At 43.6% G+C, this 114513-nt stretch overlaps 2 protein-coding genes across 7 annotated transcripts; both read right to left on the bottom strand.

Moving 5' to 3' along the window:
- Nucleotides 1-914: 914 nt before the first annotated feature.
- DHX9 (DExH-box helicase 9) lies at nt 915-29808 on the bottom strand. Of its 2 annotated transcripts, XM_054979930.1 has the most exons (28): nt 29705-29808; nt 29286-29421; nt 26279-26419; nt 25422-25539; nt 25135-25244; nt 24642-24790; nt 19598-19644; nt 17755-17891; nt 15654-15743; nt 15384-15545; nt 15170-15247; nt 14265-14456; nt 13078-13219; nt 12561-12643; nt 11181-11337; nt 10588-10688; nt 9165-9378; nt 8902-8996; nt 8714-8787; nt 8031-8183; nt 6916-7076; nt 5505-5616; nt 4964-5125; nt 4711-4838; nt 3829-4058; nt 3125-3240; nt 2097-2297; nt 915-1387 (listed from the first exon to the last, which is right to left on the bottom strand). In XM_054979930.1, the coding sequence occupies exons 2-28, from the start codon at nt 29394-29396 to the stop codon at nt 1105-1107; spliced, it is 3747 nt and encodes a 1248-aa protein (XP_054835905.1). In that variant the 5' UTR covers nt 29397-29421; nt 29705-29808; the 3' UTR covers nt 915-1104. The 2 variants fall into 2 exon arrangements, with proteins under 2 accessions (XP_054835905.1, XP_054835907.1); XM_054979932.1 differs by lacking the exons at nt 24642-24790; nt 25135-25244; nt 25422-25539; ... (1 more) ...; nt 29286-29421; nt 29705-29808 and adding an exon at nt 20715-23098.
- A 4060-nt stretch (nt 29809-33868) lies between these two features.
- On the bottom strand, nt 33869-53139 carry NPL (N-acetylneuraminate pyruvate lyase). Of its 5 annotated transcripts, none has more exons than XM_054981743.1 (12): nt 53059-53139; nt 51954-52063; nt 50015-50088; nt 47236-47323; nt 44644-44701; nt 42065-42140; nt 41580-41672; nt 40830-40978; nt 40036-40082; nt 38993-39074; nt 38520-38559; nt 33869-35930 (listed from the first exon to the last, which is right to left on the bottom strand). In XM_054981743.1, exons 2-12 carry the CDS (start codon nt 52016-52018, stop codon nt 35779-35781), a joined length of 924 nt encoding a protein of 307 aa, XP_054837718.1. In that variant the 5' UTR covers nt 52019-52063; nt 53059-53139; the 3' UTR covers nt 33869-35778. The 5 variants fall into 5 exon arrangements, with proteins under 5 accessions (XP_054837718.1, XP_054837719.1, XP_054837716.1 ...); XM_054981744.1 differs by lacking the exon at nt 53059-53139 and adding an exon at nt 52589-52966; XM_054981741.1 differs by lacking the exon at nt 53059-53139 and adding an exon at nt 52589-52966 and having other exon boundaries at nt 51954-52059.
- Between the last annotated feature and the right edge of the window lie 61374 nt (nt 53140-114513).

The raw sequence follows: 114513 nt of genomic DNA, 5'->3' as shown, positions 1-114513 counted from the left end.
CTCAATCATGAGAAGCAAAACGGCAGCCGAGGAGGAGGGGAACTTGGGCTAGAGGAAGATGTGGGAAGGGGGATCCCATAAGCTTCCCTGCTAAGAGGGTACTCCTTCCCTCTTAACCCAAGGGACCAACTCACCAGCTCCTGCAATCACAGATGTATGAGAAGACTCCTAGCGGGAGTGGGTAGGGGAAGAGAGGCAGAAGCAAGCAAGGCAAAAAGACAAAGCAACCAGCTCTTGTTGAGCTTTTGCCTGCAGAAGCAACACCACCAGTAACCTTGGAACTGCCACTTGGAGGTACCTTGATGGGTGGAGCTTCTAGAAATGAATGGTATGCAAAATATTTTGTATCCCCACACACACCCCCACCCACACACACACACCTGAGATGTGCTGGCTAGCAAAGCACCCAGGGTGGCCAAAATGCTAGCATGGAAGATAAGACCAAGAGGGGCTAACAGGAGGAAGATGGAGACCAGAAGAAACAATGTTATTGTGTTTTCAAAAAAGGAACAGGAAGAACAGCTGTCGGTGGTGCCTTTTGAGGCAGGAAGAAGAGTGTGGATCTGAGGGAAAATGCATTGAGGACAGCAGCAAACAAGCAGGTTGGAAAGCTGCACAGGAAGAGCTTGGGGGCTGCATACAGTCCACAGGTTGGAGACCCCTGCTTTAGAATTTAAAGCTCAGCCTGGAACCTGCTTTAAGCTGTAGTTATAAACTCCTACTTCGGCTTCTTGCTCTACTTATTTGCCATTTCACACTTCTTGAGTGGAGCATATAGCACAGTGCACGGACGATTTTTTGGCTTCTAGTATTAGTATTTCACTGTATGTTTATGTTTGATATTATTTGTGACTCCCTGAGTTTGCCTCAAGCTGAAGCACTAAACAAAAAACAAGCAGTGCCCAGGACAGGGCTTAACAAAAAAATGTTTTATTAGGATCAAACTGAATGCAATATGTAATATTACAACAAACATAATATTTTACATAAATATCAGAATTCAAAATAAAACCCAGCAGTAGGAACGTTTCTACATTACAAATGATTTTATGGAAGAAAACAAGATCATGCATCATTTTGTGCTGGTTACTATTACTAGTTTCTTCAGTAACCACTCCATCCTCCTCTAAACCCACTTCCTCTATTTCCCCCACTTTGGAATCCTCCACCGGAACCTCTAAAGCCTCCAGATGGTCGCCTAAAACTGCCACCACCACCTCGAAATCCACCTCCACCCCCTGAATATCCCCTTCCTCCAGCACCTCCACGAGAAGAGTTATAGCCGCCTCTGTATCCCCCACTTTGCCACCCACTGCCTCCTCTTCCTCTGTAGCCTCCTCCATTGTCATATCGAGCCATTTTGGGGGGGCGAGGTCCGTCACCAAATCTAGAGGCAAAATGAAAGCCATTACTCATATATGTATACACACACCGTCTATAAGAAATCACAATTTCACATTGGTGACTAAGCATAGAAGCTTGGTATGTATTTAACTATTTTAAAGAACAATTAAGTATTCTGAGGACAATTTTCCCTTCTTCATACTCTATACCACTTATGTCTACAAACATCTGCAGCCTCCTCCTTTTATGTATTTCAAAAGTTTTAACTGATTTAAACCTTTCTATTGCATACCCTTTTTTATACCTTCTCTAGTTTTATCATACCTTTGCTGGTTTGAAGCAACGAGGATGGTAAACAATGTTCTAACTGTCCCTTATCTCCTAACATCATGCTTACCTTTTCCTTGTTCATTGCTTTGCACTTAACACTTGAATCTTATCTGCCATCTGCTTGCCTGGTCAGTCATGCAAGGACCTCATGGAGGACTGCACTATTTTACTAACCTGAACATTTTCACACCAACCCATAAATCTGACTTCCTCCCCTTCAGATGATTTGTTAGATACAGTATCTAGACCCCTGCGGATCCTCACAGTTTACCTCCCTCCACTGTGAAGACGGGGCATTTATTCTGACTCTGTTTCCTGTCTTAACTAGCCCCCAAATGATAAGTAAGAGCCACCCGCTTTCTGATCCCTGGTCGCTGAAAATGCTCTCAGGGGCATTTGTGTGATGGTAGGCTGGCACGAACCTTGTACTGCCGGCTGCAAGGTTGATGCCAGCGGCAATGGGTCGGGAGATCTGTCGAATTACAGACAGCATGTGCTCATTCAGCTGGTCCAGCTGGCTGATGATTTCTGGGTTCATAGTTACTTCTACAACAAGGGCTTCCATTGCTGCACGCAAGGCAGCAATACAAGCAGCAGCGTTGTGTGGCATGCACAGTTTGAGCCTAAGTAGAGAAAGCAGTTTCAAATGAGCATATCCATCATTAATGTATTACTCTGCTGGGGCAGAAAGCATTCTACAAGGCAACTAAAATTTCTGGGGTGCTAGCTGCAATTCAACATGACCCATACTTTTATTTCCATTTTATTATGGCAATTGTTTGTTCCCATCTCTTGTACCATCCTGACTCCTCCAGATTTGGCCAATGTGAGAATTTAACTCTTATGTACTTATTCACTACCCCCAAAAGCAATGGAAAAATGTAATTTCACAAGAATGCTGAGAGAGATCTCAACTTTTTTTTGGCAGGAAAGGAGGGAGCAGACATATTTAGAAGTGTCTTTTTTTAATGAGCTGCTGTATTCTCTCTCTTGCTGCCATATTTGATGCACCAACACTGTCATCAATATTAGTCATGTAGTCAGTCATTCGCTCTATGAGATGTGCAAGAACTGGAGCAAACTTTAAAACAGGACCTTATCTGTACTATTAAAGATACAAACTTCTGAGTGTTCAGTCAAAAGGGTTTTCCAAATAAGGATTAGTTAAATCTTGATTAGGGAAAAGGTGCAAAGTTTCAAGATCACTTCCATGACTACTGCACAGTGGTTCTTGTTCATATTTGCTCCTCAAGAATTCATCCACTACCTCACAGTTTGGATTTAACTGAGGAAAGCTGCACAACACTCCCTGTAGAATGCACTAATAAAAATCGTATTTTTCTATGTCTTAATTTATACAGCACTTCTAAGCCAAGAATCCAGCTGCTGTACCTCACAGCACCTGCCCTCCCCATGCATTTAACTTCCAGTTTCAGCCAGAAGTCCATACCAGTCATCCAGCACAATAATCTCGCCATCAGATATGACTTTCTTTGAGCCAAACAGAAGCAGCTGCAAAGGGCTCACTAAGGTCATTGCTTTGGCAGAAATGGCTCGTGTCCGGATCTGCAAGTGGAACAAATACACATCACGCACACATGGGATCCGGTGCATTGCATGAAATCATGACACGCTCAACATTCACATTTCAAAGAACAAGTTTCTAGATGTCAGGGTCATAGTGAAGGCTAAAACCCTCCCAACACTGAAAGATTTTGCACCATTTCTGTCCCAGTCTACCACTAACTAGCCTCTATCTGCTTCGCACACCCCTTTGACTTTACCATCCTGAAATGTATCAAATTTTATAATTCTGAATGAAACCTCAAAATACTGGAATCCAGGTTATCTGAACAACATATAAAAATGTACAAGATATATTTTAAAGAAGAGCTTTGACCTTTCTGTTACATAAAACTACATTTTGCTTCCAATGGCCCCCAAAAAGCAAGGCATTTGCCAACGCAGAACTACAGAGCAAGGTTAGAGAAGTGAAGGGCCAGGAAAAAAAAACTGGAAAGATGTGGACATTTTAGGGGGCACTGAAAGAAACTGATCCTCCCTCCCCCTTGAATATACCCTTTAATTGTTGAATGGTATATTCAAAAGCACAAGATCATTTGTTGACTCAGCATTTGTTTTATGCCTACCTACCTTTTCTCCAAAAACAAAGAATGGTGAAGGGTATTTCATGTCTTGACTGCTGAATGGACAGTTTACAGAAGATTTGTGAATCAGTGCATTGCGCCCCTCGGTGGTCAGAATCTTCCTCTTCTCCTTGTGGTAACAGACATTGGGGTATAAGCCAAAGGCCAGCAAAGAGATAACGACATCCAGATTGTTGTCTGGTCCAGTGTTGTTAAATATCTGTGTCATCAAACACTCTGGGAAGAGAACAGAAACTTGGATTTTCTCTGCACTGTACACACAACAAAAAGCCCCCTTCCTTTCAGTTTGCATTTCCTTTTCTGAAGAGCTGTGAACGAACCCTTTGAATATAAGAGACCGTACTGAAAGGAACATCTACTTATTCTTTAGTTCAACTCTTAAAAATGAACAGAAGTATTACTTTCCTCTCCCACAGGAGATGGAATATAGTAAAGCTGAAATCTCCCTCTGGAAACAAATGGCGTGTCTTGTAACTGCACGTGCAGAAAGCGCTCCTTGCATAGCTTTAAAATCCATTATGGCATTTGGTCCAAAAATGGGATTAAGACTATTGCAGAATCTCTCTCTGACAGCAAACAGTGGAAGCAACTGAGGAAGTATTTGTACAATTTCTGGAGGGAATACAAGTTTTACCCAAGTTTTAGTTTTTTGTTTACTTTCTACATACTTGGCCTCCTCCTGCCATCAGCCACTGCCACACAAGGCGCCAAAGTGGGAGGCAGTTCCCTGTGTCAGAATAACCCCAGCCTCCTGAATTTCTTATCTTAAAAATCAACCTTAACGTTTCCGATACAAAATGGAGTCCCCTTCCAAATTCCAAAAATGTGAAAAAGCAACACCCAAGTTGCCCCCCCCCCCGCATCCTACCTTCCGGGAAGCCAGAATTCACAAGAATATCTTTCAGCTGTACTTTGGCTTCCCAAGTCATTCTTAGTGTCGCCATGTTGAGCCTCTTGTGCTCACAGAACCGGATCTCAGCATCTTCCCCACCCATTCTGCAAATAGGAAAAATGAAACAGGGAAAAGAGGCTGACTTGCAACTAACTGGTAGAGCCATTCCACAAGACAGCTAAGTGGAATGCATCAATAAGCAATGCCAACCATTCACAGCCAAAATTACCGTGCATCATCCCAGGCCTGGAAGACCGAAAGCAGGGCCACGTGATCCGAAAACCGGTTTCCAGCAAAATTCCTGTGGACGTAACCCAGCCTCTTCCCTTCGCTGATGAAAGGCTCTGGGAAGCAAGTGGCTGCAGAGATGGTACATACAGCATCTCCCACACTGAAACAGAAACCATGGAATCTATTTCCTCTTGGTCTTGCTACTAATTTCCAGAGCTTGACTTCAATAAATCTTGATACTTAACTATGAGCTCCACTGTCAAAACCATGCAGCAAAATGCATCAGTATGGATGCTAGATACTGGAAGAAGAGGCATCATCCCATTATTGGCCTTAATTATTCTCATCAATCCTGGACTGAGAGCATGAAGACGTTCCTAACTCTTTAATAATGTCTGCGTGCATTTCCTCCTTCGAGTAAATATTTGTACTCCTGGCTTTTAAAAAAAACTACACAAATCTCTTATCATAAAATTGCCCACATCTATCAGGACTCCATGTATCCACACATTTTTTCTAATCTTGCTAACAGCACTTACTAGAAAATGCATCCCATTATCATCATCTTCCCAAGGCGAGGTTCAATGGGGAGCCTAGCTAAAATTCGCCCAAGAGGTGTCAATTCATCATTTGAATCCAAGGCATCAAGCTCTGAAACAAAAGCCGCGATGGTATCAGCAACACCTATTCAAGTTTCCTGTAATTTTTTATCCACCCTCAGAACTAGTCAAGCATTTAAAATTATACAGACAGCAACAGAAGGAAAGTCTCCCCCCCCCTCCCCCGCAACCAGCTTGTAAGCGTCTCCAAGGCAGTATGGGCTGGCCACCATTAAAACTATAATATTGAACTATCATGGATGTTGGATTTGATCCAACAAGGCAGTTCTTAGAGAAATGAGGATAGAAAATATCTTGCCTGAAATCACCATGCCTAGTTGTAACCCAAATTCAAATTTGAGTTTTCTCAAATGTTCTGAAAGTGCCAGTTTTAAAGGGTGACTTTAAACATGGAAAGATGGCAGGAATGATTTTTGTGGGAATTTGCAAGATTGTAAATGAGATGAAAATCAGATTATTATTCATTTTAACTCCAGCTTTCCTCCCAGGATCTTTCAAAGGATTCTGATCAGATCTTCAGTACATGGGGTACACAACAGACATTAGCACAAGCAGGTGATCAGACTAAACACTGAGCTGCTAAGCAGAATGCTTGCTTTTTGTAAGTGTATAATCTTTTACATCAGCCCTTGCTATCTTTACAACTTTTTTATAACCGCTGATTGTACATATGCTATTTCCCCTTCATGTTAAATTACCTCTTTGAATTTATATTGCAAACCACTAAGCAGTTTCTCTTCAATTTTCCTGTTTTGAGCTTGTCTACTTATACAGCTTCAGTGAATTTAGGCGATTACGATATAATTTGGTCTTAATGGGTTTCAGCTTCCTTTAACTTTGTCTAATACTCTCCAATTTGTTACAAGAGCCTGAACTAGCCCATTGGTGTTGAAAACCATGCTGACTGATGCTGATCTCCTCTGCATGCAAGACTTCTGCTCTCCACACAAGATTTGCTGCTGATTTGCTCCACATGCAAGATTTACAGTTGAATTTCACTTCTACATGCAAAATTTTTTGAATTTCTTGTCTTTTCAATACAATTCACAATGATCTGTGACATGCAAACTCAGCTGCCTGTAGTAAGACATTTCTCTAGGAGACAAGGCAGGAAAGCTTACATGAAAACTCCTCCCATCCATCCCCTTTACTATCAGATACGTGGGCCACAAATGACTGGAATAGGCATCAAGAGGGCAGGCAAACTGAGGAAAAGTCTTGTAGGCTTAAAGTAGTGGACATATTTGGAAGGTTGACCTACACCATCCAGAAGTAACAGTCTAACAACGAAGGTAAGTGAGAACACCATCTGTCAGGGTTAGCCAAGTACCTCTCAGTGTATGCTCTGCTTCAATCACTGCATCCAATGGGGGCGGCTCAATAGCTTTGGCCAGGAATTGCCCAATTCCACCCAGTCGTAGCAGTTTGATGCTCAAAGCGATTTCATGCAGTGGTGTTCGGAACATCTCTGGGGTCATATGAGTCTCAAGCCTAGATACCAGTGGGGGGAGATAAATTTTTAAAAGCTGCATTTTGTATGGGTTGATTCCTACTAATCTGTTCCACTGATGCCAACATGACCCTCTGGTACCCAAAAAGAGTAATGCGGTATGAGCCCACAGAAGCAAAAGATCCCATGTAAACTTACTAATAATCCTATTTACCAAAAATCCAGACATATCAATTCAATTATTTAATAACAATTCATGAAATCTTGTTAAATACACACTGAAACCTTAAAGTATATACTAATAGGAACTTTGACTCCCTACTCACAATTGGAACAATTCATACAAGTGCTATATTATAAAAGACCTCATAACCTATAGACATAGTATACATCAAGTGCTGTTGCTAAAGTGCTATTGTAGAAATTACATGAATTATATATTACTGCACATTCATCTTAAACTGCAAATTCATAATTAGCACCGTACAAGCAAGTAAACATACATAAATATCCATTAAACAACCCATCAGAGGACCAAGAAGACTACAATCCATCAACATAGGACTTGCCTCCACTTGAAAGAGCTTTATCTGGATTATGGCTGTCATGGATTTTCCAATCTCTCACTGAGAGATCTCTGTCTTTTGGTGCTACACCTCTGAAGATGCCAGTCACAGCTGCTGGCGAAACGTCAGGAACTACAATGCAAAGACCACGGCTATACAGCCTGGAAAATCCACAACAACCATCGTTCTCCGGCCGTGAAAGCCTTCGACAATACATTTATCTGGATTCTCCCTCACTATTTGGATACATAGTGCTCATGACCCTTGAATATTGTGTTTCATAGATATTTATGTATGTTTGCTTGTATGGTGCTAATTACGCATTTGCACTTTTTTTCTTCATACAAATGCTCTCAAACACATAAATCTTATTCACCTTATTTTTCAATTTAACTATTTATTATTTCCAAAGCAGAGTGCAAATCTTACCTTTCAAAGCGAGCTTTGCTGCAGAGATGAAAACAAAATCCAGGGCGGACGCGACCAGCTCGTCCTTTTCGCTGCTCCAGATTAGTTTTTGATGCCCACACAGTAGCATAGTTGGTCATGTTGTTGTGAGCAGTGAACAGCTTCACCTTCTGCCTGCAATGTAAAAAATTGAGTATCAAATATTCCCATGTTCTCAAATACTGAAATGCAGCCGAACAAGTGGCAGGCCCAAGTCTTTTGAACCACTGAGTTTTGAGATGGAATGTTAGAAGAAACCCCACAGAAATTATAAACTGAAACATGGAAAAAAAACCCTAAAATTCTCTGACTTGTGCATGCCTCTAGTCCTCCTTCGTAATTAAAGAAGGTGAGTTTCCTCTACAGTTCATACAACAATTCTCGATTAAAAAGTCAAAAGATGAGCAGATAAAATGCCTCCACTGGGCATTACAACATGCACAGAATATTTCTATCATGCATGGAAGTTTACCAAGGTAGATGATCAACTGGCTAATTTTTTAGGCTGGTGTTTTATAATTGTACACGCGTGCGCACGCGCGTGCGCACACACACACGAGTTTTGCAGGCTTAATCTTGGGGTTTCTGACATGCAAGGCATTAAGATTATACCACCACAAAACATCTTTGGTAGTCGAATGAGACAAAAAGAATCAAAAACTCACTTGCAAGAGTCAATAACATAGACCACATCATTGATGGTAATACTGGTCTCTGCGATATTGGTGGATAAAATTACCTGCAGACAAACAAGTACGTCAATTTTATCCTGGCAAACATACCCATACATGTATTCAATGATTACTCATACTATTTATTATCCTCCTTGCCAGATGTATACAGCCAGGCTCACCTTGGTCATTCCACTAGGCACTGGATCAAACACTCGGCGCTGTTCCTCTCGAGGAATCTGAGAATGCAGAGGAAGAATTCTGTACCGATGGCTTCCTACAATAAGAATTAATAAAGGTAAACATCCCCCATTCTCATGCTTTAAATGCTGTGATCCACTCTTTCAGCCACCCATTCTTTGCACACAAGTAGATCTTTATCACTTTTATGAACACCTCAGAAAGGAAAGTAGAGAAGGCAGAAAATGAAGAAAATGGTTTGTACCAAAGTACGGGTTCATTTCCAAATATTTCTGCATGGTGTATATCAAATTCCAGCCTGGCAAGAAGATGAGGACTGCTCCAGGAACATTTAGGGTTTCGATATATTTCAAGAGGGCCTCTATGAGCTCAAAAGGGGTTTCCTTCTCATTCAGCTGAGCCATGCAGCGTTTTGTTTCTGGGCCATATTGATCGCCACAGATAAGATTGCAGTTGGCCTGTAAAAGAGAGAAGAAATATGGCACACGCAACCAGATAAAATGCCTCCTTCCTAGAAGGTTGATGCAGCATGCTCCCAAGGGATAGGGGAAGCAGAGAGATGCATTAATACCCTCAACAGAAATGACAGCACTGATAGGCTCTGTTCTCAGAGAACACTATTCTGGCCTTGCTTTCAAGAATACATTTTAGCACCTAGCCACTTGGCTTAACCTCTTCTAAGCATCTTTTAGTACACTAGAGAAGCTTGTATGTCAAGGGCTGACATAATCAACTCAGAAGCCCGTGCCCTGGCTCCTAGTGACGGCATGCAACACTGCCCTGCTTTCCACGTGGGAGAACCATTCATTATATTTTTGCTTTTTTTCCTCCCCAAAAAGGTATGTTGCTTTGCCAAAGTTCTAAGCAATGTAGCAAGGGGGGAAAAAAACCCACACTTAAAAATATTAAACTCATTCAGATAAGGGGGAAAGATCAGACAACTGCAAAAGGAGAGGTCGTAAAAGGCAGGGAAAGATACACCGCTCATCTCTATTGAAGAATATCGAGTGTAAAGACACAGTTTTCCTATACACTCTGGTGCAAGGAGCAAAAATGAGAACTTGACGGTATATATAAAGTTTCAAAAGTGGATCTGAGGGGGCGGAAAATGTAAAACCTAGCTTTGGAGAAGAGAGACCTCGAAGGTCATGTCCCCCTCCCCTTGCCAGGTTTGAAGGCTCTGGTAACTGGCACGACCCCTACCTGCATCGTTGGGTTCCTTCTCCCACCAGAGAACTAAATATTGTTAATAGAAATATTACCAGAGAGAATGGATATGATGAGTAGAGAGGATGGTCTGCAGCTTTTCAACTGTCCTGTTTTTAAGGCTGCTGGAAGCTGCCTGGCAACATTCTACTAATGAGGTCTCTGAAACTGAAGAATTCCCATTGGGGGTTGTTTTCATTAGATTTGGGGTTTTAGTCTTTCAGCTATATTTTACAATTTTACTGTTTACTTTTATTTTGTCGCTATTGCATCTGCCTCAGAAACCAATGGATTGAATGCAAAATATAAATATTTAAGTAATAATTTTTTGCTGAAAGCTGCCTTACAAGCAGTTATATTGAGAGGCAGGTCAAAAAAAAATACTATTATTCTGGTTCTAGTGATTGATGCTGAAATTAAGCATGGGGGGAGGGGGAAAGGAAGAATCCTTAATGACATACATCATCATCTTCTCCACCTTCATCATCCTTATCCTTCTTCTTCTTGTCCTTTGGTGGTGGAATGAATTCTGTCATCTGAATGCAATCTTCCAGAAAATACTCTACGACAGACAACATTTAAGTTACTGTAGGAAATGTCGGCTAACCACACCAAAGTGTTAAATGGAAGTTCCAGTTCAAGATAACTCAGATTTTTAAAGATAAAACCTCACTAACCCCCAACAGGAAAAGCAATAGGAAAGCAAACCAGACGAAATACCCCCAGAGCTTATTCAGCTTGTATGTGCCCCCACCCCCAGAACAATGCAAACTTCAGTCCTACCTGCTTTGAATTTTCAGACACAGACACACGTAAAAACTACATCTCTCTGGCTCTATTTCTGGCATTTGCAACACAGCAGTGTTAGCTCTTGAATAGTTTTAACCACTGCACGAGCACAACTAAACATAATTTCATAGCGTAACAATGTGCTTGGTTTTCAGGCATGTCCTGCTAAACAAACAACACTGCCCCCCTCCATTCTCCAAAAAAGAAAAAAAAAACCTCAGGCAGTTTTGTTTTTTTCCAAATGCTTCCTTGAGCAACCATTCACCTTGAACGGGGTAAGTTCTACCGTAGACCTCAATGATGGGGCAATTAAAGTAGTATTCACAGAACATGCTGGTATCGATGGTGGCAGACATAAGGATGACCCTGATTTCAGGGTAGGCTTGAACGACATCTCGCAGAACTACCAACAGGAAGTCAGTCTGCAGAGAGGAAAGAGTTCAATTTTTTTTTTAAAAAAAATGCTGAGAACGCTGGTGAAGCTCATAGATTAAGAATCACATTTATCCAGGCTTTTCCTCCTGCCAGTACACACCAGTATGGTGCACGGGCACCTCTTTCTGGATGGCTTCTTTGCAAAGAGGCCAGCAGAGAAGGTGGCTGGTCGGACTACAGAGAAGGCGAAATGGCAGACAACTTACTCTGTCGCACCCAATGATGATATCTTTAGCAGACAAGACAAGAGTGTATCAACTGCCCTGCACTAACTAAATAACGCTTTAGTTGTTATAACGATGGATAATCAAGTGAGGTGCTGACCTAAATTAATAATTATATAATGCACTGAAATGTTCAAAGTGTTTAACGCAAGTTATAATGTACTTACAATAACCCTGTAAGGTAGATCAGTATTATCCACATGTTGAAAATAGGGAGGTGGGGCAGCTGAGGCTGAACTTTACAGCTTGCCTAAGGTCATTCAAGTAGTTCATGGCAGAAATGATATTCAAATCAGCAACTTTGACTTTCTAGTCACCATGTTACAACTAAGGAGTACTGTACTCCAAGCCCCCATCAGCACTAGAAGTAATAGAGGCTCCACTCTTAAGTTATTTGCGGCAGATGCATACAGAGAGACTTGTTTTTCAGAGCTGTCTAATATAATGGCTACAAACGGTCAGCTATACAACTGTCTTCCGTAAATGATTCACATAAGGAGACACTGAATTTACATCCAGGCAATTGAAAGATGACATTTGACATAGGAAGCTGCCTTAGACTGAAAGAGGCCATTGGTCTATCACGGTCAGTATAGACAGGCAGCAGCTCTCCAGGGTCTCAGGCAGAGGTCTTTCACATCACCTACTGCTTGATCCTTTTAACGGGAGATGCCACGGACTGAATTTGCTCACCTCCTCCCTCTCAAAACAACCCCAAATGACTTCTAAAATCCTGCTCCCGGAGGACAGAGAACCCAGAGGAGCAACAGTGCCGTAGGAGGGAGGAACTGCCCCCCCACCACCACCCGCGCATGCATATCTTTTAAACCAGATTTAACCCAATGTACCCATGTGGGCAGAGTACATGGAAGCATAATTAAAGCAATTTTTTTCACAGCTCACAACAACAGGAAAAGCAACAAAACCTGCAAGGAGAATGAGACAGTGACCAAGCTCTGTCTGGGTCCATTTCGAAGTTTACTCACATTAATGTCTCTCTCATGGATCTCGTCCACAATCACATGACTGATTCCACGGATCCCAGCTTCTAGCTTCCTCAGGAGGACACCTGAAAGAAGTACATCAGCTATTAGGGAAGATGGTTATCAGACAAATGGCAGTTTCACCAAGACTCCCTTAGAGGGTGATACATCACGCCTGGTTCAAAGCAACTGTCTAAAGCACATGATGATTCCTCTCCATGATGGGAAAAAGCAAGAACAGGAAAAGATCCCACCTCCACAGCTCCTTCTCACCATTAACATGGATTTGGTCCCCACCTCATGTCATTTTAATAAGCCCAGAGAATGAAGACAGGAGGAAACATTTTCATTCTTACGGTTAACACTTCCAGATACAAGCAGTTTCCAACACTCCCAATACTTTTCACGCCCTTCACAAAGAGAGTGGAAACACTCTGGGGAGGGCTTTTTTTTTTTGGCTTAGTTCCAAATTCTCTCCCATACCAGCCTGGAAACTTCAAAATAAAAAAGCAGTTCATACCAACAGTGCAGAACATCACACTGGCATGGGGACGAGGAAGCACCGATTCAAATCGGACACTGTAGCCACAGCTATTCCCAGGTTCTTCTCCCCTTTCGTAGGCGACACGTTCTGCCACAGAAACAGCACTGATCCTCCTGGGCTGTGGAGAGAAAACAAATTTTAGGTGAAATAAGAAAACTGCACCGACTCACTACCAGCAGTCCCTTTCCACATGTCTGCTGTAGTACTGGAACGAGACATACTAACATCCTTGGTGGGGTAGAAATCTCTGATATTCTGACATCTTAATGTACAAAGATTTGATCTGCAAATGTGCAGGTTTTTTCCTATGCATCTCTGTACCATGACAGTTTTTAAAAATTTCACATCGGCATTTCAAAACCTGAAATATTGTTTCTCAGATGACTCTTACTACCATAAATCTCCTGTTCACCATGAAATTAGGGCAGTGGACTGACTCCATGAAATAGTCAGAGCACACACAAACAACTAATGCTTCAGCTTAAAAAAAAACCCAAACCAAAACAAAAACTATGTGGCTGCCACCTTCACTGCTCCATCGACGCTGGCTACTCATCCAGTGCCTGCCAAGGACAGTCAACAATGTAAAAAGAGGGCTGGCCACAAAGTAAACATCTTTTCCAAGATGGCCCTATTAGAGGGCAGAAACGAAGCAAAAGCTGCATCCCGAAGCTGAAAACCAGCCTTACACTACACAGCAGGCAGAAGCAGGACTAGGAGCCTCCTCCCACCAGAAGGGACACACACTCTGCCCTGTTTGAAGAGGCCTGCTTGTGGGGCGAGCGGAAGGAGTAAATCTGCTGACCTCAGCCTCAGGCCTCTTTTAAAGTAGACAAACAAAAACAAAGTGCAACATTATCAAAAGAAGAGGAAGAACTCAGCACACGCTTTCCCCTTTCAGATGTTCAGAAGGGCCACTGCTGTGTAAGGCCTTCCCCATATTACTCAGCCATTAACCAGGTAACCACTGCACACACTCACAGGCAACTGGTAAATATATGTCACAAGCACAGTAGTACAGACTGTGCAGCAATGATATAAAACAGAAGCACCTGGCATACTGAAGCTTGGTTAATAATAGATTTAGAGGAAGCTAGTTCGGATGGGTCTTGTCATTGCTAAAGACCACATAAGAGCCAAGGAGCCTGACATGTGCTCTTCACCTGAGTCACAACAATGTTGCATTCAGCAGCTCTTCCACTGTAGATATGTTCATCCAGGATGTACTGTGGAACCTGCGTGGTTTTGCCACAACCAGTGGCTCCACGGATGATGACAACAGAATTCTGATGGATGGCCTCCAGAATCTCTCGCTCAAACTTTTTCACAGGGAGAGTTTCCCTCTCTTGAAGAATCTGGGACAGAAAGCAGTTCATCATGAATATCCTGCAATTATTACCAACCCATCCTCGGCCAACTGGATTCATCTCCACAGCAAGTAACTCCTCCTACCCAAGCCTCACTCGCCCCGTTCTTGTGACCTTTGATTTTCCTCTTCCCCTTGCATACAATGATAATTGGAACCTACAAGCTTCCTTGAAAGATGCAGAAACTAGGAAGTGCTTCCTCCCACCCACCCACCCGTTCTTTTGCAAAGAACCTGCCTCTACCAAACAGAAAAATGAGTATTTATTGCATAGGCCATTAACTAGGACATGACAATTGGAGATGGGGGAGGGAGGTCTCCCCCAGGGGTTGGGCTTGCTGGCAGACAGCTTCTGTAGTTTGACTCTTCCAAGAGTAATATCATTAATTACTAACCACATCCAGGGACGATCAAAAGGGGATCCAGGAGGGCTATTTGGCCTGGGCTGCAAACTTACACTAGGCTTCAAATTTAGACTGTTAATTTTTTTTGGCATTGCTTATGCACATTTTGTGTTGTCTTTTTTATTTTTGAGGCTACGGTCCTCAAGAGTCAGTAATGACCCAAGCCTCTTTGTACCTCCATAGCAGACAAACACCAGTGCCATACCCAGTGGTCCCATGATATACTCAGACTTCACCCTAGCAATTATGGCTCAGTAAAAGAAAAAACCCTGGTCCCCCAAAGTCAAATCAGACTTACTTTCTGCAATTCCTGATCATTTTCCACCTGATATACGAGACCGCTTTTTAAGTCTATGCTTATTTGCTCTGGTTTGGCCTAGGAGGAAAAAAAGCAGAGTTTGAAGAAATCTCTCTCAAAATCTGATATAACTAAATCACAAGAAGCTTCTGTGAAAGAGGAAAAGTGAAAGAAATCAGAAAGAGAATTTATAAGAACTTTGTTAGCTGTTTACATATGCCAGAGGGCCTTCATCAATATTGCAGCTGGTCCATGGATTCCAGTTGGACTGAGGAGGAGACCACGGCACAACTCCCGTCTGATTCTGTTTTTGGGATGGTTCAAAGTGGGCCAGTTTCCCAATGTTAAGTATAGCAGGGTAGCTGGGATCTTCAGGCTGTAAGTTACAGAAAATAAAGATCTGCTGTGTGAAAACTGGCCAAACCTAACCTGACCAGGAAATAAAAAGGGGCGGGGGAGAAACCACCAACACTGTCACACTCACCGGTGGAACAATTTCAAGACCCATCTCGCTTACAATATTTTGTAGCTGACTTTCCAATTCTGGAGTGAGATTTACTTGATAAGGCTCTACCTATAGAATTAACAAGCCAAGACAGACAACAGAGATACTTGTAAAAGGTTGACATAGTATCGTGCTTATATCGAAGGAAATTATGGAATATTCTTAATAGTAATTTTTTTCAAAAGAACAAATAGGAAATATTCAACCTCTAGAGCCAGTATTGTTTTAAACAATTACTCTCAAGCACCAAGTTCAAAACATTGCATAAATGCTTTTATTATACAAAAACCTGGAAAACAACTTAAAAGAATCCGATAATAATGAAAGCAGTAAAAAAAATGTACTGCAAACTTTTACAAGCCACTATGAATTATATTAACAAAGTAAGGAAGACTGAACATGCAAGTACTGTTACAATACCAAAGCTAACAATTCCCCCCTCCTCACAGAAACTGACAGCATTTAGAACAGTTTAATTTTGACAGGATCATTCACTTTGATAATCACAATTAGCCTGCACTTCCTCGAGTCAAAATCCCTTAACATATCAACAATTGATCAAGAAAAGGAATCAGGTCGCTGTGATGCATAGCTCCTAGAAAAAGCTGACTTAGACCATGGCAACAGCAAAAAAAACAAGACAAAAATTCTATACCAGGGTCTAAGGAGAAAGTGACTGGAACTAGAATGGCCAATACAACACACTTTTAGGGATCTATGGTGCAGAGCAGACACATCTGGGAAACTGTGAATGGTTCCGGACACCTTAGTGCTAAAAAAGGACTGCCTGAAGAATCACCTCCACATTCATTCCGCTGCCTAAGTTCCAAGGCAATGGATGGTGCCTTCCTGAAAGAACTGCCGTGCTGGGAGAGAAGCTACTTGGGATCCACGAATGGGCTTTTCGCAGCGGCTCTCCCGAAGCTCTGGAACTTCCTCTCCTTGGAGGTGAAAACAGAGTTGCCCTTGCAGGTCCCCCGTGGCAAGTCGAAGGCATTTTTTACATCAGAAGGCCTTTCAGCTACATTTGAGAGGGGGATGATGCCAGCTGCATCGCAGTTACGCCTGCAGAATTTTTAAAATTCTTTGCTATGTTTTTTCTAACTGCTGTGATTTTAGCTTTATTACTGTAAACCGGATCTTTTCAAATTATTTTACTATTGAGGCCTCTCTGCCTCAAATAAAACAAAAATTGAGAACTGAAAATGGTGCAGAAAAGGCCACTCAACATGACAACACGGTTATAATACCTTCCTTATGAGGAAAGATTTGAGGTCGGGACTTTTGAGGATAGAAAAAAAAATGACAACTGTTTGGGGAAGGGAGGCATGAAAGAGTTAAAATATGCATGAAAATGGAGAAGGTGAATAGAAATAACTTCTCCTTTTTATACTAGAACTTGAGACCTCCAAATAAGTTGATGGGCAGTTCAGAACAGAAAAAAAAGAAAACACTTCTTCATATAATGCATGTTTAACTTGTGGAACTCATTACCCACAATCAGCATGGTGTAATGGTTAGAGTGTTGATTAGGATCTGGGAGACCCAGGTTCAAATCCCTGCTCTGCCACGCAGCCTCACTGGATGACCTCGGGCCAGCCACATTCTCTCAGTCTAACCTACCTCACAGGGTTATTAGGAAGAGGAGAACAAAATGATGTAAACCTCTCTGGGTCTCCACTAGGTAGAAAAGCAGAATATAAACATCTAAATTCATACCACGGGACATAGTAACAGCAATTCACGTACATGCTTTTAAAAGGGGGGCAAGTTCACAGAGGACAGATCCACCATTGCCTATTTACAATAATGACTACATGGGACCCCCGCATCCAGAGGCAGCGTATCTCTGAAACTGCTGAGAGGCAGCAACAAGGGAAGGTGTAAGCCTCTCTGCTTTTGCTGTGGTCCTCTATGGCAACTGTTTGACCACTGTGGGCATCGAGACACTGGACTGGTCTGATCCAGCAGTGCTGTTCTTACATTTTTAACAGCAGCCTGTACTTTCTGGATCAACAGACTGCTGCAGCACCCATATACACGAAAGAAACGATTAGAGGGCACTGCCCAGAAGACTCACCGATTCACCTTCCTTCTTCTTCGTTTGCCCAGAATAAGCCTCGATGATGTTCAGATGGTAGAGCTGCCTGACCAAAGACAAAGCACAGGACTGTGCTGCCAGCTTTTTGTTTGAACCATGCTCACGGGCAAAGATTCCTGCAACACAGAAGTACTCGGTATGATAGCTACAATATAGAAGTGTCTGGTTCTCTTCCTTTAAAAAGGGATTCAAAGCAAGTGTCACTACAACTACTGAAAATTGGGAGCCTGGGATTTTACCAGTGTGGCACAGTCGAATTGTTTTGCAACTAGACTGCGGAACTGTGGATGTCCATTGAGATGTGGTTATCAACAGCATCTTAGCCAAGCCTGTGCTATCCCTGCTCAGGGCCTTCTCCAGTCAATCATCTCATTCAGAGGCCTCATCCATACAAATCCTGGTTTATACAATCAAATACAGAGGGAGAGGCTGGAGAGAGTTTGTCCTCCAGTAAGTAATGCAATAAAATAGGTTCTCAAAGTATGTAAAGCATATGTGAGTGAGGTGAAAAGAGGGGACATATACTGGAAGATCGATCACACTAAGGAAAATAAAGCCATCTTCTGTCTACCAGCCAAGGTAGGACTGCTACTGCCAGTATCTCCAAATAACAGGTAGATCAGATATGGTGTGAGACATGGAAAAAGATCCCATGGAACTTTCTACACCCCAGGCTGCTGCATGCATCCCTGCAGAGCAAGTGGCCCATGTTTTATTGGAAGTCTTGATGGTTAAGTTAATCTAGAAACCTGCCTTGTAAGGATAAGTGCTCATGAAAGCAAAACATACGTTCTTCTCTGATGGGTACAGTTCAAAGACCCACAGAAAAACTGACCAACGAATGATAGGAGACAATGAGGGAAAGGATGTAGCTAAATCATCCTGAAGTTTCTTTGCTCACATCTACAATTTTGAGACAGCAAATCCTGAATATAACCGTGTAAGTTCTTTACTCCACCCACTACATACACACTTGGACCATACAGCCCATCAAAGCTGCATAGTGCAATTGGGGGATCATGTTAAAGAACCTGTACCAGCCTCCCTCTGATACTCCTCTCTCTTAAAAACAGCCCTACTGGATCTGACCAATGGTCCACCTGGGTCAGCACTCTGTTTCTCTCAGTTACTGGCCAGATGCAGAAAAGAGGCACAGAGGTCAAAGCTCCTCCCACACTGCCCCAAACAACTGTCATCCAAGGATACACTGCCTCAGAACAGCAGGGTCCCATTTAGCCATCATGTCTCCATGAAACATCCGTTCAGCCCACCAAAGCTTCCCCCATAAAAAACCTTAACTGACATGAATGATAACTGCACAAAAGCATAGCTATGTTGTCACGCTTTCTGGCATGTTATCGATGATGAACGGAGAGAAAGGTGATGCTGTGATTTTGGCTAAATGTCCACAGAAGCTAATGGCTTATGAGAAGAAGTCATGCCTCAAGGTTTTCTATTGAGGTCACAGTATCTGCTACAAATGTGGATGCAGGTCGCCAGATGTGAACATTTCCCAGAACTGAGTGCCCAACTAAAGTCAGCATTACCATTGTCTCTGCCATGAAACTATCTGTAGGCAAGCTAGGCTGGAGTAGTGATTAGAGAAGGACTATGGCTCTGGTTCAAATCCCTTCCTGCCATGAATCCTATTGGGTGAAATTGTACTGTGCTTTCTAAGTCTTACCACAAGTTTGTTACGAGAATAAAAAGGCAGGAGGGGACAACTGCGTACACCAACCTAACCTCATTAGATCAGCAAATGAAACAATTTCCAGATCAAGTCTGCACAAATCACGCCCACCCCAGTAACACAAATACTTACTTCTGGACAGCTGCTTGACATAAATGGTCATTTCAGCAATAAAGCTCCTGCAATACATACAAAAAAACAACACCCCAAAACCAGCATTAGACCTTCTAGCTTTTGAGGAGTATCAAGCTAAATATTCACAACACAGTCATATTGAACTCCCATTATAAACATGGTTCTACTCTGAAGATACAGTGAAACAATCGGCAGTTTGCAAACATGTATGTCACATCATACCCTATATGGTTAAGACAATATTAAGAGGAAAATCTTCTGGAGATCGGTAAGACAGCAAATGAACTCAGAAACTCCCAAATAATACTTAGGCCTTTAGGGTTAGGCTATACTGAGAAACTTAAGTCTAGACTCAAAATAGAACTCTGCAGGACTGCTTTACAGAGTAGAACCAAAATTTACATCACCCAAATCCAAGAAGAAAGCCCATTTTAAACACCCCATTCAGGATTTTACCTCAGAACGTCAAGTACAGGCTCCTTCTTCACCAGGCCCAAGTTTGACTTGACTGGGGAAATGGGTAACATGCATACTTCTCTCAACAAAGGCAGCACTTGTGTGAACAAGGTATCTAGGAAAAATTGTAACTAACCTCCAAAACAACAATCTATAAGAGGCAGCTCCAAGGGAAAGTTGTTTCAACTGTTCTGGGATCTGTTCACAGACAGGAATCACTTTATATGGCAAAGGATACTCCGTTTTCACAATATATTTAAAAGATATGAAAAAGCAGCCTTGAATAAGGCTAAAATCTTAAGCATACTTATCTCACAGTGGGTGCCATTACAATCCATGAGAACTTTGCTACAATCCTACACACACTCAGATAGGGAGCCTGTCTCATTTAACCTCAGTGAGACTTGGTACTAAATATGCATGCAGAGGATCAGGCTGTTAATTATGCATTTCAGATCAGTCTAAGACTAGGATTTTCAAAGTAGCTTTTGAAGCAAACACTCAACGTCAATGGAGCTGGATACATAAGTTTTTGTTCTATTATGCTGCAGGAAGAACCATTGACATCCCTGCAAGATCTTCATGCTTCACTGCAAACAAAAGACAAGTTAGTCAGAGCTTGTTCTTCGGCCCCTTCCTAAACCACCAATGAACTGACCTGCAGGCACAGCGGCTTCATGAGTCAAAAGGCCACTGGCTCTCAGGGACACAACAGCCACCCTTTCATTAATGACACCGATGCCAGTATGTTTCTCAGCCAGGCTTATATTCAGCACTCAATTCATTGTCCTCCACCTGGGGGGGGAACAGCGACACCAGAAGTCAATTTACAATAGACTCCCATGTGATTGCTTAGTTCAGCCTAAGCAGAACCACATGTGTGAACGAGAAAAAGCCTCTGGTGTCGCTGTCAGCTACCCCTTTCCGTATAGAATTCTGGCTGTAATGCTGCTGGGGAACCGCCCTCCCAATGTCACCTTTTGCTAAAACACCCTCTCTTGAGCACTGGAAAACATGCTTGCTTTTAAAATTAGATCGTTTGCTGCAAAGAACCTCCAATTGCAGGTTTAAGGCTTGAAATAAGGAAATATTGAATGGTGCACATGTCTCTCCTCAGACAATGGAACCTGTGCCTTCTAAAAAACTTGCTTGTGCTAACGGCAACCATCCCTTGCAAAGTGATCAGAATGTGCCCAAAGTGTGATTTCCCACCCTAATTTTTGCTTGGCAAACAGCTTGGGAGGAATCTAAACAACGAAACGTAGCACAGCATGTTTCCAATCCGACACCATTCTTTTCTTTGCTGAAAACTCAAGATTGATCCATCCGAGCCTTCCTGGGAGTAATAAATAATACATCCCGGAATGCTCTCTGGAAAAAAAAAATCAGCAAGCAGGCTGAGAAACATACCGTCACCCAAGTGCCCCAACTTTCATCAAGCAAATGGATTTTAAGCCTTCTAGTCCAGGATCAGCCTCATTCCAAACAGGGACAACTTCCATTGCTATAGGGCGAAAAAAACAACCTTCTGAAATTAATGCCGTCCATAACGTTCACGCAGACTGCCACCTTAACCAGCTCTGCTCCTATGTCTTTATGAGCAGCCCAACATGCAGACTCAAGCAGGCAAAGCTTTGCTGATGGAGTGAAAGGGAAACCTTCAACTGCTCAACTGCTGCAAGTCAAGCTGCTGATAAACACACAGCAGCAGAGCCAGTGGGAAAAAGTGGAAACCCCACTGACAGGGTTTTGCATGTTCAAATCAATGTACAGAGAAACATCCCCAATGGAAACTGGAAGAAAGTGAAACAATATATATTTAAACTCAGAAACTGAGACTTAAAAATTCAAGCATCATTAACAATAGGCAACACAGCACGACATTTTTCATTCATCTGAATAGCAACTGACCCCCACCCCCAGACAAGCAACTGAATGTACGTTTGCAGGTCCCAAGCATGCCACTTGCCTGCTTCTTGTGGGCATTCTCCCGCCAGCTCAGTTCTCTTCACCTGCTCTTGGCTACAGGCTAGCAGAACAGCGGGGGGCAGAAATGTTGTGGTGCAATACATCGACGGCAAGTCCAAGTAAAAACCCAGAGGTGGTATCAGCCGAAACTCTATGGCAATACCTCACATCTGTGGTCTTGCCCAGACAGGACATTGACACATCACACAACATTATATCTGCCCCCATGCCCAGCCCTCAAAACTCCTAGGAGTGCCAAGAGTCAGCTAGGTATCCTTAAACTATGCTACTTCCCTAAGCAGGAAAAGAAAACCATAGCAAAGTGCTATGAAACCTTTGCTTTTCCAGCCTCCTCCCTTAATAGCATTACGAGGAGGGGGGGCTGTCAGTTGCCATAGTAACATGCTATTGATTGTTGGGCTCTGATGGAAAGTGGCTGGGAAGAGTGGCAGGGGAAGAAGCTGCAGAGGGTAGGATATGGACAACCACCTTCTGCACACTTCTCTGCAAGGGTGCTTCACGTGTATCCCCTTGTTCACAGAGATCATTCTAGAAAGAAATAATCAGAAACAAAACTGTCTAGCATCATCCTAGACAATAACAGTCTTGCTCTAAAAGGTGATCAGCAGGTCATAAAGGAGAGTTCTTGTGTGACTATGTTACTACTGATACATATGGGAAAAGCTACATTTTTAAATTATCCACCATGTTAAAAAATCCACATATAGAACACTATAAAAGAGAAAGATTCCCCTTAATGTCTATATAACAAGGTTACCTATAGGACCATTTTAAAAATGCAGTTTCTCCCATCTGCAGTGTGAGGGCCCAGGAAATACTCTTCCACAGGGCTTTCTTTTGAGCCAGAATGCCCCAGAATGGTGTTTTGGCATCTCTTTAAATACCCATGTGACTAATGTCACATGGGTATTTTAAAAATGGCCTGTTTGGGCCATTTTGGGTCTGTTTGAGCCCGGATCGGGCCCAAAACAGCCTCAATTGGGCCGCTGCCAGGAGGGGGGAGGGTCCTCCTGCTCAGCAGCAGCCGGTTCCAGGCTGACTCCGGCCCGATCCAGGCCGTTTTGGGCACATTTAGGGCCCAAAATGGCCTGGATCAGGACCAAAATGGCCAGGATCGGGCCAGTGCTGAGTGGGGGAGGGTTCCCTCGCCTAACAGCGACCCATTCCAGGCCATTTCGGTCCTGATCCAGGCAGCTTTAGTGCCATTTTGGGGCCCACCCAGCAGCGGCCTGATCCTGGCCATTTTAGGCCCAATTCCCCCTCAAAAATGGCCAGGATCAGGCCCAAAACAGCAAGCATCAGGCCCCTGCCAGGCAGGGGGAAACTCCTCCTCCCAGCAGCATCCCGATCCTGATCATTTTGGGCCCCTTCTGCCGTTTTGGGTCCAATTTGGGACACAATGGCCAGGATCAGGTCTCTACCAGGTACGGGAACACTCCCTGCCCAGTAGCTGCCTGATCCTCACCCTTTTGGGCCCCTTTCAGCCATTTTGTGCCCAATTCAGGACCAAAATGGCCAGGATGGGCCCAAAACAGCCAGGATCAAGCTAAAAACAGCCCAGATTGGGTTGTTGCCCGGCAGAAGAGTGCTATTCCGTGTGGCAGCAGCTCATTTCAGGCCCATTTTGGCCCAAAATGGCTCAGATCGGGCCCTAAACGGCCAGATTTGGGCAGCTGTCAGGCAGGGGAGTGCTGCTCCACGGTGGAGCAGCCTGTTCCATGCCGATTCAGGCCCGATCCACACCAAATTTAGCCTTATAACGGCCTGCGTGATGACATCACTTCTCAGAAGTAACACCATCATGCAGTACCAGGATCGTGTGCGAGCTGCACGTACATGTGTTAAGAAGTGCATCACCTCCTCCCAGGAGTTGCCCCAGGTAAGAGTTCCCCAGCCTCTTTCCCCAGAAAAAAAGCCCCGTTCTTCCATGAAATTTAGCTGAACTATCTTAAAAAAAAAATTACGAGGATAAAATACAACCCTTTTGCATAAATGTTCACAGATCTTCCCTCCTCCGTAAAGGTCATAAGATACAAGCCTGGCAGGTCAATAAAATATGCCTTGAAGGAAGCAAGAAATGGTTTGCAGATTAACCTGTCTCTGATGAGAAACAAATCACATTGCCCAGTTGATCCATAAAGGCAGTGACCACCAAAATAGCATCCATGGGCACCATGATTCCCACACCTGTGTGTTTCCTGGTTCTCGCATCTTTCCCAATATGCCTCTTCCTCAAGCCACTCCTGGCTTTCCTCCACCCCAGTTGAGCAGGAGGTACTTCAGAAGACCCCAGGAGGACCTTTGTATCTACAAGGAGCACTCAGTCAAAACCAGTGCCTCCATCATAGGAGGATGCTTAACTTGCAACCTCCCTAACATTTTGTGACTGACCACAGCCCACGTGGCAGTGGTTTTGTGGTGGCATCTACTCCTCATTCTCGGATCTCCCAAGACTAGAGACCCCTGCATTAAGGCAACTTTTCCACATTTGGAAGTGTACGGCATACACTGGCTATTCTGGATAACCAAAAGAAGCTTCCTGCTAAGGAGTGTTTCTACTGCTAATTGCCAACACAAAGGAGAAAAACTGGCAAACCTGTTGTGATCAGGCCCCACTTGAGTGTATTTGTATTCTCCTTGAATCTTCTCCTTTTGGAAAAACTGGTTCAGGCGTGCCTTGGCATTTTCCAAAGTCCAATTCCCATGAAGGCCAGCGTTTAAGTCTACTTCTTCTGACTCCAAAGTCTAGTAGTAGAAACAACTGACGTGTAATGAAAGCTTACAAGTGCAACTCTTAAGGTATATGTTAATGTAAAACAAAGCAACCATTCCGTTATAGGTCTGCAATCGCATTTAACTGTAATGCACATCTTTCTTCATACAAGGAATACAGAATGTAGCCCTTTTGAATATTAGCCGAAGAACTATTTGCTCTGCTGCACTTTACATGCACAAACAAACAGACAAACTCAACACAGAAATATCTTAAATACAGTTCAAGAGGTGGCAACCTAGATTATAAGGAAACATGGAACTATAACAAATACTGAAGTTAGCTAATTGGAGTTTATGGGGAAAAAATCTCTTACTGCTTGGGCTTCCTGCTCCTCTTTCCTGGAATAGTAATCCTTCAGATTTGCCCCACGGTCCCACTGAGCTCCACCATAGCCAGAGCTTCCAGTTCCAGGAGGAACACCATCTAGAAGAGAAAAAAATGCAAATATTTCCTAGGAGCTGAAGCACACATCCTGAGAATACTTTTTTTTTTTTTAAAGGGCAGCCTTCTCGTAACTCTCATTCATACCCTCTGCCCCACATATTTATAAAGCACAACACAGAAATAACACATGCATGCTGCAGATGTTCAAGATCTTACCCGTTTCTAATTGGAGAGCCACATGAGGAGGAGGTGGCCCACCCAGAGAAGCATCAGATCCATCCCCACCTTCTCCTGCTCCGGCCACGCCTCCACCAGGAGCACCCACAGCTCCTGCCTAAGCAACAAGAGTAGTCTGTAAATGGTAACATTGCCACTCCTCATGAAAACAGACAACTTTTCCCCAACAGTCAAGAATCTTCATACATTAGAACCTTCCTACAAAACATGACTTTACTCAGTATATTCCTTGTGCAGCACTAAACTTACGTAACTGTATGTGTTTGTGTATCATCTGCACATACTCACACGCAACAGAACCAGCATTCCTGAGAAGTCCAGACTTTTTTTTTCCATATTCCTAAGTAATTCTCACCTATGGCTGTGGTGAGAAAGACTTAAGAGGCAAAGGGGCAAAAAGATGCCTGTAAAAACTAAGGCTTCTAACAGGCCAGAAAACAGGCATATTATGGAATAAACACCTGGGAACTGAATGCATCTTATTTCCAAATAAACATACCTGGGAATGCATGTTAAATAAACAGCTCTACTCACAGATCCACATCCCTTAGGGTCTCCCATTCCCCTCCTCTGCCTTCTAGCTGTGCCAGTATTTTCAAAACATACTGTAGTTAACAATACTTTAACTATCTCCATTGCAAGCAACCATGTAAACTACATAAACACGTGCCAACTCAGCACATATATTCTGCAAAAACAGAGTACTGACTTCCTTGTGCAGATTTTTAAAAAGACGTTTGGAAAGGAAGGCATGTTTCTCCTTAACCATGAAAGAGATACTAACATGAAGCACTGCAAAATATACCACAGTTCAATCATAACACAAAACTACTTACCCCAAAAGCTGGAATTTCTTCACTCTTGATCTCATTCACCCGAACAAGGTAATTGAGAAAGTCTCTAGCAGCATTGGTCTGGGCATCTTTCTTGTTGGTGGAGTTGCCCATCCCAATGTAGTTGAAGCCTGTCACACGAACCTATGACGACATGTAAATACATCCACTCAGGAGAAAGAAAGAGACTCTCACCAACACATCAGTTCACTGTCTGTGTGAACACCACTTCCTATCATCAGGGAAAGGTACACATGAGATGGTAAACAGAATATTTGATTCAGCTACTACCTGCAGGAGTTTACTTGTGCAAATATTTTTGGCTTATTTCAGATGCAGTCCAACCATTATGGTGTAGTGCGTAACATGTTGAACTGGGAACTCCTGGCTTCAGATTCCCTGTCTGTCATGAAGATCACTGAGTGACAATGGACCAGTCACTGTCTCTCCGCCTAACGCCCTTGCAAGGCTACTGAGAAGAAAAAGGAGAGAAGAACCATGGATGCTGCACCCCCGATCTCCCTAGAGGAAGGAGAAGATAAAGAAACTAACCAAATAAATGTTGTGGCACTTCTAAGCCCTTTTACTTTCAATGTGAGGAATTAATTTTCTCACTGAAACTAGTGATACTAGGAAAGTGCTTTAAAACTTTTCATACTTAAAAGGACTTCTCTTCTCCCTCTGCTTCAGTAGTTCTGCAAAGTGGGCTAGTATCTTACTATATAAAAGGCAAACCTTTTGATCTCCACACAGGTGCACTTGCGGCATAACGAGTCGTCAGCAACATAGCTTGCCTTCCTGCTGTCTCCGCAACATCCTTGGGCCCTTCAGAGGTCTGGGAAGGCCCAGCATGGTGCCGAGGCCCTCCAGAGGCCCTGGAGTGCTCCTGAGCTCCATGGCACCCTAATTTCAGGCCCCAATGGGCTCAAATTGGCCCACTGTGTGGTGCCACAGTGAACTTCTCCGGAGGACTGCAGGGGACTTGGGAAGGCTTCGCCGCCTCAAGCCCACACATCAGGGCAGCACAGTTCTCACAATGCCCTGCTAGAGCCCATTGTATTATTAAACACAATGGGCTTTGTTGCTAGTCTAAAATATAACACTATAGTATTTAAAATGCAGTGACCTAGTTGGCCCAGCTAGGCCAATCTCATCAGATCTCGGGAGCTAAGCAGGGTTCACCAAGCTCAAAGTGTGAGCTAGCACTACTCTAACATTCAAGTGTACATGTTCAAGCTTGTGCTGGTTTTGCCTTTAACCTTCCAAGTTACAGGTGTAGAAAGGAGTGCAGGTCTTCTGTCTATGAGATAGCCAGACTCATGGGCTCTTCTGCTCCCATCTAGATGTGCTACAAATCTGCTATCTGCCCTTGTGGTACTCATGCTGTGGGTAGGCCATTGTGAGCTAAATACTTAAGCAAAATGATCTACTGAGAATCAGCATTAAGGTCAAAAATCTATTACATTTTTATCTTGTCATTCCTTTATGGATGGTGCTCTTTTCCATGATTTTATCCTCACAGCCCTGTTAGGATGAGAGAAAGTGACAGGTCCAAAGTCAACCATACTTTGTAGCTGAGTATGAAGCTATGTCTCCTCTGTGCTGGTCCAACACTCTAGCCACCAAATCACAGTGAGACTCAAAATATAAAAAAAATAAGAAAATCAATACAGCCAAAGGATGACCATGCTCCTGCTCTAGGCTCCATCCGGAGCAGCTTTTCTTTCTTCCCTGCATATTAAGCTGTACCTGCCAGAAGTCTTCCCACTGCACCCCTAATAAAAGTATACAATCGCTGATCTCTGCAGGAGGTTGTATTTGGCAGCTGCTGCTAAGCATGAATGGGGATGGGGCAGGGAAAAGGAAGGCCAAGGATGAACTGTGGTTACCCAGCTGTGATCCTGGAGAACGATCAATACCCAGCCAAAGCACTGACATGGCAGGGCCAGCACAAGGAACTTTTGGATGCTCCCCAGGGGCCTCTGAACCCCAAAGGCCACCTCCTTCCACAAGTCACACAATACCATATGCTACTGCCGACAGCAGTCACTGCTGCTTGGCAATAGCAGCTGACAGTACACACGCACAGTTAGCAAAGACATTTAAATAGTGGTTAATAATAATAATAATCGTGCTTATATACTACTCTTCTAGACAGATTAAAGCCCATTCAGAGCAGTAAACAAAGTTAAGTGTTATTATTATCATCCCTACAATATAGCTGGGAAGCTGAAGCTGAGAGGAGCAGCTTACCCAAGGCCACCTGATGACCTCAAACCGGCAGTGGGATTCAAACCAGCAGAGGGCTGATACACAACCCAACCAAAACAAGAAACTGCCTTATCGACTGAAATCAGACCATCAGTCTATAAAGTGGAGAACCACCATATTGGGTTCCCACCGGGGAGAAAGTTGGAGAAATGAAATAACTCAATAAAATACTGCTAGCAGCAGCTCTCCAAGATTTGGCAGCTCAGTGGAAGAGAATCTTGCTTTGCATGTTTCCAGGGTCCTACCATCTTAAATTAACCATCTTAAATTTGCAGGTGATGCAAAGGACCTCTGGCTGAGACCACAAAGCAGGTCATACTGATCTTGTAAGACAACGCTTGCTCCGTATAAGGAAGCGCCATGGGTTCCTGTCTCAGGCAAAGACCTTTCACATCACCTACAACTATATTCTTATAAGTGGAGAGACCAAGGTCTAAATCTGGAGTCTTGTGCCTGCACAGCAGACGCTCCACCACTGAGCCCTTCCCAAGAACCAGCAGCAGTCTTTCGTGCCCCATGCCCGGCTCACATGAGGCACAGGCTAAGTCCCTGGAGGCGAACGTGTAAGGAAAACGTCACATTAAAAAGAGACCTCCTTCCTCATCTGGCTCTCCCCCACCCCCTCCGCTTTCCTTCCCTTCCATTATGGGATGATGATCAGTTTATCCCCTGGCAGCTTCCGCTCGGGGCGTGGGCAGAGGCCGGGCCTTCACCCCCTCCGGACTCTTCGCAGCCGCACCTCACACATGAACTTCTGCCGGTTCTTGTTCCCCACGGCGCGGATCTCGTAGGCCGGCGTGACCTTCCGCTTCCCGCACCAGGCGTAGAGAAAGTTCTTCACGTCCCCCATGGCGAGACACGGACCGGGATGAGCCCTGGAGAAAGGCACAGAGACGAACCCCCGTGAAAACAACAGCGCAAGAGCACGCGCTCCTTTCCCATCCCCTTCGAAAACTCTACAGCGCATGCGCTTTCTGAAGCCCTTTCAGCGAACTCTTCACACACACACACGTCCTGCACACGCGCATCTTTCTCGCAATTGCCGCGCCTGCGCACCATTGATCCTGTTCTTTTCCGCATACCCGGCAATTCCCTTTGAGCAACCCCGTTCGACTCATGTAATTAAACACAAGCCTCGTATACGCTATCCCGTCCTACCGTGGAGAATTCTGCTTGAAGCGTCAGCCAGCAGTGCCTTTTTTTAAAACCCTGCAACCGACCGCTTTTCGCAGGCCCCTCTATCGCAGCCAACCCCGTACCTACAAGATGGCGGCCACTTCGCGCCTGCGCAAAACAAAGGATGCTAGACCAGCCTTTCTCAACCAGATGAGCCTTTCCTATGGGCTGCCTCTAGACCGCCTTCGCCAGCTTGGGCACATTATTGTTTATTTATATCATCATCATCTGCCTTTTCTCATTGAGACCCAAAGCAGATTATACAGTGCACATGAAACAGTGAAACTTTTTCCTGTGGGCCTGAGAGGGAAGTGGGTTCAGGGCGGGAGGATGTGGTTGCCAACTCTGGATTTGGAAATTTCTGGAGATTTGGGGGTGGAGCCTTGGGAGGGTGGGCATGGGCAAGTGACGGACCTCAAAGTCGTCACTTTCTCCAAGATCTGAAGATCATTTGGAATTCCTGGAGCTTGGCAATCCAAGGAAACGACTGACAGAGGTGGGGAGGGAGGCTGCATTTTCAACTGAAATGAAAGAAGGAGGGACCGTAAGCATTGTGCTTTGTCTCCTCTCTTTGCAGCCTCTCGCACGCCAGTTATGATGAAGGACAACTGGCTGCTGGAGCTTGAGTTAGAAGGGGCTTCCAACTAAGCCCCTTCTGCTGGTTAGCTGTCTAGCTGGGGTGATGGTTTTCCTTTTCCACTGGCCCTTGTTGCCTTGTGTTTCTCTCAGCTAGATGGGTAGGCAGGCAGGTTGGCGTGGGCTACAGCTCTGCAGAGCAGTTGCCAGTCAGAAGTTAACCTCCAGAAGTGGATCAGATCAAGTTGGGGGGCAGGGGTGGGAGAAACTGGTGTGGAAGTGGTAGGCGACTAGCTGCTGTGCTGGGAGAAGGACAGAAAGTTGGGCTGGGAGAGCGGAAAAGAAAAATAAGTGGCAAGGGAGCCATTAGCAAAAGATATTAAAAGGATAAGGACTATAGACTTTACTACTATGTACTGTCTGTTGCTGTATGATACTACTGGATAGGTTCTATCCAACATAGGTTCTATGTTGTTTAATATATGTCAGTTTTAGAATTGTTTATACTGTTTCAACATTTCTTCAACTCTGCTAGTTTTAATTTTTTTGCAATTTTGCATTTATATACCCTATTACATTGTTTATTGAAATGTCTTTTAAATAGATTGTATTTACTCACACTGTAATCTGCCTTGAGTCTCAGCAAGAAAGGCAGACTATAAATAACGTCAATCTTACTAATTGCTTGTCTATGCTTATGCCTATCCCTGTCTCTGATTGTCCCTATCTCTGATTGTAGACTATTATTATTTCTAATGCCAATAAAGGTAATTGATTTGATTGATTTGAAAAAAAATAACATCAATCAATAAAAGAGGGAGAGAGAGAAGATATTTGCCTGTGCTACTGTACTGTTTCTGAGGCAGAACACGGCTTGCAAGATCATGGAGAAGTGCACCTGCAGATGCTATGGGCCCAAGTGGGAGCAGCCGCTACTGCACCAGAAAGATGAGATAATCAGTTAAGAGCCAGATGAAGCCGCATATTAAAGCCTGGTACACAGCATATCCAGGAGCTGTCCCAGGCACCTCATTCCTGCTCTGCTGCCTGACCCTGCACCTCAGAACTGTAGGGCACCAATTGCTCTTTGGCCATGCACAGGGGCATGTTTTATTTCACCTGTAGACTACAAGGCTAAAGCTGTGCAGTTCTATTAAGCTTTAACCAAAGTATTAAACAAAACACCTCTCACTCTTTAATAAACTAAGTTGCAAGGAAACTATTTTTTTCTATTTCTTTTAAAGTATTTTATCAACAAATTTTACCTCAGCAATTTCATCTCCTGACTGCCCATATTCCATCCCTGCCTGTTCAATAAAGTTGCTGTTTCTTTTGAGAATTATTCAGCCTCTAGTGCCATTTCATACAAAGAAGTAGAGGGCTCCTGCTTTTCCCCTATCAAGTTTCTGGGCTGGGCTAAAAAGCCAAAATTATAAATGCTTATCAGGATGGGACAAAAAGAACTTTACAACCAGAAACAGATATGCTACTTGGGGCTGCTCAGTCATAGCAAGCAAACTTGGATTTGGGCGGGGGGGGACTGCCTCAAAGTCGGGGTGTGAAGAGGGGCCTGTCACAGCAACCTTCGGCCAGTCACATACTCCTAGCCTAACCCAACTTACAGAGTTCGTTGTGGGGGGGGGGGAATGGAGAAGAATTATATAAGCCATTTTGGGTCTTCACTAGGGAGAAGACAGGCTATAAATGAAGTAAAAAAAAAGTTACTTTTGCCTGTGGAATCTTTCTCATATACCTTCCAGCTGTACCTGCCCCTGGTAATAAGTGCTGTCAAGAATCAAGAAACTGCTGGAGGTGGGGGAAGCCTTTGGATGTCATAAGTAGGAACTGGTAGCAGCTGGGAAGCTGGGAGTCATTGCTTCATGCTGTTTATGGGTGCTTACCACCAGGGAAGAAAGCACTTCACACAGTTTGTGGAATTCACTACCACAGGGTGGGGTGATGGTTGCTAGTTTATGTGGTTTTAAAGGGGGATTAGAGGGAGTAATGCAGAAGCAGGTGATCGAGGCTAGAATGTAAGCTCCATATGCAAAGGCTGTGTATTTTGAAATGCCTTTTCTATGTTTGTTGGTTTCTCAAAAAGAAAATCCTGTCTAACAGATTTGCAATGGCCTCTGAAGAAAATGGGATGCTGCTCAAGATGGGCACCAGGTTCATAGTTCACTTAAGGTGCCAAAAAACCTACATGGAGCATCTTACCGACTAAATTTGGGTTTTGGAGTCAGCAGAAGTCCCTCCCTAACTCTTGCCAGTTCAGGAAGATTACCACAATATATAAGAGGTATATGAAGAATATCACAAAGTTTAAAATTTGATTTATTTGATTTATTCCATTTATATTCTGCCCTCTCCACGAATGGGCTCAGGGCGAATAAGAATTTTTAAAACCAGCAATAAAAATATGAATACAATAATTCAATTCAGTGAAATATCATCCTAAATGGTAGCAATGCTTCTAACCTCACCTACACATCCTACGGGGTGGAGGGGTGTCCAGATGAAACTAGTGGACCAACCAATGGAAACCAGAGCAGGGGGTTACATTACCCCTCTCACAGAGGAAACCAGCCAGAAGGCTCAATCCTGCCCCAGCCTCAGCCATATGCTTGGTGGAGCATCTGTCTTACAGGCCCTACAAAAAGATAATAAATCATACTGGGCCCAGGTCTCAATAGAGTTCCACCCAGTTGACGCCAAGACAGAGAAAGCCCTGGCTCTAGTGGATGGGATCCCCCTATCCCCAGAATGGGATGGGGAGGGAGTCACTCTACGATACTATGTGAACCAAGCCATTAATTCCTTCTCCAGTTACGTATCAATTTGTTTCTTTGTTCCAGACTGTTTAACTTAGGTACACAAGCCCTTGTGCATTCACACCACCACTAACCTGTTGAATGTGTAGATATGCCAACATGCGTCCATTATTACTTAGTAAGCAGCGGTCACAGGTATTGAGCATTTTTGGCAGGTGTACAATAGGATATAAAAACTTACAAATAATTAAAATATGGTAACTGTTAATTTTTTAAAAAAAGGAATGAACAGCTTCCCAAAGGGAATGAAACCAACTAGAATTAAACTGGTGAAAAGTCACAGCTGGCTGATTCTTTCTTTAGGCCCATGGCCAAACAGCCCCACTAACCTGTGAGTGCTGTCCCTTCTTGCCCTTTGGGGGGGGGGTCTGGGTTTAACCAGTGGCCATTCAAGTCTTCTTTTGGCTCCTGCCACCCACCTGGCACCTCCTCAACACTCATAGGGGCTTTTGTTCCTTCTCTCTCGTACCAGCTGCCACCACTTGGCCTTTGTGGGAATTGCCCACAGCAAGGGCCAAGACTCCCTGATCCCCTGTGCAGGCTTGCCACCGTGAGCCCTGCCTTGTACCCAGTCTCCTGCTACCCAGCGCCTGGTTACTGCAGGGACTGCTTGGTGCACTTCTGCACCACTGGGGGAATTAACAAATTGCCAACAGACCACCCCCTTTTCATGGCACCTGTTTTAAATAGCGTGTTGAGCAGTGGAAGTCTATGTGGTACAGAAAACAGTGACCAGCACTGAAGAATTAAAAACATTTATTATAAAAGGAAGAAAATATTCACACTCATACTTTTAAGCACAGCACCAAAGTGATCAAGGGATCTCAAAACAAATTTGTAAAAACGCAATTCCTCTTTCCTTCATTCTTACTCATGCCCTAACTAGATGTAATTAGGAGTGTACACTGAAAAAAATGGTATTATTCAGATTTGGGTATCCAGAATACCATATATATTAAGTATTCCCAATATTCGGGTCCAGAAATACCAATATAGTATTCAGATTTGATTCAGAATCCCAAATATATTTGACTCCATTGTCCCTATCAGAAAATCTGGAGGGTTGGAGGGCCATTTTTCAAGCAAACTACACCAAAATTTCAGGGAACCTAATACTGCCTGTCCACTAAAGCCCCACCCCCCAGACTTTTAAGAGAATTGTACCAAAAGATCAAGTCCTACATGCCCCTGAACAAACTCCCACTAGCCACTCCCCATTGTTTCCTATGGGCGGGGAGGAAACCCAAGTCTTTCTCCAGGACACAGGAATCCTTAGCCAAACACTCTATAGCAACCCAATGATCAAAAACCTCCCAATGCAAACAGAACCAACGTAAAACCAGAGAATTCCACCTGAAACAGAAGCAAAGGACACTGTTATAAGTGTGTCTAACTCTCTGTCTCTCAGGCCTCTAAGCCCTCCACATGGCCAGTAAAAAGAGAGAGTGAGTCACGGAGTAACATGCATCAAATGAACAAAACCGTGACCGACTGACTAAATCAATTAAAGAAACAGTAATACCAAGGTTTAATACAATCAATAAATAATTCAAAGTGAATAGTACAACAGGTTCTGCAAAATGCAATCGTAGGGGTGTTGTCGCAACCTGGGAGATCTTGTACTAACGGCCAGTATTTTAACGCCACCTGTCGGATGCCTTTTGCCAGAGGCGTATAATCCAATGCAAAAGTGAGCCTCCCTGTTATAAACACTGTTATAAGTGTGTCTAACTCTCTCTCAGGCCTCTAAGCCCTCCACATGGCCAGTGGCTGCCTGTAGAATCAAGGGTGTGATTTTTCTTCCTTCGGGTGAAGTCAGCAAAAGAGACCTTCCTCTTTGTTCCAGGAGATTTTATTATTTCCCTTTGCCCACCCCCAGGGCAGGTCAGAAAGGCTTTTCCTGAGGGCTCCAGGAAAAAAACCCTCCTTGCTGGCATTTTAGTCCTCCAAGTCTCTATTCCATACCTGCCTGGAAAGGTCAATTATTAGCAGAAAGTCTTAACTGGCTATATCTGCATGTCTGAAGCCCAATGGTGAGTGTGACTTAGAAAGCATTTGGTTTCTCCTCCCTTATTTGTAGGGTGATGACCTACAAATAAAAGCATTTCCCCACTAGGCCTACCCTCAACTCACACTTTAAATCAGCAGTTAACATTTATTAGCCATGGCAACTGTTGCTACATTTGGAAACTAAAACATTCAGACATATCTTGCAAATTCAGCTACAAATGTCCATTTTTATTGGTGCTTCTAGAATTTAAGAGCTTCGTGAATACAAAGCAAGATTAAGACCTACCAAATTTAATTATATTCATATTGCCCAACATCTTCAGATAAAATGGCCAGAAGTACGTAACTGGTCAAACTGCACCACATTCCCCCTTTCTAATCTTGTGGAAGAATGCTAGGATTTGAGCTAGAAGGAGCTAGTTTCTTTGTCAAATAACTGTCTCAACCCTGATTGGCAAGAAAATTTCTGTTGCAGGGTTAATCCTAGTCGATATTAAAAAGATGTAAATGAGGATGGCCAGATGTACATTAGGTTGGCCAGAACAGGAACCAAATCCTTCATGAAAGTTCAGTCAGTGACATTTCAAACCATGCTGGAGGCTGAGTCACATAGACCACGCTTCTGTCACTACCCTGATGTTAACTATATGGGCAGTTCTTCAGGCTCTCCAGCTTGGTTTTTACATTGGCAATAAATTCCTCAGAGGCACTGGACAGCGGAAGCCGTGGGGGCCCCATTGGTATCCCTGAAACCAAGGTCATAACTGCTTTGGTCTGTGCAACACCGAAGCCTAGACAAAAATAAATACAAACAATAAATCATTAAAGACAAAGATCCCTTCAGGATATGCTTACCCTCCCCTGCATCCTCGCTATCACACACAGAGGCTGTTTTGCCACTGTTTGATGCTGACCTGTTATTCTGAACCAGTGTTTCATGCTGTACCTTGATGCCACATTACCAATGCTATATCAGCTTTGCTTTCACAGGCTTATTGAAGTTGCAGGTGTCTTATCTAACAGCTTTGAAACTTTCAATGCCTCTGACCTTGTACACTGCTCACTCCCATGAATCAACTTTAATCTGCTTTCTCAGTGTCTAGACTTGATAGTTAAAATATGTGAGAAGTTCTCAGGACGGGTTTGCACCAAAAGTTATGTTTTGCTGAAGAGAGGGGAGAAAAGAGTAATTGAATTCTTTAAGAGGAATGATTTTCACACATGTTGCCATTCCTGTCAACCTGTTCTTACTGCTTAGTTGCTTACCTTGCTTCTAAGTAATCCTATGGACATATCTGTGGAAATGATCCAATTCCTGAATAAAACCTTTTAACCAAGAACCTGGACTTCTTGCTGTAATGGTACAGGGGTCTGTCTGCCATAGCCTGACACATCTTCTATGGAAGCAGAGTGGAGGTGTGTTGGGACAGCAGCCAAATGGCTCTCCCCCAGCAGCCTAAATAGCCTTGATGAGCCTGAGCTTGTAAGAGTTTGGAAGCTAAGCAGGATCAGCCAGTGTTAGTACTTAAATGGGAGACCCCTGAGGAAGACCAGGGTTGCTATGCTGAGGAAGGCAATGGCAAACCACCTCTGCTCATCTCGTCTTGAAAGCCACATGAGTTGTTGTCATAAGTTGGTTTCGATGGCACAATTATTACCCTGATCTGGATGGCCCCGGCTGGCCTGAATTTGTCAGCTCTTGTTAGCTAAGCAGGGTCAGCCCTGATTAGTACTTGGATGGGAGACCACCAAGAAAGATCAGGGTCACTACATCAAAGCAGGCAATGGCAAACCTTTTGCCTTGAAAACCCGATGGGGTCGCCATAAGTCAACTGTTACATGACGGCACTTCCCCCTTTCACTGCTGATCTGTTACTTAGCTATGGACCATCTATTAAATTTTAAAAACCCTTAAAAAGGTGAGCAGGGGGAGGAAAGCATCTTAGCACCACTGTTTTGAAGGTGCAGCTAAGTTCCTCCCAGATTCCTTAGTTTGGTTGTGGGCTGAGCATCCATGTGTTTGCTCACCTGTAGCAATACTGCCATTTCTTCTTTGAGCCCAACCAAAGAGGAGAATTTTTGGCTCTGGATTCAAGGAAAAAGCCCCAGGAGCCATAGAGGATTTGCTCAGAAGCAAATAAAAATTGCTGCAGTTGGGGAAGGAAGAGAAGGTAGAGCAATACAAGGAAGAGAAGGTAGAGCAAACGTTCTGTGCAGAAAGCACTAGAGTCATGTGAAGTCCTGAAATACAACTGGGTTTTAAGAAGTTGGGGGGGGGGGAGTTACATAATAGCTATATGGAGTTGCAGTTACATAATAGCTATATGGTCAGGGAATCCAATATGTAGCATTTATATAATGCTTTTCAGTGTTAAAAAGGGTTCATGTACATCATAATCCCAATAACCATCTTTCAAGGTAGGTCAATATTACTATGCACTATATTGCAGGATGCGTAGAGACAGCATTTGACTAAGCTGATAGCAAGTTCATAGAAGAAATGAGATCTGAACTAAGTGGGTGGAAATCGGGTCACTGCGGAATGTAGCAGCACTCCACAGCCCATCGTGACACCCTGGCCTGCTCGGGGCATGCTGAAGGCCGGGCCGGCGTGGTGGGCCTCCCCGGTGCCTTGGGGGCTGCAGTGGCACAACCCTCCAGAGACCCTGAGGAGGCTACTGCAGTGACAGAGAAGGCTGGTGCGGGAGTGCGGCTTTCCCTGCCAGTGCACCAGGCGGCAGCACAGGGCCACACCAGGCCTTCCGGCAGCTGCTGCTGAGCCTTGGGAAGGGCGCATCAGCCCTCCCCGCCCCCTCTTAAACAAGCCGTATTGGCAATGACTCTTTAGCCTCACACAGGCCAGAGTGTACCTGTGCAGGGATAAAAAGTGAGTCATCACCAATACGGCTTGCCTTTTATATCGTAGGATAAGGTAACATATAACAATAAGTTATAGGATATATTATGCAAGAAATCTCCTTTCAGAAATATTTTTAACACACTTGACTGGACAGTACCTCGACTGTTCAACAGACGAACACTATTCTATGTTGAAAATGTTGCTAAATATTTAGTATATGCACCATTGTTTAGTTTTAAATGAATTATGGATACGGGATATTAGGATGCATTTGGAGAAAAGAAGTCAGGAATAACAAATTGTAAGTGGAAAACAGCAGCCAGAAGAAAATATTAAAGGGAATTTATAAAGGATAAAAACCGATAGTTAAAAGGAGCCCTGACAGGGCATATTTAACAAGGAAACTTCTTGGTGATAGAGACCCCAGAACTTGTGTGAATGGTTCTGAATTACAATCTTCACAATAATATTCAATACACGCAGACAGATAAAGAAGAACAAAATGTACAATAGTGCCTACCTTGTGCAATTACAAAGCTGAGGAATTCCTGAATACAGAACTAAAAAAAAAAAGAGAGAGAGTAACACAGTAAGAATTATATTGCTGCACTAGATTATATTTAATCTCTTGGATCCAACAGAGGAGATGCAGAACAGAAGTAGCAGCATGCTTCTTTTCAGAAGATGGCACCTCAACAATCCAATAGGGAAGGCAGGACTCGATCCAGCTCCCCCCCACCCCATATGAAATGTGCAGGTGCACCTGGCAACTGGATTGCATGAGGAGCACATGGCTCTTGTCCAGTGAGCAATACATCCTTGTTTTCACAAGCTGATTGTCCCGAGCTTATCGGGAGCTGGTTATCGAGTTTTGTCCTCTGTTTAGAATGTGTATACAATCAAAGGAGTTCAAAAATTTTTTTACACAATCAAAGGAGGGGAGGGGGACCCCTAAGCCTCAGTTATAATAAGCTTCACAGAGAAACGTTATACCTGATATTTCTGTGCTAAGAGATCTCCTCTGCCAAAAGCTTCCAGTATTAAGTTACTTGCCCTGCCCAAGTAGTTATATGTGCTGTAAACAAAATAAGGGGAGGGGAGGTGGGCGGGAAGAAACACTATCAGAAGATGTGTTGGTATTTGCACGGCAATTAAAATAGAACCAAGCAAAAGTAGCGAGTCTCAACTTATCTTCCAAAAAACAAACTGCACATATAATTCCCTGCACAGATTTCCTTTATCTCCCCCGCCCCTCATTCCCAGGTGTTCAAACTAAGCATCCGGTTGCTAAAGACAACCAGCTCTCAGCTGACACCAAAGAACCAGCTTCCTACCTACTGCCCCTTTTATTAAAGTCCCTGGAAAATCTGCATATTCCATATGGCTGGCAAGAAATGCAGGTTTCTAAAGGACTTTTGTAGCTCTCTGCCTGAGGCTCTCTCACACAATAAAAATTATGCTCCCCATCAACTGGCCTTGAACATTAGCGATATTCTCAAAAGCCCCAAACCAGTTTCTGTGGTGCCAATATCCCATTCACACTGGATTTGGAGAGCGCAGGAGAAGAAAAGTATTCCTTTTAAAATGCAGGTACATGCAAGCTCCAGCATAACAAGAGTGAAGTGCATAACTACCAAAGAACAGAATGAAATGAGATTAAAAAACAGAAGTTCACAAACTAGAGGCTTACAATGTATGGCTGTGTCCCTAAATGCACCCTTTGAAGCTTTTCTTCTTTCAAAAAAGTGGGTGGCTTGAGCAATATAGGGTGAGGAAATTATTTGCAAACTTCAGTATCAGTGCGTAGCTGGGGTGTTCAGCCTGTGTCAAACCCTGTGTAAAAGGTCTGGCTTGCAACAGATAGTGATATCCAGCTGAAATGGAGGCGCAAACATAGGGCCACTTCTCACATTTATCTTCCTGATGCCAATTCAAATAGAAGACTTTCTGTCGAAACCCGTTCAACGGATGAGACCTGATGCGGACTGGCCCTGACCCACAACACCATTCACTCAGAAAGAGAAAAGGAGACTGACCTGCCAACTGCCCCAGTTGCTCCCATTGTCAGCGCGCTCAAGAGTTGCTGGGAGTGGGGGGGGGGGGAGAAAATATTTTGCTTGTAAATTTCTGTAATAATGCAGGAGTCCAACGGCAATGATTTTTACACCAAAGTTACCCAAGCTGTTCCACACCTTATATTGGATTGTTTTGTTCAATGAATTTACACTTCCTTTCTTTCCCAACTCAAGTTGATAAATTCCTCATGCGTTGCTTGTTTGGTTAAAAAAAACCCACCTAATACAAGATTTATTGTTTGTGGGGGTGGGCCATGGCTCAGTGGAAGAGCCTGTACTTAGCATGTGGAAAGTCCCAGGTTCATCCTCCAGCTTCTCCAGTTAAAAAGACCAGGCAATGGGTGATGTGAATGACCTTTGACTGAGACCCCTGAGAGACTAGTCTAAGCAGACAATACTGACCTTGATGGACCAACGGCCTGTTTCAGTACAAGGCAGCTTCATGTGTGAGTCTCACACACAAGACATTGGCTTGGATCCACTAGAGAGCATCCACAGGTGGAAGGATTTCTGCTCATGGAGTATGACTTACTTGACTCTCCCTTCCCACCACAGCTCCAAATGTCTGTTGAACTGCAACTGGGAGGGGACGCATTTAAGGCTGCAGCAGGAAGGGGAAGTCACGATCCATCAACAGAAATCCTTCCATCTGCAGAAACATTCCAGTGGGGCCAAACCACTGCTTGGGTTCCTATTCATTAGGTAGCTGCCTTGCAGTTCTACAACAGTGAGGTGATGGTACAGAAATCCCTTACCTCATCCACACCGTAAAGAAGCACCAAGTGACCTTGTTCATTTTTCTTGACACACCGTCCAAAGTCGAGGAGGTCTGTGTCACTGAACTTTACCCCCTGAAAGGTGGGGATCTGTTCTTTCATCCCATCTAGTAACTCTTCAACACGCACTGCAGAGAGGGTGAGAGAGCACCATACTGTGCAATACAATCACACTTCTAATCTCTTAAGAGCAATTGCATAGACAAGGTATGCAGACACTTCATGCAGAAATTTTGGAGAAGGTCTGGTCAGTACCTGGATGGGATACCTGCTGAGAATCCTAGCTATGTACCATGGAAGAAAGGCAAACTAGCCACTTAGGCCAGTAATTCTCAGCTGTGGGGTCCGCCAATATATTTTCTGGTGTCCACTTGCTCCTTTCCCAAAGAAAAGAGCCATATAGAAGTACCACCTCTTCATGGCTTTAGAAGAGGTACCACCTTTGTGTCTTCAAGGAAGCATTCATTTGAAAGCAGCTTCCTCCACCATAGGAGAATGCTTGGCTTGGAACCTCCTAACATTTTGTGGAACTTCCAACATTTTTGTGATGGAACTCAGCCCTCATGGCAGCCATTTTGTGATCGGCCCCATCCACACAGACATTTTATTGTGGAGCTCACACCTATTTTCACTCTTCCAAAAGTGGCCACAGGTTAACTTGGCTAGGAATTCCAAGTCCGGCTTTTCTCTGAGACGTACCTGGGGGTAGTCTGGATGAGTAACACTTACTCTTTATTCCAGTTAGAGGAGGAATATGGTAATAATAAAACGGGATTCCAGGAGCTTCAGAGGCAACATCACGCAAGAAGGCAACAAGCCCATCTTTAAAAAGAGAGAGAGGGCAAGGAAAGTAAGGAAAGCATGGGAAACTTCTGCTGTATATACATTGCACTTAAAGTCTGTATATACATTGCACTTTAAGAAACTTAACAAGCAAACATTTTAACAAACTTAAAGTTCTGCTTTAAGTGCTGCTTATGGGTGTTTTAAGGAATGCCCGCTAGGGAGTGTAGGTTTGGAAGCTCCTGCCAGCATCCAACTATGAGTAAGTATTAATTCCACCAGCTGTTAGCAGAAAGTACCCATACATCTTGACAGTTACTCACATCCACTCTGCTCTAATTCCCTTAGCATGAATACACTATCCCAGGCAGTGAGATGCAAGAGGAAAACACAATTAGTGGGATCCAATACTCAATGAGGTGTCTACTCACCTTTGTTCAGCTGTTTGAAGAAGAATGGGGCAATGATAGCTATGCCATCTGCTCCTATTTTGGCGGCATGCTTTGCCTGGAAAAGGAGAAATATACAGTCAGAAGCTCATATTTAGATCAACACAGAAAATTATTGTCCAGTGGGTCCGAGAGGTGGGAAAAATACAAAATGATAATGTGAAAATAGCCTATGCTAGTCTGCATGCTGTTTAATGTAAAAATATTTTATTTATTTTTTATTTATTTTATTTACATCATTTATAGTCCGCCTTTCTCACTGAGACTCAAGGCAGATTACACAGTATGAGGTTAATACAATCAGTATCAAGTACATTTCAATACAATACCATAAGGTAAACAGATACAAGTTTAAAGACGTAGCATTAGCAAGGATCCAAGACAGAGTAGAAAAAATACTGGAGCAAAACATAATCCATTCTAGGACTAAGATTAGACAACATGGAGCGCTGGTTGTACATAGGAGTACGTATTTAAAGCAGCAGATAATATATAAGGCAAAAATAGTGATGAAGTCTATGATCCCCAACTCGTTAGTGAAGCATCTGAGACCCCATCCCTACAATACAGCCCTCCCATCTGAGTAACACAGGACACTTCTTCACCTCAAAAAACTTGCTGAGGTCAAATGTTTGAAAGTGAAAAAATTGGAACTGAACCTAGACAAGACAGAAATGATACTGGTTACTGAGACGGGAATCTTGAAGGATGTTGTGCTTCCCACTTTTTTAAAAAAAATTAACTTTCAAAAAGAACAATATCAACAATACAAAAACCAAGTGTGCTTCCCACTTTTGATGTGGTTCAGCTAACCCTTGCTTCCTTGGGGTGATACTGGATTCAGCATTGCTTCTGAAGAAAATGCAGCTGCAAAAGCTCAGTCAAGCCCAGAAGATAGCACCCTACAGTGATACGGCTAATGTGGCCTCCCAGATCCCCGTCTTGTCCACATGACGAGACTATTGTAATGCACTCTGCACCCGTTTCCCATTGAAGTCAACTTGGAGACTCCAGTTGGTGCAGAACACCACGGTTTGTTTATTATCAGGTTCTAGCTAGGCGAAGCATGTATATTAGTCCCAGTCTACAATCACTCCATTGGCTGCCCAACAGTTTCTGGACAGCCCAGTTTCTGGGCTCAATTCAAGGTTTGGGCCCCTTCAGGGCCGCGGTCTTTCATATCTGCAGGGCCTCCTCTCTCCCTATGCTCCGCCACAGCAGCTTTGCTCATCTTACCAGGACCTTCTTCAAGTGCCACCCTGTACATAGGCAAAATCAACAGCTGCCCATACATTCTCTGTTGTGGCTCCCACGTTATGGAATGGCCTGCTAGATGAGATTAGAAGGCTCCCACTCTTATGGATTTCCGCAAACTATGCAAAACTGAATTATTCAGGAGTGTTTTTTACAGGAAATAGGGCTGTACTGTAAAGAAATGGTTGAGAGAGATGTTTGGGTAAAGGAATAAGGACTGTGGACTGCCTGTTGCTGTAAGTATGCTCCTGCTATGTAATTTCTGCATCGTTTCATGTATCATCTTTAAATGCTTATCCTTTGTCTCAGCTCTGTTTCATTCTTCTGTAATCCAAACATCGCATTATTTATTGGATGTCCCATCCTTTTGATAATACTGACTCAGGAGTTTTCCATGAGTTTTTTCTGTCCGTTCTGGCCTCATACTGCGATTTATCCCGATTTCTGCATGCATTCTTCCTTCAGTTTTCGTTTGTTAGGGGTTTTTTGGTTTCCCCTTGGATTTTTTCCCCGTTCTTTCGACACCACCTTTACCCCAATCTTTTTCTGGAAGCTGATTTTGAGCCAATTTTTTCCACAGGTGTTAATGTTTCTTTCTCCCACCTTTCTTCCAGCACAGACAGAACCCTGAGGTGGGTAACTAAAAACAATCCTACAAAAACATCATTAAAAATATAAGTGAGGGATCAACAGCACCCTAATCTTAGGTCAATCATAATAATTTGATCAAAGATCCACTCAGCCCATGCCAAGTGCCATCCTGAATAATCCATTAATTAGTTTTGCAATCTTTTCTAAAGGCCTGCACTTCACCTCTGCTGGGAGGTAATTCCAGAGCAAAGGGGCAGCAACCAGAAAAATCTGGGTCTGGGCAGCAGCAGAACGGACCTGGCTATCTACCTACAAGATAGCCCCAAAGGGCCTTGCTGGGCAAAATAAAGTCGCCGTATGCGTATATACCAGCAGACAGGGTCCCTTCAAGGAGGTGCTGCCAACATGTGGTGGAGGTGGAATAAAAGAGGCAGAAGCGACACGGTATCTTTTTGAAACTAGGTCACTTCCTTGGCATTTTTTTCTCCAGTAAGTTTCCCTTAAACACTTCCAGGAATCACAAAGAAATTTTAAAAATGTTTTATTATTTTTATGATGTATAAATGGTATGATGTGTTTTAACCGATGTGATCTACCCTGAGCCCGCTTGCGGGGAGGGCGGAATAAAAGTCCAAAGTAAATAAATAAAAAAATAATAAAACTGCATTCAAGCAGTCGCAACAAGAACAAAAAAAAGAGAAGCAAAACACACCCACCAGTCCCTTTGATTCTGGTAAACTCAGTGCTCCCACATGAATGATGACATGATCCAGCCTATAAAAAAGGGGAAACAGTTTTATTTTTTTTTAAAAAATAAAAGGGAATGAATCAGACTGACAGCTTGTACATCAACAGGCATTTTGCATAATCCATTTGACCGTGTGTACGTGATGTATAAACCTACAGGCTAGCAAGTCTAATTACAGAAAACTGTACCAGCTTTCCTTCCTTCAAAAAAAGCACTGCTTCAAGAGGGAGATGGCTGTGAGCCAGACAGAAAGAGTAGAGGTGGTGGGAGACACCCTTCCTTCTGCTACAATCTCCCCCCGCCCCGCAAGAACAAGCAGTCGTTTGAAACCATGCGGGGAGGGGGGAGTCCCTCGAGGGGACTGATATGGAGATTTGAAAGAATGGAAGAAACTGTGGTGGGGAGGGGAAAGTGCTTCCTCACCCCATCACCCCTTACCACAAAGCAGCTTTTGCTTCTTCTTTTTTTCAAAAGTTTCTCTGTCTGATTCATCCCTCCCTCCTGCTACAGAACTCAGAGCAGAACCATAGTTCCCCCTTCCACATTTTATCCTCACAACATCTCTGTGAGGCAGGCCAGACTGACCAAATGTGACTGGCTCAAGTTCTCCCACTGAGCTTCACAGCACAGAGGGGATTTGAACCCAGGTCTCCCAGGTCCTAGGCTGACACTTTAAGCACCACAATAGCTTGCCAGGGTGCTTTAACAGGTATAGCAGCAGTTAGCCCCTCTCCAAGGCCATACAGATGCAGGGCAACAGAGAGTCAATGCACTTAGAATATCTGTCATTGTGCACTATAGAGAGATTTCCTATATGTAGGAATGTAGAAATTTCAAGAGAGGCAGATATTAAAATTGCAGCTCAGAACAAAGAATGCTGCAAAATATTTAGTCTATATTTTTAAGGGGAGAGGACAAGAAGAAGGGAAAGCTGGAAACACAACATTCTCCCATCTCATTCTTCTGCATGGTTCTTTCTCTGAAACTGCATGCTAATCAATGAAGAAAACAAGAGCCGAGTCAATTTCTGAGCACCTCATCTGCAGATAACTTAGTTTATTTGTTTAAAATATTTATACCCCTTTTTTCTCTTGATCAACGTCACTCAAAGCAGCTTGAACCCAATCCAAAGCCTCGTTTCACAATGAATGCAATATAAACAACAAGAACAGAGCAGGCAGTAAACCTTCTGAGATTTGCCAGCCTGTAAAGATCAGCACCAGCCCATGTATGTTTATTCTCTGTTGCAGTTTCCACCTGGTGGATTGGCCTGACTGAGATCTGTTCACAGAATGTGCAAAGCACAATTGTTCAGCATTTTTGTAAAGGGATTAAAACAGTAGAATAATGAAACACAGCAAGAGACTAGACTTGTAGTCTATTGTAATGCTTACTGTATGCATTATCTTGCTTTTACTGCATTATCTTCTACCTTTGCAATCCACTTTTTTATTATGCTATGTCGTGCTTTCGAACCATTGTTTTCTAATTCTGGGCCTGTCAAAACCTTTCATGGTGCCTGCCAAGTGTTTTTAGAAAGTGGGTGGGGCTTCTGCCCAGCAGGGTTTCTGACTGGCTAAAATAACATTGGATAATGCACTTTCAGTGCACTTTAGCAATCGTTTTGAAGTGGATTTTTTGTTTCACACACGAAAAATTCAGTTCCAAATGATCTCTAAAGAGGACTGGAAGTGCATTATCCAATGAGTGCAGAATCAACAATTGTTTCAGCAGCAGTGTTTGTATCACAGTGGTTTTTTTATTCTCTCTCATTCCTATTTCCTAGTGATTTTAAAAAATATTACTCCTCTTGCCCCCTGCACTTGGGCTTTGTGTGTGTGTGTGTGTATGTGCGTGTGCGTGTGTGAGAGAGAGAGAGAGAGAGAGAGAGAGAGAGAGAGAGAGAGAGAGAGAGTGTCATAAGCCACAGAGCTTCAAAAACCTTTGCAAGGTTGGAGCATTCTTCACACGCTTGGAAAGCCCATTCCATAAGAGAGGTGTGGTCACCAAAAAAGCAGAACTTACTAACCTGAGTGGAAGAACTATTAACAAGCCTTGGTCTGGACAACTGGAGTTGCCTTGTGGACCTATATGGGTAGTGACAGTCCCAGAAAGAAGCCATTTATACCAGCAGATTTTAGAGCATAAAATAATTCAGGGGAGATCGCAGCTGCCTTAAGAGATTGATCTAGCCTTAAGGGATTAGCCTTAAGGGACTGATCTACTCATCCTTTTCTCTCTTAAAGATAACGGCTGTCCAAGAATCCCTTCTTCAGAGGACAACATTTATCCCTTCTTTTTCATCCTCCGATAGACTTGAACAGCAAGCACTGATTATTTACTGAATACCAGCTACTTTCTCCTGCTTGTGAGCAACATGGAGAAAAGCAGAATATTAGTTTACTGTGATATCAGCAATATTCTGATAAATGATCCCCACTCCCTGCCCTTTAAACCCAACGGGGAAGTAAACAGAGGATGCTGATTTCCTGACCAACTGTCTTTGCTTCAGTAGGCAACAATTTTTCACAGACAGACATAATTCACCAGAATTACTCACTTATCCTTCCCCTTTGCCACCCATTCCTCTGCCAGCAGTTTCCTCTCCTGAACACTCAGAGACAGGCCTTCTCCTGTTGTCCCGTTTACTGTTAGGGAAAAAAATTGAGAACACAAAGAAGGTAGAATATCTCTCTTTACTTAAAATATAGACGCCTACTTCATTTCTCGATGCCATATGAGGAATAGCTTGAAAAATTTCAGTTGATTAAATATTTTCACTGAATCGCCCTCATGCTATTTTGGGGGTTTCCTGTCCCCTCAAGGAGCAGCATTTAATGGGATATTTGGGGCTGACGGTAAGCAAGGATTCCTGTTCTGCTTATGGAAATCCCTTCCTATAGTGGAAATTTACTACAATACCCAGGTCCTCATTACCCTCTTTGGCCTCCTCCTGGGAGACTTTTGAACATAACAAAATTTAGTCTTATCTGAAGAAGTGAGCTGTGCCTCACCAAAGCTCATACCCTACCACAAATTTTGTTAGTCTTATAGGTGTTACCAGGGCTTTTTTTCAGCTGGAACGTGGTGGAACGGAGTTCCAGAACCTCTTGAAAATGGTCACATGGCTGGTGGCCCCGCCCCCTGATCTCCAGACAGAGGGCAGTTTAGATTGCCCTCCACGCTGCTGAGCAACGCGGAGGGCAATCTCAACTCCCCTCTGTCTGGAGATCAGGGGGCAGGGCCACCAGCCATGTGACCATTTTCTCCGAGGGCAACCCACTGAGTTCCACTACCTCTTTTCCCAGAAAAAAAGCCCTGGGTGTTACTGTACTCTTGCTCTTTTCTACTGCTACAGACAGACTAACATCTTGATTTAACTCCCACAAAGAGCCTTTTTGGTGTCTGCTAGGGTTTGGTTTTTATTTGGCCATTCTGGATTGTACTTTTTCAGTTATTTTTTAAAATCGTTTTATTGTCAGCCCCCCTCCCCAAGACATCCAGGTTGGGCTAAGTGTTAAAATAACTCCTTACTGGTTGGTTGTGCCTCCCAATTCAATCCATAAATGATTTGAAGAAGAGACGGACATTATGGGAACCTTGCAGCCAGTCCATGTCCTGAGCCATTCCTCATACTTTCTACTTTCAGGAGCGCTTTCCACATCAGTCTCTGCTGCAGAACCACTGCATGGCACAGAGGACTAGAGGTAAATCCCAGGGTCATGCTCAGTTCAGTTTAAGCGAGACAATGGGGATGACCAGCCTGCCTGCATGAACCGAGTGGTACATTATAGAAGAGGATGGGTAGTCATGGGATAAGAGTTCGACAGGGGCATTTTTCTGCCTTTACTGGTCTTCTGATTTAGAAAATGCTTGTACGTTTTTTAGGAAACCATTTGCAAATATGGCCATGCCGAGACAGTCTTTGCTTAAAACAGAAGGTTTACACACTACAAAGCTATACTGATTTTGCACCAACAGTCGTAGCTTTACGCAAAGAATCCTGAGAACTGTAATCAGCTGAGATGCTGAAACTTCCCTAGCGAGCCCTATTTAATTGAGTTCTCAGGTTTGCCTTGGAAGAGGAAATGGCCATGAAGATCATGTTAAATATGTGATCTGAATTGCTTGTGGTCAGCTTCCTGCTTCTTGGACAGAATTAACCAGCAGATCAATACCTCATTTTAATTGCTGTGGTACATGCAGAGGCGTTAGCGACCTGTAGCATCTTTAACTAATCTATTGCAGCATAAGCTTTCATAGGCTCGGTCATACTTTAGAAAGGCTTATGCTTCCAAAAGGCTATCACTGCAATAAATCAATTGTTGTTGTTGTTATTTATGTCATTTATAGTCTGCCTTTCTCCCTGAGACTCAAGGCGGATTCCACAGTGTGAGATTAGTTCAGTCAATTTCAGGGACATTTCCATAAACAATGTCATAAGGTAAATACACACAATTTTACAAAGACATAGCTCTAGTAAGAATCCAATACAGAGTTGAAGAAATGCTGAAACAGAACACAAGCAATTCTAGGGCTGACATTAGAAGCACAAGTAGCTCATAGGAGCACATATTTAAGACAACAGGTAGTATCTAAGGCAACATAGTGGTGAAATCTATGGTTCTTAACTCATTAGCGAAGCATCTGAGAAACCCTCCCTATAATACAAAAGCCGTTTTGAATAATTCAGTTTTGCACTGTTTGAGGAAAGCTAGGAGAGTGGAGGCTCTCCAGACTGCCTCAGGCAGGCCATTCCACAGGGTAGGGGCTACCACAGAGAAAGCCCACGTATGGGCTGCTGTTAATTTCACCCATGTGCAGGGTGGCACCTGCAGGAAACCCTGTTCAGATGAGCGAAGTTGCCGTGGAGGAACATAGGGAGGGAGGTGATCCTGTAGGTATGCCGGGCCAAGGCCATGAAGAGCTTTGGTATGTGATAACCAATACCTTGAACTGGGCACGGTAGCTGATAGGTAGCCAATGGAGTGACTGCAGAATGGGGGTGATGTTCATGTTCCTGCTCACTCGATAGCAGTCGCATCGCAGCGTTTTGCACCAATTGGAGTCTCCTAGTTAGCCTTTTAAGATGTTAGCCTTTTAAAAGCTAGCCTTGTAAGATGTAATGGGACGTATTTGTCTCAGTCCAGATACAGAATGAATGCAGCCAGCCCCTGCCAAAGTAATTGGTTAACTACCATGATACCTTTTAACCTCTTGATATGCTTTGTCTGTTTGACTTTGGCTATCCAAAGCTGGAACCATACCAGTTTTTGGAGAAGGGCTAGAAAGCCACGCTATTTACACAAGGATACAAGTTACAAAAGGCTGGGACTTACCAAAAACACTCTTCACATCTTGCTCATTTATCAGATAGTCCACATACTGGCCGATCACAGACAGATTGATTTCTCTAGAAAGAAAGGGAACTTAGGTAGCAGAAATTATCTATGGTATTCCTTGCATCTTACCATTCATGCAAAGAACTTGTGTAGGGGAGAAGAACAGATTAGGGATTTTATGGGGCACCAATAGCTGGACTGTATTGTCCTTCGGCTCAGGAAAAATGCTTGGGAACAGAAATTCCCATTCTGACTAGCTGTCAGCCTACCAGCTTCAGCAGTGCTTCTTTATACTAGCAAAGAAAATGCCCATGTGGGAGAGGGGGGAAGCCCTCTTCTTTTCGTGCCACTTGAGATAATCCCCTGACCCACAGACATTTTGCATACTCCTTTTGGCCTCTTCTAAGAGTGCTGACAAGGACCAGAAGAAGCTCCAGAGCAAGACATTATTGTTTCATGTTCTCCTTCTCTGAGGTAATAATTATCAGTGTCACCCCACCCCCACCCCCGACTTGCTGACTCAAGTAAACTAGTTAATCTGTGAAGATACAATATCTTTGTTTACAGAAGCAACAAGAGACTGTCTTATGTTCAGGAGGGCAAAAAACTAGTCTAAGAGGAATCAAGGCCTGTGCAGATGACCAACAGCAGTCCTACTTCGGCACAATTTTGTGGTTTTCCCTCCCAGCAGATACTGGATTCTACTTTCCTGATGTTGTCTTTCAACTCATGACCTTCACTTTTTATGTTGAGCACGACTCCAAGAAGTAGAAGCAAACAGCAGAGAAATCATCAAGAATCTATTACAAATAGGAAGGCCAACTTCTCTGGGCTAACTTCAATCTTGGGTTGCCAGCACTGGGTTGAGAAACTCCTGGAGATTTTGGGGGTGGATCCTGGAGTGCGAGGTTTAGGAAGGGGCCCCAATGGGATAAAGTCCACCCTCCAAAGCAACCATTTCCTCCAGGGGAACTGATCTCTGTAATCCGGAAATCAGTTGTAATTCTGGGAGGTTTCCAAGCACCAGCTGGAGTTTGGCAGTCCTATGCACAATCTACTGGTTTTTGCTTATTGTAGACAAACTCCCATAGTCCATTAATTGGTTTTAAATATACAAAGAATAGTGCATCTTCAGGATACCTTAACAATTAAGTGATAAACGATCTGTACGCAGCAACCTCAAGTGCATGTTCTTGCTTATGAAGCACCTTGCAGGACCCTACCAACGTCCATCTGGTCCAGCATTCCTTAGTCCATGGCCTGGAGTATGTACCCAAGAACAGAGGAAGATGGAACAAAGTATCACCATCTCTGAATTATCACAAAGAGATAACTCAGGTGAGTGAGCCAAGCTATACACTTCAGGGGGCCAAAAGAGCACTAATTGACTACTGCCATTCAGAAGCCATTTGATTTCCCCCCCTTCTTTTTGGAGAAATGACCCCAGTTCTCAGTCAACAATGAAAATTAATGTAACACAAAGTAATTATGCTTTTAATTAACCAACCATCCCCTTATACTCCAGAAACCCTGGCTCTTTTGCTTAGTTATAAGGATCCTACATTTACTTCAAAGGTAAAGGTAAAGTCCCCTGTGCAAGCACCGAGTCATTACTGACCCACGAGGGGGATGTCACATCATGACATTTTCTTGGCAGACTTTTTGTTACAGGGTGGTTTGCCCTTGCCTTCCCCAGTCACCTACACTTTACCCCCAGGAAACTGCATACTTTACTTCAGCCATTCCAAAATATGTCTTAGTCCTTTTAGCCCTTGCATCCAAAAAATAAGGAATAAGTATTTGCCATTGCTCAAGATTTATGAATCAATTAGCTTCTAAGGGAATAAAAGGGAAGGAAAAGGAAAGTAACACAAAGTAATGTAAGAGACCACCTAATCAAACCATAATGTCTTTTTATAGCCAAGGAAATATTTACCCATTTTGAGTCATCGGAGTGATGGTGGCTGCCACCAAGCCTTGTAGCTTCTTCTGGGGTGCCATGAAGCCGTTGAGTGTGAAGTCAGGGAAAAATAAAGAGAAATCTGGCTGGAGCAAGAAAATCAGTTTGTGTTGAATGACCTCAGTTAATATCTAAACCCTCACTTGAAGATTCTAGAACCCTGTAAACATCTTTCAAGAACAGTGCTGGGGCTTTACAATCCCCAACACCAACGCAAGATTTATATCACAAGTACACAAACAGTACAATCCTATGCAGAGTTATTCTAGTCTAAACCCCACTGATTTCAATGGCTTATTTTTAATGGCTAGTTTTTATATTGTTATGTTGTTTTAATTGCAAGCCGCCTGGAAGACTCAGAAATATCTTTTTAAAATAAATAAAATTGCCCCTGTAAAACTGTGATCCTAAAGCCTTTATGGGGAGTAATTGGGAGTAAACGCCATCAAATAACATGGGACATGTCCAAGTAAAGCAGTTTAGAATTACTCCCTCTGTTTAGCTGGGTCTACTTGGAAGTAACATCCATGACTTTCTCTAGGGAAAGCATCCTTAGGATTGCAGCCAGAGAGTCACTTTAAAATGTTTCATTAATTATCTCCAATACTAACCGCAAAAGAATGCGTTCGGATTCAAAAAGTTTAAATCGCTGCTCAGCAGAAGCATAACTCACTCGCTATCAGTTTCTGGGGTAAATGGTGGTCAAGCCCTTGCAAATCGCGCCCGATGTCAAAACTGCTAGCGGTGGAGAGTCTGCAGTCTGCTTTGAGAACAAACTTCCCCAAACGCTCGACGCTCAGGGCGGAAATCTTTCAACCCTCCCGCTGGACATCAGTTGCGTAAAAGTCCCAGCAGAGCCATTCTTGCATCAAGTGCAAGAAAAGGAGAAGGCAACTGCAAAGCAGAGCAACTCCCGCTTGACATCCAGATTTAACGCTCTCTCGGTAGCCTCCTCCCCTTCAGTAGCACCGCCTCCGCTAATCCTCCTTGTTTATAAATTCTCCTTTCGCAAATCAGCCCTGCCCCTGTACCACAGCCCGAAAACACAGCTCAGCACACCAGCTTCTCTCTTTTTTCTCACCAGGACAAGGGGGTGCAATTCCAGCCGGATTCAATCAAGCAAAGTCGCCCCGGTTGTCTGTACTCACTGAGCATGCCCAGCAGATTCCAGCAGGGAACTGGTAACAGCCGGAAGGGCCAAAACGGGCAGTAAACAAATAGCGGCACCGCAAAAAACAGTGAGCTGTGTTAAAGACACCGGCGAACAATATTTTAGAAAAGAAAACATGGAAATAGCATCCCTTTTATGAACCCTTTCCCTGCTAAAATGCTCCCGGAACAGCACGAAGCAGTATGGAATGGGCACTAAAGGGATGCTAGTACCATAAAAAACAGCAGGAAGCATTAAAGACACTGTAGGTTTTTAGACAGGAAAGCACTGAACTTAGGGTTGCCGGCTCTAAGTTGGGAAATTCCTGGAGATCTGTGGGGTGAAAACTGGAGAAACCTGGAGCAAGTGGGTTTTGGGGAGGGAAAGGACCTTGATGTTAATTCCATAGAGTCCATCCCCCAAAGCATCCATTTTCTCCAGGTGAACTGTTCTCTGTGGCCTGGAGACCAATTGTAATTCCGGGAGATCTCCAGCCACTACCTGGAGGCTGGCACCCCTAACTGAACTGGCACGCTTTTATTAACCCTGTCCCTGCCCAAATGCTCCTGGAACAGGTCGGAACTAGCACTAAAATGCTAGTACCACAAAAAACAGTAGGAAGCAGTAAGGGCACTGCAAAACAAGATTTTAGAAATCAAAACATCAAGGACTATGTTCTCTGCCTGACAGCCAGGGCCAGCTGTTGCCCATTGTTTTGTGCCAAACGTCCTCAGGGGCGGCAATAAATAACACCCGTACAATGAAATACAGTAAAAAAAAACAGTCAATACAAACAGTCAAGAAGGCAGCGGCCAAGAAGGCTTGGGTACTGCCAGCTTGTTATTCAGTTTCAGCAAATTCTTTATCAAAGGCTCTTAATTATACACACTGTAATTAAATTGTGGTGAAATAAAGTTACTAACAAAATAAAATATTAAATCACCAGAAACATTGTCATTTCCTGACATCAATAATTGTACACAGTATTCCAAATAAGGTCGTATCATTGATTTATACAGGGGTATTATGATACTAGCTGCTTTGTTTTCAATTCCCTTCCTAATAATCCCCAGCATAGTGTTGTCCTTTTTTATTGCTGTCGCACACTGTATTGACATTTTCAGTGAGTTATGCACCACGACTCCAAGATCTCTCTCTTGGTCAGTCTCCGCCAGTTTGGACCCCATCGTTGTGTATTTATATTTGGGATTTTTGGCCCCAATGTGCATTACTTTGCCATGTTGAACCTCATTTGCCATGTTGACGCCCACTCGCCCAGCCTTGACAGATCCCTTTGGAGTGCTTCACAATCCTCCCTGGTTCTTACCACCCTGAACAATTTAGTGTCATCCGCAAACTTAGCCACTTCACAGCTTACTCCCAACTCCAAATCATTAATGAACAAGTTAAAAAGCACTGGACCCAATACTGAGCCCTGCAGTACCCCACTGCTTACCACCCTCCACTGTGAATATTGCCCATTCATACTCACTCTCTGTTTCCTATTCATTAGCCAGTCTTTGATCCACAAGACGACTTGTCCTTTTATCCCATGACTATTGAGCTTACTTAGTGGCCTTTGATGAGGAACTTTATCAAAAGCTTTCTGGAAGTCCAGGTAGACAACATCTATTGGTTTCCCCTTGTCCACATGTTTGTTCACTCCCTTAAAGAACTCTAACAGGTTCATGAGATAAGATCGTCCCTTACAGAACCCATGCTGAGTCTTACTCAATAACTTTTGTTCAATGTGCCTCTCTTTAATAACAGTTTCCACCAACTTACCCAATATTGATGTTAGTCTGACTGGCCTGTAATTTCCCAGATCTCCTCTGGAACCCTTTTTAAAGAGGGGGGTGACATTAGCTACCTTCCAGTCCTCAGGAATGGTGGCAGATGTTAATGAAAGGTTACATATCTTTGTCAGAAGTTCCACGAGTTCACATTCGAGTTCTTTCCAAACTCTTGGATGCATGCCATCCAGGCCTGGTGATTTATTAGATTTTAAATTGTCTATCAGTCGTAGGACCTTCTCTCTCGTCACCTCAATCTGACTCAGGTCTTTCAACACTCCTTCCGAAATCAGCGTTTCTGGAGTGGGCAAGCACCTCTCACCTTCTACAGTGAAGACAGAGGCAAAAAATGCATTTAGCTTCTCGGCCATTTCCCCATCATCCTTCAGTAATCCTTTTACCCCTTGATCATCCAGGGGCCCCACTGCCCACTGGCTGGTTTCCTGCTTCTAATATATTTGAAGAAATGTTTATTGTTGGTCTTTATGTTTTTTGCAATGCGTTCCTCATAGTCCCTTTTTGCCTGCCTGATCACAGATTTGCATTTTCTTTGCCACAGCCTGTGTCCCTTTTATATACCTCACTCCAACTAGCTTTCCATCTTTTAAAGGAAACCTTCTTACCTTTTATAGATTCCTTTACTTTGTTTGTTAACCAAGCAGGCCTTTTTTATACCTATTTGTGCCTTTCCTAACCTGTGGTATATATTTTATCTGAGCTTCTAGGATTGTCATTTTAAATAGTCTCCAAGCTTCCCCAAGGCTTTTGACCCTTTTGACCTTTCCTTTCAGTTTCTTCTTCATATGCCCCCTCATCTCAGAGAAGTTACCCCTATTAAAGTTCAAAGTGGTTGTGTTGGTCTTTTTGGACAACTCCCTATTTATGCAAATGCTGAACTCAATAACATTATGGTCCCTGTTCCCAAGCGGTGCAACCACTTTTACATCTCTCACCAGATCTTGGGCTTTAGGACCAAGTCCAGGATCGCCTCTCCCCTGGTAGGTTCTGCAACCATCTGCTCCATAGCACAGTTATTGAGAGTGTCTAGAAGCTCAGTCACTTTCTCCCAACTTGAACACATGTTGACGCAATCAATGTGTGGGTAATTGAAATCACCTATTACTACACAAGTTATTTCATCTAGCCGCTATCCTTATTTCTTTCATCATGTTATAATCATCCAGTGGGTGATAAAAAAACTCCTAGAGTTAAGTTTCATTTTTGGCCCATTATTTTAATCCATAGCATTTCCAGAAGCAAATCTAATTCTCTTACCTTCTCAATTTTACTGGACTGTATATCCTCTCTGACAAACAGAGCCACCCCATCTCCAACCCTTCCCTTCCTATCACGATATAATCTATATCCAGGAATTGCCGTATCCCGCTGGTTTTCCTCATCCCACCAAGTTTCTGTAATTCCCACAATGTCTATATTTCCCCCCAACACTAAGCATTCCAACTCCCTGATTTTACCTCAGACACTTCTAGCATTCGTATATAAACATCTATAATTTCCCAGGCACATTTGGACTGCAACCTTCCTTCTGCTGCCTCGAGACCTTGCCAGGCAGTCCATATTGTTTGTCACCATCTCAGTGGAAAAGTAACAGCTAACTCTTCATCTCTTAGAGATGAACCATCCGGAACCAAAGAAATTTAGTCTCCTGTCGGCCTTCCCCCAAGATTCAGTTTAAAATCTGCTCTGCCACTTTTTTGATTTTAAGCGCTAGCAGCCTGGTTCCTTCTCGGGACAAGTGGAGACTCTCTCTTTTGTACAGCTCCTGCTTGTTCCAAAAAACATCCCATTGCCTCACAAACTTGAACCCTTCCTCCCCACACCATCGTTTCATCCACACATTGAGACTCCTAATCTGAGCCTGTCTCTCTGGCCCTGTGCGTGGAACAGCTACCTTGGAGGTCCTGGCCTTAAGTTTCCTGCCTAGCAGCCTAAATTTTTTCTCCATGACCTCACACTTGCATTTCCTCACATTGTTGGTACCAACATGTACCATGACCACTGGCTCCTCCCCAGCACTGTCTACCAACCTATCTAGAACCCACATGATGCCCGCTACCTTTGCACCAGGCAGGCAAGTCACCATAAGGTCAGTATGCGGGTTTGCCACCCAGCTGTCTACCCACCTAAGGATTGAATCACCAACTACCAAGAGCCCCCCACCCTCCCTGCCCAGGGATGGTGCAAAAGGATACCCGTTCACCAACTGAAGAAGAGGTCCCTCCTGAGGGCATATTCCCCTTATCCTCAGTACGATGCCCTGTCTCCTCTCGACCCTCATGCTCCCTAGCTGCGGTGGGGCTGCCATTCTCAGAGTGAGACACATCTAACAAGTCCCCAAGAGTCTTCTCCATGTGTCTGACCGTGTTTGCTTCTCCAGGTCAGCCACCTCAGCCTCAAGGGTGCGAACTCACTCCCTGAGAACCAGGAGCTCCTTGCACTGAGCACACACCTAAGACTTCTGCCCAGTGGGCAGATAGTCGTACATGTGACACTCAGTGCAAAACACTGGATAGCCCCCAACCCCATACAGGCATAGTACCTTCATAATTTCTCTTTAAAAAAAATCTTATTCTTATTATTTTTATATAACTATATATATTCCCCCTTTTAATACCCTACGTATTTATGTGGTCTCCTTGTGGAAAGTCCACTTACCTTATTGGGAGCACTAGGAGACTAGGCCTTTGCCCCTTGGTTCCCCACTCCTCAGACTTTCTTCTTCCACACAATAGCAACTCAGCCAATTCTCCCTAGCATTTAAGAAAAGTTAAACAGTTAAGAAAAGGCAAAACTCACCACCTCAGCAGCAGCGGCAACAGCTCCCCTTCCTGCTCTGTCCCAGGAACAATCCCCCTCTGCAATCAGTACCAACTCAGGCAAAAAAGACAAACAGAAACACTTACTCCAACTGGCACCACTTTACAGCAGGCTCCACACACTCACACAACCCCAAACAATGTCCTCCCACACAGTAACCTCAGCAAATTCCCCCAGCAGTTAAGGAAGGCAACAGAAAAAGATTCACAGCTCTAGCAGCTCCCTCTCCTGCATGGGTTTATTGCAGAGGAGGTGGTCCTTCAGGTCATGAAGGGCTTTAAAGGGTTAGATCCAGTGCACTGAATTGAATCCAGAAGGCAATCTCTAACCCATGCTCTTTCCTCCACCATGGCACATTTTCTGGAGGGGCCTAGGCTTCCCTCCATGGCAGCGCCCTCTGGTGGTGCACCAGGCAGTGCAGAAAAGAGAGGGGTGGCGGTAGGGCCAGTTGGCATGGGCCTATGATTTTGAGGGGGCCTACTCCAAGAGTTAAGGGCATTCTTTAGCACTAAATATTAAAATTTGAAAGAAGATTAATACGGAGAAAATATAAACAAATAAATGCAGATAACAGAAACCAACAGAAACAGCCCTTTCTGTGTATGATCTGAATTGAGGGGCGAAAGTATATAAAATAGACCGGAGCTTTGTGGCACAAAGCAAGTGGGCAATAAAGGTGTGGGATTAGCACATTTATATTAATCATATAGTTGTGATATTAAGCTAGCAAGAAGCTTAGGATGGATTCTTTATGTTTTAAGTAACTGGTCTCTGTCTTTTAGCCACCCCCACCCCCTTTCTCCCTGGTTGCACATGAGAAGAGAAAATCTGGCCTTGGACAGATAACTGAACATTCTTGGGATGCAGAGGCAGAGACAAAGGGAGAATTATAAGTTTCCCCTCCCTCCTTTTTGGAGGGAGAGAGTGTGTGTGAAAGTAACAAGTAACTACCATGGAGACAAGGAGGGTAATAAAGCTGTCGCGAGAGTGAGAAATGGAGAATAGCCTATCCATAGGTGTAAAGAGATGACAGGTTTTGTTTGAATGTGAGTTTCGTTTCTCCAAAATGATGTCATGAGCCCTTAAAAGAAGCATGTGCTCCAAGAAGATTGCGCTAGGGAATTTGAATACTTCTAATAAATGCTGGAAATGTAAGAAGCATGAGGGCTCCCTCTATCATATGTGGTGGTCGTGTGAGGTAGCCAGGCAGTACTGGGGGGAAATAATAAGAGAAATGAGTGAAATTTTACAATTTCAAATTAATAAGAACCCAGAACTCCTGCTACTGAACTTGGGAATGGAGGGAATTCCAGCCCAACACAGGACGTTGATATTTTATATGACAGCAGCAGCTAGACTTTTGTATGCGCAAAAATGGAAAGTACAAGAAGTGCCAACTATTGAAGATTGGACTTACAAATTGCTGTATATGGCTGAAATGGACAAGATGACAAGAAAACTGAGAGATCTGGACTCAGGGCAGTTCAACACAGACTGGGAGAAGCTGAAACAATACCTGGAGAAGAAATGGGAGGTGGGAGGAAAACTGTGGCAGTTTGAGAACTACTGAAGTACTGAAGTAGAGGGGGGAGACTTTACCCGGGGGGAGAAGAGATAAATGTGAATTAATAAGCAGTCAGATTAATAGATTGACATATATATAGATATATATAGGTTAACAAACAGAATATAGATAGAAAATAATTAACTATAAGGATTAAATATAAGGATTGATTAACTAACAATATTTTCTTTTTTTTGGTAAGCTTTGTAAAATGTACCAAACTGAATGTCTGAAGATACAGATGAGTCAAATTGATTGACTACGTGATGAGAGATATATAGAATTATTACAAAAAGATAGAATGAGTAACATATAGAGAATAAGTCAAATTGTTTGATCTAAATGAATGTATGATTTACATGGTTTATGATATATAGAAATATTTGAAATTGAAAAATGGGATAAATTGTTTATCTAAGATGGAAACAAAGACTTACAGTTTGGGCATATAATGTTAAAAATAGTTAAGGATGTACTGCTTAGAATAATGGAGAATATATATTTGTTTTAGATAGAGGAATCTAATAGAAGTAAGGGAAAGGAGACAAAGGGTTGGAAAGCTGTTGGAAGTCAACAAAAAGGGGGGAAAGGGAGGGGGTTAGAGATGAAAAAATTGGGGAAAATTGAATGTAAATGTAAAAATAATGGATTCTAACCCAATAAAAAAATTTTCAAAAAAAAAAAAAAGAAGCATGTGCTCCTTTGTTCGGTGGTACATTCTAAGCTCATTTTGTAAGCTGGTACCCTATATTTGCAAATATACTCTGTTACAACAGCCCTTGTCTGTCTCATCTCTCTTTTGCTCAGAAGATTGGAAGGGGCAAAGGGAAAGAGCACTTTTTTGTGCAACAAAGGGGTTAACAATGTAGTTGGACCTGTGCAGTATGGGAGTTGTAGGCAATAAGGATTCTGGGAGCTGTAGTAAAACACTGTGCAGCTTCTTCCTGTAATGTCTGATCCCAGGGACATGAGGGGAGATGGTTGTTTTAGCACAAGTCTGATTTTCTCCTTACTAAATGCAGCAAATTGCCCTGAATTAGGAGCAGCTTTTAAAAATGTATTTTTAATTTGCTTTAAAATACATAGGTCAGTTGAAGTTGCAAGTGCACACTTGAAAATTCATTGGGCGTTTATTTTTTCTTTAAATTTAGGCTTCATTTAGGGGCATTGAATTTTATGTTGTGGATAGTTTTGTCCACTACATTTGCCTTTTTAAAAAACCACTGTGCAAGGTGTTTATTTCATTTCCATGGTCATTCATGTTGCATTTTCCAAGTCTTGTTTTTGCATCATGTTTTTGCACCATGAAAATGTTAACATAAATGTTTTTAAAGCAAGCTATATGGTTTGTCATTGCCTGCCTCTGCGAAACAACCCTGGAGGGATCACCTACTTAGCTGCCAAGATCTAAGATCAAGCTAGCCTGGGTTGTTCTGGTCTGGGCTCAGACGGTATACTTCCCCAGTTAACTCATACACTAAAATAACTGTGAATATGAACTTGCCACAAACGATGTTTGACCCTGCGCAATTGAAAGTGGTGCAGCAAAGAGAAAGCATGCCAAATTGCAGGAAGAAGCTGTCAAAAAGTCCAAATCAATTACTGACTTCCTAGCAAGACATCTCCATCAATGTGAACCAGAGAATGACCACACTGATCTTGATAACCAGACTGTTGGACCAGGACCATCCACAGAAGATAATAGAAAACAAATTGATGGTAAACTGATAGTGCAAGCAGTGGAACCACAACTGCCAACTGAAGCTGATGCTGATAATGACAAAAAAGTGTCTGCAGCTGGAAAAACCTCCACATCACAAATTGAACACTGGACTTATTGATAAGAGGAGTAGAATTGACACTGAATCATTTCTTAAAGTTCAGGATTTTGAAGTACCAACTGATGTCTCAATGATAAGGATCATCATTCATTTCCAACTCGCCTTTTTACAATAACACTGATAAACGGAGAGAAATATAAACGAGACTGGCTGTGTTGGAGTCAGTAGAAGCAATCATTGTTTTGAGCACCTTGTTTTTTGTTTACTAAGGGGGATGTCTCTTCTAACGAGAGTGTGTTGACCAATCATCTAGGATGGAATATTGAGAAAGGGTGGAGAAAATTAAAGGATCTCATTCCAAGCCATGGACATTCCAGCCTCCACAAGGAAAATTATAGTGCACGGAAAGAAGCAAGTAAAGCAGCAATGAGTTGTTCTTTGATGGACGATGATGTAGTTGACCAGCTCAAGGTTGAAAGTGATAAATGGAAGAAAATTCTTCATTTCATTCTTGATATCATATTTTTGTCAGAGAGGGGGCTCGCTTTGTGTGGTTCTGGTGAACAAATCGGTGATAGTTATAATGGAAACTCTTTGGGTCTTGTTGAGCTTCTGAGCAAATATGATTCAGTACTGGCCGATCATGTTGCACATGTACGAAATGCACAGGAAAACAACACATGATTCCAAGTACACTCTCTTTCAAATACAATACAAAATGAATTCATTGAAATATGTGGATCATTTATGCAAAAGGGCATTATTGAAGAGATAAAAGCCGCAAAGTATTTTGCAATTGGTGTTGATGGGACACCTGATTGTTCTCATAAAGAACAGTTGTCATTAATGATCAGGTATATGAAGAGAGAAGATACCAGTTTTGCAACTGAAGAACGCTTTATTGCATTCCATAAGTTTTCAAAGAAGACGGGTGAAGAAATTGCCAAGAAAATATTAGATTTCTTAGCAAGTCTCAATCTGAACTTTCAAGACTGTGTGGGTCAAGCATATGACAATGGCTTCAATGTGGCAGGAAAGTACAATGGTGTACAGGCGATCTTAAAGAAGGAAAGTGAGAACAGCATTTTCTCCAGTTGTACAAATCATACTCTGAATCTCGTTGGTACAGATTGTGCTGAAGCCTGCAGTGAAGCTGTAACATTCTTTAGAATCATACAGAAAATGTCTAATATCTTCAGTCCAAGTCCCCAGTGGTGGGAGATACTGAAAGAACATCTTCCTGTCTCACTGCATAATATGTCAAAAACAAGGTGGTCAGCGAGAATTGACTGTGTTAGACCAATTGCACGGCATTTGGATAGTGTCAGAAATGCACTGGCAGAGCTGAGTGAAGTTACTAATTTGACAGCAGAGTGCAAGTGTGATCTTCGGGGTATCAAAAAATACTTGGATACCTTTGAATGTGTACTGATGTCAGCCATTTGGATTAAAGTTCTCACAATGATCCATAAGGTCAACTTAGTAATAGAATCTCGTGATGCCACATTAGATGTGGAAAGGGACAACATTGATCAATGACAGGCAGATATCCTGAAACTGAGAGAGAAATGGAATGATGTACTTGAGGAAGTGCGGCATATGTCAGTCAAAATTGGTGGGCCATATAGTTTTGCTACTCACAGGGGACCCAGGGATCCAAGAAACCCAACTCAAAAGGATGCTGAAAATTATTTCAGGGTAAATGTGTTCTACAGCATAATTGACTTTGTCATTGATGGCCTTTCACGTCGCTTTTCTGCAGTCAGGGATATTTGTAGACTTTTTGATTTTTATGTGGCACTTTAAGCAGTTAGATGAGAACAAGTTGTCACAAAAAGCTAGTCATTTTCAGCTGCGATTCCAAAGTCACATTTCAAGTGACATTCAGAGCGAAGTACTTCTTCTTAAAAGAATTTTTGATGTGAATTTCAAACTCGATGTTGTGTCACTGAACTTGAGATTGGGCAATATTTTTTCCAAATATCGTAATTACATTGCACATTTTTTTTCTGTCATTACCAGCAACTGTGATCTCCAATGTGAGGAGCTTTAGTGTTCTAAAACGAATGATTCGGTTTCGTTTTCCTGGCCATGTTGGACGCTCCTCTCCGCAGGTCCGGGAGGAAGCGCCCGAGCAGCCTGACCGGGTGGTTGACCTGCGAGGGTTAACCCCCAGGACTCCCAGTGAGGGGGTCAGGGTCCGGAGCGCTGCAGGAAGAGCCCCCTGAAGTCGATGCAGGGGGTAAATTGCCCGTCTGCTCCTACGGAGGCTGGCAGACTTGCGCAGCACATCGCGTGCTGCTGGGCCATGGAGAACGGCAACAAGCAGATTAAAGGTGAAAACCTGTAAGAAGCAAATCCCTTCTGTCATTTCAAGCGTATGCGAAGGATTGGTGGGAGTTGAAGCTAAGAAGGTTCGGATATCTTCCCCTTCATTGAGTTTTGGAACTTTGTTGGCGGACTCCCCCCCTCCCCAAGATGGTGACGAAATGCAGAGCCCTGCTGTGGGCAAATCTGTTTCAGCTGCTTTGCAGGGGAAAGGAGAGTCTCTTGAAGAGGTGGTTAAACGGTCGGTCGTTGAAGCTATGAAGCCCTTTGTTGATAAGCTAAATGAAATCGGTCAAAGGGTTGGCTCAGTTGAGAACGAAGTGAAAACCATTAAAGACGTAGTGTCTGGGGTAGAGCAGTCTGCTCGGGAAAACGCAGTACTCATGAAAGCAACAAACAAAGAAGTAAAGCTTTTGGAGAATCAATTGATAGGGTTACAAGTGGATCGTGCTCAGACGGTATTGCGTCTTCAGAATGTGAAGGAGGAGGAAAGTGAAAACTTAAAGGATTTGGTGTCGGAACTTTTGGTGTCATCCGCAAAGGCAACTAAAGAAGAGTTAAAAAGCGATATTCTGGAAGTCCGCCGGACATCTTCAAAATATGCAACGAAGCACCAGCTGCCTCGCGAGATTATTATCGATTTTTCATCTAAGAAGACTCGGGACACCATCTTATATAATTCGTACAATGTGGACTTGGACTTTCTGGGTAACAAGGTTAAGATATTGAAGGACGTTCCATTTTTAGATCGGAAAAGAAGATTCAAATATAAAAGGTTTGCAGCTCTTCTGAGGAAGCGTGAAATAAAATACAAATGGTTATTTCCGGAAGGTATCTGGTTCAGTTATAAAGACCAAGCCTACAAGATAACATCGGAAGTACAGCTGAGGGACTTCGTGTTTAATCATCAAGAGTTCCAGCAAGGAGAGGATTTAGAATCTGAAGGGGGGAATGGAGAAGAGGGAGTGAGCACAGCTACTGTAGCTGTTCAGAGAGAGCTGCGACCAAGACGCAGGGGGGGGGGGGGAAGAAGACCTGATCCTGACTGTAGCTTGTATTTTATAAGATCTACCAATCTAATAGCATATTAGAAAGTTTAACTTTAAATAATTGTATTATGAAGGGAATGCAATACTTGTAGATGTAGTGTGTGTTTTTATATGTTGTTTCTTCCCTTTCCCCCTGTTCCCTTTTTCCCTTTTTTGTAGTTTTTGAGGTTAGTAATTAAAAATAAAAAAAAATATAAAAAAAATAAATAAAACAAATTAAGTCATACTTTCGGTCCACCGTAGTGCAAGACCAATTGAATGGTTTAGCTATTTTGAACATCAACAGTAACAATGCAAAATGGCTTGATTTTTCTGATGTTATTCATGAATTTTCCCAAACAAAAGCACGTAAAGCATTTCTAAATGTGAAGAAGTGATGCCCATTTCTGATCTGAAATTCCCAATACAGAATGTATTTGGTGCTTCTCATTACAGTACTGTACGTTTAGTATCGTCTTTGCATTACATACATCTTGAATAAGATTGCTTACCATTTTAAAATAAATTTTTCTGTAGAAATCATTCATTTTGTCATTAATGTGACGTACTTAAGGAGTGTTTTATCATATAGTTCTAAGAATAAATTGTTTAATTTCTTGTAAGTGGTCGTGATTTTGTGCCAAATGAGTGGCTCCTTAGCCGTTACAGTTCTATTTCTTTTAATCTGTTCTATTACTTGTAAGTATATCATATACCACATGTACATGTATATACCCATACATAAATCATATGTATATAGCATTGATTACAAAAGTACTTGAAAAGAACAATTTGAAATGGGGCCTACATTTGAAATGGGGTCTGGCCTGGGCCTATATCCTATCCTACACGGCCCTGCTCCCCAACTAAAGAGGCTAGAGACTTTTTAAAAAACGAGAGCTGGGAATACAAAGAAACTGGTACACAGATTGTTACATCACTATAACAATACTCATCTGCTGATTTTTTTTTTAAAAAAAGGGGAAACCCTTAGTGGCATGGGGTGGGATGCCCTCTGCCAGGGGACTGGGGTAGGGAAACTATAGGGAAACCTGCCACATGGAAGATTCATTATTACTGCACTATATCAGCAGCTACATCCGGAACAAGGAAACTACACAAATTTGTCCCTGTGTAGAAAACACCTATGACCAGCGACACCACAAGCATTTGTTCAGTAGGTCCACAAGGACACCTCCATGTTGTAATAGCACTTCCTGATCGAAGTTTTGTGTTTTCTTCATGGTGGAATGTTGCTGATTGAGTGCCAGAATGTCGCAGTTCGGGAAAGGTGTCTAGCTATCCAGCAAGAGACAAGTAACAATTGCAACCTAGTTGTTCAACTAAAATTATTACTTAGAAAGGTGTGAATTGTTGCAAAATAAGGATCCAACACGAGAGGGCAGTGGATCCACAGGGAAAAAAAATATCAACCTCTGCAACTAGAGGCCAGTCTCTCCTTTAAAAGCTACTGGTTTTGCCTCTTTTTACAACAAATTTAACATTCAAGTACAGTTCAAGACCTATCACAGATCTCCAGTAAACAAAACAACAACAAAACAATCTTTAAGAGGTCTTAATTAGACATCACATCACAATGTATTTTGCAACTTTCCTCCCTTGCTTATAAACAAGAGTGCAGGGGGTTGAACTGGTGAGAGAACAGAGAATTATGTCTGAAGTGCAAACAGTGCATTTCATTGCAATATCTCAGTGCTTCAGAGAAAGACATCACATTATAGTGTGTTTTAAATTGTTCTTGACTTGTTCACATGTATTTATATATTTAAAAAATCTATACCTTATCTTTCCCATTAAAAAAGGGTTCAAGGCACCTTACAAAAATATGCATCAGTATATGATGCACTTTCCTCAACAGGAAAAGGAAACCTCATAAAGTAGTCTGTGCTTCTTTGCCTTTCTAGTAACCTAGAACAGACTTTAGTAAGTGTTCATCACTGGGTGGCAAGTCAATTGTCTCCCATTGTCTCCATTGTGTTCCTTTCCTTTAGATCTCTAGAGTTGTGTTATCTGATCCCCCTGCTGAGCTAGCTGAGGAATCAGGCAGCTTCTACTTTCAAAATGATGGATGCTTCACAAGGGAGTCCTCACATTTTTTTAAAAAAAATTGCTGTTCCCTTCTGTCCTGCACTCTGTGAGCTGATGAGGTTTGGATTCCTCTAGAATTGGGCCAGCAGCTTGGCCAGCTAGACATCTCTTTACACGAGACCTCTTACATGAGGACGCTCAAGTGTAGGAAGACTCAATGTTAGCCAGGAAACAGTTTAAAAAGACAGAGCCAGCTGAGATCGCCCCTCAGAGAGTTTGTTAACTTCATCTTTGACTCCTCAAAGTCTCTGTTAATTTCACTTCCCCTTTGGGGAGGTGAAGATGAAATTAACAATAGATGGGCAGCTGCATTTTTGTACTCACTGAAGTTTCCAGTTTATCTTCAAGACAGACCCCCATTAGATGTGTTACAATAATCTTGCTTGAGGTTCCAGTATCATAGATCAAGGAGACCAAGTCAACCGAGTCTGGAAGGGAAGAAAATCTATATGCAAGGTATTACAAAAAGAAGGCAACAACACCAGTTTTCTTCTCTAATAGAATTAATTGTGAAAAATAAACTAGCTCAATCCAGGTTAGAGTTGGGAGGGCCACTATTTGCCCCTCTGGGCTAGTGAAATTATACCAGGCTCCTCCTAGCCAGAGCAATAGCTCCTCTGGCCAGGATTGGTAAACTGTCTTTGGTGGAGGGAGTAATCAATCTTTAAATGGAATAAAATTAGAATACTGTTTTTAAAAGAAACCCTTTTAAAATAGAGGACGTAGCCAATTGCAGGCCTGTTTCCAGTAGAGGTTGGTCCATTTGAGGAAGTGGGGCAGCGTCCCTCTAACTCAGGCTGCCCTTAAGGTTGCCAATTCTGCTTTGAGAAATTCCTGGAGATGTGGAGTGTAGAGTTTGGGGACGGGAGGGAGTTCAGCAGGAATATGATACTGTACAGTCCACTCTCCAAAGCTGCCACTTCTTCCAGGAATTTGGCCCCTGTAGTCTGGAGATCAGTTTCCTGAAGAGCACAGAAAACTCCAGGCCCCAGTTTGAGGTTAGCAACTCAGACTACCTCTGCCCCCAGTCCCTTCCTGCCCACTTCCTTCCTGTCCTCACTGGGACAGTCCAAGGGATGGCACTAGGGTTGCCAGCTCCAAGTTAAAAAATTCCTTGAGATTTGGAGGCAATGCCGGGAAAGGGTGGGGTTTGAGGAAGCGAGGGAACTCAGCAGGGTATAATACCCCAGAATCCTCCCTCCAAGCCAGCCATTTTCCCCAGGGGAACTGATCTCTGGAATTTGAAGATCAGTTGTAATTCTGGGAGATTTCCAGGCCTCACCTGGAGGTTGGCAACACTAGGCAGCAGGCTGTCAGCCATGCAGTCAGTCTTTTGACTTTCTTTAATTCAACACTGCTAATAAACAAGTCCCTTGTTACAAAAGCAGAACAACCCGCCCCCCGCTTAAACCAGGAGAGCTAGTCATACAAGTATACTTGTTCATTGGGCAGGGAGCCAGTCTTAGGGCTGTCTGTGAGTCCCACAATTGGTCAATAGATCCATATGAATCCATTGATGAGGACTGCCACTATTTCTTCTTTGTCAAGAAGGAAGGAGGGGAAGGAAAAATTTGACCAACTGGGGACTCTCTCATTTGCATCTGACAAATAGAGCTGTGGTTCTCGAAAGTTTATGCTACAATAAAGTGGGTTAGTCTTAAAAGTGCTACTGGACTCTTTACTATTTTGCAACTACAGACTAACATGGCTAACTCCTCAGGATCCATGATCGAGTGAGTATTTGAACCTGATTCTCTGACACTCAAACCACTAAATCATGCTGTTTGTGCACACATATGAATGTTGTTAATGCAAGGCATAAAATAGAAGGTCATTTTAAATTCGAATGAGTAGTATAGCCAAAATAATTGGACCTATAAATGTTCAGAGGTAGAAAATATAATACAAGTGCTTTGGGTGTTGCATGGAAGGGGCCTAATATCAAAAGTGAGAACAGCCATATCGACTGAATGTTCCCCCCGCCCTGAGATTTTAGGGACAAATATTCTTCTCTCCCAGACTTCCATAATGCTATCTGCCATGAAGCTGCAGTTTTTCTGTGCACTGTCTGAAGGCTGTGCATATCAATTAGGGGATCCATAATTGCCTGACAGAGGTTTAGACTGAGGGCTTTAAGCTGATGCTATTTAATCGTTACAAGAATATAAATTTCCCTTAATAGCATTGTCAGAATCTGGCAGTTTCTGTTACAGTGCAAAGAAAGGAATGAAATAAGCTATTGCAATTGATGCCTTAACAAATATGTGGAGTGTTTGAAGCTCCTCCCAGATTTGCCACTATCTTTTTTACGGTCTCCTTACACCAAAAAATTCAGGCATTAAATCAGCAGCTCTAAACTTTAAACCACCACAGCATCCTAGTATGCAACATAATCATTCATCCAACTCGTTAATGTTAGGCTTGATTCCTGTTTGCTGTTTGCCACTTTTTTAAGGACTTGGCATAGAGCGGGAGAAATCTAGAGTCTAGGATTTTATATGCATTGCGGGTGAACAGTATAAACTGGGTGATCTCTGGTGCTTAAAGGGCTCTTTCCCTGCTGCTTTCCGTGGGCCAGCTGGCATTTAAAGGGCCCTTTCCCTGCCGCTTATGTGGCCCTTTCTGGGCTTCAACTGGCCTGCGGAGGGGGGATCCCACCTCCTCGGGCCAGCTGAAGTCTAAAGGGCCAGCTGAAGCCCAGAAAGGGCCCTTTAAACTCCAGCTGGTCTGCGGCGCCAGAGCAGCACTGGGAGCGCTCTAAGCCCCCCTGCTCCAGCTGACTCGCAGGCTGCCAGTCAGCTGGAGCAAGGGGGATTTAAATGTTAAAGAACTCCTGGTGCTGCTTGCCAGCGGTGCCAAGAGGCTTTAACGGACTACAGACCGGCGAAAAATCCATGGGTCTGTGCCAAATGGGCCTCCCACTACCCGCCTGTTCATGAACGACGAACTGGCCAGGTCCATGCAAAATTTTGGTTTGTTTTCTGGTCTGTACCCACCTCTACTGTTAACCGTCCAGTCTATATCAGTTAGACTGAGAAACCAATCTTAAATTATTCATAGGAATCTGGTAAGATGGTGCTTCCGATATATCTCTTGTATTCAAACTACAATTTGAGTCAGCAGCAAAAGCTAGCAGCTGTCAGAAAGATTATAAGATAGCTGTCAGAAGCCCATTGCAAGTGGAGAGAAGGGGCTACCTAAAATCCATGATGGTCCCCATTTGCTTCAACAAGTTTTGAATGCTCCCTCAAGATTTGTAGATTGTCCAGGTGGATTGTGTTTGGCCTAGGTTAAGAATAATTGAATTAAAATCTTCCCTACCACCACTACAGGACAAGCAACTTCTCCTCTAGTAAAGGACTTGCTAAGGTATCTTTCAATTACAAATGCAACCCCAGGGGAGCATAGGTAGTCCACTAGTCCCAGCTGTTTCTATGCAAATGCACTAAAGGATTCCTCCCCCTTATCTCACGTGTGTGTAAAGCGCTGTCAAGTTGCAGCTGACTTACAGCGATCCCTGCTAGGGTTTTCAAGGCATGTTTAGAGGTGGTTTGCCATTGCCTGCCTCTATGCAGAGACCATGAGCTTTCTTGGTGGTCTCCCATTCTAGTACTAACCAGTGATCACCCTATTTAGCTTCCGAGATCTGATGAGATCAGGCTAGCCTGGGCCCTTATCTCTCTCTCGCTCTCTCTTTTAAAAAATAAATTAATTTTTGGAACCAAAATAATCCCCCATCTAAATTACAAACGTAGAAAACAAGATTACAAAACAAAGGAAAAGAAGAAGAAAAAACACATAGAAAAAGACAAAATAGACAATGTTGAATCAAGTTATTTTTAAAGTATTTTCCCCCCAATAATTTTTTATTGGATAAGTTATTCACATAAAGTAACAGTAATGATACAATAAAGGAAATACGTGCATTACGCTAGACTTTGTTAATTTGACTATATTCATTAATACTGGACATTCTGATTTGTACTTGCTTGCAGTTTTAGGATTGTTGAGATTAATAATGATTTTATAGATTTTAGAAATAAGGCCTTTTCTAATTGGGCCTGATTGGTCTAGTATGTTTTCAAATTCTGTTTTGGGTTTGTGTATTATTTCTGTCAGTTGGATTTGAATCAAGTTATTTGACAGAAGGTGTAATATTCAATACGTTTTTCAAATTTATCTTACAAGATATAGTTAAGAAAGGAAATCATTAGTGGCACGGGATTTTTTAAAGTATTTTTATACATATCTGATTCCTTTTCCATAATTTGAGGAAGGGCTCAGATAAATGTTGATGTTGAATACCTTTCTGGTTCATATATGAAAATAATTATGCCATGTTTCATAGAAATCTGACATTTTAGCATTAGTTTTAACTACTCTAAGTTGATATGTCAATATTTCTGTCATAACTCAATGATAAAATGATAAAAATCCTGCAGATTTCCAACACTTTGCTATTACCCTATGGGCTGCCATCAACATAAGCACTATTAATCCTTTAGATGCCAGTTTTACATTTTGTTCCCCTCAAATTGTTAACAAGGCCAGTGCTGGTGTGGCATAAATGATTTGATGTGTAATATTTTCAATTTCTGTAAATATTTTTTCCAAAATTGCGATACTACAGGACCCTTATTCCATACTGCTTCCATTAAATGTTGGATTAATGAGTTATAATAAGACACAATCAATCCATAGTTTCTACTTTGCTTGATGTTTTGGGGATAAAGGTGATTCTTCAATATGAGACCAGAGCTACAAAGCGAGAGAAAGACCCCAACATGAATTGGTCCCTTGTCTTCCCTTGCCTGTGACTGGTGCCCTTTCTGTATTCCTTGTTGCTACTTAGTGACAGGTACTGAGAGATACTGGTTCCAGTTAGTTAAGTTGATTGGCACTGTACAAAAATCACGTAATTGGGTGCCTGACTGTAGTCAGGCACAAAAGTTTGCAGACATGCTGGAGCCTAGGAAAGCAAATCAGATTTTAAATAGATACCTTGCACACTGCTCACTGTGGCAAACAGATGGATTAATTGCTATTCTTACCATTCTAATAAGATATGTGTTAATTATTAGTTGGGGGCCTCTAATGGAGTGCGATGAGCAAGGATAGTGGTGGCATTTGTTGGCGAGTCCCCAAAATATAAATAACACAGCTGATGCCGGTTCACGTGAAAAGGCAAAAGATAACATCTGTTCATTTGAATTACAGAGATGAGAAAAAGGTTTTTTAATGTCATGTGAAATCAGTGGGCTTGGACAGGTATAACTCAGCAAAGGATTGTAGGTGAGCTAAAGCAGGAGGTTTGTGTTAAAATAGCTTCTTTTTCAAGGGTGGGTGATCCTCCAGCATTTGTATGAAACAGTAGCATGGTGCTCAGCATACAGGATTAGTTCTCTACCTAAGTAACTGAGGTTTGTTCTCATTGTGTTTGGCCAAATACAGTCCTCATCGTTCCCCTTTTGGTTTGCTGGCATATCAGCATTGTCACAGGTACATGTTGTGCTTTTCCCCCCTGCACTCAGGCCAATAGGACCGACTACCCCTGATATATCTCCTTAGAACACAAAATGTTTGTGATTATGCAGGTCAGGGCTTTTTTTCAGCTGGAACACGGTGGAATGGAGTTCCAGAACCTCTTGAAAATGATCACATGGCTAGTGGCCCCGCCCCCTGAACTCCAGACAGAGGAGAGTTTAGATTGCCCTCTGCGCTGCTCAGCAGCGCGAAGGGCAATCTAAACTCCCCTCTGTCTGGAGATCAGGGGGCGGGGCCACCAGCCATGTGACCATTTTCGCCGCGGGCAACCCACTGAGTTCCACCACCTCTTTTCCCAGAAAAAAAGCCCTGATGCAGGTGATTATGCATACCCACTTTTTGGCCATGCAACACAGAGAAGTCAGCATGCAAGGCTTACTCAAGGTTAGTTCTCATGTGCACTCACTTGGTTTTGTCCTCAAAAGATGACCTTACGCTAAATGACAACCTGCTAAATGTGTTTAATTCTACTGAGCCTATGTACAGTCACCGGAATGTGGGCATGGATTGTGAGAGCCTCCATGGTACGGTTTCTCCTGAGCCAATTAATATTCTTGATCCATTAAACAATTTGCACCTGCGAGGATTGGTGGGTGGAACCAAAACCTGCAGATTTGGTCTTGTTCATCCTTTCCTCATGTTCACACCTACCTTTGGTGACATCACATTTGGACACCTGATTGGCTAACAGGCCTGAGCCACATAGGTTCCCAAATGGCATAAAAATAGCTAACCAAGATGGAGCTTCAGGCTTCAGTTGGGTTTCAGCAGCCTAGCTGTAACCTATCTATGGCTTCAACTCTGGCTCTGATTCTGTAGATGGATGCTCAAGCAACCATCCCTCTGTTTTGCTGTGATGCCTAATTGTGTACCTCTTGATTTCTGCACCTGTGATAAAATCTTGTTTTACCTTCTGGAAAAACCCTAGTATGTATTAGCTAGTGCTTATACGCTCTAGGCTTTGTTGTTTTATCCCCACAGTCTGTCTTTGTCAATTTTGAATAACTTTGCACCTTAAATAAATAATTATATTTTTACTTTTGTGTGGTTCTTCTTGACTTCGAAGCCTCAAAGCTATAGTCTCTTTGTTGCACCCACATTGTGTACCTCTTGGACCACCTACTGAATTAACATTTTGTTCTGTGCTCTTCTTGCAAATCAACCTTGCAAGGTAGACTTCTGTTTTTGTTCCCTGATAGGCTTGGAGATTTGTTGCTTTAGATAGACAACGGGATAGACAAAGGGAATGGTGGCAGCATACCAGGGCAATTGTGAGACTTTTCTCTCATTGCCAATTTTGTAAGTTCTGTAACCAGGCTGCCAGGCACTGTGTGGGCTCTTCCCCACAGCTGGGCAGAGACGGCAGGGCTGGGCACCAGTTGATATGTAGCATCTATCATTCATTAAGTAAGGTACTTACTACCTTAAGTAGTGCCTTTTTGTTTCCACTTGTGTTCTTTTCTTGTGTATTTGTAATTGAAATGAATATTACAATTATAGCATCATAAGGATCCAAAAAGAAATCATACTCAGGTAGCATCGCCCTGGTATGTTTCACCTGTCAGGCTACTAGGTAGCATGTAACAAGAGTGAATATTTTACACATGCACCCCATCTATAGAAAGGAGCACTTAAGGGCAAATGAATTGAAATGTTGTGTGTATTATATGTCAAGCTGCTTCTAACCCCTATAAATTAACAACCTCCAAAACATCCTATCATTAACAGCCTTGCTTAGATCTTGCAAACTGGAGGTTGTGTCTTCCTTTATGGAGTCAAGCCATCTTCTTTTGGGCCTTACTTTTTTCCTAATGTCTCCCACTTTTCCTAATTATTGTCTTCTCCTGATGTGACCAAAGTATGATAGCCCCAGTTTTGTTATTTTAGCTCCTAGGGGAGAATTCAGGCTTGATTTGACCTAGAGCCCACTTACTTAACTCTTTGGCCATCCATGGTACCTGTAAAACTTTCCTCCAGCACCACATTTCGAATGAATCAACGTTCTTCCTATCTGGCTTCCTCCTTGTCCAACTTTCACATTCATACATGGTGATGGGGAATACCATAGTATGAATTATCTTGATGCCCAATGACACACCCTTATCCATAAGGATCTTTTCTAGCCCCTCCATGGCTGCCTCAATCTCCTTCTGGTTTCTTGGTTGCAGTCTCCCACTTGGTTAATGATTCAGCCAAGGAATCGAAAATCTTTTTAAAAAATTAAATTTCTTCATTGTTAACCTTAAAATTGTGTAATTCCTTGGTAGTCACTTTTGTCTTCTTGGTGTTCAGCTGTAATCCTGCTTCGGCACTATCTCTGTTAACCTTTATCAGTAGTTCTTTCAAGTCTTCACTGTTTTCTGCCAGTAATGTGGTGTCATCTGCTTATCTCTGCGTAAAATGTTATATAATGTAGTTATTAGCAGAGACGATAAAAAAGAGTGGACATGGTTGTCTTGACAAATCCTTATTTTTAGAAAGATCAGCATTTCCATCCTGAGTCAAACAGATGGCATGTTGCATACATTTCCGTGATTTCCCCCCAAGAAACAATATATAATTTGAAGTCCCCCGTCTCTTTAATCACTGTTTTCTTTTCCCTGTATATTCTCCCCTTTTATCTGTCAGTGGCTTTCTGATGGAACAAGAAGTGACAAGCGGTAATTTTATTTTCTGCTTGAAATTCTGGTTCTGAATTGATAGATTTAGCTTCAAGGGCTTCTCAGGATTAGGTGATGACTCATCTGGAATGCAGTACATAAAAGGGACCTTGGAGTGTTGCTTGTTCTGGGAATGACTTATGGTATACTATCGTTGATGTTCTCTTTGGAGAGATGATGTATGGAGGCATGTAAAAATGTCCTCTGGACTGACTATAAGGACACCTGCACATTAGAAATAAGAAATAATCCTCACCCTTTGACTTTAGACCAAACTACACCTTACGATTTGTAATATGCAGGATCAGGGTTCCCCCAGCCTGACTTGCATGCTGACTATCCGGTATCAGGAGTGGGGAAACTTGTTTTTAAGTATCTGGGGGCAACAATTTAGATTTGGACCATGCTGCACTGTTTCTATGACCTGAAACAACCCTGAGGGCTGGTCCAATGAGCATCGTGGCTGAGAGAGGACATGACTTGGTCTCCCAGGTCCAGCCCTGTAACCATTACATCTCACCTGTCTTGATGATGATGTTAACAACAACAACAACATTCCATTTATATACTGCCCTTCAGGACAACTTAATGCCACACAGAGCACTTTACAACATGTGTTGTTATTCTCCTCACAACAATTACCCTGTGAGGTGGATGGGGCTGAGAGAGCTCCAAGAAGCTGTGACTGACCCAAGGTTACCCAGCTGGCTTCAAGCAGAGGAGTGGGGAATCAAACCCAGCTTTCCAGATTAGAATTGCTCATAACCACTACACAAAACTGTCTCTTTAATGATGCCCCTATAGTGTACTTTTGGACCCTTCAACACTTGTAATTGTGAATGACCTTGGAGGCACTATGTGTATATTGGTACTATTGCTTTAAAGATAACATCCAAAAGGAGAGGCCCAGGAATTTTTGATTTATAATTTTATTGTTACTGGTCTAGGTTGTTCTTTGTGTTTATTAGGGATTTTACTTGTTTTAAGAGTGGTTTATGATTATATATTGCTTTTATTTATGTTGTAAGCCACTTCAGGCAGCTTTGTTGCAAAAAGGCCACATAGAAATACACTCAATGAATAAAAGTATCTCAGGAACATGTCCTGAGCCTTAATCTTATGTGAGGGACAGATTGTTCTCCATCTACCAGAGCTGGGATGCAATTTATTTTGGCCCTAAGGGGCTGAATTGACCTTCACTTTGGCGGTTGCCTGGCACTTACCTCAGATTCCTCTCGCAGCATAACATGGAAGAGGATTTGTATGAGAGGGCTGCAGCTGTTCCCCGCCAGCTGGTATTGGTGATGTGATGAGGGAGGGAGCACTCAAGCCATCTTCTTTTCTCTCCAATGATACCCACAGCGGCTTCCACCATCATTCTCCCCTCCTCCATTTTATCCTTGTACCAGCCACCCTCTGAGGTAGGTTAGGCTGAGAAAGATGTGAGCACCTCAAAATCACCCTGCGAGTTGCTGTGGCAGAGTGGGGATCTGAACCGGGTCTCCCAGATCCTAGTCCAACACTCTAATCATTACTCCCCACTGGCCAAATGTTCTACCTGACTGTGGAGTGTATACCTTTCCATATGTAGCCCTGCACCCAGTCAGATTTTTGATGGATGTTGTTGCCATGGTGCCCTGAGAGATAAATACATATCAGATCGCTTCCTTGAGGTGAAGCTTTTTGTAGATCCAGAGTAATTGCAAAAGAAATACATATAAGGTAGGTCTCCACAAGGAGTTACAGGAGTGGGGAATAATTTAGAGAACTCCCCCCTCAAGGATTCTAGAAAGTCTCTGGAGGCATGAGCAGGCTGGTTTCTTTCTTTTAGCTAATTGTTCAGGTGCCACCAACAGAATATTTAATCCTCATCAGACTGTTATGGGTGGTTTTACATTTTTTGTTTCTTTTTGGGTTATTAACAGTCATCCTTTTCTGCAGAACTGAAAAGATGCACAACTATGCAGAAACCTTCTACATTGCCTGAGAGGATAATCCAGTGTGGTGTAGTTGAAGGTTGCTGGCTGACCACCAGTTACGCCCTCTCAGGCTAATGTTCCTCACAGGGTTGTTATGAAGATAAAATGGAGAAGGGGAGAATAAGTAAGCCACTTTGGATCCCAATGGGGAGAAAAGTGGGGTGTAAGTGAAGTAAAATGAGCAAATATCTAGATTTGCTAATTTTGTGATTGGTATAAAAGCTAGCTGCCCTGACCTAGATAGCCCAGGTAAGCCTGATCTTGTCAGATCTCAGAAGCTAAGCAGGGTTGGCCTTGGTTAGTAATTGGATGGGAGACCTCCAATGAAGACTTAGGGTTGCAGAGGCAGGCAATGGCAAACCACCTCTGTGAGTCCCTTGCTGTGAAAACCTCAGCAGGAGTTGCCATAAGTCAGCTATGACTTGAGGGCACTCTCCACCACTCCACAAAAGCTAGCCACTTTAGTGATAGATATGCAATATATAAAACAGCTGTGGTGGGAAAACACAGTTTTGTAAATCTGTACTTTAGTTATGTCTCTAAGGGTTGATCAGAAAATGGGCCAGTTAACTGTCAATCTTACTGTACTCGCTTCAGTTTAATTATGCTGCATTAAAGTTAATTTTATTACCCCAGGTGCCAATGATTCTCCAAGGAGTAGTGCATCTTTGTAATACTGGATGTAGATTTTCAAAGTTCCTTATTATCACCATGTTGGGAGGGCATTACCAGTTTTCCTGTAACTCAAAAGTACCTCAGAGTTGGTCTCAGGTGAGAAATGAAGCACTCTGTAAGGATGTGTAGGTTTTAGATGATGATGATGGTTGGTTATTTTCAGTAGATGGAATATACAAAAGACATAAAGTGAGCCCACTTTGCCACCCAGTCAACTGTAGTATATGATAAGGCTGCCATTTTCCCATGGGGGGGGCAGGGGTCCCCCTCCAGCTCTTGTTTCCCACTAGAGAAAAATTATCTTTAAAAAAATCACCATCAGTGATAACATAGTGACACCACTTTCAGGGAAAACGTGGAAATGTCAATCCTCTCCAGGAATCACTGTAAACTCCGTAGTTTTATTATGGAGTTTCTGGTGATTCCTAGAGAGGCATAATGTCACTTCCAGGTCCCCTCTGAAATGACACTGTTGCTGGATAGTGCCCTCCATGCACACACCCTGGATTCCTCCTGGTTGCCAAGCCATACCTGACAATCTTAGTATATTAGGATTTCCAGTTTACCATAAGAACATCAGAGAAGCCTTCCTGGATCAGACCAGTGGTCTTTCTAGTTCAGCATCCTGTCTAACACAGTGGCCAACCAGTTATTCTGGACAGCCAACAACAGGCCATAGAAGCCAAAGTTTTCCCCTGATGTTGCCTCTTGGCAGCGATTTACCGCCTCTGAATGTGGAGGGTTCCTTTAATTACCATGGCTAATAGCCACAGGTCTGTCCTACATGAGTCTGTCTAATCCCCTGTACTACAACCACTGTACATGGCAACAAATTCCATATTTTAATCTGTTGAATAAAAACATATTTCATTTGTCCTGAATCTACTGCCCATCAACTCCAATGAGTGCCCCAAAGTTATATTTTGGGAGACTCTGTCTACTCTTTCTACCCCATTAATGATTTTATAAACCCTTTATTATGTCCTCACTTAGTCATCACCTTTCTAGACTGAGAAGGCCCAATCTCTTTAGTCTTTTCTTACGAGGTGCATCAATTCCTTGATTGTCTTGGTTGTTCTCTTACGTACTTTTTTACAGCTCTGCGAAGTTCTTTTTGAGATATAGGCTGTTTCCGCACAGTGTATTTTCAGTGGTTTTTCTGGGTATTTGGCCTGTTAGGATTGGATTCACTTTGAGCTTTCATGGGCTGATTCCGCACACGTTGGATAATGCACTTTCAATGTACGTTATCAGTCGTTTGAGGTGGATTTTTTGTTCTGCACACAAAAAAATCCATTCCAAATGATCTATAAAGAGGATTGGAAGTGCATTATCCAACGTGTGCGGAATCAGGGGTCAATCTGAAATGGTGTCTGGTTTTTATTTCTGCATTTAGAAAAATGCCGTTTCTGCTGTGGGCTTTCTGGGGAAAGCCAACATCAACAATTTTGTCAGTGTGGGGTTTTGGTTTTTTTTGAGCTTACATCACAGCATTGTAACATTTGGCTATTGGGAGGTTGTGGTTAACCTCTACTTCACCCTGTTGTACTCCAATTTTTTTTAAAAAACTGTTGATTGGCTAAGGCATTCGACAGAGACAGTTTAAAATATTGAGAGGGTTTTAAAAGCTTTTTAATTTTTGCATTAATGAGGTCAGGGCAGTGATTGGAGTGGGACACTGGACTTAACAGTATGTTGATTGGAACACCACCTGTCACAGACTTCAGGAGACCATGGAATGGTGCAATACAAGTCAAGTCATTCCCGATACTACTGGGAAGTGAGGGGAGGCTGCCAAGCTAAATGACAGCTTCCCTTGATGGTTCTGGGTCTTTATGCTCAGGGGCATGGCATGGTTCTGGGTCACAGGCCTGGACTTCAGGGCCTACAATAATTGGTCTCTACATTAAGAGGGACTGGTTTGGGCTGGATGGCCACCCAATGATTTTGAGTGAAGCCAATGCCCATAAAATTACTAGAGGTCCCAGAGTCTACCACAGCCACTGTATGTAGGGCATTTTACCTGCTATCAGATATGTTCAGGCAAGTCAAACTGGACTGGAATAAGCAGATGAGTCAAAGCTGGCATTGACGAGAGTAGGCCTCTGAGCTCTTCCCCAGGTGGGCCTCAATCCTCTGGAAGTTTTCCAAGAGAGGGCTGTTTTCCAGTAACAAGTGCATGGTCCTCTTGGCTGTGGTTAGATGGAATTTATGATGATTTTCATTTTGTGACCTTTGAGATGTGTGGAGGAGGATAACAGGATACAGTAGACAGCTAGCAAAGTTCTTAAATGTTTGAATAGCTTTCCACCAGCACTTTCTGATCTTTAAGACAGTTCTGCTTTTTGTGGAAATATTCTCTCCTGTTTACATCTCTGCCATTTTTGTGTTTTCTGAATCATATACTCTACCATTCTCTCTAGAGTAAGGTACTACGGTATAATATGACTGATATTTTAAATAGGTATACAATAATATGTACTTTTAAGGAACTGTTTCATTTTGAAGCCAAACACACCTTTCCCTTGCCAGTTCCTCACACCTCCTAAGTGGGCCAAAATACTTCTACTCTGCAGTTCAAAGCCACTGAAAACAGCTGTCATATGAGAAAAGCTGACACCTCATTCATTGCAAAATCTGCACTCTGTAGAGACTTTGAGTTGTCACTTGCAGATATTAATGACATCAATATTCCCTCTTTTTGAAGTGCTGTGACATGGTAATGTTCCCTGAGCTTATTATTTTAAAAGAGTTATTAGGATTTTCTATATTTGCAGAGAAGTGTTGTGCCTGTTTCTCGGACTAGTCTTTTTTTGTCTCTGTGGGGACTAGAGATGGGCACAAACAGCAATATGAACTAAAAAAGCCACAAACAGCCCAATCAGCTGTTCGTGAACAAGCTGTTCATGAGGCCCCATTCTAAACGAACAGGTGGTCCTTGCAAGCATCGTTGCTGTTCATTGCTGTTCCTCAAGCCAGACAATCTGGCACCTGCAATCAATTCCCTTGGCAACTGGAGGCAGGGACTGCCTGAACTCTGTCTGAACTCCTGCTGTTGCCCTGGAAACCCCAATCTAAGCCCACTTTAGCTTGATAAGCAGGTCTTCTTTTCAAGTGTGGAGCTCCAAATTTGTTACAAGGAAGCAAAGAGCAGGGGGGAGGGGGGCTCCCAGCTCTGGTTTTGCAGACAGTGAGGGAGAGACAGTTGCTGTTGGAACTTTGAGAGAGAGACAGGGAGAGGGCATTGGTACTTGAATTGTCTTTGTGTGTGGTGGGATACGGATCTACCTCTTCAAGTTCCAGTGCTGCTGCCAGGCTCTGGGCCAAGCTATTATTTATTATTGGTACATTTCCTGCTGCCTGCTCAGGTAGGGTTTCTGGGAGTGGTGCAGTAGGGATCTTGATGGCTGGAGGAGAGCCTGTTGGCCCCCATGAATAACGAACATGTTCGTGAACAGGTCATGTTCATCAATGTTCGTTGTTCGTTGTTTGTTGTTTGTGGATGGCAACAAACAACAAACACCATGTTCGGGGTTTTTTTCTGTTCGTGCCCATGTCTAGTGGGGACTCTCTGAAAAAATCAAAGCAATTCAGTTTTAAGAAGTTGTGTCCCCACGTACTCCCAACGTAAGTCATTTTAGAGTGAGACATCTGATTATGTATTCCTGTGTCCAGGACAGTCTAGTAAAGAAATAAGTGCGTATGATCATCAAAGCAAAGGACAGAACTGGTTTGATCCTCACTGGCTCATCTCTGTTAAATCCTTAACATTTCACCTTAACCAAACAAGTCCTACTTGGACAGAAGCATGTTTGAATTTCCTTGTAAATTGCAGAATGGATGCAGATGAGCATTTCATTGGAACTGAATGGTATGACCAGGGCTGGGAATTTCCATGAATAGGGATGGGCATTCCTGTTAGTTCTGAACTATACATCCGCCAACCACTTGACCGTGGTCGCATAAGCACATCAAATTACATGTCGCTCGAAGATTGCATTTCTCTTTGTTGTCCAAGCATAGAGGATTTGGGGAGCTTTGCATATCCCTGGTCCTTTAATAATATACTAACCCTCTGCATTTGGAAAATTGAGAGAGGGGCTAATTTGGAAAAAAATGATTTAAATTTTTTTTAAAAATCTTCATAAGAGAAGTTCAACCTTGCTAGATCAGGGCAAAGATCCTTGCAGTCTGCCAACTTCCTGTCCCCACCAATGTCCTATCAGATGTATTTATTTAGAATATTTTACATTGCCTTCTTAGAGTCCTGCTTGTGGTGGCTTACCATTAAAAATACAAGCTGCTAAAGAACACAAGTCTTTGATGCACACAAACCATTAGACATAGGCAGCATAAAAACTGTCCATAAAATAGAGCATAAAAAGCTAATAAAATAAAACCCCTAATTAAAATCCTATGTGAAGAGATGTGTAAGTAAAATAGGCGCCATGTGAGCTTTAAGGGGGAAGGCGTTCCAAAGGTGAGGTGCCGCAACAGAAAATGAAGATTGGGGCACAGACAGCAGGGCTTGAGCAGCTGATCTTAACTGGTGGGTGGGATAGTATGAGAGTTGACTGTCTTTCAGGGATGCTAGCCCCAAGACATTTAGGGTCTTAAGGTAAGAACCAGCATTTTGAATTGTACCTAGAAACAGACTGGTAGCCAGAGCAGATCTTTCAGCAAAGGGCTGATGACTATCAGATAACTATCTGTAACCCTGTAACTATCAAATACTTCTATGAAGTCCCTCAGAGAAGTCAGGATGGCAGTAGCCCTCCCCCCACCTTATGCCCTCTGATACAGGTAGCATCGTGAAAGGACAGAAAAGTTAATCGTTCAGATGTTGTGGAATGTTCTTCTAAACTGTTGTTAGCAGGGGCGGCGCAAGGGTTTACCACGCTCCCGGCCGGCCGGCCGGGCACCCCTGCGTGTGCGCGCGCGCGCACACACACACCAGCCCCGCACGCGCCACCGCCGGCCCGATTGCTGCGGTGGGCGGCCTCCGAGCTCTCCCGCTTGGTTGCCTGCGCCGCCGCAGATGCCTGCCCGCGGTGGCTGCACTTGGCCGGGGGCTTGTGCTGGCGGTGGCAGCGGCGCGGGGTGGGAGGGATAGGAGGCTGGTGCTTTGTGGCGCGCGCTCCTGCGCGCCGCACCTCCTCCGGCGCTCCCTCCGGCACCCCGCGCCTGCGGCCACCGCCTACCTGGCCTCAATAGGCCCACCGCCCCTGGTTGTTAGAGATAAAGTCTCTTTCAGTACAGTTGGTCATCTTTTATGACCTCCTAACAGCATTAAAACCCAACAGAGCATTTTCCTCACTATAATGCAGTCTTATTTCTCTGCTTTGACATTTGCCATTACTCATCTGGGTTATATTTAACGTCCAAAATAATTTAGGAAGGTGTCATTGGATCAGAAAGAGGTATTACTCCTATAACCTTATTTTTATTGCCACCAGCTTTGGAAATCAATATGATGGATGGTATTACAGAGCAAGAATTAAGCTGTCTTTTTTTTCTTTTCTGTTGTACAAGTGTGTATAATTTATCCTGGCTTCAGAAAGTTGGTTATGTGAATTATTTTTTAATTGAAGAACTCCAGACCCTCTATAGTGTATTATGATGTATATATACTCTGCAAGCCTTGCCTTATGCATGTTATCATATCATCATTAAACATCTCTGGGCTGAAACTTAACTAGAATTATGGGATTGGTGCAGTAATAATTTTGGCTAAAGTTTATGACCTCCTGTGTATGCAGCAGGTTTAATTGGCTGGCTGTAAACATTCTCCTTTCATCTTAAATCGTGACTTGATAGCCTTGGTTAACAGATTTGATATTTAAAGCTGTTCCTGTGTCACAGCCAAATAATTCTAGTTAAATTACTTTCTTCTCTTAGACCAACGAGGGGAAACAGGGATCAAGTAAAGAAAGAGGAATGCCCAAACTGAGTAGTTCTGCTAAGAGGGTTAAGGGCTATTTCTAATATAATATTTTCCAAATGTCTGATGAACCTCGAATCAGTCAAAAAAAACTTTGTGAAGTGGTAGTTGAATTTATGTCCATACAACATGTCCCTTTCTACAGTTTCCATAAATTGCTCTTATGTAGTCTCTTGCCATGAAAAGCACACCAGGGGTTGCCTTGCCATAAGTCGATTATGACTTGAGGGCAGGATTTCATTCTTTCAAAATTAGAGAAAATTATGTAAAATTGCTCTTATGTAAAATTAGAGAAAAGTTAGGTCAGAACTGCCCCCAAACCTGCATTTCCTGCATCATTTTTAACCAATACATTCAAATAGCACATTTAGGCTATTTTTCCTGGGCTCACTGTGAGCCCTGCAATATCAAAAGATGCAGGAACACCAGAGAGCTAGAGACAAGCTTTAATATCACACTCCTCCAGGGTCTCTGGCTGGCTTCTCAAATTTTTGGATATTGCACTATTGTTATTCTGTTCTCATCCTTCACCTCCACACAGGAAAATCAAGGCAGTAAAAAATTATGATAATGCAACATCCAGCCTCTCTGAATGGGTGGATCCTAAATCACTGATACTCAGCTTTTCCAGAACCAGGGACATCTTTAACCACAGTGTTAATTTTTATTTATTTATTTATTTATTTACATTATTTATAGTCTGGCTTTCTTACTGAAACTCAAGTTTCAGTATGATAAAGACAATGATAAAATACAATAAAGGATTTGTTTTTCATTTTTAGATCTTTTTTTTCTCCAGTTCTCTCCTTACATGCCCCCCTCCACACACACACATGCTGCCCATTATCAAGTGTCCAAAGGTAGCTGTTTTAAAATTAATAATCACACATGCCATGCTATGGTCTTCTTTTCTCCATCACTGACAATTACCATCAATAAAAACTCTTTAACAAACTATGGTAGCAGAGTCACTGGAGAAACTCATATGAGATCAGCAGGAAAGCACCAACTGAGTGTCAAAGGCTTCAATGGGTCAAAGGCTATAGAGTTAGTTAGTGTCAGAGGTGGTCTTAGTAATTTTGAGGCTCTGGGCAAAAGTTCTGGATGGGGCCCTAGAATCACTGCCACCCCACAATTGGTCCCCCCACCAGCTCCAAACAAGAGGAAGCACTTTCTGTGGTCAAGGTGGGTGGGAACTACTGCTGGAAGCAAGCTGCCTGAGTCCCTGACAGGGTGGGCATAAGTGGCAGAAGGAGCCTGGTCTTCTTCTTTTCCCTGCTCTTTCAGGATGGGGTGAGGCTATAGGTGGTTGGAGTGGGCCTTCTAGCATGAGGCCCAGGGCAGTTGCCTGGTTTCCCAGTGGCTAACACCACCCCTGGCTATCAGTGATGAAGAGGTTATGGGGTTGAGATCTAGAACAGATCAGCCAGAGAATCTGATAAGAAATCCTGAGGACCACACTGCGGACATGCAGTCTTGCTGCAGCTCCCTCTAAGACCTTAACGGGGCAATCCTCAATACATCTGCACCCTTCTAAGCTCATTGACTTCAGTGGAGTTAGAAGGGCGGAACTGAAAGTACCTTCAAACCTTACGCTTTCTCCACCTGATGGTTCAAACCAGACCTTGATCCTAATGAAACTCTAGGAACTGCAAGGAATGTTGACTTAGTTAAAGTGGTTGGCCCACAGCTGATTAAAAGGACGCTTCTCTGCCCCAAGTCCTGTTTACTTGGCTTTTTAGCAGGAATTGTGGAATTCAGGAATGGCGCTAGAGGACAAACAAGGGAAATTCTTTTCAGTGCAATACAGAGCAGAATTGCATCTTTCTAAACCCATTTACTTCAATGGACTTAGAACGGTATAATTGTACTTAAGACGTGGTATAAACTGTCTGTCCCTTCAATTTTCTGCAGAACTGAGGTGGATTTCTGTCCACCATTGTCTGGAGCCTACTCATGGATGGTTCTAGAACACGATGTCTTCTCTTTCATGTTGACTTTCAGGCCAGGGGCTGGCCTTCATAATTCAAGATAGACTTGAAAGTGACCAGAGCTGGCGTGGTTCTGACAAAATCACATCCTGCTGTAAATTACTCCTCCCACCTGAAATACAAATACTCTTTTTTAAAACCTTGAACCCCCAACCATTTAGCATCTGTCCCATCCAATTTTTGACCTCAACAAGGATCTGGCAAGAACGGTGGAAGGGCAGAAGGAAAAAAGGAAGGAAGACGGTGCATAGTCTGTGTCCACATCCGAAACTATCTCATACCACAGCCAGGAGAGAGGGAAACATGGAGGGCAATGATGGCAGAGGAGAACACACCAACCAAGAGAGTGAAGGGCCATCGTCACCCAACAGACAAGCCTGCCCCCACTCTCTTGCTACTGGATGACTCTTGCTCGAGATCAGCCAGGTCTTGCTGAGGTCCAGTTCATATCTTAGAAAGTCCTTGTATGCCAAGTATGTCCAATTGATAAGGGTATTCTGAGAATTCTGTGCTTAGAACTTAATTTCCCAGGCATATGTGGGCCCCATTCAAACTGGTATTGTGATGCATAGAGAGACAGTTCTTAAGCTTGTCCCGCCCCCCATGCCTAAGCTGCCTTTCCTCATGCAACATGGTCCTAATCTGAATTGGGACCCCACATGCCTGGGGATTATTTTATTTATAACGTATGTATCCCCTTTCTGCCCAAATAGGGCCTCAAGATGGTGATCAGTTAAAAAGATAATACAAATCAACTTTAAAAATGATAATCAGCAATTAAACAAACAAGGAGGAAGATCAATAATAGGGATGCCATGTCCTCCTATCCACCTGGTAGGAGGGTGGGGGACCCGGTGCTTACCTTTAGGGCATTTCCCAGTGTTCCTCATATGTCCTCAGAGCATGTGCGTGCTCCCGCAGCTACATGATGATGTGACCTCCAGGAAGTGACATCATTGCGCAGGCATGGGAGTGCATGCGTGCTTCGTAGTGGGCCAATTTGGCCCATTTGGAGCCAAAATCAGCCTGCTGAGAAGCACAGGAGCAATCCCAGGGGCAGCACGACAATATCACTCCTGGTAGTGATGTCATTACATCACTCCGGGAGTGCGCCCAGGGTGGGTTCCTCCACCTTTCCTCCCCTGCCAGCCAAGTGAGTAGAGGTGGAGAAGGGAGGGTGGGATCAGGGGATCCCCTGCCCTCAGTGGGGGAATGGCATCCCTAGACAATAAAGGAATGCCAGTCAAAACAGAAAAACTTTCACCTGCTGGCGAAAGACAATGATAGAGGGGGACAGAGAAATCTTTGTATGGAGGGAATTCCACAGCTTTGGTGCCATGACCAAGAAGGTTGCCACCTATCTAGCCTCAAATGATGGGGGCACCCAAAATAAGGTCCCTGAAGATGATCATAATAGTCAGGTGGGTTCATACAAGGCTATGTGTTCCTTAAGGTATGCAGGTCTCAAATCATATAGATACATAGGATTGCCAAGTCTGTTTACCCTCCTGATGGGAGGGGGGACCTAGCATTTACCTTTTGGACATCTTTGCTCACAAAGCATGTGCTCCCGGCACATTCCAGTGCCTTTTTCACACTGGCCAGGTGAGTGGTGGCAGAGGAAGGAGGCTGGGAGCAAGGAATCTCCCGCCCCACCGAGGGAACAGCAACCCTACAGGTACAGCACCTTGAACTGGGCCCAGAAACAAATTGGAAGCACTGCAGATGGAACAAGACTGGAGTGATATGGTCCCTACAACTCACTGCAACCAGTATTTTCACTGTAACATTCTGTACCAATTATAGTTTCTGAACACTCTTCAAGGGCAGCCCCATGTTGAGCGCATTATAGTAATGTAATCTAGATGTTACTAGGACATGTACCACAGTGACTGCTGAAGACAGCGGAAGGCACACCTAGCCACTGCTACTACCTATTTATCCAACAGGGGACATAGATCCAGCAGCAACTCCAGGCTGTGAACTTGCTCCTTTAGAGAGGGTGCAACCCTATCCAAAACAGGGAACACCTCATTTTGTAGAACACCCCTTCTGATTACCTCCATCTTGTTGGGATTAAGCTTCAGATTATCGGCTGTAATTCATTCCAAGACTGCCCCTATGCACCATTTCAAGGTTTATACAGTCTCTGGGATCCTCTGGAAGTACAGGATAGACTGAGTATCATTCACATATTAGTGACAACCGAGCTCAAATTTCTGGATGACCTCTCCCAACAATTAGAACCACTCTCCGAATTAAATTTGCATCATGTAACTCCCTGAGAACCCATCCAGTTTGCAGAACCCATGATAAACCCATAGAATATATATGGACTTTGTAATTTATAAATTGGCCCTCCGTGTACTACAGTCAAAGCCTGACTGGTACAGGAAAATGTATGGGGGGAAATATAAAAGAAAGTAGATTGCATGGGAGAACTTCCCAGGAGATTTTGCTTTTTTAATGTATCCTGTTTTTGTCTGTCACTTGTTGTTTCCATGTTTCTTTCTTCCTCTGAAACATCTTGTGTCTAATTTCTCCACCGATAATGTCGAGCCCCCCTGGGAAGACGCTGCCCTGGTTTCCAAAATAACACACCCATAGAGATGCAGCTAATTAAACCTGCATATAAAGATGTTCATTTGGAAATGATTCCAGCTCTTCCTTCCCCTCTTAAACACTATGTTCCTGTCAGTCTGTGGCTGTCACTTTGACATGTTACTGTTTTGCATTGAAGCTGGTTTAGTTCTCTTGTTTACAACACATTGCAAAATAACTGGCAGTTATATTTTTAACAAGTAACAGTGAGAACATGGCAGCCCTCTCCCAAATTGCATATAATTATGGGATGTCAGTGCTACTAATGGAGTTAAACGTTTTTGGGGGGAAAGGGAAAGAAAGTTGGCAACAACCTTCAGTGCCGGAAAGATGCGTAAACTATGCAGGGCTACCTCAGGAAGCAGATTTTGTGGAGCAACACCCTCTCTCCCTCTCTGTTGTCTCATTCTTACATCTACCTCGTAGCCCCCTCCTTCCATCCAGGAGAGACTCAAGCCTGTCACCATTCTGGTTGCCCAAGCCTCTCTACAAGTCACTCTTCAGGCTGCCTGAGGAGTCCAGTGAATTGAGATAAAGGATAGAAATGGTTTAAATAAGTAAGCAGTGTGGCAAAACCATGATTCCAGATCTTGAGAATGGCTTCAGCTTTTCGCGCATCGACATTGGGAGGTGGCGGTCTGCAGGAGGGAACTAGCTGCATGCTAGGCAGAAGTGTTTAAATCTTGCATTATGCAGTTCTTTGCCCATTTCCCTCCAGCCAGATGTTTGTTGATGACATAAACATGGGTTTTCAGGCCCCCAGATGTGAGGGGAAGCATCTGAGGTGAAGTTGCAAAGGAAAATGCACTGCCACCATGACAGTGGCGGCAAGGGGGGGTGGGAGCAGGTGGGAACGCTGTCCACATGCCCCCCACTTGTCCCCCCTTCCCTCTGTTGTGTTAGTGTGAAAGCACAGATGTGACACAGATTGGCCAAGAACTTCTCCTCAGGGCTATCAATCCCCTAGGGTTGCCAACTTCTTGGCGGGTTCTGGCATTCTCATGGGATTACATCTCATCTCCAAAGCGCACCGACCAGTTTCCCTGGAGGAAACAGCAGCTTCAGAGGGTGGGCTGTATGGCATGACACACCTGCTGAGCTCCCTTCCATCCTCAAATTCTGCCCCTCTCCAGATATAATACCCCAAATCTCCAGGAATTTCCCAACCCATTGTTGGCAACCCTAAACCTCCTTTCCCCCTCCATTTTCCTTTTCCAGCTGAGCTGTAAAGCTACAGCATGACTCAGCCAAGAAAAGGAAAAAACCCTTTAAAGGTCCAAAAGGGGGGAGGAAAGGCAGAGCTCTGCCACTTTGAAGTCAGAGTTTAGTTAGTTCCACCTCTTCTCACTAATAAGAAACATCAATGGGAAAAACTGCAAGCAAAAACATAGCTCAGATTGGCTGTGACAACACATGGTGTGGGCTACTTCTATAAATGCAGTATTCCAGCTGGCTAAATTGAATTTCCCACAAATTTAACATGAATATAGCAGGGGAAAATATGTTCAAAGGGAACTCGGATGCTGTCTCTGCTCTATTGTAATTTTATGTACAGAATTTCCTTTTTGGCAGCACTAGAAGAAATGTGCAATCCTTTGCCTAGAGATATTTAGTGTAAACAGGCATAGTTGTGTGACTGGGTCGTTCCACTGGGATCATGGCTGATATGTATAAAGGAAGTGGAAATTCTGACTGTTCAGGAACATGAGTTGTTACCAGTAGGGAGCCCAATGCCAGCTGTCTTGTTAGAGCTCTCCATAAAGATGTCAACTGGTGGGGAGGATGTTGAAAGGAAGAGGAAAGTGCATATGGAAGTTTGCACAAAAATTGGATTGAATCCCAACAGAATCGTTGAGTCAAAGGCATCTTCCGCCTTGTTTCCGGCAATTACACAGCCTTTTTTTAGAAATGCCTGTTAACTGGAATTGCAGTTTCATGTGCAACCCCATTGGGGTTGAACAAAGCAGTCCAGTTAGAATTGTAGCCTAAAACTAAAGCATAACCTTGTTTGGCCTTTAAGCACTTGGAAGACTGCTTTTGCACTAACAGTGTTACTATTTTCACCTGTTGTTTTTATTTTACTGTACTTATTAGGTTTCTAGGGTGTAATTGCATCTTTAGTGGGTAGTATCCTATAGAAGCATGAATGAAGGAGCTAGTGGGGTGTAATGGCTAGCGTGTTGGACCAGGACTAGTGAGACTTAGGTTCATATCCCTGTTTGCAATGGAAGGTAGGCCAAACTATATGTAACACCATTTTAGAGAAGAGTTTGGCGTTTTAAAAATGCTGCATGGGGACCAATCGTGATTGAGCCTATGGCACAGCTGGACCAGGCAATCTAGTCCCCCCCTGAACCTTTTCACTTGAAAAGAGGAGGAAACAAAACTGCCTGGTCTTGTTGCACCGTGGCCTCGATCAAGATTGGGCATCTTTAAATGGTCAAATTCTTCTCTAAAATGGCTGTGGTGGCCATGCGTCTGACCTGTGGCCACCATAATGTCTAGTTTGGCACTTATTGATCTTGGGCCAGTCATTCCCTTATGTTGTTGTATGGATCATATAGGGAAGAGGAGATAAACATTTACATCACCCAGAGACGCTTGGAGAAAGGGCAGGATAAAATAAACTAAAAAAATAATGCCTAGATCTGGATGGCCCAAGCTAGCTTGATCTCATCAGATCTTGGAAGCTAAGCAGGGTTGGCCATGGTTAGTACTTGGATGGGAGACCACCAGGGAACTTCAGAGTTTCTATATAGAGGCAGGCAATGGCAGCCCACCTTTGATTCTCTTGCCTTGAAAACCCTAAAGTGTGGCCATAAGTTGGCTGTGACTTGATGTTACTTCACACACACACACAAATAAATAAACCTTTGGAGGAAAGTGCTCCTTAAGTAAACAGGAGAAATAGGGCAAAAATCACCTCTCCTTTACTGCAACCTGTTGTGCTGTGGCTCATTTTGTTTCTGAGGGTCCTCTGGTGCTCAGGCAAGGGGTTTGGGGGCATGCAGGGCTCTGCTAAAGGAAGGGAAAAACAGGGAATATCAGCCTTGGTCAATGCGTTCCTTGCATGCTTCCATAGACTTGGACTCAATGTTTATATGTAAAGTCCTTGGGCTATGCCTTTTTTATTTTTCTAATAGGGGAATGCAATGTCTTCTGAGACATTTCATGTATAAGACAACAAAGAGTTTTGTGGTATCTGAAATATTAACTAATGTATTGCAATATAAATGTTCTTGAGCTGGAGCAATTTGGTTATAGGTTACACTACTCATGTGAGTAGATCCCGGGAGTCAACAGGCTACATTATTGTTTGTACCACCCAAGAGAAAAAGAGGGAAGAAACATCAAAGGTGCTATGCAATGCCATTGTCCCCCATGAAAATAGTTTCAGGTGGGTAGTTGTGTTGGTCTGTAGTAGAAGAGCAAGATTTGGGTCCAGTAGCACCTTAAAGACCAACTAATAATAACAACAGCATTCGATTTCCAGGGTATGAGCTTTCGAGAGTCAAAGCTCCTTTCATTGGATACCCGATATTTGATGAAGGGAGATTTGACTCTCAAAAGCTCATACCCTGGAAATCTAGTTGGCGTTATCACCCATATTATCACTGGATCAGGAAGGCACCATGCTCAAAAGAGATTCAGTCACTGACTCTGATGAATATTGGAGAGTTCAGTTTCCTTTTTGTTTCAGCAACAATTATGTAACCAGTCTTGCCAACAAGATATGTTTGTGTTTGACTGTTAATTAAATAATTAAAGAGGCCATCTGAAAAGGAGACCAGCTGGATGAGAAGGAGTAATCTTAAAGGCTTGGAAAAACACAGAAGGATCAGTGGGTGGTTAGCTACAGACACCCTCCTCCCCTCTTTTTCCGCTTTCACAGCACAGGGGAGGTTGGTTTTCATCGCCAAAAGCACACAGGGGAGAAAGATTATATCACCTCTTCTTCCACACCACGGCCTTCAATGTGGGTTGGGGTCCCACACAACAACCATTTTGCGTTAAAAAATGCTGGCAAGATCTGTTCACGAATCTTCTAGTGCCACATCTGGTTTAGTCTTTTTGCAAAATGAAAGACAAACAGGCAGGGTTCAAGTCAACAGACAACTGCCTGTTCACTTCCTGATAGCTGTTATCTGCCTGTAATGTAAGCAACAATAACGTTACATGAAATTTATATTGGATGTTCAAATCTTAGGCAACTCAGGTACAGCAACATAAAATTAGCTTGGCTAAGTTCAAACGGTTTCTTTTTTGGTATATTTTCTGTCATCAAGAGCACTAACAAAACACAGCAATGAACAAAGAAATGTTGCCTTTTGTGGAAGAAGCACAATGAATACAACCACATTTTTACCACTGTACAATAATCCTCCAGAATTTGGTTTATGGTGCATGAGAGAAGGTGAACTTAACCTGGGCTGTTTCCACACTGCTTACCTACCCTCAGAACGACCCAAAACATTGCGCAAAAACTGCAGAAGATTGCGTTTTCTCACACGAGATTTGTGCAATGTCGTGCAAATCTCGTGCGAGAAAACATGATCTTCTGCGGTTTTTGCGCGATGTTTTGGGTCATTCTGAGGGAAGGTAAGCAGTGTGGAAACGGCCCTGTTTGGGAACTATCTTAAACCCAAATTACATGTTACATGCATATAATGGTAAATTAATGCTCGGTTTAGATCAGATAAAGCTGCTTCTGGTGGAGTGACTAGAAATAGAAAAACAGAGAGTGATTGTTAAAAATCTTTTCCATACCCCATTGGCTCTCTTCCATGACAAGGTTTCAAACGCATCTATTAAAAACCATGAGGGGAAAAAGGAGGTAGAAACTTTGCCTAAAATCCAAAGGGAGACAGCAGATAGAGAATTCAAGCACCTGTGGCTTCTCCGCTTCTGACCGTTCCCACAGGAAGTAGCTTTTCCTGATTTAACTTTACAATTAGGGTCCTGTTTCATACATTTCTATGTAATGTGTCATAGACTACCTTTCGCTTTTAAAATCCTAACTAAGGAACAATGCTGGCGGCAATTGGATGGCGCCTTAGGAACTTTTTTTTTTTAACAAAGTTAAATAACCCAGAACTCCTTGTGACTCTTTAGAGTTCTATAATGCACTCTAAATTTGCATTGGAAGTTGACTATTGCAACGGAAGCATGAATTCATGTGCTGTGTGGAAGGTGCTCTGTGACTTGGCTGCCATAGTAGTTACTTAGTCTTGAGCAGAGCTTTTTTTGGTAAAAGGAAAAAAGGGCCAGTACTCATATATAAGGTTGTGCCAATTTTCATCAATTCCCTTCTCAGGACTTGGGAGAGCACCCAAAAAGGGTGCCAGTAGGTGAGAGAAAGAAACAATACTGTGTGGCGATCAAGATGCAGCCAATAACATCAACAACATTCAATTTATACACTGCCTTTCAGGACACCTAATGTCCACTCAGAGCAGTTTACAAAGTGTGTTATTATCCCCATAACAATCACCCTGTGAGGTGGGTGGAGCTGAGAGAGCTCCGAGAAGCTGTGACCAAGGTCATCCAGCGGGTTTCAAGTGGAGGAGTAGGGAATCAAACCCGGTTCTCCAGATAAGAAGAGTCCTGCTACTCTTCTTAACCACTGTGCCAACTCATGGTGACTCCATGAAATCATGAGGGTTCCAAGGCAACAGATGAACAGAGGCAGTTTGCCATTGCCTTCCTCTGCATAGCAACCCAAGGTATGATCAGAAAATATGGGTAGATCCTGGGAAGATGCATGTAAAACAAATAGCCGTTCCCCACAGCTCTTCTCTGCTAGTTAAAGAGCATGGGGTAAAAAGGGAGGACTAAAGATGCTTGTCCTGCCTCCACGCATGCATGGGAGCAGTAGCCAATTTGCGTCCCTCCCATTTTAAAGTCAAAATCAAAAAGAGTCCAGTAGCACCTTTAAGACTAACCAATTTTATTGTAGCATAAGCTTTCGAGAATCAAGTTCTCTTCGTCAGATGCATGATCCGAACTGGTCAAATACAGAAGAGGAGGGGAGAGGGGGGGGGGGAGAGGGGAGGGAGGGGTAAGCTTTGGTTCACACATTAAACGTGAGTTGAATTGGGGTTTCCCCCAATCAAACTTGTGTTTAGCGCATGTGTAAAGAGACCCCAACTCTTCTTTGGTGGTCTCCTATCCAAGCACTGACTGTGGCCAACCTTGCTTAGTTTCCAATCTCTGACAAGATCAGGGCTACCACCACAGAAATAACAATAAGAACAACAACAACATTTGATTTATATACCACCCTTCAGGACAACTTAACGCCCACTCCTAGAAGCTGTGACTGACCCAAGGTCACCCAGCTGGCTTCAAGTGGAGGTGTGGGAAATCAAACCCGGTTCTTCAGATTAGAGTCCCAGCACTCTTAACCACTACACCAAACTGGCCAGCACTTGTGCAATATGAAAACAGAGATTACCCAGTAAATATTTCTATCACACACACACACAATTTTACTATCTCCTCTGGTCTGCCTTGCATGGGTAGTTCCACTGGAATGGCTATCTGCAATTAAATAGCTGATTGATATATCAGAAATGTCTTGATGGAAAAGACCTATTAGTTAAACAGCTCCAGTCCCACTTTTCTTAGTACTAGTCGGTTTTACTCAAAATATTGCTTCATAGCTCCCCAAGTCAAAGGGGCAGTCTTTTACAGTGCAGTTTCCTTGTGAAAAAGTAGTAACACTTTTTATATTGCTGTGATATCTGTATACTTTAAGACATACCATTCATAGAGCATAACAAGACTAAGTGAACTCCTAAACAGACAGTTTTCCCCACTGTGAATCATATGCCATGAGTTTCAGTTTTCAGACTCTCATCTTCAAAATGTTCCTCCCCTCACATACATTCATATATACACACCTAGAAGCCACCAGCCCTCAAAGGCTATTGAGCAAGCATCTTCTAGGCTGGGAATGATCATTCTCAAAGGTCACTTTATTCTCCAAACACTGGCTTGGAAGCCAGAAACATATTTTGCCAAACAGAAATAGTCGGTGTTCAGGCTCAAACTCCCTAATACTGTTGGCAACATCTTATAGTAGAGCACATGCACTAACTGTATTGTAGCACTGTAGGGGCATTCCTTACCAAATCCAAAAAAAGATGTGACAGTAAAATGTGGACACTTTGGTACAACTTATTTTTTCAAGTAAAAATACTTTAAGTAAATGCTTTACTACATTATCCTTAATGTTGAGCATGGTACTACCTCTTCACAGATACCTCCTCTTCACGAATCATATCTGTCCCAAGCCTTTTCCTTATTATTCACAATCAAGTTATTTTTGGCCATGCCTAAAGATGGTTCTCTCTTCCATATGCTCTTTTTTTTTTAACAAGGACAGTATATTATGCTAAATCACTACCCCCTAATTTGTCCCTCTTTTTTACCTAGCTGTGTGTTGCATTTTAACAACAACAACAACAACAACAACAACAACAACAACAACAACAACAACAACAACAACAGTGTGCTTATATACCATTCTTCTGGACAGATTAATGCCATGGTCAGAGCAGTTAACAAAGTCAGTGTTATTATTATCCCCACAATACAGCTGGGGAGCTGGGGAGTGGCTTACCCAAGGCTACCTGCAGAGTTCATGGTAGTAGTGGGAGTCAAACCAGCAGAGTGCTGGCTCAGGGCCCAACTATTTAACCATCTTTCACCAAGCATGCATAGTTTTCCCTTTCTCCATTTTAGTTTCAGAACAACCCTGCAAGGTAGGTATGGCTGAGAGAAAGTGACTGGCCCAAGGTCATCCAGTGAACTTCTTTGTTGAGTGGAGGAGGCTTACGTGAATAACTATTTACGGAAGGGCTACATGTAAGTTTTCTTAAATGCACAAATAGTAGCTCCCCAGAGCCATTTCAGGTTGAGAAAACTGTGTAAGGGATAAGGGGAGGCTGTGCGCCATGGTCCTAATCCGAATTAGGCTTCCATGTACCTGAAATTTAGTTTTGCGTATAGAAGTTCCAGACCCTGCCTGATTGACAGAATAGGGAAGACATGGGGGTAGCTGGAGGGAACACAAGGACTCTGTAGTGCACAATTAGGCTCTGAGAACACTGACTTGTCTAGCATTTTGTGGCTGAGGTAGGGCTTGAATGAGAGATGTCTTGCTTCATAGCTTACATCCTTAGCTACTGACTACACTAAACCAGCTCTTAATGTCTACGGAATCACATCCCGTTTCACAGAACTATTCTGAGGGCAAACAACAATAACAACATTCAATTTATACATCTCCCTTCAGGACGACTTAATGCCCACTCAGAGCAGTTTACAAAGTATGTTATTATCATCTCCACAACAACAATCACCCTGTAAGGTGGGTGGGGCTGAGAGAACTCTGGAAGAGCTGTGACTGACCCAAGGTCACCCAGCTGGCTTCAAGTGGAGGAGTGGGGAATCAAACCCGGTTCTCCGGATTAGAGTCCCGCGCTCTTAACCACCACACCAAACCTTTGTGAGACTCCTGTTACAAAATACTATAGAATTTATCAATAAGAAATTATAACAATACATTTCTAACAATCAATCCCTCTTAGAAACTGAGAACAGGCCTGTATTGTTGTTAGCACCCAACAAGTCACTCTTCTTTTCTCTTCTAAGGGCACTCCAAAGCTCTGCTTGTAAACTGGCGATACACAAATGCACCCCACAGGGGAAAGGACACAGCTGTGTTTACTGGAAAGGAATGAAAAATCATTTCTAGAAGGGTCCTGCAAACGGCACAAGAATCTGAAATCTGTCTTTAGGTAAGTCTCTTCTGGATTTGCTATTAATAGGTCTTTTGGGCACTGATGCCAAACGGGTTGATATTTGTAGTAAAAAAATTAAGTACTGTTGTTGCCAGGTAACCACGCTTCCCATGGTACCAAAGCACTGGGGATGAGTAGAAAGCTGGCTTGAGGAAATGGCTCGCTGTGTAGCTTTGATCAGTGACTCAGAGAGATGGAAAGAAGAATCATAATAAGGAGGCAAATCCAAAATGGAAGGAAATATATTCATAAATGTATTGAGTAGGGCAGGAGGAGGCAATATGTTGAGGGAAGGAGGACAAATTTGGCCTTTTAACCTCTTCTTGACGCATGCTCTTCCATATTCTGACTTGGTTATGTAACAAATACTGCCTGTTATTGCCTGTTGATGGTAACTGTTTGCATTGATCGCAACAATGCAATCTGTCCTTCCCCTCTGGCTCCCTGACATTCAAGTTTTGATTATAATATCTGTGGGAAGGCCTCGATCCCTCAATGACGGATTCTTTGCAAAACTACTGTGTACAATGTATACAGTGAATGTCTTTACAGAGCTGGAAGATTTTACAATTGGAAGGTTTTACAACTGGAGGTTTTACAATTGGATTCAGCATTCAGGTGGGGTAAGAGAAGCAAGTGCACCTGAAAGTAGGGATAATTTTGAATAGGAGATGGGGAAACAACTTTTCCCCTCTTCTGGCTAGGGCTACCGAGACTGCTGAGGAGGCTCAGACCCTGAGACTGAGGCACAGCCTTTTGGCAGCTAGTAGATGAAATGGATCACATCAGCAATAGGAATTAAGAATAGTTTATTGAGCCACAAATGCAACTGAGTAAATATGTAATAAAAGAAGACAGGCAAGGAAATAGGAAACATAAAATGATGCATAAAATTAGCATGAGCGTTTACATAAAAGAGCACTAAGTTTTGTATTGGTTAAACCCTTGAGGTCTGTGTCTTCCTATTGCCAAGAATCCTTACCCAGGGAGGTGATAAAGCATCCAAATCAGGGCTCATTTCGAGGGGGAACACACAGGAACGCAGTTCCGGCAGTTCCCCAAAGAGGTCACATGTCAGGTAGCCCTACCCACCTGACTCTCGGCCATTTGGGGCCCATTTCGGCCTGGATTGGGTGGTGGATCACTCTCCCGCTCATCAGCGGCTTGATCATGACTATTTTGGGCCTCTTTTTAACCATTTTCAGCCTCTTTTTGCCATTTTGGACCCAATTTCAGCCCTGAATGGCCAGGATTGGGTCCAAAACAGCCAGAATAGGTGATGTCAGGGGGTGTGGCATATGCAAATCAGTCATACTAATGACACACTTCCGGTGATGGGAAGTGGCATGGCATATGCTAATGAGTTATGCTAATGAGTTATGCTAATGAGTTCCTCCAGCTCTTTTTCTACGAAATGACCCCTGATCCAAATGAATATTTTTTTTACAACTCTAACATAGGTCAGCATTAGGTTTGCACCAAATATGCTCCAGTTCTGATTTTTTTAGGTCATAACATTTTTAAACTGGCAGATGCATTTCTTGACACGATGCTGTTCCATTTCTTACCCACTGCTTTGTTTGATGTGATGCCAGTGCCACGCATCCTTATATCTTTTCCGCAGGCCTGTAAGATGGAGCTGTTCCACCAGGCATACGCTGAGGGCAGGCTTTCATTGTTTTAGGAGCCTCTCTACTGGTCTCCTGCCGAGAATGTGTGTGTGTGATGAAATCATCGTCCCCCCTCCATGAACGCAGTCACTAGAATATTATTAACTGTGCCCCCGCCCACCCCCTTGTGTTTACACTGTGTTTACAATGGAGGGGACTGCCATTTTGAGATGCGGTTCTATGTATTAATATTTTTGGATTTTTAAATGTATTTGTATGTTTTTAAATGTTACCGTCTGCAGGGAGGGAGGGCTAAAAATTGAATAAATTAATAAGTAAGTAAATAAATAAATAAATTCTTTTCCTCCCTGTATTACTGTGTTTTCTTCTGCCTTGATTAGTCACATGGGCTGACCCCAGTTGGAGGAGTCATGATAACATATTGAATAGATTAACATTATATGACATTAATCAGAGTTACCCCTTTCTGAGCCCATTGACTTCAATGGATTTAGAAGAGCATAACTCTGCTTAGGATGGCACTGTAAGTACTTAATCAGATGTGAGACATGCTGATATCACTGAGGGTCAACAAAGCCAATTCAGAGTAAGGGCAGTGCTCCTTGAATAGATGATTGCTTTTGATTTCTTTTGAAGGAATTGCTGAAAACTAATTATCATTTTGAGACATAGCCAAAAATGTTCACGAAAAAGCTCCTTTTTGATAACTATTATTATGCTTATATTGCAGGGGTGAGGTCTGTGGCCGGGGTAATAGTGGCTTGCCTTTTGTGAGCGTCTTGTTGGCTTTTGAATGGGGTACAATTTGAACCAGGGTCTTTGAAGCACACTCTCTTTCACTGCTACATGACAGCAGCTCTTGATGAGTACTCCAGTGCCATGCGCACACAAAGGTGACCCTGAAAACTTCATCTCTTCCACACTTTCACGTTGTAAAGGATGCTTCTACTATGAGAAATGTATGCCTTGGCAGTGAAGTCATTGGCCTTTCATGATCAATAGTGACAGACCACCCTGAGTGAATCCTCGATAAGGAAAGTAAATGGCCTTTAGCCCTCTGCGGATGTTACAGTATGTTGGAGTTCCATTAACACGCAGCAGGAACTCACACCACCAGCCATGAGTTTTGACAGTGCAAGTCCCACAGTCAGGGTTCTGGTTCACATAAATGGAAGCTGTATCCACATGGAATATCCCCATGTTGCCCAAGTTACATGATATGGTGACCACATTTGTTGGGTGCATCATGGACGCCTGATCTATGTGTTCCCAATATGTGCAGAAGTTGGGCTTCTGTTGTACCTGAACAGAACTGCAGTGCAACATCTGCAGAGGCCTTTTGTCTCCACTCATGAGCCTGTTGTACAGAATGAGTGTTAGGCATGACATGCAAAAAATCCAACCCAGCCTTTCAAGAAATGTAGAATGAAAAAATGTGCACACACGCACATGTAAACAAAGCCCTTGACCATATTATCTTCTGACGCCACTGAAAGTTCTGATCTTTGAATGGCAGCTATTATGTAAATATCAGTGAAGAGGTTGGTGGGGAAAAGGGAAAGTAAAGCAAAATTATGGTGTGTGTATGTCAGTTTGTTATTTTACATTTAGAGGCCAACACTGATCTGCTTGTTCAATTTATGAGCAAGAAGGAAAGAAAAATATCCACTTCTGTGAGGAGAAGCTGTCTCTGACAAGGGCAACAAGGGAATTCCCTCAAAGAGATGCAGGCTGGTGGTGACAGAGCAAAGCTGCTCAGGCATTAAGGGCAGGTGATGAGAAATGGTTTTTAAACTACTTGGTCCCTTGAGGGTGAGAAGTAGATAGGTGAGATGTTATAATTTCCTATAATGACCTGGCCTGCTATCTCTCTGTCAGGAAAGACTCTTTTCCAGAGGAAGCCATCTCCCCATAGTAGGGTTGACAACTCTTGGCAGGGAAATTCCTGGATATTATGGGGGTAGAGCCTGGAGAGGGTGTGGTTTGAGGAAGGAGCTTAGCAGGGTATAATACCAAATTAGGGTTCGCAGGGGCCTGCCAGGGGCAGGCAAGCTCCCTGGGATTTGCCCCCTCATCTGCCGATCGCTCAGCGCTCCCACCCAGCGCGGCAACGTCACTTCCATAAGTAACGTCATTGCACCGGCCACGGGAGTATCCCCGCGCTCCATTTGGAGCTGATTTGGGCCCACAACCGGCTGAATTGGAGTTGTGTGGAGCACAGGAGCGCTCTCACTGCCGGCGCGATGACGTCACTTATGGAAGTGACGCTGCTGTGCACATGATGTGATGATGTCACTTCCAGACGTCATCACACCGCCATCACGCTGCCACCAGTGAGGATAAAATAGAGAAGGGGAGAATATTGTGAACCACTTTGAGTCCCCCATGGGAGGGAGAGTGGGACATACATATAATTAATTAATTCAGATATTTAACGTTTTACAAAATTATGAACCATGTAGAAAGAATGGCTAGATATCACCATTTGTTTCCAGAGTAGCAAAGATGTTATCAAGCTACCTCTGCCACTCTTAAAATCTGCTTTTGCTCCTTAAGGAACAATGTTATGATAAATTTCAGGTGGGTAGTCATGTTGGTCTGTAGTAGAAGAGCAAGATTCGAGTCCAGTAGCACCTGAAAGGCCAACTAGATTTCCAGTTTTTGAGAGTCAGAACTCCCTTTATCAGATTGCTGTGTAACTGCAGTGCACTTCTTAGGAAGCCCTTAAAAGAAAGTCACACCCAAGTAGATTTTATAGTTCCTTAGAAGGAATAGATAGCGGAAGAAGTGGAGCCAGCTGTGACTTAAAAGAAGCAAATTTAGAAGACAACTTTTCTGACCTTTCAGGAAGATAATATTGCTGCCTGAAACTACAAAAGGTGTGATTTCTCAAAATCATGGAGAAGTGGCACGCGTCCAAGCAGATTTTCTCAAGGAGACCTTGAAAGACTTCCGAGTATATTTTCCCTGAAGGCAATGTAACGAAAAGGCGTTTTGCCCAGGAGAAATTTCCGAGAAAGACTTGGCATTGAAAGTTTTTCTTTTTAAATCAAGTCATCTTCCATGAAAACATTTATCACAAGTGGCACCACTTGATAAATGAAATCAGTTTTTCAGCTTTAAAGCTGGCCAGTTTTCAAGAACTGTTATCAATTTCCTTATTCCATGACTATTATTGTAAAATATTTATGATTCCTGTAATTTCTTGTATTTGCAAACTCTTTAGCATCTTTTTGTTGTCCTTCTCAAAACTTGATGCTTCAGAAACTCTGTAAGGCAGAACTATTTCGGTGTGCTTTTGCTATCTAATGTTCTTCTGTAGGGCAGAGCAAATTGCTGTGCATTTTATCTACCTACAATTTTTATGTTATTTGCAGGGTTTTATAGGCTGGGGATGGGACTATTTTTAATTATTTGTATTAGGCCACTGTTTTACTGTGATTTTAGTGCATATTATATTTTTGTATTTGTTTTAACTGTCATGATTGTTGTGAACCGCTTCAAGGTCTTAATTGAAGAGAAGAGGTATAAAAATTGAATGAATGAATGAATGAAGTCCTTGCACTAGTTGGCTCTGTACATACGCTCAGAGATCGCACCAGATAAATGTGCATGGTGCGATCTCTGAGCATATGTACTGGGCCAACTAGTGCACCAGATAAATGTGCATTGTGCACACTTTTTTGTTCAGGAGATGTAAGGAAAAGTATTCTTGCAGTATTGTCTCAACCTTTCCCAGCAAAATGCAAGCCCTTTGTCCAAACACGCCTCTATTATTACAATAGAATACAGTAAAACAAAGAGAATGGTGTTCCAGCCCATGCTCTATGAGAATTCGTTGTTCCCAGTAGGTGTATCCATTCAGAAAAAACGATCTTTTGCATAAATACCTGTATGATTACTGCTTGTCTACCATTACTTTTTCTACATACCAGAATTTAAGATAGTCATTCCTGTGGCTGAGTTTTTAAAAGCATCTAATTAACAGTACCCATATTCACCTCTGTCTTAGAGTCTCTACAGCAGACGTCTCGGCGCATATTGTCAAGTATAGGGAGACGCAATGTTAGCCGGGAAGTGTTGTTTTACAAGGCAGAGCTGGCAGAGATCACTCCTCAGAGGGTTTGTTCATTTCATCACCTCCCCAAAGGCTCTGTCAATTTCACCTCTTACAGTCTAAAACTGTGTGGGATCACAACCAGAGGGCAGCGAGGAATGGAACTGGGCTGGAGCTGGCTTCCAGAGCCAGGCTTAGATCTGGAGAGGTTATAATGAGCTGAAGTTTTCCTTCTGGCATTTCATAGCCCCCTCAGACAGCACCAGTGTATATCAAAGCCTTTGCTTTGCTGCTAGCTCTGTCTTTTTAAACTACCCTACCCAGCATACATTGCATCTCCCAACACGTGTTCTTCACATGTCAGATGTCTCATGGATATCATTATAATTCCTTTAGGTTTATATTGGTCATGTCAGTATGTATCAGTTTACAAGGGCATACAATGCCATAAAATGCCAATAGATGCAGAGGAGTTAGCCGTGTTAGTCTGTAGTAGCAAAAGGTGCTACTGGACTCTTTTTGATAAAATGCCAAGTTTCCAGTGCGGCCTGTCAATGTAACTGCAGGAGGGAGAGGTTGCGTGGGCTGTGTTAGTATCATGGGTGTACCAGTTTCCTTCCCTAGATTTTCTACTTTCATTAAAAGGAAAAAACAAATAAGCCATCCTTTTTAGCCTTTTGGTTTATGGAGATATAAGGAAATGTCTTGTCTTCTCATAATGTGACCAAAGTACAACAGCCTCAGTTTTCTCCTTTTAGCTTCTAGGGAGAATTCAGGCTTGATTTAGTCTAGTATTTGTAGAAGGCAGTAGGAAAAGAGGAAGACCTAAAATGAGATGGCTTGACTCAATAAAAGAAGCGGCGTCCTCTGGTTTGCAAGATAACAAGTCTTTACAAGACTGTTAATGATAGGATGTTTTGGAGGTCTTTCATTCATAGGGTTGCCATAGGTCAGAGGCGACTTGACGGCACATAACACACACACAGGGAAAAGTATCCTACCCAATGGCTTAGCAAGAAGTAAACCTGCACCCGCTTAATAGTGTTCTAGCACAGCAGTTTTCAAACTTTCTATACCTAGGAAACACCTTTACCCCTCAGGTGGCAGCATGGGACTCAGCGGTGGCCCACGTTCAGACAATTACACTAACCAAGTTAATTTAATTAAACCAGGTTCCACATGATGCCTGAACTGAATATTAAGTGAGCTATCCTGTAGATGTGATTCCTGCCCATTGTTCTGAGCCAATTAACACACATACATCTTTGAGTGTAGTGAAGCATGACTCTAATTTTAATCCAGAAAAAAGTCTGTGCCCCTGCTAGCTAGCTTTTGGGAAACAATGATCTACCACCCATTACCTTGAATTCACCGGCAAGCTAGAAGCCAGCAAGCCTCTAAAATTATAATTACAGCCTTGTTTTAATGAAACAAAAGAACAGTTGGCACAAAAGTTGAATATACATGAGGTAGGAGATCACAGGAGGCTAGCTTGGTGTTATAAAAAATTAGAAAGGCGGAACCTGGTCCTCTTGAACACTGTTGGGTTGTTCCTATGAGCGGGGGAAGCAAATCCACTTACCCAAGGGTGATTTCACAGCCAGTTGCTTCACCATAAACATCTGAGATCCTATTTTTATTCTATTTAATTCAATTTGTATTCTGCCCTTCCCACAGCCTGCAGGCTCAGGGCAGATCACAAACATCTAAAACACACAATAATAATTTACATTAGATACATTTAAAATAACTTAAAACAATAATATTTAATTATTTAAAAAAGCTATATAAGGCAGCACCAAAACAATCAATCGCTGTTACTCATCTTACTATATAATTGAGTAAGCGTATTTCAGACAACTCACTTTATACCCTGGTGCACCATGGAGGGAAGCCTAGGCAAGGCACTATGTTCCTCCAGAAAACATGACATGGTCGGAAGCCCAGACCAGGAGCAGTATGGGAGTAGGTGGCAATGCCTGCCTCCCGCCTTCACCCAGCCGGTATTAGGAGGAGGGAGGTGGCAATGCCCACTGCCCTATATAACCTAGCTGATATTAGGAATGGAGCAGGTGGCAATGTCCACTCCCTACTTTTACCCAGCTGGTATTAGGAGCGGAGCAGGTGGCAATGACCACCCCCAATTTAACACAGCTGATATTAAGAGCAGATCAGGAGGCAATGCCCACTCATCACACCTTAACCAAGCTGGTATTAGGAGCAGAGAAGGTGGCAATGTCCTCTTTTGAACCAGTTGGGACCAGGAGCAGAGCAGTTGGCAATGCACACCTCCCGCCTTCACCCAGCTGATATTAGGAGTGGAGCAGGTGGCAATGCCCACCCCTTATCTTCACCCAGCTGGTATTAGGAGCAGAGCAGGTGGCAATGCTCACCTGAACCTTAACACAGCTAGTATTAGGAGTGGAGCAGGTGGCAATGCCCACCCCCACCTTAACCAAGTTCGTATTAGGAGTGGAGCAGGTGGCAATGTCCTCTGCCTGCCTTAACCCAGCTGGTATTAGGAGCGAAGCAGGTTCCATTGCCCACCACAAGTTAATCCAGTTGTTATTAGGAGCACAACAGGCGGCAATGGCCTCTTCCCACCTTAACCCAGCTGGTATTAGGAGCAGAGCAAGTGGCAATGCCTAACCCCCGCCCAAACCCAGCTGGTATCAGCAGCGGAGCAGGTGGCAATGCCTGCCCCTCCTTTGAACCAGTTGGGACCAGGAGCGGAGCAGTTGGCAATGCACACCTCCCGCCTTCACCCAGTTGTTATTAGGAGTGAAGCGGTGGCAATGCCCACCACTCAATTTAACCCAGCTGATATGGAGTGGAACAGGTGGCAATGCCCTCTCCCTGCCTTAACCCAACTGGTATTAGGAGCGGAGTAGGTGGCAATGTCCATCCCCTGCCTTAACCCAGCTGGTATCAGCAGCGGAGCAGATGGCAATACCTACCCATCCCACCTTAACCAATGCCCGCCCAACCCCGTCTTAACCAGCTGGTATTAGGAGCGGAGCAGGTGGCAATGTCCATCCCCTGCCTTAACTTAGCTGGTATCAGCAGCAAAGCAGGTGGCAATACCCCCTCCCCTGCCTTAGTAGCGGAGCAGATTCCAATGACCACCCTCACCTTAACCCACCTGGTCTAAGGAGAGGAACAGGTGGCAATGCTTACCCCCACTTTAACATAGCTGGTATTAGGAGCAGAACAGATGGCAATGCCCACCCCCACACACCTTAACCCAGATGGTATTAGGAGTGGAGCAGGTGGTAATGCCCACCACCCACCTTAACCCAGCTGGTATTAGGAGCAGAGCACGTGGAATTTCCCCTCCCACCTTAACACAGCTATTATTAGGAGCAGAGAAGGTGGCAATGCTACCCTAACCTTAACTCAGCTGGTATTAGGACCAGAGCACTTGGTAATGCCCAACCCCCTTCACCCAGCTGGGATCAGGAGCAGACCAGGTGACAATACCCACCCTCCTCCACCAGCTGGGATCAGGAACAGATCAGATGGCAAGGACCACCCTCCTTCAGCCAACTGGGATCAAGAGTAGAGCAAGTGGCAATGCCCTCCTCTGCCTTAACCCGGCTGGTATTAGTGGAGGAGCAGGTGGCAAGGCCTGCCTCCTGCCATCACCCGTTTGGGATCAGGAGTGGAGCAGGTGGCAATGCTCACCCTTCACCTTCACCTGGCTGGGATCAGGCGCAGAGCAGGAGGCAATGCCCTTCCTCCATTCACTCAGTCTGGATAAGGAGCAGAGCAGGCGGCAATGCTCACTCTGTCTTCACCCTGACAGAGTCAGGAGCCAAGCATGCAGCAGTGCCTCCCCCCCCTTCACCCAGCTGGGATCAGGAACAGAGCAGGTAGTAAAGCCTGCTGTCCACCTTCACCTGTCAGGATCAGGCGCAGAGCAGGAAGCAATGCCTGTTCCTCCCTTCACCCAGCGGGGAGCAGGTGGCAATGCCCACCCCCCTTCACATGGACAAGATCAGGCAAGTCTGGTGTGGAGCAGATGACAATGCCCACCCCCCTCCTTCACCAGCTGGAATCAGTGACGGAGGAGGAGTGAATGCCTGCCTGCCCACCCTCTCCTTTCTAGAGCCCGTTGTATTTTTTTTCCCACAATGGGCTTTGTTGCTAGTTGGTATATATTGCTTAAAGATGGGTGCACAAATAGATGCACCTTTCACCTCTGACCTCTAGGGCCCCGGGGAATGGGCCTGGGCGGCAAGAAACCTCCCGAGCTAGTGCACAGCAGGCACACTCCTGGCAGGCACAGTGACGACTTCACTTCCGCAAGTGATGTCATCGCATCTGCCGGGAGCTCATGCACGGTTTGCATGCTCATGTGAAGATCACAAAAGTGCCAGCCAGCCTCCCCTCTCGCCGAGAGGTTAAGGAAACCCGGCAACCCTAAATACTACAAACAATATGCATATATTATATTGATATCCCATATATTTATACTATGTTATATATGGACAACATGAGAAGGGGGTCCGAGGAAGGGCTGTGTGTTGCTCCAGGCCTCAAATTGCCTCTGTGTAGCCCTGGTCCCACATGAGTCCAAGGGTGAAGGCAGATATAATATAAAAAAAGAGTTCACTGTTCACAGCACATTCCCAACCACACACTGGTCCTGGTTCCCTTCTGCCTTCAGGACCCGCACTGCTGACTCCACAGGCATTGCAAATGTTTCAGGGGCTTGCCTCCTTTGCTTGGGCAGAGAACTGGCCTTTTGTGCTGAGCAAAATGGTCTGGCATGCAGCACACTTACCATCGGGTGCTTGCCGCTGCTTTAGGGAGATTATATGACAGTCTATGGCACTGACCGTTAGAACCTTATTCTGCTCTATCCCTAACTTTTCAGATGCCAGGACTAGAAACTTTTTTTTAACTTAAAAAATGCTGAACTCTTCACCCAAGTTCTGTGCTTTTTGCCAACGTGTGCAGAGTTGCAGAAATCAATGCACCCGGCTCTGCTTTTCAAAGAGCCAAGGGAATAAAGTGCTTTATTGACAAAAATGAAAGCAGCACACACTTATTTCCAAATTCGTATACCATTTCTTTAACAAGTCTGAAGCAGCTAACAACCAAGTAAAAGTACAATTCCATGTCAAACATCCCATCCCATCAATGCATTTGTTAGATTTCTCCCTTTGTGGCCCATCGCTTTTCCTGTGACTTTTCACAGTTACATAAAAATCCTGACTCTCCTTTTTTAAAAAAATGGTTCCTGCATTAACAGCTCACTCTAAATTTATACCTTCACAGAAAACTTGACAAACTGGCATTTTTGCTCTCAAACAAGGAAGTGGCTTTGGCAAACAGAAGCATTTGTTCCATTGTGATGGACTGGAAAGAAGCTGCTGAGTATGGGGAAGAAGGGCATGGGATGAAAAGCACCTAGAAGATCCCTACAGAGATAGGCTTCCCAGTTGCCCACTGGTGGGGTGCAATCTTCCAAGGGTTTGCCACGTTGCCTACTGATTGCTGGCAATTGGTGGGAGGTGGCAAACCCCCTAGAGATTGTCTGCCACCAGCAGGTAACCTGGGAAAGCGTGCATCAGGAGTCGAGATGGGCACGATCTGCATTACAATCGAAAACCCCCCACGATAATGGCGATTGCGCGATCGGGACCCGGCGGATCGTGCTCAGGCACGGCCAACGATCCAGCGGTCGGGAGGGGGGCTGAATCGGGGCTTGATTGGGGCGATCGTGCTCGGATCGGGAAGCCAGACACTCAGGCGCCAGCAATCTATTCCCCTGGCAACGGAGCCAGGATAATGCCTGAGCTGTGTTTGCCCTCCTTCTGTCGCCCTGGAAACCCGAATGGAACCTAGCTTGCCTTGATCAGCAGGGCTTCCTTCCAACCACGGAGCAGCAAAGCAATCACCAGCTGGGAGAAGACACCCAAGGGAGGGAGGGGGAAGGGGGTGTTCTGTAGCCATGGGCACTCCAATCTCATCCCTGCAAACCCTGATAGGCAGCTCTGATGGCCAAACACAGACAGCCAAACACAAACACAGATGCCGCCGGCATCAGCCACCGTTCCTGTATAGCTGGGAACAGCGGGGCGCCCCTCCGCTTTTGCCTCCACGATTGACGATCCATGGATCAGAAACAGGAGATGACCAGTGTAGATCGTTAATTCGGGATTGTTGCCGGTGCCGATCCACAATCAGCTTGATTGGTATTTTTTTTTGGATTGTGCCTACCTCTAATCAGGAGCGCTCCCAGCAGGGTGCAGCAACAACATTTCCTGATGGCCCCAAACAGGCCAGAATTAGCCCCAGAAGTGACATCATCGCTCCTCTCTAGGAGTGCGTACACGTGAAGATCAAGAGAGGTAAGTCTCTTGTCATCTGAAGATCACTTGTAATTCCAGGAGATCTCCAGGACCCACATGGAGGTTAGCAACTCTAGGCCCCGGATTCTGATGTCTTTCCTGACCGTGGCTCCATTTCTGCTTAATCTTGAAGCCTAATGTTTTTCTATGAGTTTTTCTGGGTTTCCCACCCTGATTTCCAGCCAGACATGGGGAGATTCCCACTAGGAACTCAGCTTCCAAGCAAGCAGGAGTCCAGTTGGGACCACGACTGTGGTGCATGGCGGAAAGGGGCTTCAGCCTTTCTCTCACCTGACCTGAAACAACCCGGGAGGGGGGGCAGTATATGCCCCATAGGAAAACCCACATGTACCCCATCAGTGGGCATGCAGGCATGCACAGCCTACAATGGGTCATATAACAGGCCCTCAGGGCCATTTCAGGTCAGGGGAGGGGGAATGGTAGTGGGAAGAAGGCTGGCTGAATTCCCTCCTCAGTGTTCACTGCAGTCTTTATCTGAATCAGGCCTATGTTCACTTGGGAACTGGGTTCCTAGAGGGCAATTCGCAGCTGAAATCGGACTGAAAGTCAGAGTGGGAAACCCAGATACAAACTCATGCAAAAAATATAATGGGTAGTTAGGCCCCATTAGACTGCCCCACATGGATCATGTGTCTGGGCTGATCTTGACTTTGATTCTGCTGTAACCTTCAGATCTGTTGCTGAACTCTGACTCTTTGACTTAGGGTTGCCAGGTTCCTTCACCCTCCGGGTGAGAGGCAGGAGACCTGGCACTCACCTTTATCGATGTTTTCACTTCCAAGGCTGTGTGATGATGTCACTTCTGGAAGGTGATGTCATCATGCAGGGCCACTTGCCACCCCCGTGCTCTGTAGTGGGCCAATTTCGGCCTATTTGAGGCTTCTATAAGGGATAGAATTCTAGTCTATCACAATGTTTATTGTATGTATATTTTAGGATTACTGTATGTAACTAAATGCCCTGACATGGATAGTGCAGAAGATCTTGATCTTGTCAGATCTCAGAAGCTAAGTAGGGTTGGCCTTGGTTAGTAATTGGATGGGAGATCTCCAAAAAAGACCAGGCTTGCAGAAGCAGGCAATGGCAAACCATTGCAATGAAAACCCCACCAGGGGTCACCATAAGTCAACTATGACTTGAGGGCAGAATTCCATTTTCATGTACTGTATCTCCTTGATATCGTCTTGTACCTTTGTCCTGTACCTTTTATTCTTTGTTGTGTTGTTTTCCAATTCTATAATTAGTGTTGTCAGCCCCCTGCTAGGGGTGGGGGATCCCCTGCCCCCAACCTCCACCCATCAAACCACTCATCTGGCCAGCAGGGGGAGGTGTTGGGAGGCTTTCTAATGACATCACTTCTGGTTCAAACCAGCAGCAACAGGGTCTCAGTGGGGCCAGTTCTTTAGGAATCGGCCCCAAACATAGCAAAAAGGGTTTATTTGGGACTGATTCCTAAAGAGACCCCATTGCTTCTGGTTTGAATCGGAAGTGACATCATAGGAAGCCCCATGGAGCATGCACCAAAAAGTCCCCACCCACGTGGCATCCCCCACCCCCTCAGTTCTAAGGTGGGGGGACCGGGCAACCCTGTCTATAATCCTGGTCTTACTGCACAGTTTATTGGAGATTTTTTTTTGTCTGTTTTTCAGATTTTGTAATCCACCTTGAGTCTCAGTGAGAAAGGTAGACTATTAATGAAGTTAATAACTACATACTATCAGCAACCCATCCCACTCAGCATATACTGTTACATTTAAAAACCAGTAAGTTTAGATTGGGGAGGGTAAGTGTCCCCTTTGTTGACACCCATGCTGATAGTATAGATTGGCATCTGACCAAAATGTCAAATAGGGAGGTAGTCCTACCAGGGCCGTTTCCAGACGGCCCCCCGCCTCGCGAAACGTCGCGCGTCGTCGCGCGTCGTTGCGCAGAAAACGCGAAATATCGCGTTTTCTCGCGCGAGTTTTGCGCGATGTCGCGCAAAACTCGCGCGAGAAAACGCGATATTTCGCGTTTTCTGCGCAACGACGCGCGACGACGCGCGACGTTTCGCGAGGCGGGGGGGCCGTCTGGAAACGGCCCAGGCTATTTTTCACATGCTAAAGTACATGTGAGAAGTAAAAAGAAAAAGAAAAAGATGCTGTAATACAGAATCAGGGTTGATTCCGGACAAGAACATTAAAATATATTCCCCTCTGAGCATAATTACTAAAATATTAACAATTATGTATGCGGATAGGATGCTGTGGTGACACTTGAAGGCAATCATCTTTCTCACTATGTTTCTGCCTAGTCTTAATTTGTTGCAAATTAAAATAAAATTTCAACTGAGCCACAGGAACATAACATGTAAGGCTATTGTGCCATCTATTCAGGAACAAGCAAACCTTGTGTGTTTTGTATTTCCAAGTAAACAAAGCAATTTCCCCCATTTTCAGGCATTATCTTTAAATAAAGGATCTGAAAGGCACCTAAATTCCCCATCTTTTCTGCCCAGAGTTGAAATGAAGCATGCATCTACTAGGAAGGGACTGTACTAACTGAACTGAGCCCCCCATGCACCTGGTAATTGCAGGGTTTAAAAAAAAAAAAAGTTCACAGCGTATCTGTTTGGCCCTCATAGTCCCTCCAAAAACCAACCAGCCAGTGAAGAAATAGAAGGAGCTGCTGCAGTCGGAATCTCTTTTATGCTCTTCATACTCTGTGCATCTTCCATGGAGATGGATCAAGATGGGTGGTAGTCTGTCCGTAGCAGTGGAAAAGAGCAAGAGTCCAGTAGCACCTATAAAACTAGCAACATTTGTGGTAGGCTATGAGCCTTCGTGAGTCACAGCTGAAGAAGTGAGCTGAAGAAGTGAGCTGTGACTCACGAAAGCTCATCCCGTACCACAAATGTTGTTAGTTTTATAGGTGCTACCGGACTCTTGCACTTTTCCACTGCATCTTCCACGATTAGCATACCATATTGGATGTGTGCTGGATGGCAAGTGCCAGATATTAGTGCAATCCTAAACAGAGGCACACCTTTCTAAGCCTATTGACTTCAGAGGAATTAAGAAGGTGTCATTCTGTTTAGGGTTCAGTCAATTGTCCACCTTCCTGCCCTGAATTTCACCAGTGCTGTTCCACAGGTTGAGAACCACTGTTGTTTGTATAATGCTGGAAGGCTTTTTTTCTGATAGTACCTCTTTCCACTGTACTGGCACCTCTTTCAGCCAGTGGGCTTGGGCTCCAAGGCAGCAAACATCACTCATGACGTTTCGCGAGGCGGGGGGCCGTCTGGAAACGGCCCAGGTTAAAAAATAAAACGCACTGTGATGTTCTAAGAGTGCTATTCTAAGAACACTTTCCTGGGAGTAAGCCCCACTGAATAGACCTGTTCAGGATTGCTTTCTAAAAGATGTGTTTTTTTCACACGTGAGATTATTTCATACTATTTATATTAACTTCTGAGCAGGACCATTGTCCATTCTGGAGCGGGGGGAAAAGGAGGAAAGGAACTTGTAATGCAGATGAACATCCCTACCCATCTTCGTTTTGCATTACGAGCAAGAGCTACTTAGGTGTGAAAGTTCCCAAAGTGATTTACTGTAGTGTGGGTCTTTATGGATAAGAACTTACTTCATCAGATGTATGACGGCTGCTTCCACACTGGGAATCCCCTCTTTGTCACACGCACAACATGGAACTCAGAAAGCCCCCAAATTAAATGGTAATAGCCACATGATATTGTGCTCATTCTTAACATAGTTGTGGGCTTCTTGGGGGTTTTCCTTTTAAAATTGGATCACCCCCCCTCCCCGACTCATATCAGACAGGGAGCTGCAGAGGTAGCTTCTGTGTGGACTCTCTGTCCAATATTCCTCTGGGGAGGGGTGTGGAGCCAATCTCTGCTTTCAAAACAGTGCAGGGCAGCTTGTCCCCCCCCCCCCCCCCCCGCACTTCCCTAGCTGAGTTGCAGAATAACCTGAGCTCCATTTAGCAGGAAGAGTGAAAGAGAGGGCTGGTGTGATCACCACCGTGTCTTGTGCTTTTGTGTAGATGCAACAGAGAAAAGGGGGAAGGAGTGGGGGCGCAGCAGCAGTGAGCGGGGCATGGACACGGACCCTCTCCCACATTCCTTGCTGTTGCTCTGGCAGTGGAACATTTGGGGACACACCATGTAAGTGCAGCTGAAGTGAAGAGAGAAGATATGGGATAATGGAGGGAGAAAGGAAATTAGCAAGGAGAGGCTTAAAGAAAGATAACACAAATACAAAAAAAGAGGGCCTCTCTGCAAAGCTATCTCTCAGACTCTCTATACAAGACGTCTTACATGTAGGGAGACACAATGTTAGCCAGAAAGTGTAATTTCACCTCCCTACACAGAGCAGCAGAGATTGTTCCTCAGAGGGTTTATTAATTTCATCTTTCCAGGGGTCATTTCGTAGAAAAAGAGCTTGAGGAACTCATTAGCATAATTCAGTAGCTTAACTCATTAGCATATGCCATGCCTCTTGCCATCACTGGAAATATGTCATTAGTATAACTGATGTGCATATGCCACAACCCCTGACATCACCTATTCTGGAGGTTTTGGACCCAATCCTGGCCATTCAGGGCCAAAATTGGGCCCAAAATGGCAAAAAGGAGCTGAAAATGGCTGAAAAGGGGCCCAAAATGGTCAGGATCAGGTCTTTGATGAGCAGGAGAGTGATCTATCACCCATCAGAGGCCCAATCTGGGCCATTTCAGCCCCAATCCAGGCCGAAACAGGCCCCAAATGGCCGAGAGTCAGGTTGGCAGGGCCACCTGACATGTGACCTCTTTGGGGAACTGCCGGAACTGCGTTCCTGCGTGTTCCCCCTCGAAATGAGCTCTGCATCTTTCCCTCCAGGAAGGGGAGGTGAAATTTGACAAGAGTCTGTAGCCTTCACGGTTATCTATCAGTCTGCGCTGACCTCCAGCTTCATCAGCATATAGGATTCAACCGATTGTTGCCAGACTGTCACATTTTCAGTGATGGCAGGGACATGCCCATCCAAGCGAATAATGTTAACTGGGAAGAGAGTGTAACTTAGTGGTAGAGCACAAGTTTTGTGTGCAGGAAATCCTAGTCTTTTAAGCTGGCATTTCTTGTTAAAAACCTCTTAAGAAGCAAAATTAGGAAACACCCTACTCAAGATATGGAGAGCTGCTACCATTCCAGCAGGGTGCTAGATGGGGCAGTGTTTAGATATAGTACAAAGTGAATTTGTGTGAAACATCATCTTTATAAAATGCCCAAGGATGTTGCTAACCACACACACTAACCTAGAGCCCATGCAGGCCTTATTCTTTCCTCCGCAGCACCGAGGATGAAGAGGGTGCAAATTCCTCCCTCTGCATTCTTAAAAGAATCCAGCAGCAACACCCTCTGCAAAGATGATCCTCTTGAATCAAACCCACTTCTGTTTATTCACGTATCATTTGCTTTTCTGATGGAGGTTAAAAAAAAAAAACCAAACCAACCAACAACCAGCAAACAGAAAGGTGATCTCCTATCATCCCTTGCTCCCGTCCTCTTAATCCATTGATCCCAAGGGGATCACTCTCCCCTCCCTTCTCTTACTGTCATGACTCTTGAAAAGACGGGATTTGAAAGGGAGTGCCGGAGGCAAGAGCCAGCGTGCTGGAATAATGCAAGTGCCTGCTGGAATA

The sequence above is a fragment of the Eublepharis macularius genome, chromosome 5 (genome assembly GCF_028583425.1).
Source record: "Eublepharis macularius isolate TG4126 chromosome 5, MPM_Emac_v1.0, whole genome shotgun sequence".
Lineage (NCBI taxonomy): Eukaryota > Metazoa > Chordata > Lepidosauria > Squamata > Eublepharidae > Eublepharis > Eublepharis macularius.
Note: the sequence above shows the minus strand (reverse complement) of the source record. Positions and strands in the feature narration are given on the sequence as shown.

Coding starts and splice junctions, on each gene's coding strand:
- NPL (XM_054981741.1), bottom strand. CDS start 52,643: ATGCTTCTGCTGAGCAGCGATTTAAACTTTTTGAATCCGAACGCATTC. Junction 52,060..52,588: donor TCCGAACGCATTCTTTTGCG/GTTAGTATTGGA, acceptor TGCTCCAGCCAG/ATTTCTCTTTATTTTTCCCT. Junction 47,324..50,014: donor AGATGTGAAGAGTGTTTTTG/GTAAGTCCCAGC, acceptor TTTCCCTAACAG/TAAACGGGACAACAGGAGAA.
- DHX9 (XM_054979930.1), bottom strand. CDS start 29,396: ATGGGGGACGTGAAGAACTTTCTCTACGCCTGGTGCGGGAAGCGGAAG. Junction 25,245..25,421: donor GGCTCTCCAATTAGAAACGG/GTAAGATCTTGA, acceptor TTTCTCTTCTAG/ATGGTGTTCCTCCTGGAACT. Junction 1,388..2,096: donor CTTGCAGCCGGCAGTACAAG/GTTCGTGCCAGC, acceptor TTTTGCCTCTAG/ATTTGGTGACGGACCTCGCC.